At 37.9% G+C, this 144,179-nt stretch overlaps 3 protein-coding genes across 7 annotated transcripts; 2 read left to right on the top strand and 1 right to left on the bottom strand.

Annotated features, from left to right (window-relative positions):
- The first annotated feature begins 9,539 nt into the window (after window positions 1-9,539).
- Window positions 9,540-12,427, top strand: LOC149813463 (putative membrane protein At1g75140). Its single transcript, XM_089991259.1, has one exon. It carries the CDS (start codon window positions 10,297-10,299, stop codon window positions 12,250-12,252), a length of 1,956 nt encoding a protein of 651 aa, XP_089847385.1. The 5' UTR covers window positions 9,540-10,296; the 3' UTR covers window positions 12,253-12,427.
- A 22,018-nt stretch (window positions 12,428-34,445) lies between these two features.
- Window positions 34,446-57,374, top strand: LOC149813462 (protein VASCULATURE COMPLEXITY AND CONNECTIVITY-like). 2 transcript variants are annotated; one of them, XM_089992077.1, is made up of 3 exons: window positions 34,446-34,581; window positions 46,219-46,421; window positions 56,976-57,374. In XM_089992077.1, exons 1-3 carry the CDS (start codon window positions 34,486-34,488, stop codon window positions 57,298-57,300), a joined length of 624 nt encoding a protein of 207 aa, XP_089848203.1. In that variant the 5' UTR covers window positions 34,446-34,485; the 3' UTR covers window positions 57,301-57,374. The 2 variants fall into 2 exon arrangements, 1 of the variants encoding a protein (XP_089848203.1); XR_016428343.1 differs by lacking the exons at window positions 46,219-46,421; window positions 56,976-57,374 and adding an exon at window positions 46,673-46,887 and having other exon boundaries at window positions 34,547-34,581.
- Window positions 57,375-69,765: 12,391 nt separating this feature from the next.
- On the bottom strand, window positions 69,766-128,382 carry LOC149813461 (scramblase-like protein). 4 transcript variants are annotated; one of them, XM_089992480.1, is made up of 13 exons: window positions 128,218-128,382; window positions 108,479-108,693; window positions 108,060-108,406; window positions 96,962-97,048; window positions 96,259-96,300; window positions 96,081-96,125; window positions 89,667-89,732; window positions 89,510-89,566; window positions 89,342-89,403; window positions 78,974-79,094; window positions 71,039-71,116; window positions 70,816-70,922; window positions 69,766-70,245 (listed from the first exon to the last, which is right to left on the bottom strand). In XM_089992480.1, exons 2-13 carry the CDS (start codon window positions 108,663-108,665, stop codon window positions 70,209-70,211), a joined length of 1,236 nt encoding a protein of 411 aa, XP_089848606.1. In that variant the 5' UTR covers window positions 108,666-108,693; window positions 128,218-128,382; the 3' UTR covers window positions 69,766-70,208. The 4 variants fall into 4 exon arrangements, with proteins under 4 accessions (XP_089848606.1, XP_089848608.1, XP_089848607.1 ...); XM_089992482.1 differs by lacking the exon at window positions 128,218-128,382 and adding an exon at window positions 127,541-127,669; XM_089992481.1 differs by lacking the exon at window positions 128,218-128,382 and adding an exon at window positions 109,609-109,680.
- Between the last annotated feature and the right edge of the window lie 15,797 nt (window positions 128,383-144,179).

The following is a 144,179-nucleotide window of genomic DNA, read 5'->3' as shown; positions in this document are numbered from 1 at the left end:
TTCTTGCAAGCTTTCTAAAGTCGTGTGGCATTGTCATTTGGGACATCAATTTTAGAACTTTAAATTTTCTTTAAACATAATAAGTCAATATCATGTGACAAACAAAAATCATGTGGTGATAGTGATTATTTATGCTCTAGCTACATTGTGAATAAGATTCACAAACTCCCTTTTGATAATGCTGAATTTTTTTCTGCATGTCGACCTGTGGGGGGTCACTCCTTCTCCTTCGCGAGAAGGATATTCTTATTACATACTTTTGGTTGACAATTATTCATGTTTTTCATGGATTTTTTCTTTTATTAGAAAATCAGATGCTTTGTCATTTTTGAAATTTTCAAAATCAGTTGAGAATCAACTTGAAAAAATATTAAAATTTTTCATAGTGATGGAGGTGGTGCATTTGTCAGTGTTGCATTTTTTGAGTTTTTAAACAAACATGGGATAAAAAGATGGCTCACTTGGCCACATACGCCTTAACCAAACGGTATTGTTGAGTGCAAATATAGACATGCTCATGAGACAGAGATGAGTCTTTTGGTTTATGTATCTTTAGATGTTAAATTCTAGGTTGATGCATTTCGGACTATTGTCTATTTAATTAATTGGCTCCCAAGCCCAAACATGGGTGATAAGTGACGTGTATTTTGTAAGTGCTTATTTTAAAACATTATTTTATCGTTGAAATGTTTTGGAAAATCACCCATCAAGTAATAATAAACTGACTTTCCATGAATGTGGCGAGTACGGGTCGAATCCACAGGGAACGGGATATATTCACAATTAAATCTAAAACTTCAATTTATTAACATCACATCTGTTTACAACTATGTTAACATTACAATTCTAATTAAATAACAATCTAAAAAATGAAAATAAAAATGAACTGAAATAGATTGCTAAGTCTTCTCCAGATCATCAGGGGTAATTCTATCTTTTCACCACACGTGCATCTGCACTTCGCATTGTAAATACACTTGTAGATTTGTTTCTAACTTATCAACCTAAAACAACGAAAATCAAAAGTCAGTAAATCATCACTAATTGATTCTAAGTTACATCTACAATTATTTCTGAACTAATTATTAAATTAAACTACAATTAAAAATAAAGAAAACTAAAACTATAATTTCAAATTAAACTAACTAAGTAAATAAATCCTAACTAGTTTAACTATTGTTAATTTACTAACTATCTTCTAGAAAACACGAAAAACTACCGAAAATCAACTAAGTAAGCGAATGACTATTTTGTCCCTGAACAGTGCAAAATTGGGTTCAAATAGGTTTTCACAAACAGGAAGTATGAAGGGGCATATTAAGTCTGATTCTAAATATTTCTCTTTTGTTTTCTTTGTGACAGACTCAAGAGTCTGTCGGATTTTACGGAATTGAAAAACTCATCCGAGAACTCCGGATACAAGCGTTTCAAGTTCGATAAAGATTCTGGAACCGTTTGACCCAAAATCTGAAATCGCGAAAAACCTAATTTCGCAAAACGCTTAAAAGGCAAACCAAATCAACTCGAAACGAGTTGATTTTTGGGTTGCAAACAGTTAACACACTAATGAATAGACTAGGGCAGTAAATTCGGAAAAACTCAGAAAACTGCGAATAAAATGATAATTGCAAGTTGGTGCAAAAATCTGGTGTTTTCTTGAATGCACTATTCATATTAGGGAATCCAATTTATGCATTCTTGAAATAAGACCCTTTCAAAAATAGTCATATGGACCTATGAACTAACTAAATATCAGTAATTTAAACTAACCATGTTACACATTACATTAAACCTGAGAAAACGAAAACTAAATTATCATACATAGTTATTGCTAAAACAAGACCAAACTAATTACTAAGCCTAATTCAATCAGTCAATCAGCCCTAATCTAACACTGCATCAATTAGCAACTTAATGGACAAAATAATGAAATCTATTAATCAAACAACAACTGACTAATTATCTATTAGCTATAATCTACCTAAACCGAATAAACAAAGCTAAAAGGCCTAAAACCGATTACAAGCATTAGGAATAGTTAGTCTAACTACTTCAAACTAATCAACACAGTACATATTGGCTAATTAAAACATACTAACCTACTTGTTGTAGCAGTGCCTTAATCAAAACACCCTGCTATTAATCTCAACACGCATATGCATCAAAAAAACCAAATTGGGTAGAGGAAGTCTACCCAATTCATGTCGTTTGAATACATCTACAGAAAATTAAAGCAACATTTAAACACATCACTATTATTCTACCAAATTTAAACTATCTAACATCTACAGAAATATATTATTGATCTTTTTATTAGGTCATGCATAATAGACTACAAGCATGTTGTTACTCCTATAGCCGCTATTGTTTCACTTTCAAGATTTTTCGGTGAATTATTAGAAAATCCAACACAATATAGGGGTATTGTGAGAACTCTTCATTATGTCATGTTTACTCGTCCATTGTCATAAACAAGGTCTGTCGATTTATGCATGAACCCATGCATGATTATTGGACACATGTGTCCTGAGATATCTCAAAGAAATGCTCAACCATGGGTTACACATTCAACAATCCAGTACGTAGTCTCAGACTTGCAGGGGTTTTTTATGCTAACTAGGAAGGTTAACCAAATGATCGAAAGTCTACCAGTGGATATCTTACCTTTTTAGAACCTAATGTGTTGTCCTGGAACTCTTTTAAACAACATACAGTCGCTCGATGCAAGTACACAAGTTGAATACAAGGTCATTGTTGTGGCAGCCTCGAAACTAATGTAGCTCAAACAACTCTTGAAGGATTTAGGTCTCTCTGGTGCATGAATGGACATAGGTCTTGTGTTGACCGAACCAGTTAAAAAAATTTGTCTTGTGTGTGCTTGTGTGATTGTAGGTCTCCCCCAAGTTCCACGATTTTACATAGTTAACAACGACTTTTACATACAAATTACTCAATCCAAGTACATGATATGTAATACTCATTTCATTCATGATGTCAGGAACAAGCTTAGATGAATTTCTCTCTAGTGGGTCCTAAGTCCTAACAGAAGCTAAAATTTCATGTGGCTACGGGAACTTGGTGATGCTTTATTGTTCTCAAATGATGTGCTTTGTTGTTATTGTTCAAATAAAAAAAAATATCTTGTGGGGAATGTCATGCACGGAGACCAATTCAACCACATTTCACACTTTCATAGTATCTTGATTTGATGGTTTGTCCCTTTTGATGTTTCAACTTCTTCTGTTGTGGTGTGATTATAAAACCGTGAATCAGCTTTGCTTTTAGTAGGTGTCGCTATTGTTGGATGTTTGGCACCATGTGTCACTAAAATGCTCGATCCGGAACGTCGCCACGTATAAGCCCTCTTCACCGTAGCTTTTTTGATGGGTCGCTTTTAAATCGCAATGAATGATGGCCCTCTGCTTACATCTCTCTCTCTCTCTCTCTCTCTCTCTCTCTCTCTCTCTCTCTCTCTCTCTCTCTCTCTTTTGTATTATTTTTTCAACTTCCTAAAGCATGAAACTCTAAGTTGGTAGTATAAAACTTATCTTGACACCAATGGTTATTGTATAGTATCTTGGCGACGTGGATAGTGTTAGGGGCTTTTAAGTTAAAAGGATATTGGTTAGTTAATCATTCTTTATGAATATGTTTGTGCGTTATGTCTTATGTTTTTCAATCAATACCCTGTGAAAAGCAAACACTCCATCCAAGAATAGTCATTTCTTTGAGGATGCAGCGGATGCTTATCCTTTTTTTGTTTATAGACAGGATGCTTATCCTTGATGAAGAACTTGAATAAGCAACTAGAAAACAATGACTCAAAAGATTATTAAACTAAGTTGACAAGACATTACAAGTTTTAAATTATGTGTGCTTGTACGTCGTGAGACTGATGTAGTCTCTAGGGGGCCAAAGGAAATTTTGGATTTTATGCCAATGAACTCAATGAGCCAAGTGGCTCTTTGAGGTTACCCAAAAATAAAAAAGAATGCCAGCTATTTTTTTTATATAAAAAACCACAAACCTAATCTTGTTGGCTAAGTCTGCTATGCTTAAGATGGTTATATCCCAACTGTATAAACGTGTGACACGCCAGTTGATCCCAAGAAGTCTCACATCTTCACCTGAGCAAGGGCTTATCCATTGCTTTGGGGTTTTGTCTCAAAATTATTAGGTTAGAACCCAATGTATCCTACTCATTGTCTTATATTTATCTAAGTTTGTGTGTTTATTTAACCTTTCAAAATTTTGTCTTATATTGAAGAGTGTGAGAACTTCACTTAATTTTAAATAATATAGAGTTGCTTTTATGAGACCCATTAGGGCATATCAATTGAACTTTGGATTTGGATTTTAATTTGGTTTGGTCATGGTCATTATTGGACTTTGACAAAAAAAAATTATACTTGGGATAGTTTTATCCTCAAGACCAAGACTATCTTTAGTTTTTTTATTGATCCATTATTAGCCTTGTCCAAACTAGTTTTAGATTTTGACCCAGTGTGGGACATTTATGGTCAAACAGTTTAATTTTGTCTCTAGAGCACTCATGAAATGAGATACAACACAAGATTATTAATGTGCTAACTTGTATATATGAGTAGACATACTACCATCACTTGAAGTGAGAGTGTGTGTTACTGTGTCTAAAAAATCAATTAGGATTCTCAATTTAAAACTAACATTGTTGAGGTCTTGAACTGACTATGACTAAGTAACACTAAGCTAACACTATTTGGACCAAGGATAGAGGACATAAAACGAGGATAGAGGTTAAAATCAAAACCCATGCGGGGATGGAGTCTGGGATGGACTAAAGCTTTACCCTGCCCCATCCCGTCACATCCCATCCCCATCTTGATCCTCGTCTTGCCCTGCCCCGCCCTATTCCCAATCCTTCTTTAGGGATGACAATGGATCAAGGGGAAATGGGGTCCTGTCGTGCCTCGCCCCTTTTGGACCAGGGATGAAGGACATGAAATGGGGATGAAGGCGATAATAGAGGTTAAAATCAAAACCTGTGTTGGGATGAAGACGAGAATGGAAGGCAGGATTTTGAGATGGGGTGAAGTGGAGACCTTGTTCGCCCCACCCCCTATCCCCCTCATTTGGAAACATTGGCACACTCTTATTGAACTTGATACTTGAGTTACCACCCATATGTCAGATGGTCATTGTTCTCTCCAAGAAAGAATGGATGAGATGCAACGTGCAAAAAAAATTTCACATACCCCCCAAATCTTTTAGCCTAATTCATGCGCACGTCAAACCTTTCACAGTTTGCACATGCTTTTAACTGGGTTAATCAATGATCTCAATTTAACTACCTCTAAATAATTTGGTTATAAGTTTTTTCAAATGACCATGCTACCATGTGTCTTGCCACATGAAAAATCCTAGTTTTTAGGCAATTTTCATTTTTTCACATATCACAAGTAGTGAATCTCTCTCTGGGTGGCTAAGTGCTTATTTATTGGTTAAAGTACATATATTAATTTAGAATAAATCATGATAAATCTAAATCCAAATTAATATTTTCAAATATGAATTCAGATCTAAATTGAATCTAATAAGGCAAGTCTTAATTTGAATCCATAATATTAGTGAAAATTTTAGATCTAGTAGAATAAGGATAAAAACAAGTTATTTGCACATGGAAATTCAATTGGATTAGACTTTAATTCCAATTTGAATTGGATCTTATTCTCAATACTGGTCAAATTTTGTCCAAATTTGAAAATAATTCAATAGTAGATGTGTCCAAATAGAATAAATATTTGTAAAGGACAATGTGCTAGACTCGGATCAAATACTCTATTATGTCCTATCCATGTGCACCTTTAATATTGGACAAGTGACAAAATGGCCCTATTTTACAATCTTTCACACATCTGATAAGTTATATTTTTTAAAATGTGTACCTGCAATACTTATGATAATTATTTTTAAATCTATCATAATTTGGACCATGCCCCATAACATCGCAAAGGAAGTTGATCTCCTCCTGCCTGAAGAGACACTTCTCTTGTTTGACACAGAGGTCATTCTCCTTCAGTACCTAAAACACTGTTTGCAAGTGCCTGACATGTTCTTCAAAATTGTTGTTGTAGATCACGATATCATCTAGGTAGATTACCACGAACTTGTCTAAGTAAGGGTAAAAGATCTAGTTCATTAAAGTCGTGAATATGGCTGGAGCATTCATCAACCCGAATAGCATTACTAAGAATTCGTAAGCACCATAGCGGGTGACGCAAGTTGTCTTCGACTCATTACCTTCAGCAATTCACACCTGCTAGTAACCTGGTCACAGATCTAGCTTGAAAAAAATATGAGTATTGCCTAGTTGATCAAACAAGTCTGCTATCAGTGGCAATGGGTATTTGTTCTTCACCACGACCTTATTGAAAGTACGGTAATCTACACACAATCGCTTAGAGCTATCATGTTTTATCTTAAATATGACTAGGATGTCAAATGAGGCTTTCGATGGATAAACGATGTCTGCATCTAATATCTCGTCTAGCTGCCTATACAACTCTTTCAACTCAGCAGGTCCCATACAGTATGGAACCATTGTGGGAGGATTCACTCCCGAGGTCAACTCAATCTTATGGTCGACCTTGCATCTTGGTGGAAGACGCTTTGACCATTTTGGAGGCATCATTCCTCGAAACTCCTCTAACATTGGGGCTAGGGTCGGCGGCATTGTTGCTTTCACTTTTCCTTCTTTTGTGTGCACATCAACTAAGAATGTCTGCTCCCCATGCTTGACACTCATTTTCAGCTGTATTATCGATAACACTGAAGACTTGTATTTCTGCGTAAGGCATTGCACTGTGTGGGACAGGTTTGACCCCACGTCAACGTGTTAAACTTTGGCAGCATCATAACATTCTGGCTCCGCAGAAACTTCATACCCAAAATCATCTTAAAATCATCCAGGGGCACCACAAAGAAGTTGGCTTTGTCGGTCCAACTCTCCACTTGGATAGCCACATCTCTTGCTTCACCAAGGATGGGCTTGGCCTCAGAGTTCACCGTTTTGATGGTCATCTGCTTTGGCTTGGGCTTTAAGCCCAACTGCTTCGCCTCTTCCCGCGAGACAAAGTTGTGTGTGGCCTCTGAGTCTACCATTGCTGAAATAGACTTTCCATTTATAATGACTTCGAGATACATCAGTTTTTTGCTAACCTGCATGTTCTCAACTGCGCAACTTCTAGCTGCGTTGATCAACCGCATGGCTCCCATTCACGGTTGCATGGTCTCCGTATCACTATATTCTACCTGCGCTGCATTGGCATGCCCATCATTCTTTACGAGGCGCTTTGGGTACTACTTGGTGATATGTCTATCGCCACAGAACTAACATGTCACAATTGCACCCTTGTTGATGTTATTATACTTTGTGTAGTTCTGTTTTTTGTCGGATTGGTGGTATGTCGATGCCTCACATTTGTTATTGCATTGTTCATCCTTTTTGTCTTTGTGGTTAGGCTTCTTACCGACTTTGGTTAATGGGGTGAAGGGCTTGTACTGAGTGTCAGCTAAGCGCTCAGTCGTCATATATGCATCTTCCAAAATACGGGGGTTGCTCCTTTCCACTTCAAACTATGTCTATGGCTGAAGTCCCACAATGAACCAGTTGAGTTTGTCCTTTTCTGGCATGTTAGACACCTCTAGCATAAGTTTCTGAAATATTCTGACATAGTTTTGTAATGAACTAATATGTTTAAGCTCGCCTACCATCCTGTATACCTGCCTCTACGTATTCCTTGACATAAAGTAGTTGTGCAACTCTATTTTGAAGTCGTCAAAGGTGTCTATCATGCATTGACCCCTTTCCATGTCACTGTGCTTCTGCCTCCACTAAGCGATAGCATCTCCATCGAGTAGAGCTATTGCAGCCTTGATTCTGAATGTCCAAGTAGTCTTCTACTTAGAATAAGAAGTTCTCAATGGCCTTGCTGTCGCAAAAACCACTGAACTTTGTTGGTCTTGGCACATCAATCCTTGATGGTCTTTCACCATTTCCCCTATTTAGGGTCACTGTCTACTGTAATGTGTGGTTCTTCACCTGAAGCTCCCCTACTTCAGTCAGCAAGTCGGCTACTATAATCGTCAACGAAGTGACTTATTCCATCAGCAAGATCACCTGCTCTTGTAGGCTCGCCACCATATCATTCAATCCACTGAATGATTCAATTGTGTATGAAATCACTTTTTCATGTGAAGTTATATCTTCCACCAACCTATTGACAGCTGCAGTCATCTCCTCTTATCCCCGAGGTGCACCCATCTCCTCAGCTTCGACAACTGCCTTGTTTTTTGTGTTATGCAAGTTTTGATAGGGCGCCACGATGTCTTGCTCACAAATCGTAGTCTGTCGGTGTGTTAGTCGACACCGACCCAGGAGTCCTTTCTCCAACATGAGAACGGGTTGTGATACTACTTGTCAAAGGTCTATTTTCTTCAATAGGTCAACGCAGCGTGATGGTCCTTCCTTACCGCCGCAAGCCTACTTATTGCTTGTTTGCTAGTCGTGGAAGCTTGCAAGCATAGTGCAAGAGAGCAAGAGAAAATAAAGGAAGAAGAATTGCAATCACAACAAGGGTAAACAAAAGAAAGTTCAACGCATTTGATTCATTCACAATTTTGCCCACAAGCTATTATAATTCAAGTATATGGACTGCCTCTTCGAGGTATTGATTCACTTAAACCGGAGAGCTTACATCAGACTCAACAAAAGCAAAACATACTCTAAACACAACTTTATAGTGTAAGTTATAAATGAACAATTGGAGTGGCTTGTTAAATGACTTTAAGCTTTTAATTGGGCCTATAGCTTTCCATGTCACCTCTTCCTTGGGTGGTGGGGTATGGCCTTACCAAACGAGCTGACTTTGGGTGGCAGTGAACATAACGATTACCGAAAAGCTTCTATGAATCTTCCTATTTCACATGAAGGAGTGTGCATTAGTCTGTTGGGTGTTCTTCCACTCGACAGCAGCGTATGTGCGACCTGTGGCCTATGCCTTTTATTTGTTCAGGGCGGGCGGCATGAACTCTGATTCGATCGGAGTATTCAATCCGGTTGCTAAGATGCTCAGTTGACTGTTTTCCCTCGGTAGGAAGATAGCTTTTTCTCACATTCGTGCATAAGGGTAAGGAAAAATAATAAGTTCAAAATATGAGTTAAGAATGATTTTATGATGATTAGGTGTGATTAGGGTAATTTGATTAAACTTTGCTGGGCATTTGTAAACTCTCAAAATTTTGGGGGTTTTCTCATTAAAAAAAACCAGGACCCACGCTCCACCAAACAAAGAATGTGAAATAGTAGACAACTGAAGAGGGAGACGACACACCTGGAGCGACGAAATCATTCCCGTTCTCCTTGATGGACGGCTGAAACGGTGCCTAGATGACGACCTCTAGTTGGATGTAGCGCACGAGACGAAGCCGCAACCAGGAAAGAGACAGAACACTCTGTGCCCCTTCATCCTCGGAAAGTATACGTTCGATCTCTAGAGTCTCTTCCTCGAGAGACTACCAAAGTATACGTTACGTTCCCCCTCTCCCTCTATTGCTTTCGCGTTTTGTTATTGGTTGTCTTCACCCAGCTCTCTCTGCTTCTTTAGTTGTTAACCCAAACAATGAAGTTGGCCTACGGAGCAGGTGCAGAGCACAGCTCGCACCGATGGTGTCGAGATCCGGCCGGTCTCCGGAGACGCTCGCTGACCTTAGAATTGTGAACATTACGCGTTTTCTCGGCTCTCCGAGTCGAAGATTTCGAGTAATCGGAGTTTGTTTCTTGCGTTGACTCAGGCGGGGTTGCTTGTGGAAGGAAAGCGGTTGGGTTTTGGGACCCAAATTTGCGTGGTGGTTGATTCGGTGAAGGTACGGGTTTCTGGCCAAAGCTGATCGGATTCCGGTGAGTAAGAAGGGTTTTTTCGGCTGGGTCTCGGTCCCCCGGTGCCTGGAAGAAATTGAGAAACCGTAGAGTTGAAGAGGGGATTGGGGAGCGTAGTTTTTTGGGATTTGAGAATGGAACTCGAGGGGTTCTCTTCGTTTCCGGTCGGTCTCTGCGTGAGAGTTCGTTTCGTCTCGTGTTGAGGATTTCAGGCGATATCGAGAGAACCCTAATTTGAAAGCTGAGATGGATGCTCTTGATGCAAATGGCATGAAATGAGTTCTCTGTCCGTTGCCTGCCTTTGCTGTGCCTGCTGAAATTCGGATACTTTTCTTTTTCGGATTTCTTGGTTGTTTGTTTGTTTGTCCCAATTTGCTTGAATGGGGGAACTGTGGAAGGGTTTTTTTGTGCTTCTCACCGTTTTGGTTTGTGATTTTCGGGCACTCGGCAGTGGCTTTCCTCCTTCGGAAACGTGCCCTGCCGAACCCTCGGAATCGAAACACCTCCACTATCTTATAGATAGACAAGAAACCCAACTGAAGAAACTCGAATCCCTAATCGAAAATCTGAGAGAATCCATAAGTAGGATAGAGTCACCACAGTCCAATTCCTATCCCAAATTTCAGGGCAGAAGTGTTGAAGATTCTAGGGTTAGCAAGGAGCAGGTCTTGGTGCCGAATGTGGGAGGGCAAGGGACTGAAGGGGAAGGCTCGGAAAATCAGGTCTTGGGGAAGAAGGATGCTGGTAGATGGAAGGGAGGGATTTCGGTCACCATGTATAAACCAACTTGGCCAGAGAGGTTTCAATTCCTATCGGCTGTTAAGCTCGATTGCGAGGTGACTAGCATGAATGTTTTGCCGTTTGAAGATTTTGAGGGCACTAGCAAGTACATTGCAGTAGGAGACCAGAGGGGAAGGGTTTACATTTTGTTGTCGAATGGGGATGTGTTAGCGGAGTTCCATACGTTGTCTAGTGCGTATGTGACTTCGATGCTTTCGTATATGTATTTCGAGAGGAAGGAGGGCGTTCTGGTGACAGGACACAGCGATGGATCAATATTGGTGCATAGGATATGGGAAGGAGGCAGTGTAGGAGGAATTAGTGAAGAAGATTGGCCGTATCTATCAATCGAACATCTGCGGACGCTTGTTTTGCCCGGCAAGGGAGACGGAGTTTCGGCCGACCCTGTGGCAGATGGGGAATCTGCTGTGGTTGTTTTGGAAGTTCATCAGATTGGCAGGAAGAGATTCATTCTGGCATCGGATGGAAGGGGCAGAATTCAGGTTTTCAAGGAGAATGGTACTCTGTATGGGACCGCAGTTTCATCCAATCGGCCGCTTGCATTTTTCAGGCAGCGGCTCCTGTTTCTGACTGAAAGTGGTGCAGGATCTTTGGACTTGAGAAATATGATCATTAGGGAGAGTGAGTGTGAGGGGCTTAATGGGTCTCTAGTGAAGAATTACGTGTTTGATGTATCGGAGCGCTCGAAAGCCTATGGATTTACTTCAGAAGGCGATCTTATACATGTAGTTCTTTTGGGTGATACTCTGAATTTCAAGTGCAGAGTCAGGGCCAAGAAAAAATCCGAGATGGATGGGCCTTTGGAAGTCCATGCCATCAAAGGGTACCTTCTCGCAGTGAGTTCTGATAAGGTTTTCGTGTATAATATTTCTTCTCAGGTTTACATGAGGGTCAGCAGTCTGAGACCTCTTTTCTCAGCAACCCTCGATGAGATTGTATCTTCTTTTTCAAATTCACCACCTTCTGTTGTAGATGTTAAAAAGCCTTCTGTTACTGGTAACCGTGAAAGACTTGTAGTTCTTGGTCTAGGAAGCGGATATGTGGGTATTTACCGCTCCAATCTTCCAGTTCTCAAGGCGGAGCTCAGTACTGTGTTGTGGGGTGGCCCAGTTCTGCTATTGATTTTGTTCCTAGTCGTGATTTGGCAATTCTTCGGCAAGAGGAGGGAGTCTCTTACACTTTGGGGCTCTGATGATACACTTAGTATGGGAACTACAGGGACTGGCACTTTGTTAGGTTCTGGCCATACCGCTAGAACTTATGAGGAGACAACAAGAGCTGATATGAGGGACTTGCGAGATCCCTTCAGAGATGGACCGAGAAGATACGTTTCGCCATCTCAGAGACCTTCAGGACGCCCTGGCTATACTGGAGGAGACGCAATTTCTTTCAGGTCGACCAGTTCTGCTGATCCTAGTTTCAGAACAACTTCGGAGTTGAACTATAGAGCTCCAAAAGCTGAAGCAGCGGGTTTTCACCAAAGAAGAGAGCCTTTGTTTGCAAACAATCAGGTTGTGGATGATACCATTAACTGATTTTACCTACCTTGTATGAGTTTCTGTGAGCTTATCTACATATGTCAGGGCTTTGCAGTTTTGGTTCGTGGCCCTCTGGTTTTGCATGATCCGAGTCACTCAGTGACTTTTGTAGCAGGATGTAACAGAATGGAAATTTTCTGTGAGTATATTTATAAAAAAAAACTTTGCCTCAGCTCTGAGTAAAGTTGCAATGAAGATCTTTCCTGGCCTATGTCTTTTGCCTGCCTTGTTTTTTAAGTTCATGCTATTGCAAGAATGGGCATTTGTTAGCTACCTGGCATCCAGATATACAGAAGCGTTGGTAGGTAAAAACGTGTGGATCCCAGCTTCTCCCTGCTTTCTTGTGAAAACACATTCACACGGTGGTGTTTCGTTGATGGATCTTCGCATCAACCTGACCAATTTACAACTGCAGCAAATTGAAGCAAATCTTCTAATCAGTTGGCCCTCAGTTGGATCAAAGCAACTGTATCTAAGTATGTCCTGTCCTAGGATAGATCATGAGGATAAGGACAACACGTGATATATGGCTTGTGCTGGAAAAGGCATATGGGTCTCAATGTCCATTGAGACTTATGATTCTAAAAAAAGATCTTACGTTCATAAAGAAAGAAAATATGGATATGCTATCATACCTGGACCGCATCAAGTTCTTAACGGACTCCCTTGCTTCCACCAACCATCCTGTAGAAGATGAAGATCTCGTTCAAATAGCCTTGAACGGGCTTCCCCTTAAGTATGAAAGCTTTGTTACTTCAATCACCAGTGACGCATTATCCTACTCATTTGCAGATAGATCTGCTCGTTAATAGAGAAAAACAAGTTCTAATGCTCTATTCTAAGTCGTCTGAGATGCATAAGACATCTCACACTGCCTTTACTGCCTCTAGAGGTCGTGGTCATGGGTGTGGCTTCTATAGAGATTGAGGCAGGGGTCAATGAAGGAATTCAAATCAAAACCACCTTAATGCCAATCAAGGTGTGCAAAATTCTCAAAACCAACATGAACCAGTTACTTGCCAATGCTATGGAAAACGTGGTCATATTGTTAAAAATCATTGGGATAATCCTGAAGCATTTTCAGCCATGTCTCTTTAGCAATCCACTGATGAATATTGGTATCCCGACACCGGTACGACAAAATCACCTTACCATGGCCGATCAACAGTTATCCAACAAATCTCAATACCAAGGAGGTGAATTGATCATGATTGGTAATGGTAAGATGCTTCTCATCTCACACACTAGTAATCTTATTTTATCAACAAATACATCTACCTTTGACTTGAAAAACATTCTACATGTTCTCTATATAGTCAAAAATCTTTTATCTGTGGGTCAATTTACAAAAGGTAATAATTATATTTTTTAATTTACACCTTCTAAATTCTTTGTCAAGGATCGACAAACATGCAAGATATATCTCAAGGGCTAAAAAACCAGCACGGGCCTCTATCCAATTAAGACATGAAAATTTGAAGATAGCAACTTATGCAGGAAAGAAGGCTTCATTTGATCTTTGGCATCAACGTCTCAAATATGCCAACAAGAAAATAGTTTCATTTTTAAATTCTAAACATGCAATTTTCTTTAATAGCAATAAACAAATAAAGGTGTGTGAGAATTGCTTGATTGGAAAAGCCCACAAGATTTTGTTTGGACGTTCTCTCACCCACACGTCAACTCCACTTTAACTCCTTTATGTCGACATTTGGGAACCAGCTCCAGTGCTCACTCGTGAAGGCTTTTGGTACTATCTTCTCATAGTGGATGACTTTACCCAGTTCTCGTGTCTTTTTCACTTGGTGCTACATCATAAGTACACTGGGAACATAGATAATTGTAACCATATATCTATGAAATGAGTTACATTATTAATCTATCTTCCTCTCTACAATAACCAAGAACTTTCATGGCATCGATAAAGTGCATGTCAAATCTCAAGTTTTTGAGTGTTTCAAGAATTTTAAGCAGATAGTGAAAAATAAATTTCAATTTTCTATCAAATCCTTTCAATTTGTAAATGATGGTGAATTCATTAGTCATGACTAAAAAAATTCTGCAAAGTAATGGCATTTTCCATAGATATTTATGCCCACACACTCCGGAACAAAATGGCCTAGTTGAGCAATTACACCGGCACATAGTTGAAACCGGACTGAGCATGTTGAGCACTGCCTCTCTTGCCTATGAGTTTTGGGTTGATGCATTCAGACATCTACGTATGTCATTAATAGGTTGTTGACTTTAGTTCTTGAAAGAAAAATGCCTTATGAGTTGCTTTTTAAACTCTCACTTGACTATCACCATCTTTGGGTTTTTGGTGCCTTATGTTACCCGCTTATGGTTCCATATAATACCTCACAGTTTCAACCCAAAACTAAAACATGTTTATTTCTTGGTTGTGTCTCATCACAAGGGATACATTTGCTTCGATTCCTAAACCCGTGGAATCTATATTTCTCGTCATGTGTATTTTGACAAAACGCCTTTCACTCTAGGATCGATGTTGGTCTCTCCTTCCAATCCTAATCTTTTTCAATGGGATTTGACTCAACCTATCATTCTTCCCTCTCTCACCATTGAACCAGACAACTTGGTCAACCCACCTGGTTTACATACACCAGGCTCACATGCAACACCCGAGCCAACATCACCCACGTCATCAGCGTCTTCCCATAGTGTACTAGCATCACCAGCATCAAACTCCCTACCCGATCTCTCATCACGAATTCTACCAACGTGCCCCTCACCGCCGCCCGCTGCCTCTCCAAGCCTTTGTTCTCTTGATCATGTTCATCCTATGATCACTCGCTCCATGACTGGTTCCCTTATGCTTAGGACATTCTTTAGCACCCTTTATCCCATTTTTCTTACCTATTTTAGTGTTGCCTTACTTGAACCAGAACTCTCCTTTAAACAGGCCAACCTACATCTCAAGTGGTGGGCTGCAATGGCAGATGAGTTTCATGCTCTTCAGCTTAATCGAACATGGCATCTTTTACCCCCTCAGAGTCACTACAATGTTATTGGTTCTAAATGGGTTTATTGTATCAAACGCCATGTTGATGGATCCATCGCTCGCTATAAGGTTTATTTTGTCATCAAAGGTTTTCATCAAGAAGACATTGACTTCTTTGAGACATTCAGTCAAGTCGTTAAACCCACCTCCATTCAAGTTATTCTTGCTCTTGTTGTCTCTCTACAATGACCCATTCATTAATTAGATTTCAACAATGTATTCCTAAATAGTTTCCTTGCAGAAGATGTCTATATGTGCCAACTACAAGGATTTGAAGATTCTAATTGTCCTCACCATGTGTGCAAACTAGATGGTGCCATCTATGGGCTAAAGCAGGCTCTTCGATACGAGCGTCTCAGCTCATATCTACTCTGTCATAGATTTTTCGTGTCTCAGTCGGATGCCTCTTTGTTCATTTTTCAAAAACATGGTCTTTTTCTATACTTATTTATTTATGTTGATGATATTATAATTACGAGCAACTTCTCTATGGCCATTTAACAGTTGATTACACATCTTGGTTTCGAAATTTTGATCAAAGACCTAGGCCAAAATTATTTTCTTGGAATCGAGGTGAGCTACCCTTCCACAGGTCTTCACTTATGTCAGCGTACTGCTATGCAAGGCATCAATGGCTTATGCAAAGCCCATTTCCACTCCTTTGAGCTCCCGCACCAAGTTATCATGTGATGGTTCTCCATTATTTCATGATGTCACTTTGTATCACAACATCATTGGAGCCTTACAGTACCTCACCATCACTAGACCCAATGTCGCATTTGTTGTTAACAAAGTATTCTAGTTTTTGCATCAACCCACTCTTGCTCACTGGTTTGTCGTTGAATGCATATTGCGCTATATTAAGAATACCCTTCATCATGGTCTTTAGTTTAAGAGGTCGACCTCTCTCCAAGGGTTGTGTAGGATCGTATGGCCATAAGTGATTGTTGGAGGCCATTCCAATAGTCGTAATACAAAAGACATGTCTCTTGAGGGATGAAGGGATTTTTCCTAGGGTTGTGTCCCAAAACTTGAACCCTTTCATGTCTATAAATGCAATATGAAAACATACAAAATATACACAAAAAGAAAGTATCAGTTCTGGTTACTAAAGCATTGAGATAGAAAGGGTTGAGAGTTCAGAACGTAAGAGCAAAGTCTTCATCCCGCTGCAAATTCGGCCCAGTGCAAAGTCGCTTCCCAAGATTGGTATCAGAGCGCGAGTTTGACAGATCCCAGTCTGTAAATGTGTGCCCCAGTTAGTATCTCATGCATCGCCTGAAAAAAAGTCAAATAGAGAAATAAGAGATTGAGGTTAGTAAAATGTTTTCTATTCATTCAAAGGGCAATCAATGAATCAAAATATTGATTGTAGAAAACCCAAATCTTTGGTACATAAACACTTTTTTTTTAGAGAAAGAGGGTTTGGCTCCCTCTTTCCTCGCTCTCTTGTCTGAGGGGCTCGAACCAAAAGGCAAAGGCACAGAACAGTGCTAGATTTGTAGTTGTTGATAGGAGGTGCCGCTGGACCGGCCGCCTGCAGCGAGGCCGAATTTTCTCCAGGCCCTAAAAAATGGAAGCAAATCAGGTCATGCTGAACATGAGCGTTTTTGCTCATGCCGACATCATGGTCATCTGTTTGCATTTTGGATGAATGCCATGTGGTTTTGTTGACTTTTGAGCTTTTTAAAATGCAAATCGAATGGTCACGATGTTGGCATAAGAAAAAATGCTCATGTTCAGCATGACCTGGTCTGCTTCCCTCAAAAACCCCTCGTCGATGAAGGCCCCGCTCTTTGAGGACGTGCAGTGATTGTCGATCACCCTGTTCGATGTGGTGGAGGAAGGTTGTTGGGGTTGGTCATCGGGTACTGTAGAGTGTGATGTGCTATCTTCGCACCGGCTGTTGTGCTCCATCTGCAGCAGTAGACAAAAACAAAAAAGGGGGAAAATTAGTTTTTTTGGGCATCACAAAAAATCGAGCATTGTCGAGAAAAATATTGGTTGTCTCCAGAGTCATTGATGGTGGCAGACTCTTCTCTGTTCAGTTCGGCCTTCGAGTTGTCAGAGAAACTTTGTCTTGTCAGAGAAACTATTTTCCCCTCTTTCTGAAAACCATCAACGAGGGCTTGAGGAGGGCCAACCCATCGGGCTTGAGGTAGGTTGATCATTGACCTCTCCATGAGAGACTGAATCGGCAGAAGCACCAGTGGTGCATCGCAGTTCGAAGAGGGTACTGTCGATGCGTCGCAGTCCGGAGAGGGTCGATTCATCGAGTTTGAGGTGGGAAGAATGTTGGCCCTCCTATGAAAGATTGAATCGTCGAAACCATTTGTGTGCTACACTCCGATGAGGGCACTGATGGTACATCGCCGAAAGGAGCCATGACTAGTTTTGGCATGAGGAGGAAGAAGGGTCAAAACCCTTCTTTATGTTTCTCTTAAAAGTTTTAATAATCTTTTTTTATTTAAAGTTGTTTCATTGAAGTCCATATTATTATTATAAATTCCATTTAGAACCCTTTTTAATTTTCAAATTAGTGGTTCTATTTCTGTAATTTTCCAAAACAAACCTGTCAGTTGGAAAATTTCGTGACAAGGTCTCTGCCTGTCGATTTTCTAGAAACAGACTTATGGTTTTCTGAATTTACAGAAAGAGGGTTGAATCTTTTTGTTTAACTTAGAATTTTTTTATTTTGAAGTTTCTAGTTTTGTTTTTGCTTAAAAAGGTTTATGTCTTTTTGGAAATCACAAAAAAGTGGTTTATCTTTTCTGATAAACTCAGAAACTTTAGAAAGTGTTTTGTTTTATTGAATTTTTGCATAACAGGGTCTTTGAATTTTTTTGATATTACAGAAAAGTGTCTGAACTTTCTGTATAACTCAAAAAGTTGCAGAAAGAGGTTTCTATGATTTTTGTTTACAGAGAACCTCTCACAATACTTTTTGAAATTACAAAAAAGGGGTTCTAGATTTCTGAAAACCACCTAATACTTATTTTTTGTCAAATAGTGCTTAAAGTTAGGAATTTTTGTAAGTTTCTTGCATACTTAAAGATTGTACTTCATGCTAAACTAGTTTAAAAAGATCAAAACTAGTTATATTTACAAATATTAGTTGGAATAAGCTTTATTAATTTTAATATTTGTTTATAATTAGGAAAATGGCAAATCCAATAGTCATGGCTGAGTTGTCTAAAATCGAAAAACTCAATAGGATAAATTTTGAAATATGGAGAAGAAAAATAGAATATCTATTGATACACGACAAGACCCTATATATATTGAACAATGCAAAATCTTCACTAACTAGTAAATCGATTGAAGAAGAGAAGAAAGCTCATAACAAGTTTATTGAAGATGATCAACTTGCTCAAGCAACTCTTTTAACATTTATGCAAGATGATCTCATCCGAGTGTTTGAAGATTTTGACACTGCAAAGAGAATTATGGAAGAAGTCAGAAAGAAGTATGACATGACTTCAGGAACCCACATTCAACTTCTTCTAGAGCAATACAACTCTTGCATGCTGAAAGAGTCAGATAACATGGTATATCATGTGAATTGAATGTTGGTAATGGCTAAAGACTTAGCCATAGCAGAAAATGATATTCTTGAGTGCATGCAAATCTCCACCATATTAAATAGCCTTCCTCCAACGTGGAAGATGGTGTCGATTGCAATGAGATTAAACCAGAAAAGCTTTACTCTAACAAAGCTCTCTTTGCAATTAGCTCTTGAACAAGAGCATATGTTAAAAGACAAAAAAGGAGAAGTTATGAATACTCGAGAGTCCTTCCCGGCAACTTCTCACAAATTCAAGCCTAAAGGCACATTCTTCAAAAAATTTAAGAAGAAAAAATTCAACAAGAAGCATTCAATGCAAACCAAGAACTCCAAGACTGCAATTAGGAGAGCATGTTTTTCTTGTAAAAAAGGTTGGGCTTTTCAAGAATAATTGTCCAAATAGAACCAAGAAAGAGACTCTAGGAAAGCTAGTAAATGAAGAACAAGAATCAGTACGCACTATATCTGAATTATTGATCACAGATAGTGATCTCCCAAGGTGATGGATAGATTCAGGGGTGATGCGACATGTGTCTAAGATAAAAGAAAAACTTATGGAAATGAAGGAATTGAAGCTTGGAGATTATAAGGTGTATATGGAAAATAACACCTATAATGATGTGGTCGAGATAGGGACCTATAGGCTTCAAGTAGAAGGGACCAGTTTTCTATTAACAAATATACTTTATGTACCTTCCATGAGAATAAATCTTTTAGCAGTAGGAGATTTTACTAAAAAGAGCTTCGAAATCCGCTTTCGGGGTGACAAGGTCACTATTGAGAAAGATAGGAAAGTGAAGCTCACTGGTCACTATGATGTTGACCATAGTCTTTTTCGTCTTAATGTAACTCCTTCTATAAGTAATACAATGAATATTTTTTGTTATAATGATTGTGTATTTAATATTGATGCATATTTATGACATTTAAGGTTAGATAATATAAATGTCAATAAAATGAAAAGAATAATTCGCATGAGATTATTATCTTCTTTTAAAAATATAGAATTTGAAAAATATAAACCATGTATATCACGAAAAATGACAAGAAAACATTTTCTTAAGGGAAGTAGGTTATATGATTTGTTAGTTCTAGTACACATAGATATTTGTGAACCTTTAACCATAGAAACACATAAAAGGAAATCATATTTCATCACATTTGTAGATGATTACTCTAAGTATGAATGCATATACCTAATTTCTAAGAAATTTGAAGCTCTAGAAAAGTTTAAGGCATACAAACATGAAGTTGAAGGATTACTAGAAAAAAAATTCCGGTTATCAGATCTGATAGAGGAGGTGAATATAACTCTGATTAGTTTAAAAACTTTTGCATTGATAATAATATAACTCCTCATGCAACTATACCTTATACACTATAACAGAATGGTGTAGCAGAATGAAGAAATAGAACATTAATGGATATGACAAGATCCATGTTGACACATGCAAAAATTTTCAAGAAGTTCTAAGGAGAAGCAATTTGTACTGCCATATATATCCTGAATAAGGTTCTTTCTAAGGTTGTAGAGCTTACTCTACATGAATTATGGATTGGTAGGAAGCCAGACTTGAGTCATTTACGAAAGTGGGGGTCACCTACTCATGTATTGATTATTAGTCAAATAAGAGACAAGTTAGATAGTAAAACTATCAAATGCATCTTCATGGGATACCCAAAGGGATCAAAGGGATATCAACTATATAATCTTGAAAAATGATTTATAGAGAGTAGAGAGGTAGAATTCTTGAAAACTCAAGAAAGCATTTCTTCTCCTAAAGATGATGATGTCTTTCTGGATATCATAAATGATCCTAGAATACCCATTCAAGAGTTAAAGTATAACGATACAGTTGTGAATAATAAACAAACTTCACAACCCATAACTAGACAGAAAAGAACAAAAACTCCTTCATCCTATTTGAATGATTATTATATATTCTTAAGTGAGGAATTATGCTATTTCATGGATTTGGATGAAACTCTTGATAACTTGAGTTTTGAAGATGCGATTGATTCTAATGAGTCTGAATTCTGGAAGAAAGCAATAAAAGATGAGTTGGACTCCATAAAAAAAAATAGAGTTTGGGAACTAACTACCTTTCCTAATGGATATAGGGTAATTGGTAGCAAGTGGGTTCTCAAGAAAAAACTCAAGGCAGATGGATTTATTGATAGATTCAAAGCAAGATTAGTAGAAAAATGTTATACTCAATAAGAAGGGATTGATTATAAAGAAACTTACTCTCTTGTAGCCAAACTTGTATTTATTCACATTATTTTGGCATTGGTAGTTTATTTTGATCTTGACTCACATCAAATGGATGTGAAAAGGACCTCCTTAAATGGTGAATTAAATGAAATTATTTTCATGCAGCAATCAGAATGTTTTGAAATTAAAGGTAAAGAAGATAAAGTATATAAGTTAAATAGTTCCTTGTATGGACTTAAGCAGTCACCAAGACGGTGGTATTTGACTTTTCATAATGCTATAACGAAATTGGGTTATGAGGCAAATAATCTGAATTACTGTGTATATGCCAAGAATAGTGGGGGTAAGTTTATTGTGCTATCCCTATATGTTGATGATATATTAATTGCAGAAAATAACATAGATATGATAAATATGACTAAATCATGGTTAAGTTCTCGATTTGAAATGAAGGATATGGGTGAAGCTTTATATATCCTTGGAATTAAAATCCACAGAGATAGAAAATCGAGATTGCTATGTCTGAGTCAAGAAAAATATCTTGGCCTCATTCTAAAAAAATTTAGAATAGAAAGTACCAAGGCAAAAGGTACTCATGTAGTAAAAGGCCAAAAGTTAAGTAAGAATGACTATCCAAAGGATGGACAAGAAAAGTTGAATGTTCTATATGCTTAGGCAATTGAAAGTCTGATATATGCAATGCTTTGTATTAGACCTGACTTAAGCTTTGGTGTAAGTCCAGTAAGTAGATATCAAAATAATCTTGGGCTCTCTCACTGGGAAGCAGTGAAAAGAATTTTTTGATATCTAAAGAGAACTAAAGAACTTAAGTTATATTATCAGTTAAATAGTTTAAAGCTTTTAGGATACTCAGATGTTGACTTTGTTGGTGATAAAGATGAAGCAAAGTTCACCTCTGATTATATATTTATGTTAGGAGGTGGGGCAATTGCATGGTCATGCAAGAAACAAGGGTGTGTGACACAACATACCCTGGAAGCTGCGTATATTGCCTGTAAAATGGAAGCTACATTTGATGTGAGGATAAATCGTTTCTTAAATGAGTTGAAATTGGGCATTCCAAAAGATCTAGTTCAACTATATTGTGACAATAAAGTTGTTATAAGACTAATACAAACAGGAGTTGATAGCTCTAAAAGTAAGCATATTGAACTTAAATATCAATATATTCATGATATGCTTATGAAAAATGAAATAGCAGTGGATTATGTTCCTTCAAGTGACATGGTAGCAGACTCGCTAACCAAGGCAGACACTGAGGATGTTTTCACTAGATATGCAAGTCAGATGGGACTCAAATATGTCTAAGTGATAAATGAGTAAAAAATACTTAGGAAGTGTGTATGCAAGGTTTTGGTTGAGAACAAACATATAAACACAATGAGAGTAAAGATTACTTAGAAAGTGTGTATGCAAGGTTTTGGTTTAGAACAAGCATATAAACACAATAAGAGTAAAGATTACTCAAGAAGTGTGTATGCAAGGTTCCTGTTGAGAACAAGCATATAAACACAGGATGTCCCTTATGGCCAAGTGAGAGATGCAAGGTCGTATATCCATAAATGACTGTTGGAGGCTATTCCAACAATCACAATACAAAAGACATGTCTCTTGGGGGATGGAGGGATTTCCCTTAGGGTTGTGTCCCAAAACTTGAATCATTTCATGTCTATAAATGCAGTATGAAAACATACAAAATATACACAAAAAGAAAGTATCAGTTCTGGTTACTAAAGCATTGAGATAGAAAGGGTTGAAAGTTCGGACTCACTGGTGATTTCGAGCGTAACAACGAAATCTTCATCCCACTGCAAATTTGTCTTTGTGCAAAGTCTCTTCTCAACAAAAAATATGTAGGAGGATTTGTTGTTTTCCTGGGTCCTAATATTGTTTCTTCGTCCTCTAATTGCAAGCATAAAACAATGGCCCGCTAAAGCACAGAGGCTGAGTACAAATCCCTATCACTTGTCATCTCTGAACAAATGAGGTTGTTTCCAAACAACCTCATCGAGATCTTGATAAAGCTGATCTCCACACAACGCACAACTCAGCAAATGAGGTTTCACAACCTTATCGAGATTTCAGGAGACAAAAGAGGGGACAATTGATGCATCTTTTTGTGCGTCTTCTCTTTTCACATTTAACGATTTTTGTTTTGTGTACGAGTCTGGACTCTTTCCAGATATGTATTGTACCAAAATTTTATCATATATAGGGTTGAAAATCAGAGTTTCCAAGTGTCTCACCTCTTCTTTCACTTTTCATTTCATTAAACTCTCATAATTGCAAAAGCTGCTTGGGCTTCTCAACATAAACTTTCACCAGCAGTGGATGTGAAAACCATGTTTAAACTTTAACTGTATCTTAATAAAAAATAAGCTTTAGATCAAGCACTTCCCATGTTTACATATGTTTTTAAAGAGATAAAAAAGGAATGGCTCATGTCACGTAAAAATAATATGAAAGAATAATCAAATTTTTATGCTAAATTTACTTAATCCAAAGCGTGAATCTTAGTAAATAGACAATGATATATGAACACGTTTATAGGTGTACACTAAGCAAAAAATATAGGTGATTATGTTCTTCTGAAGTATTCAGGATATTTAAGAGATAAAATTGTTTAGGAGCTATATATTTTCACAAAGTCAGGGCAGTGTTTATATGTAGGGGTGTCAACGGGTCAGGTTTACCCGGACCAAACCCTACAGGGTCCAGGTACGGTGACAAATAAGAAGACTCGGGTCCGGATCCGAAGGTCTGATTAATACAGGGGATCCGGGTATAGTTTGTGAAATTTTATACCGGACCCAGGCCCAACCCGAGTTCTGATTAAGACCTGCAAATTTTCAATGTAAAAAAATAAAAAATATTATTTTACTGGGTATGGTCCGTGTCTGGTTCATGTAGTTTCTATCGGATCTGGGTATGGTTTCTCTTAAAGTAGACCCGATTAAACTTGGGTCCGGACCCGATAAAAATCTGGTTCAAGTCTGGTTCCATCTGGGTCCAAACCAAACCCGACCCGTTGACATATATATATATATATACATATATATATATATATATATATATATATATATATATATATATATATATATATATATATATATGTGTGTGTGTGTGTGTGTGTGTGTGTGTGCAGTAGCTGCCTTATACCTCCAACAGGGGGAACATTTGATGGATGCGCACGCATCCAAAGACACTAAATACGTCTTTAGCAGCGGGTGAAACTGCCACTAAAGATCCAAGGTATCTTTAATTGTGTGTTCACCTGCCATTCGCCTACCAGAGGATAGGCAACCCTGTGTGTGTGTGCTGTATACTAATCAAATCCTATGGATCTGACTCTGTGTGTGCTGTATACTAATCAAATCCTATGAACCTTGTTTATCATCAAACCCACATCCTATATAATCTAATATATGTCAGGATCTTGGAAGAAAGGAGATTAGCATAAATAGCACAAAAACTTTTTTAGATTTTTTTTATGACAAGAAACCCTCCTAGAAGCATAGAAAATCCTGGGTGGGAGCCCCACAATCTGACCCTCCTCTGAAAGCTATGAACACACTTGTGCACCAGCGGGGTTTGATCCGGCACTTTCGTCTCAGCACCCTCACCACCACCCTGCTGGCCACGCAGGCAACCTCCACGGTGGTTCAACTTTAAGAAAATTAAAGTTGCCTGTAAAGATTAAACAAAATAAATTGCATAAAACGCCTGCTAGTAGTTGTATGTGTCATACATAAATATTCAAAATTTAGATCACCAGAAATCACCATTTTTTTGTTTACACATAACCACCTAACAGCCCCTATTTCCGTATGTAACCTGGTCTTTGACAAAAAAAAAATCCCCTTTCTATAGTATTTATGCTAAAAATACTTTTTTTTATAATGAAGTAGCTATCTCCTTAAGTTTTTTTTTTAAAAAAAGGCAAGCTGAGGTTAGGCAGACCCCTACAAGTTATACAACTATACCATTGGGTTTTGAACCTCCAACGTTCCAACACAAGGTGACGTGCACTAGTAGCTCCTACCAAACAAGCTGAGCCCCAGTTGGTTATTTTCCCAATTTTTTCTTTCTTTGCCAAACAAAGAGAAACCCCCATCACCAACTGCACATCGGCGAGCCTCTGGTTAGTAAAACCATTGAGATGCTCTCTGCCCACCAGGAAGTACACCCAGCTTAGACTTGGACTTTGTGGCAATGGATGCCCCAAGTGGGTTTCGAACAATGATCATCCCATGTCAAGTGACACCCTTGCCCCTATCTATGAACGCAAAGCCTTCGTAGTCTGCTATCCCCATCATTAGCAATGTTTAAAACAGGTTTTTTAAATAAATCTTTAAAAACAATGAAACTCCATATTTGCATAATGCCTAAAAAATGCATTCTTTTGAGAAAAACCTTTAGAATGCAAAAAATTGCACTAGAAAATTTACTTATCAAAAAAAAAAAAAAAAACCTAATACGTGTTCAATTCATTGGATCTTAGATTCTAATCATATTGAGTATTTGATTTGAAACCCATAGTTTTTTATATTTTAACTTGATTTTCAAGAAAAAAAATTCTCATATATACGTCTGCTTTTTCTACTTCATTTTACAAATTAAGCCAAATTAGAACTGTGCACATTATTTGACATTTTTTCATTCTTTTAATCATGCATCGTTTTTCGCCATTTCATGTATTGCTGCCTATGAGTTTGCCAAGGCCCTTGTTTTGTTTCCATGAGGCCTCACCATACCAAGGAATAAAACTGAAGTTGGGTGAACGGAGCAAGGGCGATGGAAGTGGAGACGGATGGCTATCCAGGAGATCTGCGTAAGGCCATAATTCCTCCACCTACCTCTGTATCTTGGGCGCAGGTGGTCGGTGGAGGAAAGGAGGCTTCAAGTGTTGGATTGGTCCACCTGCGCACAAACAGAAAATGGTAGAAAAAGAGTACCTGATGCAGCCATCGTTGAAACAGGATCAGTGGCTGGAGGTGGCGACCAGAGTAGGGAAAACCGCTGGTGGTGACTGGAGCAGGGGGGCTTCTCTCCTCAGCCGGACTGCTGCCCTCTACAAGTGCAGGCAACCGGATGCAGTCGGTGAGCAGGATCACCGTTCCCTCACCGGATGAAATGTGAGATTTCAAACCTCTATTCCTTTTTTGTTTTTCGCTATTTTTCTGTATTGTTCTGTATAGGGTTGCTCATGAAACCCCTTTTTTATAGACACAAAAATGGGAACGGTTGTGTAACTGTTCCCCCTTATTTTATGCAGTTTTAATGGAATGAGCATCTTTAAGAGAGGAAGTGTTACCCACATCGTGGGTAACCACCACCAACGTGGTGGTTTATCCCAACAGTTTTTCACTTGTTTTGATGATAAACTCTTTTAACCAAAAAAACTTATGTGAATAACTTGATAAATAGTTTGGCCTTTATAATCTATTCTATAAATCCTGAGTTAAATCTCTAATCCTTATGAGATTAACAATAATTATAATGAGAATCAATAACTGAAAGTGATCACTTTATTTATGTGCATATGTCAAAAAAGAGTTTAACAAGCTCATCCTCATTACATGTTCGAAATATAATCCCGGTGCTAGCCCTTTAGTAAGAGGATCAGTGATCATCTCTTTGGTACCAATATTAACAATATGCACTAGATGATTCTCCGTCCTTTCTTTAACAACAAAATACTTTAATTCCATATGCTTGCACGACGTAGTACTTTTGTTGTTGTTCGAAAAGGACACTGCAGCTTCATTATCATAGTAGACCTTCAGTGGCTTCCCAATGGAATCAACCACCTTTAACTATGATATGAAGTTCTTTAACCATATAGCCTGCGAAGTAGTCTCGTACAATGCTATGAATTTTGCCTCCATGGTGTGGGCAGCAGTGGTCGTCTGCTTTCCACTCCTCCAAGAGATCGCGCCCCCAGCAAGTAAGAAGACGTACCCAATAGTAGACTTTCTACTATCAAAGCATCATCCTAAATCTGCATCTGAGTAGCCAATGACCTCAAAATGATCAACTTTATGATACGTCAACATATAGTCTTTTATTCCTTGCAAGTACCGCAAGACTTTCTTGGCAGCCTTCCAATGGAGTAAACCTGGGTTAGACTGAAATCCACCAAGCACCCCTACTGCAACAGAAATATCTGGTCGAGAACAAGTATGCGCATACTGCAAGCTGCCAACAACTGATGCATATGGATAAGCACTCATCTGTGCTTTGTCAATATCGTTCTGTGGACAATCCTTTAGGCTCAGCTTGTCACCCTTAGATATGGGTGTTGAACTAGGAGAACAATTTTTCATCTCATATCGCTTTAACACCTTATCTATGTAGGATCTTTGGGAGAGGCCTAAAAAACCTTTTGCTCTGTCTCAACGGATCTCAATGCCAAGAACATAAGCAGCCTCACCCATATCTTTCATATCAAAATGTGATGCAAGAAACTATCTTGTCTCTGAAAGCAACTTTATATTGTTGGTTGCAAGTAAAATGTCATCCACATACAACATCAATATAATGAACTTACTCCCACTTTTCTTAAGGTATATACATTGATCAATAATGTTTTCTATAAACTCGAAAGTCACAATGACTTAGGAAAATTTAATATACCACTATTGAAAGGCATGTTTAAGTTCATATATTGATTTATTGAGCTTGCAAATCAGGCGATTATTTTCAGAGAAACCAAAAGGTTGTTTCATGTATACCTCTTCATTCAGATCCTCGTTGAGGAACATTGTTTTCACATCCATCTGATGTAGCTCTAAGTCATAATGAGCTACGAAGGCCAAAATTATCATCATTGACTCTTTAGTTGAGACAGGAGAAAATGTCTCATTGTAGTCAATGCCCTCCATCTGGGTGAATCTTTTAGCAACCAATCTTTTTTTATGTCTCTCTATGTTACCTTTAGAGTCATTTTTTGTCTTAATGACCCATTTACACCCTACAAGCTTTACTCCCTTAGGTAACTCGACAAGATCCTACACTTGATTTTTAGCCATAGAGTCTAACTCTTCTTTCATGGCTTTTAACCAGTGTGTAGATTGTTTGCTTTCCACAGGTTATATAAAAGTCAATGGGTCATCATCTATATCTATGAAATCACCAGGCTCCTGAAGGTACACCACATAATCAAAATGTATGGCAGATCTCTTAATCCTTGTGGATCTCCAAACAGGTTGTTTTTCAAGCTCAGATTGAACCTGATCATCCTGTTCGTGCTCTTCTGCATTATCCACAATAGGTTCACTTTAGATTTTTGCATTAACAACCGAATGATCAACCACATCCTCATTAGGAATAATAATGTGGTATCTTTCGATGTTTTCCTTAACAGGTGATGAAACTGGATCTTGTACTTCCTCAAAACCAAGGATTTGAAGTGCACTTAATCCTATTGAACCATCTTCTAAGAATTTTGCCTTATCTATTTCAACAATCTGTGGTGAGTGAGATGGGCAATAAAACATGTATCATTTTGATCTTTCTGGATAACCAATGAAATATCCACTGGTTGTTCTTGAATCAAAGGCTTTAATGTAGGGGTTATACAACTTAGCCTCTACAGGACATCCACATATGTGCATATAAGACAGTGATGGTTTCCTACATGTCCACAACTCATAAGGAGTTTTAGGCACAGATTTCGTATGAACTTTATTCAAAATACGTACAGCAGTCCTTAAGGCTTCACCCCACAACTTTATGGGAAGTGTTAAATAATTCAACATAGCTCTGATCATTTCTTTAAGCGTACGATTTCTTCTTTCAGCTACATCATTCTGATAGGCACTACCAGGCATGGTATATTGAGAAACAATGTCTTTCTCTTTGAGAAATCGAGCTAATGGTCCTTCCCTTTGCCCCATCTCAGTAAATTTAGCATAATATTCGTCACCTCTATCAGACCTGACTATCTTAATAACCTTATCGGTTTGTTTCTCTACTTCTTTCTTAAATTTCTTAAATATATGAAAAATATCAAATTTTTCAAAAATCAACTAGAGATATATATACCGAGAATAGTCATCAATAAAGATGACGAAATATTTTTTGCCTGTCTAACAAGGGGAAAATGGTCCACATACATTCGTATGAACTATCTCCAATATCTCACTGTTGCGTTTGGCACCCTCTTTATATGTGTTTGCATGCTTAGCCTTTATGAAATCAACACATGGGCCATTGTCGGTAAAATCTAGAAATTTCAAGATCCCTTCATTTACGAGTTTCTTTATTCTCTTTTTAGATATATGACCCAACCTTTGATGTCAAAGCATGTAAGATTTATCATTTATCAAGCTATGTTTATTTTCAACCAATGAGTATTAAGAAGTCAGAGACTCCTCAGTTTGGATCTTCACATTCAATCTATATAAACCATCATAAACTGATGCAGAACCAATTTCAATTGAATTTCTATAAATGAACAATTTAGAATTTTCAAACTTAAAACAATATCCAAATTTATCCAACTTTGAAATTGAAATTAAGTTTCTACTATATGATAAAATATAAAAGACATCATGAAGATCTAAAACTATGCTTGTATCCAGAGTAATCCTGCAGGTTCCAACACCCTTCACATGTGAACGTATCTTGTTTCCTGAATAGATGCTCTTCTCATGCATTGTTAGTTCCCTTCTGCTCAGAAACAACTGTAGACATTTGGAAATATGAACAGTAGCACCAGAATCAATCCACCAGCTATTTTCAAGAATTTGTAATAAATTATATTCGTGAGAAACAAATGACAAATTATTTCTCTTTTCCAACCACTTTTTGTACTTTATGCAATTTGTCTTCCGGTGTCTCTTCTTCTTGCAAAAGAAGTACTTTATGGAAGCAGAGTCAGATTGCTTGCTTTGGGATGACTTATCCACAGTTGGCTTCATCCTAGCATTTCTCTTAAATGCATTCTATCTTGGTCCTACCTTGGATGCATAAGAAGCCATATGTGCACTCTGCACCTTCTCCCCTTTCAACTTCTCTTTTTCTTCAACATACTTGGACATGAGTTCATTAAATGTCTATTCATCATTATGTGTGTTATAAAAGATTTTGAAAGGTCCGTATTCTAAGGGTAAGGACGTTAAAACTAAATGTACTACGAAAGAATCAGAGATTATGAGCTTTATGTCATTTAGTTGAGACGCTATGTTTCTCATTTCTAAAATGTGTTGGCGAATATTTTTTCCTCCAGAATTTTTTATAGTTATAAGTTTTGACATTAAGGTACTGGCTCTGACCCTATTTGAACTCACAAACTGTGTCTCAATGACATTTAGGAATTCCCTCATTGTTCTGCATTAGAATAGCACTACGAATATTCTTAGCTACTTTAGATTGCAAAAGCAACAAGCTAAGCCTATTTGAGTGCTCCCACTTCTCAAAAGCAATCTTTTGATCAGCAGTGCTTTGATCGATAAGGGAGTGAGTTCATCTATCCTTAAAGCCAGATCTAAATCCATATACCCTAATGTAAAAAGAACAATTTCTTTCTAATCACTAAAGTTAGATCTATCAAGAAAGGTATAGAGCTTGAGCCATCTAAAATCACTGAACTAGAAACTGCACGACAAAAGACACATCAAGAAACGTTCCTACGAGACTAAAACTTTAATGAAAAAAGCAAAAGAATAAAGGCCCTTAATATGCTTATTTTCAGGCGAGTGAAGGGGGTCATCGGATTCCTACTTTGGTAAGAGCTTCGACACGCGAAACCACTTCACCTACCGACCATATTCGGTAAAACTAAGGTTCTTGTGAAGTTAAATCATCAACACAAGGTACCTTTGGATACACATTGTGATGTATCTTGACACATTTACCTTATTCTACTCTACTTAAATTCCATACACAATAAAACTACCTTTGGGTTGTTTATCGTTTCATGAATCTAAGTACAACAGTAATATTGGCTAAAACTATATGATAGTATAAAATTTTGACAACATATGTGTATTAAGTCACTTTGGTGACATGAATTCACTAAGTCATCTTGTTATCCTTGATGCCAATATTTAAACAATCATTCATGCATGCATAATTACAAATAAATGCATGAACTATAACCCAAGCCAAGCTTAAATGGGTAAAACCCTAGGTCCTCAAGCAAGAACCGGTTTGAAAGCACCCTGAACCAGTTTGAAACAGCCCCGAACCGGTTATCCAAGGGTCTGAACCGGTTCTAAACCTTATGAACTGATGCCAAGTATAAACAAAAGTTCATAAAAAAACCTATAATTGTATGCCAAAATCCCTGTATTTTCTTATATTTAAGAAAACAGGGTTTTAGCATCTCAGAACCGGTGAGAAACTGGAAGTAACCGGTTAAAAACGGCTCTGAACCGGTCTCGAAAGTGGCCCAATCAGTCCCTGATCTGGTTCATGCCAAATAGTGTATGGACCCTACTGGATCCAGGCCAAAACTAGTTTAAAGTGGATCCGGGTCAGACTCGGCTTTAAACTGGATCCGGGTCAGACCCGGTTTGAACTGGATCAGGGTCGGACCTGGTTTGAACTAGATCCGAGTCGAACCTGCTTTGAACTAGATCCGGATCAGACCCAGTATTTAACCGGATCTGGGTCAAACTCGATGTTTAACTGGATCTGGGTCAGACCCGGTTTGAACTGGATCTGGGTCGGACCCGATTTACAACTGAATCCGAGTCAGACCCGGTTTGCAACCGGATCTGGGTCAGGCCCGGTATTTAACTAGATCTGGGCCAGACCTGGTATTGACCAGATTTGGGTCTAACCCGGGGCTTAACTGGATCCGGGCCAGATCCGGGTCTGACCCGGGGTTTAGCCTAATCCAGGTCGGAACAGAGCGGGTCCCCACCCAAATCCCAGATCCGATCCTTATAACTTTATGGATCGAATTCGGGTGGGCGGGTTCAAATCCAAAAATGGACCCGACTCGGTTCCACCCAATAAAAATCAGAAAAAGAACAGAAAACACGAGGGTTTTCTATTTTTCTGAGAAAACATGAGGGTTTACCCTCTTGGTTTGTCAGCGACCCACACCGGAGCCCCGCCATCGAAGCATCTCCGGCAAACCTGCCACCCTAAAGAAGAAAGGATGTTGAAAAAAGGGGTTTTGTCACCTTGGATGTCGCGTGACGCCGGACGGTCGGCGGTGGAGAAAGCAGCCGACGAAAGATGCCTCCTCTCGACGATGCATCCATGGCATCCTACAGGCAGTCAGCGAGAAGAAAACCCCGCAGCCCGACGGCTACAGGTAAAGGACCCGAGCAGGTTTTTTTTGTTGCTGTCGACACCATGTCGCCCCACGGCGACCTACTGTCGACATCCACCAACATCGCCCCGGGGCGATGCCTCTCTGCCGAAAAAAAAAACTCTATCGCCTCTTGGCGACAGTCGCCAGAAAACACTGTTGACCAATGGCGACAGTTGCCGAAAAAATCCATTGAGCCCGCAGCGGAAGCGGGGTGTGGGCCCATAACCCATTGTTGGATTGGTTTGCCTGCGCACAAACAGAAAACGGTAGAAAAAGAGTACCTGTTGCAGCCATCGTTGAAACAGGATCGGTGGCTGGCGGTGACGACCAGAGTAGGGAAAACCATTGGTGGTGACTGGAGCAGGGGGGCTTCTCTCCTCAGCCAGACTGCTACCCTCCACAAGCGCAGGCAACCAGATGCAGTCGGTGAGCAGGATCATCGTTCTCTCACCGGATGGAAAAACACCGGATGAAAGGTGAGATTTCAAACCTCTATTCCTTTTGTGTTTTTCGCTATTTTTCTGTATTGTTCTATATGGGATTGCTCATGAAACCCCCTTTTTATAGACACAAAAATGGGAACAGTTGTGTAACCATTCCTCCTTATTTTGTGCAGGTTTAACGGAAGGAGCACCTTTAAGAGAGGGAGCGTTACCCACATCGTGACCACCACGTTGGTGGTTTATCCCAACATCAAGTCCTTCAAGATTAGCTTTGCAAACCGCAAGCCAAAGATCCTCATTCCTGAAAGGCGCTACGAACAACTCCTTGAATCGCTTAAATGGACTGTAATCACTGTTTTTTCAGGAGGATTTGGAGGACAGGCGCATGCAATACCGCTTTGTGATCGACTCTCTGCTAGCACTCTGACTCCCAATGTCAAGCCTTCCTTCCCTATGCTCAAAGATGGGCTATTCTTGATCACTGTCAACAATGAAGACGGCTTCAGGATCGTCGCCCATAGAGGCGCCTGGCAGGTGGCGGGGAAGACACTCGTTACCAATCGCTATAAGCCCGGAGCCTCCAGGCATCTGGAAGTCCCCTCCACTACCCCCATCTGGATCAGGCTTCCAGACCTCTCCATGGAACTCTGGTCGGAGGATGTTTTGTTAAGCATTACAGACTCCATAAGGGGCGCTTTTGCAGGTTGGATAGCTGCACCAAGTCAAATGAAAGAAGACAATTCGCGAGGGTTCAAATGGATGTTCCCCTAGATTTCCTTCCCTTTTGTGAAGTGGAGATTGTGATAGAATCAGGGCTTACCTATCACCAAGAAATTATTTATGAAAATTCCATCCACTACTTTGCTCTCTGCTGATCTATCTCTCACTCCTTTGATCGACGTGGAGCTCATCCTGGGAACGAAGTATAGCTAAAGGTTTTAATGACCCTTTTTCAAGTGTCCTTAAATAATATTTTACTCTTAGCGATACTTTTGCAAATGCCAGGCACGAGTCCCGTGTAAACTTTTTTACTAAAGTCCAATAAGGGGCACAGGCAACAGGATGTTCATAAATGTATCAGAATATTTGAGTGCTAAGGTTAAGAGATTCACAAATGTGTAAGTATTTAGTTAAAAAAAGTAAGCACATGTCGCAACTCATGGTTGTGAATGTCCTCAAAATGTGCGACAAAATGTGCGAACTTTCATTTAATAAAATCACATCGAACATCAGACCGATTGCGTAAATTTGAACAACAAAGCTATCCCGTACCAAAAGATAGCGTGGCCTACCACAACAAAAACAAGTTCTTCTGAACCATCTTGACCACCCATTTGCAGAAACCAACGGTGGAGACTGGTTGAACTTCCCATTGTGTGACGTTGGAGTTTGGTCTAGTGATTGGTGGAGTTGGGACCCCCCACTGGCTGCATGAGCAAGGGAGGGCAATTTAGCCTAATAAAGAAAAGGGTGGGAAAAGTAAAAGTGTTGTATCTAGTGAGGGTGATGTATGAGCAGCTCTTCTGTTCTGTGTTTTGGCAGGCTGCAATAGCTTTGTCAACCTGGGAACAAATCCAAGCAAATACTTGGCCTCTTCAAACAAGAGGGGAGAAAGAGAGAGAGCTTCTTAATTCTTACTGCTGCGTGCTTCAGCTGGGAGGAGTTGAGAGAGGTTGGTGAGTGAGGGAAGGGATGGAGAAGAGGGTTCTCTCTATATGTGCCCTGGCTGGTTTCTTTGGAATAGTGGCTGCTATTCTTGGGTTTGCAGCAGAAGCCAAGCATATCAGGGTATGTCTCTGCAAGAACTTCCGTTTTTGTTTCTTTCAGTGTTTAATTTTGGTGGGTTTTTGTTTGGTTACTTTTTGTTTTGGCTGTTTGATGGTTTTTTGTCATTTGGGTAGTTGAAATATTTGGTTTGGTGTAGCTTCTTAGCGTGGATTTTCCTTGGGATATGTTCCTCTTTGTATGACCTTTTTTGGTTGATGTGGTTTCTCAGTGTGATTTAGCCTTTGGATGATGGGTTTGTGTGTATTGACCTATCTTCTTTTCTTTTGCTTTTTTGGTGAGTTTTTTTATAGAAATCGTTAGGTTTTGTGTCCGTGATGGAATTGTTGCCTGTTTTTGCTCATCAAGATGCAATAGATGGTAACATGCATCATTATCAAAAGCTGTTAATAATGCATTTTAATCCTATCATTTTCCCTATCCTTCAATTCAAAATAGAGAAGCTAATCCACATGTTTTTGCTGATGATCGTTATAAGGGGCAGATCTTTGACCGCTTGTTGAGCTTCTAAAGATGTTTTTTCGTTTTGTATTTCATCTCCATTTGGAGCCCGTTGGGGATTCTGTATCCTTGCCTTAAGACAATTAGGCGAAGAACAGACCTGTATAAATACTGTGACTTAAATGAAAATGATGAATTTCTAGTTAGCAACTAAGAATGTGGTTGAATCATTGTTTGATTCCTCCCCTCCCCCTCTTTTCCCTTCTTTCTTAAGGTTGCTTGTCCTTGTATAGGCGTTACGAGGGTTTTAGTAATCGCTTGTCTCAATGATAATTGGAAATAAAGGTGCATATATAAGTGACTACATCACATATGTGAGCCAATGTCATGTACATTACCTTGAGGCCATACCTTGACAAAAGGCAGATGTTTCAATTAAAAGGGAAGACCTGCACCCTTGTCATGCCTCATGCCTGATTCATTAGTCATTGACATATCTTTAAATTTTAATTGATTTTTTCATGTTTTTATTGCATCTTATGTACTTTTTTTTTCAAGACCACATCCTTTGCCCCTCCTGTGCAGCTTTAATTGACCAAAGGAGAGAGCAACAAAACATAAGATTGGGGTTTTTATCACACGAAATTAACTAAAAGATAGAATATTTCTGTTAATCTGTTAATTCTTTTTCCCACTGTTTTTCATTCTTTTTCATCAGATTCGTCAATATTTTGTTGGAAATAAAATAAAATAACAGGTTTGGGATCTGGATACAGCCTTGACTATGTCTGACTCGGTAAATCACTGTTAACAGTGTCATATACGGTTAAGACCATATCTAGTACGTTTGTTGTTGAATCACGTATGTCATATCTTTTGGGGCACATTTAGAATTTGGTGTCTCTCTGTGAGGAAAAAAAAAGAAATTTTCTAATCTTCGATGCTTACAACTCAGTCTCCTCATATAGTATACCAGAATGACTTAAGTTTCCTTGGTCCCAATCTGTTGAAGGGAAGTCCATATCCTCCATTAACTTTCATCTCTGTTTGAGAACTTTATGCAATTAATACATTATTCAATGGGCTTCTTGGCTATATTGTTAGGTATAAGAACATGCTATTGTTAGCCCTTTCGGTTCCGTTGAAACTGCTGTTACCATATGGTTAGCTCAGTGTTGTTAAAATCGTGCCTCAAGGAGCAAAAAGCATGCCTCGCCTTGAGGTGAGGCCCTTTGTGCCTTGAGGCGCAGGTCTGAGGTGTAAATGACAAAAAAATAACAAAAAATGCATTTTCAAAACATTAAAATGCATTATTTATTATTATTTTAATAAAATGCATTTTTTATGTTTAAATTAAAAAAATAGTTTTTTATTAATTAAAAACTTCAAAAAATGGTGTCCTTATATCTTATTTTTCAAAACATTCTCAAACTTACGAGTCAAACCTGCTCATGTATCCTCGTGTCGATGACGTGTCTTTCTGACGTAGGTTGAGATGGATGGTCATCAGCAGTGGAGCTGTATGCCAATCTGAATGCATGTTTGGATCTTACTTGAATGATTCAAATATGGAAGTAATATACCAGACTTGGATTGGATATTTGATGGTATCATATCCATTTGCACCCTTAGTCCATAGGATGTTAGGTTGGTAAGTCTAAAACCAAACTGAGCATTGATGGTAGAGAAGATAGTTATGGTAATGAATATCCTGTATAGTTATGGTAATGAATATCCTTTGTAGTTTTTCTCGTGGAACTCATTTAGAAAATAAAAACCAATTTTTTTTTGTATAATTATGTGTTAGGAAAAAGTAATTATGTATAATCATTTTTTCAGTATTTATTTGAGATTTTGTCTTATTGGTTGTTGCTTTATCAATAAAGCATTTTTTCATTTATTTGTATTTTTAAATATTTTTTAAAGTATTTTTTAAGTTTTCAAAAAAGAAAATTTGAGGCTTACGCCTCGCCTCAGTTTTTGGTGGAGCGCTTTGCTACTTCTCAACACTTTTCACAACATTGGGTTAGCTATACAAGTTTTCCCTTGGAATCTATGTCACACGGACTCGGCTAAGGAGGTGCCGCACCCGAGTCGACACGCCCCGACATGGGTGCGGACTCGGGTGCGGCTTCGGACTCGGCCCGGACTCGGTCAACGCCGAGTCGGACTCGGTCAACGAGTCCAGGCCGAGTCCGTCCACATTTTGGACTCGGTCAACTTTGACCGAGTCCAAAAATGTCCCTAAAAAACTAATTTTTTATATTTTTTATTTAAAAAAATATATATAAAAAAGGCACTGTGACTGTGCAGTCTTTGCAGTGTGCACAGTCTTTGCAGTGTGCACTGTGCACAGTCTGTGACTGTGCACAGTGCTGTGCCTGTGCACAGTGCACAGTGCTGTGCCTGTGCACAGTCACAGTCACAGTCTGTGACTGTGCACAGACACCTGTGGCATTTTAAAAATAAAATAAAATAAAATTATATATATATATATATATATATATTTTTTTTTTGCCGAGTCCCCGTGTCCAAAAATTTTAAAATTGTGCCGCACCCGTGTCGCACCCGCACCCGCACCCATGTGACATAGCTTGGAATCAATAATTGTTCATTGGATATGAGTGTCCAGTGTTCACTTAAACAAATTCACTGGGTAAGGAAACATAGATGAAATCCTAATCTTTGTGTCAAATCCAATTCTCTGGACTAATGTTGCTTTTCCCTGCTTTTTGAAGTCAAAAGCATCTTACATAAAGAAAAGGTACATTGAGCGTATAGGCATTTCAAGGTGACAATAGATCAACCCAACACTCCTATTCTCGCATCAGTTATATGCAAAATAACCAGTGTTGTGAAAAGCGTTGAGGCGAGGCAAGGCGCTCCACCAAAATCTGAGGCGAGGTGTAAGCCTCAAAAAAAAAAATTTAAACTTAAAAAAACTATAAAAGTTATCTAAAATTATAAATAAATAAGAAATGTTTTATTGATGAAGCACCAACCAACACGAAATAAATCTCAAATAAATACGGAAAAAAATATGAGATTAACATGTAAAAGTAACATTAATGCAACAACTTGATCTATGTAAGTTTCTAAGAAATAAAATATGAGCATTCATTTAATAAAAAACTAACATTAACAACAAAATGCATATTAGCACTAACAACATTAAGTCATAATTAGAAAATGCAAGTTAACATTAACAACCAAATGTTAATGTATTTGTCCAAAACTCTTCAAAATGAGAGTGTTAACATTCACAATTACAATTGAAAGACCCAAAAAACATATAAATGGCCAATAGCTCTATGATATGAGTTAGGGCCTAGGCTCTTGTTGTGTCTCGTCATCATCAATATATAAGTCTTCAATATCATCATCTGAAGAATCCTTATAAATAGGTTCTTTATCTTCATTCTCTAACTCTTCATCATCTACACTTTCTTCATCCACGTCCTCAGTTACTTCTTTTGCTTTTCTTTTTCCTTCAATAAAAAATCATGTATTAAATATTTATGTTATGTAATTAAAAAAATATATTTATATTCATAGCTAGGTAAAAAGAATATAACTTTACTTCAATCTCTTGAAGACATGTCTTGCCTAGAACCACTTTGTGAAACATGAGGTGAAGTGACTTTTTCAATAGGCACATGCTCAATGGCATTTATGTCAAAGATCGGATCCAACCATGAATCCTCCAACCAATTGGGATCACTTGGCAACACTGGATCTTCCTTTTCCACAATCCACTAATCGTCTGAGTCTATATGATCTAGACATATAGGGTCTTTGGTAGCCCTCCTCTTCATATTTCTCTGTCTTAATTTCATATTGTACATTACAAAAACCAATGTATTCATCTTCTCTTGTTCAAGTCTATTCTTTCGTTTTGTATGCACCTATAATTTTAAATCATTGATAATCAAATATAAGATAATTAAACTTATAAAAATGTATTTCAAAAATAAAATACAAAGTCACAAACCAATGAGGTAGTACTCCAATTCCTCTCACAACCTACTACATGTCAAACTTAAAATTTGAATTGCAAAATTCTTCAACTCATTTTCGTGCCCAAATGAACTCCACCAATCAGCTGCATTAAAATAAAATAATAAAAAATGATAAAAACATTAAGAATTTCATAATTAACAAAAACATAAAAAAATATTGACAAATAACAACATAATTGCAAACTTACCAGGACTTTTTAATTTTCTTGTTGTAACAACTGCCTTTCTGCCAAACAACCCATTTGCCTTTTTAAATGCATCGATTTGTGTTATAATTTTCAACCGAATATTTGCATCAGAAACTAATTTTTCAACACAATCATAAAAGTCACTCATAACTTCTCCATCAAGGTTGAAGTTGTCAGTATAATGAAAATGTGGATTTAAATAATAGGCAACTGCATGCAAAGGCTTATGAAGTTGCAAGTCACATCGTCTATCAATGATATCCCAAATAGGTTTATATTTTCTTTCGACATTGTCAAAGTTTGAAGCAATTCTCTCCTTCGCTCTATCCATTGCTTCATACAAAAATCCTATAGCAGGTTCGTCTGCATCAACGAGTCGCAACACTTTCACGAGAGGTAGTGTAGCTTTAATTGCATATGATATGGCAACCCAAAACTTATGATCATTAAGAACAATATAAGAAATGTTCTTAGCATCAGATTTCTTATAGTAATTAGATGATCTAAAATTTGAAGATAAGAACATCGACTTTAACTCTTTCTTATAACATCCAATACTATGAAGTGTAAGATATGTTGTGGCAAAACGAGTGACGGCTGGACGCAAAAGTTCCTTCTTCTTTGTGAATTTTTTCATTAAATTTAATACCCATGCATGACTATAAGTGTATCTTGTAATTTTTTTTGCCTTTTTCACTGTATCTTTAAAAATTGATATCTTTCCAATATCTTCTAACATAAGATCCAAGCAGTGCGCTGCACATGGTGTCCAAAAACATGTTTTTCCTGCTGTTAACATATTCTCAGCTGCCACATAATTTGGTGCATTATCTGTAATGAATTACACCACATTACTTTCACCAACTTCTTTAACAACTTCTTCAAACAACTTACATAAATTTGCACCAGTTTTTTCCATGTCGCTGATGTCAACGGACTTAAAAAATATTGTCCCAGATGAGCTGCTCACAAGAAAATTAATTAAGTTTCTTTTTTTTTCATCTGTCCAACCATCTGCCATAATGCTGCAACCAACCTTTGGCCATTCTTTTTTGAACTCTTTTAAAATTTCATGAGTACAATCTACCTCGTCCTTCAAAATCCACGTTCTGATTTCGGGATAAGAAGGCGGTTTGAACCCTCGCCCATAATTTGCAATAACTTTTACCATTGCACCAAAATATGGATTGTTGCAAAGATTAAATGATAAGGCATTTGGATAAAAAAATCTACCAATGGCACGACATACATTTTTTCTTTCATCTCTTTTGAAAGCAGTGTTTATTGTGGTTTGTCGTGCTTCTTTGTTCACAAAAAGGTTCATAGGACCACCTGTACTTGTTTTTGCATCACTACATGATCCACTAGTTTCTTTATTCACATTATCACCTGTTGATGATCCAAAATGGACACTTCTCCCGATATTTAACTTGTTTTGTTCTATCTCTTCTTTCTTTTGCTTCTGATCCTTTAGATGATTCTGAAAAAATCTTTTCACATCAGGTGGAACCGCTTCGCACATGCTTACACTATGTTTTGTGCCAGCTAAGTAATGTTTTAGCCTATAGATGCCTCATGTAGTCTCTTTATGACAATAATTGCAAATTACATGTCCTACGAATTTGGGATCTTTAGTAGGATTTGGAACTTTAACTCTATGATCCCATCCTACATCTTTTGCCATTGTTTAACTGCAAAAATACATATAATAAAATATATATTAACATCATGCATTTTGCTGACCACATTACATGAAAACAAATGCAAAATAGACAAAGGGAACCACAACTAAAAAGACCAAATAAGCTTGTCCATGATTTGGCACAATCATTTTATTTAATTATGGTTGCTCCATTACAATCCTGGTGTATAAGCTATATAGGAATCCTAGAAAAAAACATAATTGAGCAACAGGAGCTACGCTGCTCATGTGTGCCAAAGTAATAGAAAAAAAACAATGACGACATACATAACTCTTCTGTAATGTAACAGACTAATATACAAGATGGGAAGTTGTAAATCTATCAAAATATAATGTGAGTTGAAAGGTCCTTTAAGTAATTTTTCCATCTTAACCAGGTTTGGTCCATTGCAGGTTTTGTAAACCAAACCCATGATTGTGATCTCTTTAGTTCTTTTAGTTGAAAACACATACCACATTCAAAACTTGTCATGTTAAGTCAAATTTTTAAAGAAATCTAAAAATCAGCATATTGTATTACACTAAAACTTCAACATAAGTATTAATGTACTGCAGTTTCTTTTAACTAGTCTCACTAGTATTAATGTATCTAAAAACGATAATTAATAAATTAACAACTAAATTCTAATCTAAATACAGGAAATAAAATTTCTGAGATTGAAAATAAACTTAACAAGAAAATGTAACAAGAAAATGATGGCAAATGCAAGCAAAACAATAAGACACTTGATGCAGAGAACTATTAGTAGTGATGCAAACACAAATTAGCAACTAAAAGTAAAGATACAAGTTCAGCAATCCACAGGAATATATTACAATCCTAATCGATTCAAACATTTGCATGAATTTTTTCACAGAACAAAGCAACGTAAAGTAGAGAAAGATATTACATACAAAAAGGATAAAAAGGGAGAAACAGAACAAAATTGTTAATGAACCAGCACCATAATCAAGTAAACTACAAAAATCATCAACGCATAAAGCACAATCAACAGAACTAAAGCAAAACCATATCCAACCCCCTTGTCGACAAGGCAAATGGCAAGGGGGTTGGAGCCCCCTGCCGGCAAAGCAAGAAGGGCAGGGGGTGCAGAGCCCCCTGCCTGCCGACAAGGTGAGCGACAGGGGGCGGAGTCCCCTACCGAAAAAGAAAGAGAAGAGTGGGGGAACCCCCTGCCCACGAAAGGAGTCGACAGGGGGCACCGCCCCTTTGTCTGTCGACCCCAAAAGAATGGCAGGGGGTAACCCCCTGCCGACGAGAGGTGACGACAAGGGGCTTTGCCCCCTGTCGGTCGACCCCTCAAAAGAAAGGCAAGGGGTAACGCCCTGCCTGACGACAAGGTGAGCGACAGGGGGCGGAGCCCCCTACCGAAAAAGAAAGAGACAGGGGGCTTCGCCTCCCTGTCAGTTGACCAAGAGTGAAAAGCAGAGGGGGGGGGGACCCCTGCTGACGAGAGGAGATGACAGGGGGCAGCGCCCCCTGTCGGTCGACCCCAAAAGAAAGGTAGGGGGTAACCTCCTGTCGGCCGACCCCTCAAAAGAAAGGCAGGGGGTAACCCCTTGCCTGACGACAAGGTGAGCGACAGGGGGCAGATCCCCCTACCGAAAAAGAAAGAGACAGGGGGCTTCGCTCCCCTATCGGTCGACCAAGTGAGAAAAGTAGAGGGGGGGGGGGGCGACCCCCTGCCAACGAAAGGTGACGACAGGGGGCTCCGCCCCCCTGTCGGTCGACCCCTAAAAGAAAGGCAGGGGGTAACCCCCTGCCGACGAGAGGCGACAACAGGGGGCTCTGCCCCCCTGTCGGTCGACCCCTCACAGAGAAGAAGAAGCAAAGAAGAGGGTTTACCTGTCACCGAGGGGGGGGGGGGGACCCCCTGCCAACGAAAGGTGACGACAGGGGGCTCCGCCCCCCTGTCGGTCGACCCCAAAAGAAAGGCAGGGGGTAACCCCTGCCGACGAGAGGCGACAACAGGGGGCTCTGCCCCCCTGTCGGTCGACCCCTCACAGAGAAGAAAAAGCAAATAAGAGGGTTTACCTGTCACCGAAAAACGCAGAGGAAAGGCGGCATCGGGGATGTCGGTTGAGGTCGCCAGAACGGACGACAGTGGCGGTGAGTCGTTGGCACCCTCGCAACAGAGAAAAGAAGACGGTGGTGGCCGGCGGGTCGTCGACGCCTTCTCAGCAGAGGAAAGAAGAAGGTGGAAGAGGCGATGACCGGGGGCGGGTGGTGGCCTGCGACAGCGGTCGCGGGGGACGAGAGGGGACGGAGTGGAGAGAGAAGGGGAGAGGGCTTTTGCCCCTCGCCTGAGGCGCCTATGTCTTTTTTAAAGACACAGGTTCTCGATCCTTCGATAATACGGGCCCGGGTGCGGGTCGGACTCGGGTCCGGGCCATCCGATTTTTTAATGCATGCCTCACGTTGAAGTGCGCCTCGCCTCAAGGCGTACGCTTTTATGGTTTTGGGCCTTTTGAGTGTGCCTCAAGGCAAAAAGGCCCTCGCCTCGAGGCCGAGGCGTGCTTTTTGCGCCTTGAGGCGCGTTTTTAACAACACTGATATATATATATATATATATAAGGTGGTTTTGTACCATGATACCATACGGTGGTACACACTCTTGTTTGAATTGATCTAACCTATGTCACATGGGTGCGGGTGTGGGGATTCGGCACTTCCAAAAAACTAGGGTGCGGGGGTGCGGCAGGGGAAAAAATGTAATATATATATATATATATATATATATATATATATATATATATATATATATATATATATATAAGGGGGGTCTGGGGGTTCCCCCCGACGCGGGTGCGGGTGCGGGGGTGCTGACTCACATAATGAGCCCACTTGGCTGTGAGGTAAAATTCCGGGTTGATGACATGACCATCCAGCCTCACGAGCCTTAAAGCAATTGCAGCCTCAGTGGGATTTGATCTGGATTCTTCAACTTGAGAAAACAAACACATTTTTGTATTGCGTGAATGCGCTACTTATGTGGCCTCACACCTTTTCACAAAGGTGTCCACATTGGCCTCTGAGCCTTTCGAAAGTCTTGATGCCCCTTCGGGAAGGGGCACCTTTTTTCTTCACAAGGTTAAGGATGCCCTTGGAGACCCCTTGAAGTTCTAAACCCCTTGTTTTGAGGCTTGATCGAGATGTTGAAACAGTTCTGAAAACTTGGATTCATGGGGCTCTGATTCGAGCTTGAGTCTACGATCCAGGTCCGTTTGGGGTGTATAAAATCCAACGAAATGGGTAAAAACCAGGGGGCGTCTGATTCATATTCAACCGAACAACCTGGCCTGATCTCACGTTTTTCAAGAACGAGGAACCCCAGCCAATTGTCTGTCACGAGAGGAGGGAAGGAGAAGGGCGGTGGAGGCAGGCCAGATGTCAGCACCTGCTCTGCTGATATGTGCCCTACACCTGGGGATCCACATTCCATCGTACGAGTATCCTACAGATGATGTGACCCGTCATTGTAGCTTTCCATAGGGTTGGGTTTCCGGGTGTCCATGGTTTCACGACCCTCATCGATCACCATGTTCGTTCCTGATTGCACGGTGAGCTCTTGGCGACGATTATCAGGCGTATAGCAATGGTTTTTGGAAGGGATGGTCGGGCTTGCCATGGCGGGAAATTTGGGACAGAATCCTCTCTGAAGTAGGGTCTGGCCTCAATTTCGGCAGGTGCCGACTATAGTACTCTGCTGCGACAGGGATGCTGATCTGCGGGCCTGTGGTTGGGCTTGGACGAGACAGAGGAGAAGGAGGCTATTAGTGATGGTGGTTCCGGTATCGCCGTGAGATCTTGACCAACGTCCACCCATTAGGCTCTAGTTCTGTCATTCTTTCAAGGATCTTCGGACTCGACCCACACCAGTTGCCGGTATGGGCTATAGATTCACACATGACACATAAATGAATGATGTTCTCATACGCCACCACCTATGTCTAGGGTCGGCTTGATTCGATCGTGATTTTGACCTCCGACGAGGGAATAAAATCCAGTGGAACTTTCATCCGCACCCTAGCGAACTGTCGTTGTTCCTTCGTTTTGGTGAAGGAGTCCGCTCCTAGGTAAGAAGGTTGTAGCTCATCAGTGATTGACTGAGTTTCTAACGTTTTTGGATTTTGTTTACTAAGAATCCCTGCTTGGATATGAGCTTAATATCTATTTTTTTATAAATATCCAGGAGGTTTTCTGTTTAATCAATGGTCACTTTGTGATTCAAAGGGATGGAATTTATGCTTTTGTCTTTTGTATGCATTAAGTTCCAATGCTTGACTTCCTTTATTTGAAAGCATCACATTTTCTTGTTGATTAAATTAGGATAGTGTTTAGCATGGTTTATTTACTATGTTAGAAGGTTTTATGATGTCTAATACATCATATGACCCTATTTTTGAGTCATTGAAAATCAACGGCTCACAATTCATGAAAATAAAGGAGTTTTAGAAATGGTATAGAACATATTTCAGTCAAGTTTAAGATATAGAAATAGTAGAACATGTTAAACATGATCCAAAGGTTGGATTTTGCATTTGGAGCTTATATCTATGTAAATCAAGTGTCTACCACCATAGAAGCATCCATATATATATATATATATATATATATATATATATATATATATATATATATATATATATATATATAATGAGTAGCTCCTAAACTTTTTATGTTTTAAACTGTTCTAAATGCTTCCAAAAAACATAGTTGCATATGTTTTTTGCTTAATCCAAACCTATAGATGTGTTCATCATTTCTTATTCACTATAAACCATGCTTTGGATTGAATTCATTTAACAAGAAGCCTTGATCTTATTTCATTGTTTTTGGTGCAATACGAGCCATTGATGTTCGATCACTTTAAAAACACATTTAAACTTGCAAAAATCCTATTCTAATACAGGTTCTATTAAGTAAGCTATAGAGATCTATAAGTTCAGATTAAGCAAACACCCAAAACCTTTGTTCTTTGAAACCCTTTAAGACGTTTAGGAGCTGCTCATTACTCTCTCTCTCTCTCTCTATATATATATATATATATATAGTATTTATTTGTTTATTTATCTTTATATTTATGGCATGTCTGTATATAAGTTTAAGGTATCCTCCCCTACAAATGAGTGATTTGAAAGATTTTGGAGATTATATTGAAGTTCCTTAGGATTCATCTGTATATAATAAATCCATGTTAGGACCATCTGGAACTGGCATAACTTATTTCTAGTTTCGTCATATTTTGTTCTCTGGTTTTTCTAATTGGTAATGCCATTTAACCTGTAGCCTGGTGATGTTACATTGACTGCAAATGGGAGCTGCATATACCCAAGGAACCCTGCATTAGGGCTTGGTCTGGCAGCAGGGGTAGCTCTTATGATAGCCCAAGTAATCCTTAACAGCGCTGCTGGTTGCATTTGTTGTCAGAAGCATCCACATCCATCTGGTTCCAACTGGATAATTGCATTAGTCTGCTTTGTCGTCTCATGGTAATTTTTCTGAAAATATTATTATCATTATTATTTTGTTTAGATGTAGTCTGTCTGCTTTGATTGCCAAATCTTAGGCTTATGACATTTGAACAAGTATGCTGTACATAATTTGCACTGAACATTGATGAAACATTTGACTATCATTTTACAGATAAAATCCCAGTATTCTCATTCCATCTTTGGATGTGCTGGAAAAAAACGCAATTTGCTCATTTCTCATCCATGTGGTGTTTTCTTTTGTTTGACAGATCTTCAGCATCTTTCAGAGTCATCCCTGGCAGAGCATTTTCTATTATATCAATTCAGTCTGTTTATGTGACTTTTGTAAGTTCATATTTGGGATTGGACGTGGGGAGGGTGGGAGAGTAGTCAATGGTATATTTGATTTGCATGTGCTTACAAGTTTCACTCATTTGGATAGCTGTAATTTATGGAACAGGTTGCAGTCTGTCATGTTCTCACAGCACTGTTGTTTGCAGTCATCATAGTAGTCTTTAACAATTCAACAAATTTTGGTGGCATTAGAACATTTAATTCAATTCACAATCGTAGAAAAGCTCACTGCATTTCATGATATGGACAATTAGAATTTAATGAATATTTGGATTTTGGATCAGCAACTTGTTATCTTAACATGAAAATAAAGAATACTTTCCCTTTCAAATAAAATTTATTGCAGATAGTTTCTACAGTAATGGTTTCTGAATTCTGATTCATTCACCCATATCAGTCTTAGCAATATCTCAGCAAGGATTTTTTTAGGAGAATTAAAATAAGTGATTTTCTTCGGAAATCATGGGTTTTAAACTGTAATAATAGAACCGAGCAAAACAAAGTAATCAAAAGATTTCAGAAAATAATAGAAATTTGATTTCATTATTTTCTAATTAATAAGATAATATAAACAGTCAAGAAGCTGAATTTATTATAAAATAAATATTTTCAATGTAACTTTTTCAAAGCATCAAGATGTTTTGTTCTCTATTTTTTTCAGTAAACCTTTAAAAGTATGATATTGCTGAAATATCACAAGGTCTGCTACAAATATAACAACCAAATATGAGTATCCAAAAATAGCTATTCCAGATTCCAAAAGGTATCTAGGTATCATTACAGAATGCAGATGTATAAGTGGATAGCAGTGATTGTTGCAACCTGTATCATGCCACATTTGCTAGCTGCAGACTTGCATCAGCCAATAAAATGATGCCAGTCGCATGTTCTCATTCCAACTATGTTCCTTCTCTTTACACAGAGTAGCTGTATTTATTTGCGAGTTTGTTCAATTCTTTTATCTCTTCTTAAAAAGGAAAAAAGATACTATTTAGAGACCTTGGTATGGCTACCATTGTAAGGAGAAGGAAATAGTTCTGGCTTGAGGAATAAGTATTTCAGATATCAAATCTAGCATTCACAAAGTCATGCTGATAGGTCCTATAAGTTTTTAATTGTTTGATCTAGCCATTTACTATTGTGTGACACCATGAATCTATCTCTTTTGCATATATCATTCTAGTGATAAAGTCCTTTTTTAGTTTTCAGGAGAATTAGTGTTAAGATGAAAATATCTACAAGTTTCTTTTTTTTTTGTTTAGGAGAATTAGTAATAAGTGGGTTCTCTCAAAAAATTTGTATGGAAGTTCTTGGTGATTTTAAAAATAAAAATAATGCTTTTGAAAAATCTGAAAAGGTGTTTTGTTTGAAAAATGATTTTTCTTGAAACTATCATGATGCATATCTTTCTGTGATATTTCCAATTTATCACAATCATTTTGTATTTTATGACTATGTATACAGTTAAGAAGTCCTTGCTCTCAGACCATTAGAAGCTTTAGTAACAAAGTATGTAGTCTAGATAGAACATCAGAATTTTGATTTCTTTGCAATTTCAACACTAGACTATGATTGTTTGATGAAAATAGAGGTTACATTAGCACTTTTTTTGTTTTCACGTGCATGGTTCTTTCTTGGTTGCAATTTTTTGTCTCTTTGGTCAATATGCATTTACACATTCTTATAAGATCATTAGGTTTATCCTCATGCTTGAAAGGATGACTTTAAAAATGTACAAACCCTTTCCTTCACATTGATCGGATTCAAGTGTGTCAAATGACATTTGTTCACCAGTTTTTGCATAATATCCCTGGGTTATCCGATACTTCATTTTGGTTATAGACAATGACTAGGCATTTCGTTGAATGATCATATAGCTTAGCACCAAAACAAAAAAAGTAATTTTGAGCTCAATAAAGGATTATTGGAGGTGGGGTAGTGTAGTGGCCTAAGCCCGAGATTGTTGCCTATGATGATACAGTATCTGTGACCTTTCTTCCTATCATCCAAAACTTTTTATGGAAATCATTCACTTCACTGGACATCTATTCATGGAGGATTTCCTGTTTACTTAAACTGTGTCACATGGAGCTTCAAAATATGTATGTCGCATGTCAACACAATGCAACACTTGGTACACCTCAATATTTCATGGTCATTACCAAATCTGTGTCAGACACTGTGAACGCCATGTTTCTAGCTTCATCCTTTTCTTGTATGAATTTTATCCTTTATATTGTAGTTCTTTGTGATTTTTCCCTTTTAAAATTTTCATTGATTACATGCATTTGTGTTTTTATCTTCAATTTGTTGTTTAACATTTGTCATTATGGTGGCCTAAAATTATTGTTCAATAATTTGTACTCGAGATGATATCCATGCTTTATCGCTTGCACCTAAAAGTTTTCAATGTACATAATCATATGCTAATTATACATGGACAAATACAGACACACGTTCATACATATTGTGAGCACATATTATACATACATAGAAAAGCATACATATGTATGTATGTATGTATGTAATATACTGCCATGTCCTCTTTATCCTTGTTTTGCAGAAGTCTTTTTTGTACCAAGCATGTCCATGTTATGTCCCATGTGTTCCATAACATGTCGTGTTGTACTAATCATATCCATGCTGTGTCCGATAACCTATGTCAGTGTCTCTGCGACATAGCTTTGAGACTGGATTTCCACAGGGAATGTTGTCCATGTGCATTGGGAAAAATTAAAGATATGCATGTGTGTGAGGGTGTATGTTCTTCATAAAGAAACTAGCATGTATATTATGCATCTAATCAAAGTTGTTCATGTTACAGGCTCTTATTGGCATCTAGGTTAGAATACATTGCAAGCATTCTTATGAAACATCCATCAAGTTTTTGCTAAAAATGGTTACTCTCTTGGTATGCTACTTCTGTTTTTTTCCCTTAGCCCAGTATAAGGAGAAAAAAGTACAACTGCTTGTTTGTTTCCAGAAAAGATTGTAGTTTGAACAGAGTTGGAAGAACTTTGTTGTCATTCATTAGGTGTTCAACTTGTTGAGACTTTTTCATGGAAGATCTGGATACTATAAAACTGATGCTCCTCCCTAGGCCCTTGCTGCAGCTCAACCTTGCCCTGAAAAGGAATCTCAGTTTTCTTAGTCTGAAATTCAATAGCAAATATTTCTGAGTTAATTTCAGACATGCAGACACAGGCAACCCATGTGCTCTTCTGTAAGCAAGAATTCTGGCACTTGATCATCTAAAGACACCCTTTTATGATATCCAAGTCAAACTAATTATTTTTGTAGTAATAACAACAAAAATCTTAGTCAGATGAAACCCAGCAGCAGCTGGTGTGATGAATCTTACAGTATATTTGGATTGCAAGCAACCCACTGGTATGTGTGGCAACGTTTTGGTGTGACCCCCTATGTCACTACAAGACAAAAATAGTTTACTCAATAACTAATTGAGACAAAGTGCAATAATACCCTTATAAATAATGGTATGTACACAAGAGGGGGTAGCATGCTGAAAAGTAAAACATATTACACTTCTCAACATTTTTCAGTGTCAGGTGTGTGTGGGTGTATATATATATATATATATAGAGAGAGAGAGAGAGAGAGAGAGATTTGAGAAGGGATACTGCACAAAGACATGAATATTTGGGATTAAATAGGTAACTAGATGCTCTCTTTCTCTGTTCTGATGAGAATACTATCACATGCCTCTCATATTTGGAAATCGGTGGCAAAAGAATATTTATAGTTTCTGTGAAAAAAATAAATCTGGAACACGAGGACAAAATTAGGCACCTTGCATAAACATCAGACTACACATAGCCTTGCACGTAAGACAAATATTGTGCAATTAGGGAAGCAGCTTCCCCCAATCATGTTAGTGTCTTTGTGATGTGAATCAGTAAATTGTAATTGATGATACCTTCCAGAGGCTAGAAATCAAAGAGTTTCTAGATATGAGTACTGAGAAATTATTTCGGGATGTTGTAGCTTATAAACGTGCATCATGTAGCAACTCAATTTACAACCACATTTTTTTCACTGTCGTCTCTAATGGAAGTCAAACTTTTGTCTGAGAACATTTTAACCTACAAAGATGCAGGCATGTGATGACTACTTATGGAGATGTTTCCACACTTCTGTTTGCAGATCTATCATTAAAGTCTCTAGTAGCATGTGACTGCCGGTCATAGTGTTGTCAATGGGATTACTGTAAACGTGAATTTAATTTATGAAAGGGTAAAGCATTAGTTTCAGAAAGTGAAGAGCATTGATAGTGCAAATGTCTTTTTTTTATCAAAATTGACCATGCTCCTTAGAGATGTACCATGACATTTTAAATTCTCATGAGTTGGCTTGATGAATATTAGTCTTCAGTCTGTTCTATTATGTTATAATTCCCAAGCTTCAGTGATTATTGATAGAATTTCATCTGTACCTGCATTAAGAGAGAAAACAGAGAGAGAGAGAGAGAGAGAGAGAGGAGAAGTCCAAAAGAACAACTGCGGCTGTCATGATTTCTGTGTATCAGAAATCGTGACCTAATGCTTGTATAAATACACTTAAGTGTACACAGTGGGTCGAGTCGGGTCTAGAGTAATATCCGAACCCGGATATAAAAAAAGGAAAATTATACACTTATACATGAATGGAATGGACTCGGGTCTGGTATAGGATCCAGACCCGACTCGGGTCTGGTATAGGATCCAGACCCGACTCGGGTCTGGTATAGGATCCAGACCCGAAACATTGTACACCTTTTTCACCCCCCCTCAAGTTGATCATGGTTATGGACCATGCACAACTTGCCTTTAAGCGTCCAAAAACAATCCTTTGTTAACCCTTTCGTAAATAGGTCCGCAACTTGTTTTCAGTATTGACGAACTCAGGCTCAATCTCTTTTTCTTCAACTTTCTGTCTCACAAAGTGTTGGTCAATCTCAATGTGCTTAGCACGACTGTGATGTACTGGATTGAATGACATGTTAATAGCACTTTGGTTGTCACATAGCAAGGTAGTGTGGGAGATCTTTTCTCCTACTTCAGTCAGTAAATGTCTGATCCATGTGACTTCGGCAGTAGCAACAGCCATAGATCTATACTCAGCCTCAGTACTTGATCTAGCGATAGCCTTTTGTTTTTTACTGCTCCAAGAGACTAAATTTCTTCCAATGAAGACACAATATCCTGATGTAGATCTTCGTTCATCAGGATCTCCAGCCCAGTCTGCATCACAATATACGGTGAGTCCATGCTCATCTTTGCCATATGACTGTGGTGAGTATGTCAATTCATCCCCAATAGTCCCTTTCAGATATCTAAGGATCCTCTTGATAGCTTCCATATGTCCAGTACGTGGCGCATGCATAAATTGAGATACTTGATTGACTGAATAAACAATATCAGGTCTAGTGAATGTGAGATACTGTAACATTCCTATTATGCTTCGATACCTGGTGGGATCATCACACAGATCTTCATCATGGACACTAAGTTTTTGATGCAGCACACTCGGAGTTCCCAGAGGTTTGCAGTCCTTCATGCCTGCCTTGCGGAGAACATCTACGGTGTACTTGTGCTGAGTGAGTGTCAAGCCATGAGTTTGATTATCAACTTCTATACCAAGAAAATAGCGCAGAGTTCCAAGATCTTTCATTTTGAACCTCTGACCTAGTAAGTCTTTCACTTCTTGGATGTTGACCGCAGAGTTTCCTGTGATAACAATATCATCAACATAAATTAATAACAGAGTGGTCACAGTCTGGCTTCTGAAAAAGAACAATGAGTGGTCCAGAATGGAACGTGAAAATCCATGTTTCTGAATCTCTAGTGAGAAGCTATCAAACCAAGAGCGAGATGCTTGCTTCAGACCATAGATAGCTCTCTTTAACCTGCACACATGGGTTTTACAATTTTGTTCCTGATATCCAGGGGGTTGCTCCATATACACTTCCTCCTTCAAGTCCTCATGCAAGAAGGCATTCTTTATATCAAGCTGACTCAACTTCCACCCATATTCAACAGCCAGAGAGATAATAATTCGAATTGTTCTCATTCTTACAACCGGACTGAAAGTCTCATCGTAGTCTTGCCCTGCTTCTTGAGTGAATCCTTTTGCCACGAGTCTTGCCTTGTATCGCTCAATAGTTCCATCTGGCTTGTACTTTATCTTGTAGACCCATTTACATCTGACAACATTTTTGTTAGGCGGTCTGGGAACAACTTCCCAAGTTCCACATTCATGCAAAGCTTGCATTTCATTATTCATGGCTTCTATCCACTTGGTAGAAGTGGCTGCCTGGTAGTACATAGTGGGCTCATCTTCTTTATTGAGAGCAGTTAAAAACAACTGAAGATCCAAGGACAAGTTGTTATAGCTAACCCACTTGTCAATGGGATGTCGTATGCGGCTCGATTTTCTGATCTCAAGAGTGTGAGAAGGGGTCGGATTGCTGACTGAAACATGATCTAAATGGCTTGATGTCATCGGTCTCTGTCTAGAATAGACAATGCCTTTGTATCTGCTAGGTATTTTTTCTTAATTCTGTGGCCCCGACGTCTCAGTGTTTTCAGACATCTCTTCTTCTTGCTGCACGCAATCTAATGAACATGCTTCACTGGAGCTAGCAAAGAGTTCTGAACTCAACCAAGGATAGTAAACTTCAGTTGGTATATTCGTTGCATCAGCTTTGTCATCAAAATTTTGTTCATCAAAGACAACATTTCTTAAGATTCTGATACGTTTGTTGGTGGGATCATAACACCTATATCCTTTGTAGTCATCTGCGTATCCCACAAACCTACACTTCTGGGCCTTGTCTTGAAACTTGTTTCTCAGGGACCGATCAATATGCACATAGCAAACACATCCAAAAACACGCAGATCATGATAACTAGGATGAGCTCCAAAGAGGCAGTGATAAGGAGACTTATTTTCCAGAACGACCATCGGCAATCTATTTATCACATGTACGGCAGAATGAAAGGCTTATGTCCATAGGTTGGTGGGAAGATTGCTGTCATGAAGCATACTCATGGCACTTTCAACGATATGTCTATGTTTTCGTTCAGCAATCCCATTTTGTTGAGGAGTGTGAGGGCAGGACACCCTTCTTCCTATTTCATTATTTCGAAGAAAAGAAGTAAAATCATGGGATGAAAATTCCCCACCTCCATCACATTGGAAAAACTGAATGGACTCAGAAAATTGGTTTTTGACCAAGGAAAAGAAATTTTGAAACAAAGAGAAGGCTTCTGACTTATTTTTTATGAAATATATCCAAGTGTATCGAGAATAGCTATCAACAAAGATTAGATAATATCTGCTTCCAGACCCAGAGACAATTGGGGCGGGTCCCCACACATCAGAACAAATGATCTCAAAAGGTTTTGAAGCTCTCTTATTAATTAAATGGAAAGGCAATACATGACTCTTGCATAAAAGACAACTGGAACATTTATGATTGCTCTCATCCCTTTTAAGACTTTCTTTTGGAATGAGATTATTAGAAACAAGTTTCTCAATAAAATGACTCCCACAATGTCCTAACCTACTATGCCATAAGGATGGCTTATTACATTCAGAGATACTAAAAACACCAGCAGGGGAGGATGAACACGACTCTGATGAAGGCTTCGAAATCAGGTGAGAAGGGCGAACATCATGACATGGAGCTTCTTCAAAGACATACATGTTGCTTCGTCTCTTTCCTTCAGCGAATGTTTCCCTAGTGCGTAGGTCATTGACCTGCACAGAGAAGGGAGTGAATTCAACTGAAGCATTATTATCATCAATAAGTTTGGAGACGGAGACAATATTTTTCTTAATATCAGGAGCATGAAGAACGTCAGAAAGAGTAAGAGTGAAATATGACATGGGAATGACAGTCTTTCCAACATGAGAAACAGGATGGTGGGATCCATCTCCAGTGACAATCTTACTTTTTCCAAAATAAGGAATAGGATTAGAAATTTTACCTGCATCGCCTGTCACATGAGTCGCTGCCCCGGAATCGACAAACCAAGTGCCTTCATCACTCTGCTTCAATTTTAACTCTGACAAGGCAGATATCAGCAAATCTTTAATCTCTCCACTGTCTTTGGTATTTGTGAACTTTCTCTTGATTTCTATCTGTGGACTCTTTCCTTTATTCTCTGGATTATGCCAACAATTCGCCTTGATATGTCCCTTTTTGTTACAAAAGAAGCAAGTAGGGATGGATCTTGTTCCCTGCGCATGAGTGAACATGTTTGGAGTGGGAAGTAAACCACGCCCTCTGTGTCCACTTCGCCCTTGTCCTCCTCGTCTCCGTCCTCTACCATAAGTCACTCCTGTAGCAAAAACTTCTTGAGAATTTGAATTATTATGAGTTTCTTCAGAGAATCCCTTCAGAGTCATTTCATACTGGATCAATTTGGCTCGTAGCTCATCAAAGGTAGGAAGAACAGGGAGACACAATAGTGAAGTGACTATCATATTATAGTCAGATCCCAATCCACTCAGGGTTTGTTGCACCATGTCATTGTCACTAACAGCACACCTTATAACTGCAAGCTGATCTGTGATGGTCTTTATCTTGTTCAAATATTCCATGATGGTCATGGAATCTTTTCTTAACAACTGAAATTCTTTTTTTAGAAAAACTACTCTTGCTTGAGAAACCTGCGAATACGTCTGAACCAGTCGTTCCCAGAGTTGTAGAGTTGTACAATTGTCAGAAATGGCAAGAAGGATCTCTTGAGACAAGGTGGATTTGATGTATGCAACAACGGATTGGTCTTTTCTTTCCCAATTGAGAAATTTAGCATTTTTGACATACACGATTGAACTCGCCCCTTTATCATCTTTTTCTTCTCTCGGGCTAAATTCTGGTGGAACTGAAGTGGTTTCATCCAGGTGACCTAAGAGACCTTGACTCCTTATGAAAGGAATAATTTGCCTCTTTCAGATCAAGAAATTTGAGGTATTCAACTTCTCAGAAACAAGCTGGTTAAGAAAACTTGAAGAAAGATTTGATTGAGGGTGGTAGGGATCCATAGAGAATAAGAATCAAATTTTTTTTTGGCTGTCAAAGAATCACAGACTGTTAAATTCAGAAAATGAAGGAACTTGAGCTTTTCTGTGCACCAAAAGGGGCTTGCGCGAAAAGATAATCACACGTTAAGTATTCCCCCCCTTTTTTTTTGACTGGTTCAGTAAAGAATTATAATGCGTTGCAAAACACAAGGAATCAAAGAGGAGCACTATAGCATCCGAATATGCAGAGAGACTTTGGAGAAGATAGAATAAAAGGGAATCAAATGATTAATAGGAATAAATTTAATGTCTCACGTGAATCAGTTCACGAGTTCACGTGAAAGGTTGTTAACCCACGATTTGGGAGAAAAACGATGCTTCACGTGAACCAGTTCACGTGAAATGCAGTCAATCCACGATCTGGATTCACGTGAATAGAGTTCCCATGAATCACCGATTCACAAAGATAAAACTCACGTGAGGTGTGAGTACACAGGAAGATTCAAGAAGTGGGACAGAAAAGAGACGAAGGAGAAAGAAGAACAGAAAGAGAGAGAGAAGCGAAAACCTCAAATTCTTGATCGTTGTCACGAGCCAGAGTTTTTTTTTTTTTTTGCCTCTAGATGGATCTACGCTCTGATACCATGATAGAATTTCATCTGTACCTGCATTAAGAGAGAAAACAGAAACAGAGGGAGAGAGAGAGAGAGATGAGAAGAGGAGTCCAAAAGAGCAACTGCGGCTGTCACGATTTCTGTGTATCAGAAATCGTGACCTAATGCTTGTATAAATACACTTAAGTGTACACAGTGGGTCGGGTCGGGTCGGGTCTAGAGTAATATCCGAACCCGGATATAAAAAAAGGAAAGTTATACACTTAAAATTATACACTTATACATGAATGGAATGGACTCGGGTCTGGTATAGGATCCAGACCCGAAACATTTTACACCTTTTTCAATTATTGTTTTGAACTTTGGGCGAATCTGAAACTTGTTATAAGTCATCATACTGTATGAAACATTTTTGCCTCTAAATTGTGATCATTGAAGTTTCTCTATTAATATTATTCATGCTTCCATATATTTCATTTTGTTGAAAGCTCCTTCATGCTTTGAAAAGGGCACTTGCAACCTAACTTAATTAGATATAGATCCATATCTAATCTCCTCCTTGTCCTTGATCCAGGATTATGTTTATCATAGCATTTCTTTTGTTGTTGGCTGGAGCTGCCTTGAATGATCAGCATGGGGAAGAGAATATGTACTTTGGCTACAACTGTTTCGTGGTAAAGTCTGGTGTGTTTTCCGGTGGTGCAGTCTTGTCTGTTGCTAGTGTTTCCTTTGGTATTATTTGTTATATCGCCATGACTTCTGCAAAAAATTCTGCTGGCTGGGATGATAGCCATCAAAGTCATCAAGGCATTGCATTGGCAACCCCACAAATTCCACCCCAAGGTAGTCAGCCTGCTTTTGTACCTGAGGATACATATAACAGGTTAAGATATCCTTGAAATGCATAATGGAGCCAAGCTTCAGTTCAAGATTATTGCCTCAAAGGTCTGTACATTGTGAGACTTGAATAAGAGTGTGTTTTTTTATGTAGAGAGGTGCTGGCTAAGATTATGAGATATACAAGTATAATGGGAAAAGAAGGGTACAGTATGCTGCAGTTATTGCCTTCAATGATAACGATATTTCACTCTTTTCACCATACGGTTTAACCACTTACATTTAGGGTGAATATTGATCATTGAACCACCCAAAATCCCACTAAACTTTGCAGTCCTAGCCAAATTCGAATTGATATACTTGCCATAATATGCCTATAATATATTCATGGCTAAATCTCATCGTTATCATTATGTCTTATCCCAACCTCATGAGGTCGGCTTTATGAGTCCTATTTTTCCATTCATTCCTATCCCTTGTCTTATCCCACTAAATACAATTGGGATCTGATGCATTGAAGCGGTAACACGATGACAATGCCTATGTTTTTGTTGCATCTCATGTGATTTGGAATCACATGAAATTTAGAAAGTGAATCTCATTTGAACACTACCTTAAAAGCAAGCACAGAATCCCAAAAGCAAATCTCATAAAAAATGAATTGATACATAACCTAAAAGTTGGATTTATATAGCAAATTTCATTTGTGTGAGATTCACTTGTTTATGAGGTCTCAAGCGATTTGAAATCTTATAATCTCTTTTAAACACAACCAGATGTTCCCTAAATAAGAATAAGTGGTCTATTGTGTTGTTACCTCAACGAAGGTGATCAGGCTTAACTCACACCAACTCCACATATGACCCCCTATCAGGTACTCTTAGACTTAAAGAGTCGTCTCTAGGGCTGTCAACGGGTGTTGGATCAAGGGTTACCCAAACCCATCCAAATATCAATCAAGCAGGGTCTCATGCTTGACCTGGATTATGTCGGGTCAAGAAAATGAATCCTAAACCCAAGCTGTATAAATTTAATGGTATTTAAAACATATATCTACACTTAAAAATTCATATAAGATACTCTGGTCAGTCATCTGGGGTCGGATATCTGAACAAAATTAGCTTTTGAAATGTTCCTGTTCCTGTTCCTGTAAGGCTTCTTCCACTGGCCCAAAAGAATAAGGAAAAAAGTATATTATAATAAGTTGCTTAGCTAGTCAGTTATTTACAAAAGCCAGGCAAACATTTGGGTTATTACATTTAACTGCATGCTTTACTGTAAAATCCAGACCGATCAAGCCAGATGGGCTTGAACCCCAACCAGGCCTAGCCAGGCTAGGAGATAACTTTAAAAAAAAACATACGAACTTTGGGGAAGATGGTTCCTCACAAAGAGGAATCGCCTTCCCCCTCTCGGTTGCAGGGGGCGAGGATAAGCATCACCCCTGCCATTATCCGGAGGGTTAGGGTTATCTTCGCCTGCCATGAGGTCCTCAGGGTGGGCAATGCTGCCCTACTCGATCGAGAGAAAAGAATGTTGACAGAGAGAGGGGAGAATAGAGGAAGTTGCAGAGGGTTTGAGAGGATGAGGGAGAGGGAGGAGGTTCGTTGGAGCATCGTTGATGGCCACCCCAAGTAAGCAACTTCTTCTTTTTGCCCTTTTTCCTGTTTTTCTTTCAGTTTGTTTGTTTTTTTTTTTAAAAGGCTAGCAGACATGGTCGCCGACGTCGTTACACACACAGAGAGAGAGAGAGAGAGAGAGAGAGAGAAAGAGAGACGGCAACCAGAGGTTGCCAGTGACCTCAACCTGGTCGGCGAGATATGTCGACCCCAAATCGAACCAGCTCAAGAAAGAAAAAAAATGGAGGTGTCTCGTTCGGCAGCTGACCAACTCGGTTTGGACTGAACCAGACCGAGTCGGTCTGACAGAACTAGTTTGGGTGTGAACCCAGACCGGGTGGAGTCTGACTGAGACTGGACTTGGTCTGGGTCAGCGAAAAGAAAAGAAAAGAATTAAGACAGGTTGAGCCCTGTCTTGGTTTTCTTGTTTTTAGGTTTGGATTGAGGTGGACCAGATTGGGTCTAGGTCCAGTTCGATCCAGTTGATATGGATTGGTCCAGGTTAGACCAGACACATACTGAATTGGGTCTGGATCCAGTCTATAGCTAGACAGATCAGTTCTAGATCGAGATCAAAACTGGATCTGAATCCAGTCTATAACTAGACAAATCAGTCCTAGATAGAGATCAAAACTAGATCTGGATCCATTCTATAACTAGACGAATCAATCTTGAATCCAAATCAAAATTGGATCTTGATCCATTCTATAGCTAGATGGATCAATCATAAATTCATATTAGAACTGGGTCTAGATCCAGATCAAAACTAGGTCTAGATTCAGTCTGTTATTAGGTGGATCAGTTTTGGATCCTGACAGAAACTAAAATTAATCCAGTCTAATATGTTCTTGACTGAAATTGAACTGGATCCAGTCTAGTCTGTTTCAGACTAGATCAGTTTTGGATCCTAACTGAAACTAAACTGAATTTAGTACTGTCTGTTCCTGACTGAGATTGAATTGGATTCAGTCTAGTCTGATCCATACTGGAACATAACTGAACCAGCCTAGTTTGTTCTCAGTTGGAATAGTTTGGGTTCAGTCTAGTTATACCAAACTGGATATAGATCTATACTATTTAGTGAGTGGATCTGATATGGAATTTAGAGAAGTCCAAATGGGTCTGAACCCAAACCCAGTTGGGTCTAGACTAGGTTCAGTAAATCCAGTGTTCTAAACTCATACCGATCCCAGTCTGACCGGGGTTAAGTCAAGTTAGATCGTAGTGAGTTGAAATGACCAAATTACTCTTGTATGTGTTACTCGATATCAAGTTAGTAAAATGAGCATAACTTTACACCCTGATCTCATAATTGAGTAAGGTTTAGTGCATTGGGTTCATATTGCATAGAGGAATCTATCTTTTCTATGGTTTTGACCAAACCATGGGTTGACAAACCACCTCAAGAGGGATATTTTGGTAATTTTGATAAAGTATAAAGAATGTTTATTTATTAATATAAACATACTTGTGTGATGATCAGATTTCACTATTAGAGCTATATGAAACTCGATTATAGACTAGGATGCAACGTTTGCATTCGAGGTAAGGAAAAATTATAAGCATTTTAGTTAATAAGACATTGTATGTTGATATACTTGCGAATTAGACTACATGAAATCATGTTTACTTGATATCACAGTTGTATTCTAATGAGTTTGCAATTGCATATTAGAAGTACACATTTCTTGAGATTATGGAATGAATGCATGTGGATTAACACTGATACAATAAATTATTTCATGTATTTATGATTCTTCAGCATGTATTGCATATATTGAGTTGTTGTATTTTAGATTAAATGCATATTTGAGTTTGTAAAGAACTTAAAAATACATGCATGAGAACAGAGTCCTTGAGATAAGATTGAGTCTCATACTAGTTACAGAGGTGCTACTATGACTTGAAATACTTTAGCATGCTAACACCTCATAAATTATCGAGGGCTAACGGGTGGAAATGGCTATCTGATGACCATAATCATGCATATATTTTGCATTTTATTTATCTATAGTTATGCATGATCCATGCATTTATACCAACAGAACCATCTTCTAAAAATCTAGCTTTACCCGTTTCTACTATTTGTGGTGTATGAGATGAACAATAAAACCTGAAACCTTTTATCCTTTTTGAATAACCAATGAAGAAACTACTGATTGTCCTAGGGTCAAAAGCCTTAATGTGGGGATTGTATAATTTTGCTTCTGCAGGACAACCCCATATGTGCATGTAACTTAGACATGGTTTCCTACCTATTCATAACTCATAAGGTGTTGTTGAGACAGCCTTAGTAGGAACCTTGTTTAAGACATGTACGGTTGTTTGCATAGCTTCACCCCACAAGGTGATGGGAAGGGTTGAATAATTCAACATTGCATATACCATTTTTTTAAGCGTACGATTTCTTCTTTCAGCTACACCATTCTGGTATGCACTTCTCGGCATGGTGTACTGAGGGACTATTCCTTCTTCCTTAAGAAAATGCGCTAATGGTTATTCATGTTGTCCCATCTCAGTAAAACGTCTATAGTACTCACCACCTCAATCTGATCTGACTATTTTTATTACATCCCTTGTTTGTCTCTCTACTTCTTTCTTGAAGTCTTTAAAAATATTATAGACTTCAGATTTTTCAAATAACAAGTAGAGATGCATGTACCAGAAGTAATCATCAACAAAAGTGATGAAGTACCTTTCTCTTGTATGGCAAGGAGAGAAGGGTTCACATACATCCGTATGAATAATTTTCAACTTGTGGTTGTTTCTTTTGGCACCTTTCTTGTATGTGTTGGTTTGCTTGGCATTTATGCAATCCAAACACGGTTCCTTAACTGTGAAATTAATGGATTTAAGAATCCCTTCTTTCACAAGTCGTTGGATCCTATCTTTAGAGATATGACCCAGATGACGATGTCAGAGCATATAGGATTGTTCATCTACTAAGCCATGTTTATTGTCAATCAACACATTTTCTGAGGAAATGGTTTCATAAATTTGGACATTAGTTTCCAAACGATATAATCTATCACATATATTCGCAGAACCAATAAGAACTAAATTCTTATAAATAGTCATTTTTGAAATTTCAAATTTAAAATAATATCTAATGAAATCCAGTTTTGATATAGAAATGAGGTTTCTGTTGTATGTTGGTACATAAAATGTATCAAATAAGTCCAAAATAAACTCATTTCTCAAAATCACTCTGCAGGTTCCAACAGTTTTAACATGTGATTGCATCTTGTTTCCTAAGAAGATGCTCCTTTCATGATCCATTGGATCACTTTTATTCAGAAAGACCTGCAAGGTGTTGGCAATATGGACAGTGGCACCTGAATCAATCTACCAGCTATTAGTTGGAATGTTGATCAAATTACATCCATGAGAAATGAATGACAAATTACCTTTCTTTGCCAGTCATTTCTTGTGCCTCATGCAATCTGCCTTTAAATGTCCCTTCTTCTTGCAAAAGAAGCACTTGATAGAAAATCCTTCATGGGACTTGGTGCCTGAATCGTTGAACACAGATGCATCTGAGTTCCTCTTTGCCCTTTTCTTAATGGCATTCTTCTTTGGTCCATGCCTTTTGTGACCTTTATAAGAAGATACATAACCACTATATATCTTCTCTCCTTTCAGTCTCTCTTCTTTCTCAACACACTTGGACATCAAATCATTGAATGTTCATTCGTCATTATGAGTGTTGTAAGAGATCTTGAAAGGTCCATATTCACTAGGCAGAGAAGTCATTAGTAAGTGGACCAAGAAGGAATTAGATATGCTGACCTTCATGTCATTCAATTGAGTTGTCATATTTCTTATTTCTAGAATGGGTTGTCGGATGTTCTCCTTACCGGTATATTTCATAGATATTAACCTTGTCATCAAGGTGCTAGCCCTTGCTTTATGTGAACTAACAAATTGTGTCTCTATAGCTTCCAGAAATTCTTTTATTGTTCTACATGTGGGTATCGCACTCTTGATATTCTTAGTCACACGAGACTGCAGAAGCAGTAGGCTAAGTCTATTTGAGCGCTCTCACTTATCAAAATCAATTTTCTATTCAGTTGTGCTATTGTCAGCTAACGGTGCAGGCTCAGGCTTGCGCAGGGCTAAATCTAGATCCATATAACCTAATGTGAATTGTACAGTTTCCTTTCAATCATTAAAATTTGAGCCGTCTAGAAAATGAATATGACTTGGACCATCAGAAACCATAGAATTGGACGTTGTAATGACAAAAGGACATTCATAAATATTCATTCACATTCGAGATTTGAAAAGGTAAATGCAATAATAAGACCTCTTTATCATTTACACACTACAAGAAACCTGTGGATTAGCGACGACCTAAATTCGTCGCCAATCCGATGCTAATCCATCGCTAAACAGTTTAGCGATGGATTAGCGTCGGATTAGAGATGGATAACTTTCATCGCGAATTTTTCGACGCTAAGTAGTGACAGAACTTATCTGTCGCTACTTTCGTCACTAATTTGTGATGGATTAGCGACGGATATGATCCATCGTGAGTCCTTCGCTATTTTAAATTAGCGATGGATAATATCCGTCGCTAATCCATCGTTAAATTTTAAAAAAAATAAAATAAAAAAATAAAAAAATTTATTCTCTGTCGACGCGTTCTTCGGAAGAGACGCGGGCAGCCGCAGGCGGCCTCTCGCGACGGTCGATCGGGAGGGAGAACGACTCCCCCTGGAAGGAGACCGACAAGCTCTGTGTCAACGGCCAGAGGACCTCCGGCGCCCGCTTCACGGAATAAACTGCCGATGAAGGAGTGGACACGCGGGAGGGGGTAGAGGAGCGGCGTCGATCGGCTGACTGTGACCTTTTTGGGGTCGTAGTGGAGACGAGATCCGGTGAGGGAGAGGCGGGACGGGCGGTGGAGACTGGCGAGGGGCACCACCGGGAGGAGGAGGACGGCGCGGGGGAGAGGTAGCGGGAGTTGATCTCGCGAGCCTTTCGCCTCCTGGGGCCGATGTCATTGTCATGCTCGGAGGGTGCGAGAGGTCGTTGCGCGTCGTCGGAGGAAGGGCTGGGCTTTTGGCATCCTGAGAAGTGCCTCAAGTGGGGACGGTTTAAATCAAATGGGGGGAGGGAAAAACAAAGGGAGGGAGAATTTTAAACAGGGGGAGGGAAAATTTCGTGCCTCAGGTGGGACGGTTTAAATCGAAAATTAGCGACGGAATTAGCGAGGGAATTTTTCCATCGCTAATTAGCGATGGAAAAAATCTCTCGCTAATTTCGTCGCTAATCAGCATTTTTTATAGTGTTTTGGCGATGAAAAAATATTGTCGCTAATCCATCGCTAATTAGCGACGGATTTAGCGAGGGCGATATTTTTGTCGCTAATTTTGCAAATATTTTGAATGTTAGCAACAAATAGTTTTCTCTCGCTAATCCGTCACAAATTTGCGATGGAAAAAATCTGTCGTAAATTTCCGTCGCTAATTAGCATTTTTCTTGTAGTGACACTTTTCTAGGCAAGTGCTAGGGGTCATTATGGTCCCACTTTGGTGAGTACCCATAACACGCAAATGCACTTCGCCTCCCACTATTTGATAAAACTGAAAAGACATGTAGCCAGAGACAAGTCGACATGGCACCTTTTGGTGCTACATGTTTCATGTGCTGGGATACATTCTTTTCATTTTATCCTGCTAGACTTTGAATATGACATCACTGCCTTTAAGTAGTCCATCATTTCATTAAGTCTAAAACAATTATAATATTGACTCATCGCATTATTGGTACAGAATAACTTAATTAAGTATGCATTTGACCACTTTGGTTATTACAAATGCATCTTAATCAAAATTCAAATACCATTCTTTATGTCAATATTGTCCATATGATGCACAAAAATATATATTTCTAAGACATTAATGAAAACATCATGCATCATAACATAATGTGTGAAATAAACTAAGTGTTATACATGTAATGTGCTTAAAACTCCTTAATTGATTCTAAAACTGAATGAATCAATCACAACGATACTCCAAAATGGTCCAAGAAAGCCCCAAAAATATTGAGCCGACACCAAAACCATTCAAACTGGTCATTTAATACATAAACATATTCAAAAAACATGATGAACCGGTGAAAATGGTCTCTGAACCGGTTAGAAAAGCAGTGAACTAGTCTAGAAAACCCCCGAATCAGTTTGAAAAAACTTTGAACCGGTCCAAAATACACTGAAACGGCCTGGAACAGACAAAACTGGTCCCAAAAAACTCTCAACCGACCCTCAAATGCCTCAAACCGGTTCTGTACTGCCCAGAACTGGTCCCAGAATGCAAGGAATCAGTTTGAAACTGATAGAACCGATCCCAGAACTAGATGAACCGGTTCTGGAACCGATTTGTTCTCTGTTATCCTGTACGAAAACTGGATCAGGTCGGGTTCAATGAGGAATAGTATCCAGAATCCAAAATTCAAATGGATCCGGGTACCGGGTCTGAAAAATGGGCATCACTCGGGTCCCATGATCCGATACCTGATGGATCTGAGTAACGGACCCGAATCCGAAAATCCGAGGACCCCGGATCTGAAAACCAAAATGATTTGGGTCTTGGATTTAGATCTCAAAGAGCTCTGCCGACCTGGGATCTGCAAACTTAATGGATCCTGGTCGGTGACAGTGGCAGGCCCAGATCCAGAAAACTTTAATGGATCCGGGTTGCAGTTCTGGGTCTTGAATTTGTAGTAGACCCGGATCCAGGTTACAGGTCCAAGACCCGGACCCCGCCACGAACCGGGTCTGGATCCCCCCGGATTGGGTCTGTAAACAATAGTCTCGATTCAAAGTTTTAAATAAAACCTGTTAGGGTTTTATTTTTCAGTTTCTTGAAACTTCTAGAGTTTCGAGAAACTGAAAAGGGGAAACGTCGATGCAGTGGCAGGCAGACGGTGGACCACCGGTGACCGATGTCTCCGGTAGGGGGGAGAACAACGTCGAGAAAAGGTTTTCTTGGCATCGCTTCGCGACCCTTACCTGTCGGTGAAGCCATGGGCCAGCGACCGTCCTATGCTAGTAGACAGGAAAGGGGAAACGACGGGCGAACCACCGACTGGAAATGGTTGGCGGATCACCGACGACCGGCGTCTCTGACAGGGAAGGCAAAAACAATGTCGGGCAAAGATTTTCTCGGCGTTGCTCCTCGAACCAGCGACTGATGGTTGCCCATCTCCCTCCACGGTGATCCATGTCGTCTCCCCGGTGATCCATGTCGTCTCCCTGGTGATGGACATCAAAAACCCCTTTTCATTCGGCGATGATCCACCAGCAGACCCTGACATTGGCAAAGCATCCCTCGGATGTTGCATGATGCCGAACGGTGAAAAACTCTCCCCCCCCCCGGCGCTTCAGCCCGCAGTGACCCCAGATCCAACGGTCGCGGCGGTAAAGCCCTTCCCCTCTCTGATTTTTTTTTTAGATAAATGCAATATCCCGACAACGACTGGCAGCAAATGTCGTCGGCCGGGATAGGGGAAAGATGAAAGACCAGAGCTGAGTCGCCGAGTCGGGTCTCAAACCAAAATGGTTCAATTCTCGAGACGATCGATCTGACCCAGTTCAGCAGATCTGGATCTTTGTTCAGGTCGGGTCCAACTGGATCCGAGTCAGAACCGGTTCCAAAAAATGGACCCAGGCAAAAGGCACGTCGGTTCCTGTTTTCCCTTTTTTTGTTTTAACAGAAATAGAGAGAGAGGGGAAAACAGGGACCTTATGGGGACAAACCAAATGGGAAAGCAGTGGCTCTGATACCACAATGTGGAGAATCTGAGGAGCATTCACATTGTGCATAACATATATATTTGAGGATAGGGTCACATATCTGTCTCTGTCATGACGCTGATGGAAGAGACACGGACGATCTCATTAGCTGAATTGCTCATGTTGATGAGTACAGGCCTTTAAGCATTGGGTGAGATAGGGACCGATCTCAGACGCCTTCAATTTTCACTTGCAACACCAGTACCCATCATGTGGTATATATAGGTATCCAAGGGATACCTTCGAAGGGTCACCATGCATCATACCAAAAGGTATGATGCATGTGAAGAGACACAAACGAAGGGACACCTTATTCTCCAACCGAATATGCTTTTGGATGCAAGCTGTTTTTGATCAAATCGGACCCTTAAAATCAAGGGCTAAAACACAATTTTTTGTGATTTAAAAAATCATATTTTGTCATTGAAAAAATATCCAAGGGTCGTTTTTTATTAAATCTAGCATGCTGAATCCATCTATAGGTTTAGGTTTGATCGAAACGAGGGGCATGAAGATGGGGGATGACATAGGGGATGAACGGAATGGAACTGCTCTAATGAAGAGGCTGTCTCCAACAATGGCACAGATGAGACGCCTCTGGCAACGGCATAGTATGAGATATCTAGTTCATATGTTGCATGTAGAAGCGTGCAAATGGGTTCCCTTGGCCACAGAATAAAGAGAGGGTCCTCAATGAAGAGAATCACAAAGTTTTTAGTCCCCATATCAGAATGACATGGAATACGCACTGCGTTAGCCAAAGAGTAGACCACACGCTTGTAGGTTGCTTAACCATCTTTTACCTGTGCACTATAGGCACAAAACTAGGCTGACACCTTTGCCAATGATAGACCAATATTAACAAATAATGCCAAGATAAAACACTGGTGCCACTTTTTTTTGTTTCACTAGACCAAGGGAAATGAACCCAGCCAGCCCCAAGTATTTATAACAACAGAAATACTACTAAAGCGTAATTCTGGTTGAAGGACAAGGAAAAAATCGATCCCTGCTTCCAGACCCAAGTATTTATAATCTTAGATACAACGTCATGCATTTTCAACACATAAAGGTGACTTTTGTGTGCCTAAATAATCATAAACTGTATAATAAGGAAACTTCAATGATCAAAGCATTACCTAAGAAGTTACAATTCGTAACATGAAGAGACGGCCGCTAATCAGATTGTCACATATAACATTTTAAGCTTATATGTCCTCTCAAGGATAGATCTGACCGAAGCCAGCATCCCTGCTGCTATTGCCTTTAATTTTTGAGAAAGAGCTCATTGCTCACCTAAAAGGCGATTTTCGAGGAGTAGATGCAGGTGGAAGAGTCTGGTATCTTGCCTCGCTTAGTAATCATAACGTTTTGTGCGGATCATGCTGCCAAAGCCAGCTGCCCGTAGCGCCCTCGAGAAGGTGTTTTGGACCTGATCCTTCCTTTTTTAGTCTTTCTTAGGTGCGGATCTTGGCCTTTCTTCCATGGATGGATCATACATTGCTAAGTAATGGGTGGAGTGCAATAGGGTCGTCAAGAGGAGGGGGTGAAGATGAACGGAAGAGCAAACCTGATCGCCCAGTGGCACATCAAAATGTAGGTTTTCTCTCTGATATTGCCATCGATCTGAAAGAGCAGAACTGGGCATGATCATATCTTGGCTGTGTGGAACAGGGAAAGGTCGAGACAAGGGAAGATCACCTCTCATAGAAAGACTAACGAGGTCAAGTGAAGAGAAAACCTTTCAGAAATTCCTAGTTTTGGAAGCATGGCCTTTTGCGTAGGTCAATGTATACTAAGCATTCTTAGGCATTTCTGGTTACTTGAAGCAGTACGGAGTCGATCTATAACCTAGATGATGAGTCAAACAGTTTGGGACCAATCAGGGCAATGGTGAATGAAGGATGTCTGATTCCAAAAGAGTTGGGGATTTGTCATAATTTTCTAGACCGAGCTAGTCTACTGCTGCTAATTTAGAGTTCTTGACCCATTTTGCACCAATGGCAGACTTTCTTACGAGTCATGGTTTAATAACATCAAGTTCATGGTTTGTTATAGTAGGTCGATTCTTTTTCCGCAGCTTTACTACAAGCTTGACCAGGGTAAATGCTCTAAACCGAGTTTGCTTGGGCTTACAGAACTCCTGGACATGTGGAACCAAACAGAGGAAAAATAGAAAAGAAGAAACATCGCTGGACATTTACTCCTGCTGCAGACAGGTCCCAAACCTGCTCCCAAAAAAAATTCTGTATCAAAGTTGACAATTACAATTTTTATTCTCAAGGCTGTATCCAATTGTTTTTAGGAACATCTGTGCAAACCAACTATCTCATGACATCATCCTTTTTTTTTCAACATAGAAAGCTGGGGTTAGGCAGACCCCTAACAGTTATACAACCATACCATTTGGGGTTAGAACTTATAACGTCTCAACCAGAGTTACTGGAAGCTTCTTAGGTAGGTAAGAAGCTCGCTTCCCAGAAACTCGCTTCGAAAGCGCAATACTCCTCGCTTCCAAAACTTCATGAAAAACTCATTTTTTTCACGCTTCTTCTATGCTTTTCATACACATGGTTGATGCATACTATATGCTTTTCTTACGTTTTTTTTTCATCTTTTTCATGTATTTTCTCTCTCACACTTTCACTCACTTTTCATGTACTTTCTTTAAATTGGTAACCAACATTATTAGATTTTAACAAAAATTTAACTCTTTTACAAAAAAATCATGAAATATAAGAATGATCAATTTTATTTTAGTTTTTATTTGTTTTTTGTTTGATTCCATATTGCTTCATTTTTTATTCATATTTTGTTTTTAAATTGAAACTTCGCTTTCCGCTTCGTATAAATTTTAAAATGCCTCGCTTCTCGCTTCCCATATCGTTTCCCGCTTCCACTTCCTAATTTGGCAACCTTGGTCTCAACACAAGGTGACGTGCACTAACTGCTCCTGCAGGACAAGCGGAGCCGCCGCCCCCTTGGTCTCATGACATCATCCTTATACACGCATGTAAGCATATATCACCCAAAGACGAACATGAAAAATGATAACAGGAAATATAAAGTGTCCACCCAAAATACTCCATCAGATAGTGGAGTCCCACTTGTCCAAATTTCTTTGAGCTTCAATTCATTCTTCTTTAAGTTTTCAGTTCTTGCTCAGATCAAAGTCAGCTCCTCAAGATCATTACATCCCAAATAACGAAAAGAATTACCTCTAGAGATAGATCCATCATTTCTCAGACTTGAAAGCTTCTAAAAACAATCAGGTTTACAACCTTCCGAATCTATGAAACTGTTGAAGCTAAATCACAGGAACAGAAAGGACAGGCCAAGCAAGCCTCAAGGTACAAAATGTAAAGCAAAAAATAGAGCAAGAAACACCAAAGAATAAAACCAGATATGCAAATCTCTATTGTTTCACCACATTGAAGTAGCTGGTTTCAACTTTCAACACCAAGTACAGAAGGTACAACCATCAAAACCATCAAGTAGATTTGAAAGGTAGTGATGAAGACGAACAGCTAACAGAACACCGGGAAAATTGCTACTCCCCTCCACCTACTGGAATAAAAGGAATTCCCCTGAAAAATAGAAAACATAGAAGACATCTGATTTTAGAATTTTTCTCAAATCAATGACATGGAGTACTAAAGTAATCTATAGGACCAAGTACCATACATGGTTAATAGAACCCATCAGGAAAGTGAAACAACTTCACTAGAACAAAGCAACTTCTAAAACAACATTCGGTGCAAGCTTCTGAGCTTTTTGACCTACCCAAGCTATAACTTGAGCTTGCCCGCTACATAAACACGATATAATAACTTGGGCAAGGTGCCTATGTTATGTCTGGACATCAGGTTCACATACTTAAGCTTCACACTAAATGTTCTGTTCATTGTTAAAAACTTAAAATGTTTAGGATAGAATATGGATCTAATGCATTCTCCTAAAGTTGTGGAATGATAATTTGAGCAAGCACCCAAGTCTAGAGAAAGCTCAGAGATGCAATGCTTGATCACATTCAACCAAAGTAGACTGGACTTTTAGTTCTCACTCAGTCACCACCATAATTTATTTACTTTCATGCAACTGATCAAATATATAGAATTTGCCAAGAAAGAGAAGAATACACAGGATAACAAGATTACCAGCCACCATGCCTAGAGAAGTAATCATTGTCCAATGATACAGCCAGTGCAACTGCCACAGCTCTTTCCGATAGAGTCAATGGGCGAGTAATTTCTAATTCATGTATCTGAATCATATAGACCATATTAAATTAAAGTGGAAATATTAATTATTTTAACAAATCCATTTTCTGAATCTGTTTCCTATTCTTTTTAAAAGCTGCACCAATAGGCATTAAGTTACCTGAGAAACAGGACCTCTGTTGACATTTGGATCAGAATGTCCAAATCTTATCACATATTGCCCTGCATCAGTGAAGAGCTGCAAAGCACACATGATAGCATCTCAAACCATAGACCAAAAGAATGTATTGAAACCCAAATAATACTGGCAATGCAAGTTCACTTAGTTTAGCCATATCTGAGGAACCTCCATTAACATGATTTATATTATTATACTCAAAGCATTCACTCACATTTTAAGTTTCCAAATGAAACTATTAAATATTTGGTTGATGGATATTAAAATTCCTTATTAGTGCAAAGGAGTCATTTTTTATTTTTATTAAAAGGTCATTTTTGCAATATATATGATCTTGCAAGTTTAGGGATTTCTACGAAATAACAATGGAGTTAGCATTTTCTTCACAATTTTATTTAAAAATTCATGTGCATAATTTAATTTTGGAATGACCACAATTATGGATAATAGCTTTTTTTTAAAGATAATAAAATATTAGCTATTATTGTGCTTTATCACAATAATAAAATATTTGTGATCAGAAGTCATTATTGTAAATTAACTCTTGACTTTTTGTCCTTTAGTGTATGTAACATGGGTACTTCTACTAGGGCCCCATACCTATGTCATGCCTGTACTGATACTGGTACTCCTGAGTACGGGTCAACTTGGTTCCAAACTTAAGTTGACCCACTTCATCCATTTTATGATCCAATCAGTGTGAATTGTATGCTAAATATCAATTGTCTACTGCTAACTACATTTTTGTTGACCATTACTTGTTAGTTAACTTTATATATTTAACATATTTTAGACTTACATTCATAAAATTGATAGTCAATAACTTTATATCTAGAGCATTTTTGTAGGATACAGCATAATTGTGCATTTTAACATGTATGTATGTGTGCATATCCGTATTCACATTTTAATGTGCTACCCTTCGTAACCATGTTGTACACTGTACCTATGTGACATAGCCTTTAGTCTTTAACTGTTCTTTTGTCATTTAGTCTTTTTTAATTAATGTCATTTCTCAACAAATTTATATATCAAATTTACCAAACATGTATAGGTTCTGTATGTTTTTCAGCAAAAGAAGAAAAGATATTGTTATAACGCTGATTTTGACTGTAGCTGAACAGTGTTGGACAGTACCTGGTGTGGCATACACCTCTCTAGTCGTGTTGCAGGGACATGCCTAGTGTCTGGCATGTCCCTGTGACATAGCTTTAATTACCTCTGATGGTTGTTAATAAGTTCAACACAAGAAGATGTGCTAAAACATTACATATAACAATTACACATAATTCTTGAAGTCTTATGCTGCAGTTTATTTTCAGTTGCTAATTACTAGTTATCATGGTATTAATTAATAATGATATTTACCTGAATCTAAGATATTCTTATTGGTTTTTATTTACATATAAAGACAAGTTTACAATTACAGTAAAAAAAATTGGAATCAATTTCTTTGAGTCCTCGAGTACAAAATGAAGATATTAGTTAGGTAAAATTGGATAGAGGTCATATCACATAATATTACAATTTTATGTCGCTTTGGTTTGGAATTTCAAAGAAAAACTTCTTAATTTACTTTAAATGCTTCCTAATTGATTCTCATATTCTATTTTACATTGACTTGAGAAGCCCTCACTTCTTGCATCTGTATCCCACAACCTTTTTATCCTGCCACCTCACACACACTGGTGCCATCACAAAAATGGTACTGAAATTCGAGTTACACTAAGATAAGGTTAATACTGCTAATTAGGGGTGGGCATTGTTAAAATATGATGTATATTTATATATATATATATATATATATCTATATACATAGATTACGACACATACACATATATATGATATATATATGTCTATGTGTCTATCTATATATATAAATATATATATTTATTTTGTAAAACCAGATAGGGGTATTTCTGTCATTTCACCCTGTACACGCATATCATTGATATGCTTTTCTCTCTTTCTTTTTCCTTTATTTATTTTCCTTTTTGCCTTTTTCTTTTTTTTTTGTTTTTTATTCACTTGAGAGGGGTCCACATAGAGTCGTTGGACCCCTCCAACGGTCATAAATATGACCGTTGGAGGGGCTCCAACGACTCTATGGGAGCCCCTCCTTGGGTCCCTTGCTGTGTATAAATAAGGGGCACAGCCCCATGTATTTGTTAAGCTTCTTTTGAAGCATTCTATGAAGTGAGATATATTTTTTATCTTCTTTTTGTGCTTGACCACTTTTGTGGTTTATTTTGCCCTTTAGTGGCATCTTGTGTATGTGCGTGCTTCCGTGCTTTCGCTTGGAGACGTTGCTCTTTTCATTTGGCACTTCATTACATGGTATCAAAGCTTTGGCTAAGAAGGCTTTATTGGATCCTCCATTGACAAGTAATACCTCTCCTCTCTCTTGTCTTATAAATTTTTCTTCTAATGGCCAACAAAGATGCAAAAATCGATCTCTCATTCAAATTGGATGGGACCAATTATCGCATGTAGGCGGCCGCTATGGAGAATAATCTCAAAGGTAAAAGACTTTGGGGTTATGTATGTGGAACCATTCCGGAACCACAACTAAAGTTAACTAAATTTGAAGGAGGTAAAGAAAAAGCCTTGAATGAAGAAGAAAAAGAAAAGGCTATTCTTGATTACTCTTCTAAAATGGAAGATTGGGAAAGTGAACATGCTAAAATCTTAGCATGGTTCATGAATAATGTCGAATTGAAGATTTGTGCAAATCTTGCTAAATTCAAAAAGGCTAATGAAGCATGGTTTTTCATGAAAGGTATGTACACTCAAAGAGACCTTGCTAGGCACTTTTTTCTTCAAGAAAAGGTAAGAGCTACCAAGCAAGGTGATATGAGCATTAGGGACTACTATAGTGCCCTATCCTCTTTATGAGATGAACTTGTCCTTCTCGAACCGCAATGGGAAGGAAGTGCTATTGCTATGAGACAAGAGCAAATGGAAAAAGAGAGGTTCTTTCAATTTATTCATGGGCTTCGTCCCGAATTTGAACAACTTAGAGGATCTCTACTTCATAGAGCCTCTACTCCTCTAAGCGATATTTAAATGGATGTTGATGAAGTACATGCCGTGTCTAGACCCGGCAACAATGTAAGATCATATAAACCACCACATTTTTGGAAGAATAATGGTGGAGGAAGGAAAATCATTTGTCATAATTGTAATGAACCGAGCCATATTCGTCCCGATTGCCCTAAATTCAAGAAGAAGGTAGCTTCCGTGGGAGAAACTCCCCCAATCATCAATGAAGATTCAAAGAAGGATGGTGACATAAAGGATTCCATCGCACATCTAACCGAAACTCTCCAACAATTTATGAAGATGAACGCCTCTACATCATCATCCTCACCTTCCACTTCCGGTGCCGCCATTTCTTCATTCCCAGGTATGTCTTCTTGGATTCTTGATTCGGGTGCCTCTTTCCATATGACTCCAAATGCATCACTTTTGTCAAAACCAAGTCTCAATAAGTTTAAATCATATGTATCCACCGCCGATGGAACTTCTTTAAATGTTGAGGGTATTGGAAATCTTGAGAAAATTTATGACCAAAACAAAGAATTTTTTGTTCCCAAAATCCGAATCATCCCAAAACTTAATCTAAATCTTTTCTCCGTCTCTCAAATTACCGATTTTGAGTGTAATGTGTCTTTTTCACCAACCCATTGCTATGTGCAGGATCTCCGGTCCGGGAAGCGGATTGGGCAAGGCCATAGAAGAGGGGACCTTTACTATATGGATTTTTTGTCTTTGCCATCCAAATCATTTTGTAATCATGTTCAATCCAAAGATATTGAGACTTGGCATAAGAGACTTGGGCATCCTAGTATTTCCAAATTGTACCTTTTTCCATTTTTGGAAAAATTTTGTAATACAAATACATTTACATGCAATGATTGTATTCTTGGGAAAATTCACTCTCTTCCATATTCTCATAGCAATTTTGTGTCAAAAAGGCCTTTTGAACTTGTGCATTCCGATGTATGGGGACCGGCACCCGTTATGTCCAAATGAGGCTTCTCTTACTATGTTTCTTTTATTGATGATTTTACTAGATACACATGGGTTTATATTATCAAGAATAAATCTGATGTCTTCACTAATTTTAAAGAGTTTCACGCTCTTGTTCAAAACCAATTCCAACACAATATAGCCATTTTTAGATCCGACTCAGGAGGAGAATACATGTCTAAAGACTTCCAAAATTATTTTAAAACAAATGGAATTTTGCACCAACAATCTTGTCCTAAAACCCCGCAACAAAATGGTCTTGCGGAAAGAAAACATAGGCATTTAATTGAAACCACAAGAACTCTTCTTGTGTCTAAATGTGTTCCTAAAAACTTTTGGGCCGAAGCTCTTCTTACCGCAACATATCTTGTGAATCGTATGCCCTCTTCCTCTTTGAAAAATGTTTCGCCTTTTGAAAAATTATTTAAAATTACTCCCGATTTTAATAGATTAAGAGTCTTTGGATGCAAATGTTTTGTACTTAGTTTAGGACAAGATAAGTTGTCACCTAAAGCTATTGAATGTGTGTTAATTGGCTATGGTGAGAATCAAAAAGGTTATAGATGTTTTGATATTCGAAACAATAAATTATATGTGTCAAGAAATGTAAACTTTATTGAAGAACAAAACGGTTTCGATATCCACACATCTAAGGAAGACATCGATTATTCTTTTCTATTTGACTTAGCTCCTAGAATTGAGTCTCCTGAGGCTATTTCTTGTGATACTAGTTGTGATGGAATTTCACATTATAATGATATACAACAACATGGTAATACCTCCCAAAATGAAAACCTTAATGATATAAATGTCTATACCCGGCGGATAGGAAATAAACATCAACCTGCTATTGACAGATACTCTCAAGACTTCTCTTTAGAAGAATCTACTGACAACAATCTACCTAGGAGATCTTCTCGTACCAGTAGGCCACCACAAAAGTTTGTGTCCTATGAATCTTTTTCTCCGAATTATAGGGCCTGTCTTATGTTAATACATTCGTATCACGAACCTACCTCTTTCAAGGAAGCTAAAAATCACCCACATTGGATTGAAGCCATGAAAATCGAACTAGAGGCTCTTAACAAGGCCCAAACCTGGAGCATTATTCCTCAACCTTTAGGGAAGAAGGCAATTGGGTGTAGATGGGTATATAAAGTCAAAACTAAATGTGATGGGTCTCTTGAAAGATACAAAGCTCGTTTGGTAGCAAAAGGCTATGCCCAAGAATATGGGATTGATTATGAAGAAACTTTTGCTCCCGTGGCCAGAATGACTAGTGTACGAACCTTAATTGCTTTAGCATCCATCAAACAATGGCCTATATACCAACTTGATGTTAAAAATGCTTTCTTAAATGGAACTTTATGTGAAGAAGTTCTTATGGATCCTCCGCCGGGTCTTGAAATTGGGAAAGGCAATATTCTAAAATTAAACAAAGCTCTTTATGGGTTAAAACAAGCGCCAAAAGCGTGGTATGATCTTTTTAGCAAAGTAGTTCTTGATAATGGTTTCTCCTCATGTTACACTGATACTGCTTTGTTTGTTAAATCCTCTAATGAATACATAACCATTTTGTTATTATATGTCGATGATATGATTATCACAGGTAATGATAAGAAAGGCATTGATCTTATTAAAAATATTCTTAAGAAAAATTTTGATATGTCTGATCTGGGTTTTTTGAGGTATTTCTTAGGAATTGAAGTTGCATACTCCCCCAAGGGGTATGTTCTATCTCAGATGAAGCTTGCCTCTGATATTATTGCTAGGTCTGGGCTAACAGATGACAAAAGGGTGGAGACTCCAGAAGTGATCAGTGTCAAGATGAGAGCCAATGATGGCACTCCTTTAGCAGATCCCACGCCTTATTGTCAATTGATTGGATCCTTAACATATTTATCTATTACCAGGCCTGACATTTCCCATGCAGTTCATAATGCAAGCCAATTTCAGACTGCTCCTACCACCACCCACATGGCAGCAGTAATGAGGATTATCAGATATCTAAAAGATTCCATAACTAAGGGAGTATTCTTATCCTCTTCTTCACCTCTTACTTTACTTGCGTATACTGACTCTGATTGGGGGGGTAACCCCGATGATCGTATTTCTACCACAGGTTATTGTGTGTTTCTTGGGGAGTCACTTATCTCCTGGAGGTGTAAAAAGTAGCGTAAAGTTTCTCTCTCATCTACTGAAGCCGAATATCGTGCGATGGCCACTACCACAACTGAGATTATATGGTTAAGAAGCTTACTTAAAGATATGGGTGTCTCATTCTCAACTCCCTCAAAGTTATGCTGTGACAACAAGAGCTTCATTTATATCGCTAGCAATCACACTTTTCACGAACGAACGAAGCATATTGAGATGGACTGTCATTATGTTCGAGATGAGTTTTTACGAGGCACCATTCAACTTCCATATGTTCCTACCGAATATCAGTTGGCGGACTGCTTCACCAAAGCTTTGCCTTCGCCTCGCTTCTACTTCCTCCTCAGCAAACTCTCGGTGATCTCACCATTTACTAACAGGCTGGGCTTTGGCCCGGTTCTTAACGGGCTCAGGTTTGAAGAGCATCCCATGACCCAGCCCATCGTCCCAATGGGCCAATGTGAAGCGGGCCGAGGCTGGCCTGGCCCGGCCCAAACCCAACTAATTAGTGCAACTAATTAGGTAAATTATAAATAATTAACAAGTTCCCATGTACCCAACTAATTATATTTCTAGTTTTCATATTTATGCAACTAACTATGTCACACGGACTCGGCTAAGGAGGTGCCGCACCCGAGTCGACACGCCCCGACACGGGTGCGGACTCGGGTGCGGCTTCGGACTCGGCCCGGACTCGGTCAACGCCGAGTCGGACTCGGTCAACGAGTCCAGGCCGAGTCCGTCCACATTTTGGACTCGATCAACTTTGACCGAGTCCAAAAATGTCCCTAAAAAATCAATTTTTTATATTTTTTATATTTTTTATTTAAAAAATATATATATAAAAAGAGGCACAGACTGTGACTGTGCACAGTCACAGGCTGTGCAGTGTGCACAGTAACAGACTGTGTACAGTCTGTGACTGTGTGACTGTGCACAGTCGCACAGTCTGTGACTGTGACTGTGCACAGTCACAGTGCTGTGGACTGTGCCTGTGCACAGTCACACTGTGGCATTTTAAAAAAAAAAAAAAAAAATATATATATATATTTTTTCCAGAGTCCCCGTGTCCAAAAATTTTAAAATTGTGCCGCACCCGTGTCGCACCCGCACCCATGTGACATAGGCAACTAATTAAGTAAATAATAATAGTTACCAAGTTACTATGTAATTAATTATTTCTTTTAATTAAAAATTAATAAATAGCTCAGGCCCGTAGGCCGACCCGGACCCGGCCCACGTATATAAAGGGCTGGCTTTCGTCCCAGCCTAAAACCTTGACCCGAACCCGGCCCATGGCAGGACAGATCAGCTTGGCCCATCGGGCCGCCCGGCAGGTGCCCACCCCTACTGCTGATATTTCAGATAATCCATCCTAGACAACGCCACACCTTTACAAGTAACTATCAGCTTGTCAGTAGAATGGTAGATGATCAAAGTATCTATATGAAAAGAAAAATGGGTGCATGAAATGATCAACATCATGATTTTTGGATTTGGAGTTCATTAGTTCTATCATGTCCCTAAGCCAGGAACTTGGGAGCATTTTCAGCTCCAAAGTCATTTTCGATTACCCATGAACAGTAAGGAATAGGTTTAGCACAAACAATAAGTAAATCTTCTCAAATGCTGATTGTTTGTAAACATATCTTGGAATACAAATTTTAGAAATACTAGCACTTCAGTCATACTGAACTAACAACTTTACAGTTATAAAGAGGGGACAACCTCAAGGCCAATACCCCTCCAGTCACGATCAATTTCAGCAAGTACATTCCCTTCATTGTCCTTCAGGGTAAATGTCCAGTTCCAGAAGCCAGCATTTTCAACAACTGAAAACTGAGTTTTCCTATATACACAACCACAATAAAAGTCATTAACAGGAACAATATCCTGATCTATAAAAAAGTTGGAACTTGGAACAGTATCCAGAATAAATAAATAAAAGAATGATCACTGAATGAGAAGTTGGAAACAATTAATCACCTGCAAGCATCCAGAATATATACTTAAATAACTAAATATACAGATAACCATAGATATCTCTTGAACTAGTCTAGTCATAAGCTCATTTATTGGTGGTTCTATTTGTAAAATTGTCTATGACAAGACAATACGCATACGAGCACAAATACTTTAGAAAAGATGTGTACGAAGGCACTCTCACAACACTTGAACAAAGTACGCAAAAGCGTAAAAATAGTAAACATGCACTATGGCATGTATTTTATAGAAAGAACAAAATGCTTGAGACTCTCAAGCTTAGGAGAAGTGAGGGGGAACACCCCTATTTATACAAGAGAAATGAGGTGCAAGAGGGGGCTCCCAAAGGAATCGTTGGGGAGCCCCCAACGACTCTATTGGGGGGACCCCCAATACACCTTTATGACAAAAATATAAAAAATAAAAATGAAAAAGAAATGCAAAAATAAAGAAAAAGAAAATTACAACATATTCCAATTGGAATATGCGCAAGATGGGAAATTACAATAATGGCCTTTTTGGGTGAATATATATATATATAGAGAGAGAGAGAGATACGTATACATATATGATATATATGTATACGCATCTCTATGTATATAAGTATATATATATATACTTACAATAATGTTTTTGGAGATACATTTTAACACCCCCCCTCAAACTTACGGTGCGATAACCGCAAGTTTGCCAAGAAGGAAATGAAATCTGGGCGAACAAAGAGCTTTTGTGAAGAAGTCCGCAAGTTGACAGACATCACGTATGGTAGATCAATAACCTTCTTCAAGTATTCTTCCCTGACATAATGGCAGTCCATCTCGATGTGCTTTGTTCGCTCGTGAAAGGTGTGATTCTTGGCAATATAGATTGCACTTTTATTGTCACAGCATAGCTTGGTTGGTTCTCTGATAAGTACTCCTATATCTTCCAAAAGGCGTCGAATTCATACAATTTTCATAGTAGTAGATGACATGGCTCTATATTCGGCTTCAGTTGATGACAAAGAAACATTTTGTTGCTTTTTACATTGCCATGAGATCAAAGACTCACCTAAGAAAACACAAAAGTCAGTGGTGGAGTGACGGTTACTAGGATCACCTCCCCAATCTGAGTCAGTATAAGCAAGTAATTTTAATTCAGAAGAAGATAGAAATACTCCCTTATTCATTGTTCCCTTCAAGTATCTGATGATGCGAAGAACAACACTCATATGAACGGTTGTGGGAGCGTGCTGAAACTGACTGGCGATGTGGATGGCATGAGACAAATCAGGTCGAGTAATGCTAAGATACATCAAAGAACCTACCAACTGCCTGTAAGGAGTGGGATCGGTTAGAGGAACTCCGTCGTCAATCTTCATTTTTTATCCCACGACTTCAGGAGTTTCGCAGACTTTGTCATCAGAAATCCCTGATCTGTCAATAATCGCACAAGTTTAAATTGAGATAAAAAGTAACCTCGTTGAGATTAGACAACCTCAATTCCAAGAAAATATGTCAGAAAACCCAAGTCTGACATTTCAAATTTTGAAGTCAAGACGGACTTAATACCCTTGACTCCTTGAACATCATCACCTGTTATTAGCATATCATCAACGTAGAGCAATAAAATTACAATCCCTGCATTAGATTTTCTAGTAAACAAAGCAGTGTGAGTATAACATGAGGAAAAACCATTTTCCAGCATTACACTGGTAAACTTATCATATCAGGCTTTGGGGGCCTGCTTTAAACCATAGAGGGCCTTTCGAAGACGAAGAACTTTATCTTTAGGAATTACCATGCCTGGTGGGGCATCCATATACACTTCTTCGTTAAGATCACCATTTAAGAAGGCATTTTTAACATCCATTTGAAAAATGTTCCAATTTTTAATAGATGCAATAGTAATAAGACACCTAACTGTAACAATTCGGGCTACAGGGGCAAAGGTTTCTTCGTAATCAATTTCATACTCTTGCCCATACCCTTTTGCAACTAAGCGAGCTTTATACCTTTCTAGAGAACCGTCGCTCTTAGTTTTAACTTTAAAGACCCATCGACAGCCTATAGTTTTCTTTCCTATAGGTAGAGTTTGGAAATCCCAAGTTTTTGCCCTTTTAAGAGCATTAAGTTCACTTTGCATGGCTTCTTGCCATTCTATACATTTTTTAGCTTCTTCAAAATTTCTTGGTTCAAAATAAGAGTGAATGGCACTAAGACAAACCCTATATCGGGGTGAAAAAGAATCAAAAGAGACAAACCGAGTTGGAGGTCTTCTATTCCTTTCAAATCTTCTATGGCCAGGAATAGGAGTAAGCTCACTATATTGATCAATAACACTTCTAAAAGTGTCTTGGTTTCTACGAGAGTAGGTTATTGGCTCACTTGGAACTCTACTTTCTTGTTCATTGAGTGAGTTATGTTCACCAATATCTCCATCATTTTCTTCATCATGGTTTATTGATACATCATCATCACTAGATATATCATCATTACTAGACAATAAGTCGAATAAGGAGTAATCAAAATTTTCTTGTTGAGAAACATTTTTTTCAAAACCACTCTCATTTTCTAAAAAAGTTACATTTCTAGAGACATGTAGCTTATCATCTCGAAGGTCATAACAACGAAAACCTTTTTGAGTTTCGGAATAACCAAGAAAGGCACAAGGAATAGCTTTGGGAGAGAGCTTGTCATTCTTATCCGTAAGTATGAAACACTTATATCCAAAGACTTTTAACCTATTATAATCAGGTTCAAGCTTATGTAATACCTCAAAGGGAGATATTTTTCCTAATATCCTAAATGGTAAGCGATTTATCAAATAAACAGAAGCAAGAGCAGCTTCAGCCCAAAAGTTTTTAGGAATATTTTGAGATATAAGAAGGGTCCTAGTGGTCTCAATAATGTGCCTATGTTTTCTTTCCGCCAACCCATTCTGTTGAGGCGTTTTAGGACAAGACCTTTGGTGAACAATTTTGTGATCCTCAAGATATACCTTAAATTGATTGGAGAGATATTCTCCTCCATAGTCACTTATAAAAATCTTTATGTTACTGTTGGATTGATTCTTAATCATTGAATGAAAATTTTTAAAACACGAGAACACTTCATGTTTAAACTTAAGAAAATATATCCACGAATATCTGGAAAAATCATACACAAATATTACATAATAAAAAAAACCTCCTTTTGAAACAACAGGTGCAGGTCCCCAAACATCTGAATGAACAATTTCGACAGTTTTAGAAGAGAACATAGTTCTTTGCTCAAAAGGTAAACTTCTCATTTTTCAAATAATACAGTCATTACAAGAAAAAGAGCTTTTACATAGGTCTTTTGCAAAATGTAAATATGATAGCTTGGTGATATTAGGATGACCAAGTCTTTTGTGCCACACATTTATATCTTTATGTCGGGCAACATTACACAAAACTTTTGGAACTTGAAGAGATTCCATATAGTATAAATCTCCTCTTCTAAAGCCTTCCCCAATCAATTTCCCGGACTGACGATCCTGTATTAAACATTTATCACAAGAGAATTTAATATCGCAGCCATGGTCCGTGAGTTGAGAAACAGAAAGGAGATTTAAGTTTAGTTTAGGTATAAATCTGATTTTTGGAATAAAAAACTCTTGAGTTTCAAAATTACCTATTCCTTTGATTTCAAGAGAGGTTCCATCTGCAGTGGAGACATAAGATGGGGAACCATTTTTCGAGTAATCGGAAAGTGAAAAAATGTTTGGGGACATATAAAAGGATGCACCGAAGTCCAAAAGCCAAGAGATTTTACCTGGAGAGGAAGAAGTGGATATAGCGGCACCGGAGGTAGATCCCTTGAGGAGAGGTTGAAGAGCTTCCACTATTTGATTTATAGAGAGGGTCCCACTCGAAGATGCCTCCTCCTTCTGCGGTACACCAGTGGTAGTCATGGCTAGGAGCTTCTTCCATTTGAGACATACGGGTTTGATATGCCTCGGTTCTTTACAAAAATGACAGATAGTTTTGCTATAGTCCCTTTTTCCTCTTTGACCACCATTTTCACCTTGATTTTGAAAATTAAAGTGAGGGGGACGATAGGTTCTTACATTGTTTTCGGGTCTTGATACGACATTGACCTCACTATTTTCTTCAATATTATAAGGGACCGCAAGAACATTTGGTCCTTGTTTACATAAATTCATACGAGTCTCTTCACCACTTAATTTGGTGAGAACATCTTCAAGAGAAGGGGGAGAAAAAGAGAAAAGAAGAGATGACCTTATTTGCTCAAATTCGGGCCTTAGCCCATTCAAAAAGTTGGAGAACCGATCTTCTTCAAGTTGCTTGTGACGGAGCTCAATTGCCTCTCCACTCCATTTTGGTTCAAGCATTGCAAGCTCATCCCAAATACAGGAAAGATCGGCAAAGTATTCCATAATCGTCATTTCACCTTGAGTAAGGGAGAAAGGCTTCTTTTGAAGATAATACTTATGAGATAGATCCCTTGATGTGTACATTTTTTCAATATAATGTCAAGCTTCTGATGTCTTTTTGAACTTAATAATGTTGGCATTAATCTTGGTTTCCACGGATGAGAAAAACCATGAAAGAATCTTGAAATTCTTCATTTCTCATTCATCGTGCTTCTTGGAGTATTCTTTAAGGGCTTTGGTTCTTTCTTCTCCCTCAAGAATCTTGATTTCGCTTTCATTTATCACGGTAATCTTGGGTTCCGGTTCCGGAATTGGGCCAAGTACATATCCCCATAGGCCCTTCCCTTTTATATGAGCCTCCATATTTCCGGCCCAAACATGATAGTTGGACCCATTTAATTTGAAACCAAGAGCGAAATGAGACGCTTTTTCGCCCATTAGAGAGTAAAGAGGGAGGGAGAAAAGCGTACCAACACAATATTTCCAACACCAACTTTGCACAAGATTCTTCTAAAATATTTGAGAAGAAAGATCCACCACTTCAAACTTCAAAGATCGGAAGGCACGTTTTTCGAGGCACTCGAAAAAAAAGAGAATCCCACGATCTTCAATAATCAACCTTGCTTTGATACCATGTAAAATTGTCTATGACAAGACAATACGCATACGAGCACAAATACTTTAGAAAAGATGTGCACAAAGGCACTCTCACAACACTTGAACAAAGTACGCAAAAGCGTAAAAATAGTAAACATGCACTATGGCATGTATTTTATAGAAAGAACAAAATGCTTGAGACCAGTGTTGTTAAAAGCGCGCCTCGCCTCGAGGCGAGACCCTTTTCGCCTTGAGGCGCACGTAAAAAGCGCAACAGCCTCAAGGCGTACGCCTCATGCGCCTTGAGGCGTACGCCTTGAGGCGAGGCGCGCCTCAAAGTGAGGCGCGCATTAAACATCGGATGGCCCGGACCCGAGTTCGACCCGGATCCGGGCCCGTATTCTCGAAAGATCGAGAACCTGTGTCTTTAAAAAAGACACAAGTGCTTCGGGGCGAGGGAAAGCCCTCGCCCCTTCTCTCTCCACTCCGTCCCCTTTCGTCCACCGCCACTGCTCGCCGCCGGCCACCACTCGCCGCCGGCCACCACTCGCCGATCACCGCCTCTGCTGAGAAGGGATCACTCGCAGTGCGACCACTCGCCGTGCGACCACTCGCCGCCGCCACTGCTGTCGCCGACCACCACTCGCCGCCTCTGCTGTCGCCGACCACCACTCGCCGCGCCACTGCTGTCGCCGACCACCACTCGCCGATCACCGCCTCTGCTGAGAAGGGACCACTCGCCGCCGGCACTGCTGTCGCCGGCCACCACTCGCCGCCGGCCACCACTCGTCGCCGATCATCGTTTTCCTTCAGGTATGGCTTTTTCGTTTTTTTTTTTATTAACCAGGGGCGTATCTAGGGGGGGGGGGGCAGGACTGGGCTGTAGCCCAGTCCTGCCTCCCGAAACAGTTAAATTTTTTTTTTTTTTAAAAGCCCAGTCTTACCCCAACCCTGATTCCATATGAAATAGATTTTTATCCATTTTTGTAGCTCAGCCCAGTCCTAGCCCAGCCCTGACTGCAGCAAATAGTTTGATTTGTCCATATGAAATAGATTTTTATTAATAATTGTAGTCATTTTTTATCCATATGACTGCGGTCCCTTGGTTTCCTTTTTTGTCCATATAACCGTAGCGATGATGATTTCTTGGTGTGCAATCAAATATGCGATGTCCTGAATTGTTTAAGCATGCATTGAATTGGTTTTTCGTCAATAATGCTCTTATGGAACTGAAAAGGCTCTTATGGAACTTGTATCCCTTGTCATGTTGGTGGTCACTTCAGCGCAACTTCTCTTGAAGATAAAAGTTGGACATAAAGGAGCAGTTGTATGGTTATTTCAATCAGTTTCTGATGTATAGGAGCCCACCCGACCTACATTTTGGAAATAAATTTGTTGAATGAAACAATAAAAAGCAACTTTTTCTTCAAACTGACTATTTAAGGATCTCTCAAGATGCTATTAGGTCTATCTAGATGTTGATCCATAGGATATTTTACACTATAACCCATTTTAATTGAATTAATTTGTGATTTTTATTGGCTCACATCTTTGAGTATGAAAACAGTCTCAGTTTTGAGTGCTTTTACAATAGGATAATGAAGCAAACTAAAACAGATTGTGGGGTTGTAGGTTTCTTTTCACTACTGTGTAAACTGAGATAGAACACACAATTGAAATATTCAAACATAATGGTGACCTCTGTTTAGCATATTCAATATATGTTTTTTTTTCCGGCATTTTCACAATTTCTTGGGGTTGATCTCCGGAGTTGGTTGGTGTTTTCTTTTTGTTTTTGAGAAGAAATCTGGGATCCAAACCACCTCCACTCTATCTCTACTATGTGTGTGTGTGGCTATAAGTGTGCATTATTGAATGAACTTTGAGACCCAATTAAAAAACTGACCTAATTATATTTATTATTTTTTTCTCGTCAATTATGTTTTTTTCTAGGATTCGTATATAGCTTATACACCAAGATTGTTTATTTTGCATTTGTTTTCATGTAATGTGGTCAGCAGAATGCATGATGTTAATATATATTTTGTGTTATGTATTTTTGCAGTTGAAAAATGGCAAAAGATGTAGGATGGGATCATGGAGTTAAAGTTCCAAATCCTACTAAAGATCCTAAACTTGTAGGACATGTAATTTGCAATTACTGTCATAAACAGACTACAGGAGGCATCTATAGGCTAAAACATCACTTAGCTGGCACAAAGCATGGTGTAAGCATGTGCGAAGCGGTTCCACATGACGTGAAAAGATTTTTTCAGAATCATCTAAAGGATCAGAGGCTAAAGAAAGAAGAGTTAGAGCAAACCAAGTTGGATATCGGGAGAAGTGTTTATTTTGGATCATCAACCGGCGATAATGTGAATAAAGAAGCTAGTAGATCAGGTAGTGATGCAAAAACAAGTGCAGCTGGTCCTATGGACCTTTTTGTGAACAAAGAAGCACGGCAAACCACAATAAACACTGCTTTCAAAAGGGATGAAAGAAAAAATGCATGTCGTGCCATTGGTAGATTTTTTTATGCAAATGCCTTATCATTTAATCTTTGCAACAGTCCATATTTTGGTGCAATGGTAGAAGCTATTGCAAATTATGGGCGAGGGTTCAAACCACCTTCTTATCATGAGATCAGAACGTGGATTTTGAAGGACGAGGTAGATTGTACTCATGAAATTTTGAAAGAGTTCAAAAAAGAGTGGCCAAAGGTTGGTTGCAGTATTATGGCAGATGGTTGGACAGATGGGAAAGGAAGAAACTTAATTAATTTTCTTGTGAACAGCTCATCTGGGACAGTATTTTTGAAGTCTGTTGACATCAGCGACATGGAAAAAACTGGTGCAAATTTGTGTCAGTTGTTTGAAGAAGTTGTTAAAGAAGTTGGTGAAAGTAATGTGGTGCAATTCATTACAGATAATGCACCAAATTATGTGGCAGCTGGAAATATGTTAACAGCAGGAAAAACATGTTCCTATTGAGCATGTTCCTATTGAAAAAGTCACTTCACCTCATGTTTCACAAAATGGTTTTAGGCAAGACATGTCTTCAAGAGATCGAGGTAAAGTTATATTCCTTTTACCTAGCTATGAATATAAATGTATTTTTTTAATTACATAACCTAAATATTTAATACATGTTTTTTTATTGAAGGAAAAAGAAAAGCAAAAGAAGTAATTGAGGACGTGGATGAAGAAAGTGTAGATGATGAAGAGTCAGAGAATGAAGATGAAGAAGAACCTATTTATATGGATTCTTCAGATGATGATATTGAAGACTTAAATATTAATGATGACGAGACACAACAAGAGCCTAGGCCCTAATTCATATCATAGAGCTATTGGCCATTTATATGTTTTTTGGGACTTTCAGTTGTAATTGTGAATGTTAACACTCTTATTTTAAAGAATTCTGGACAAATACATTAACATTTGGTTGTTAATGTTAACATGCATTTTTTAATTATGACATGATGTTGTTAGTGCTAATATGCATTTTGTTGTTAATGTTAGTTTTTTATTGAATGAATGCTCATATTTATGCAATTAGATACTTATATAGATCAAGTTGTTGCATTAATGCTACTTTTACATGTTAATCTCATATTTTTTTCGTATTTATTTGAGATTTTTTATTTCGTGTTGGTTGGCGCTTCATCAATAAAGCATTTCTTATTTATTTATAATTTTAGATCATTTTTATAGTTTTTTTTAAGTTTAAAAATATTTTTTTTGAGGCTTACGCTTTGCGCCTCGAGGCTTGCGCCTCGAGGCTTACGCCTCGCCTCAGATTTTGGTGGAGCGCCTCGCTACGCCTCAACGCTTTTAACAACACTGCTTGAGACTCTCGAGCTTAGGAGAAGTGAGGGGGAACACCCCTATTTATACAAGAGAAATGAGGTGCAAGAGAGGGCTCCCAAAGGAGTCGTTGGGGGGGTCCCCAACGACTCTATTGGCGGGACCCCCAATGCACCTTTATGACAAAAATATAAAAAATAAAAATGAAAAAGAAATGCAAAAATAAAGAAAAAGAAAATTACAACATATTTCAATTGGAATATGCGCAAGATGGGAAATTACAATAATGCCCTTTTGGGTGAATATATATATATATATATATATATATATATATATATATATATATATATATATATATATATATATATTTATATATATAGAGATACGTATACATACATGATATATATGTATACGCATCTCTATGTATATAAGTATATATATATACTTACAATAATGTTTTTGGAGATACATTTTAACACTATTTCATTTATTTTTGGTGATTTATGTTCAAATACAATCACCAGTAAGTTATGCATAAATCTGGATTTATATCCTAATTGACTCTATTGGTAACAACTGCTAGATATATCTAAAAGCTTCTTGAAATTCAATTACGAGAAAGTTAAATCCCTTCATGAATCTTTAATTCATCTCATGCATCCAGTACATTGTTCCCATCTCTATTCTTCTATTTTCTGTTCAACTGAAAACATTTTTCTTAAAAACTTAAATGGATTTTCAATCTCTGGAGGTCGGCTTTGGATTTTAGCAGGCTATTGGCAAATGAACTGTAGTGTTTCAGCAAGCTCTGAAGCAGACTGAAATCTTGAGAGGAAATTTTCACAAAATGGTTTTACTGGTTAATCATTGCACATTCTGCAGAGCTGACTTATATTTAAAATCAATGGATTTAATCTACATGTATAAGACTAGATATCCATTTTGAAGTTCTTCTAGTGAAGCATGAGAAGTCTCATATTTTAACTCCAAGTATGAATTGGGAATGGCTACCTCAAAACACTGATCATCTGTTATTTTTCAATGACAAAAAGAAAACAAATACCCTCAAACTAAAGTTACATGGTACGTGGCAGTAGTTACTTCTGAACATCTCTTTCAATTAAAACTAAATGGACTTCACTATAGTATTAAAAACCAAAAAAGAAAGGCATCCTAGGCATTAATACTAGCCGCCTTTGGAGAGTCTGTGAACCCAAATAATTAATGACATGAAGCTACGCTCAATAAGGGAGGAAAGTGATTATGCAGATGGCAAAATATATTAAAACTCGAGTTTGCAACAAGATATCACCCCAGGTATAGATCGTATATTCTCCTCCAAAGATGCCACCTCCTGTGAACCACACCAATTTCCTGTAGAAACCCGATCCCATGAACTCCTTAATCACATGTTGAATAATATTCCCTTATTAATAAGAGAAATAAAGGCGATATAAGATAGGATAAGGAGGTAACATACCTTACCATTTATCTCTGCATAAATAGTGCTATTTATCAACCAAGGGGGCCTGCGTACCTAAACTAGGTAATAGCATACAATATTTATGTAAAACTTTAAGCTCCAAAATTGATAATTGGAAAGCTGAATATGAATCAGAACGTGTAAAAAATCTCACTCTGAATAGCTCATTCCCTTGGGCATCAGTTATGTAAGCAATGAAAGGGCGCCTTGTACGCAATAGCTGAAATACATAATCAGCAATATAGTTATATGCCACAAAGAAATGAATGGCCTACACATCATCTTGGAAAAACAGATTGACCTTTTTTTCCACTTTCAGACGCACATGCCAAATAATCATTCGAAGTCAACAACATGACTTGAAAAAGAAACAAAATTTTGGGTGAAGTATCTTCATCTTGCACATAAAGTAGAGAGCATGAAAGGCATTAGAGGTATTCTGTTCCACAACAAGGACAGCAATCTCCTAGAGAATTTCACACTTGAATGACTTTGACGTTATTTCACATAACTTTTTCTCAAGATGCACTTTTTATGTTTAAATTCAACTATTAATTGGATAGCTGATCTCAAGTGAACATTCCAGATTTCACTCAATAACTTGGAGCACCTAGAAAATTTATATCCAGGAGTTGAGCACTATTCAAGAGGAACCCTGATGACAAGAAATCAGAAACTGGCTGCTTTTGAGATCCGACTAACAATTCAATGTCCAAATTCCAAATGAAATGAACATGAGCCCATCATGGTTCTTTCTCAATAAAGATTGTCTGTCCTGATTTCGTAATTCCGACTAGATGGGTGCAAGAAAGCTGAAGATGAGGACAGTAACCATGTAAGACTAGACAAACATGAGGATATAATGGCTCAGATGAAGCATCATGATTTCATATCCTTTTATTATGATTGATATAAGTTATACTTCATTGGGAGCGTGTCTGCGATTTTACAATCTTTCTTTTTTTGTTTTGCTTGTTTTTCAATATTTAATGGGCTATAATTTCTGTATCGTTTGATATTTTCCCTGCTGGACTGTATTTATTACATAAGTAAAGATGACCAAAATACCTATATATATACACATTGTAATTTAACACTCCCCCTCAAACTTACAATGAAATCACTGAAAGTTTGTTAAGAAGAAAAAGAAATCTTAGTAGAGGAAGAGCTTTGGTGAAGAAGCGCACAATCTGAAATTTGGACTAAACATATGGTAAAGTAATTGTCCCCTTCAAGACTTCTTCTCGAACGTAGTGACAATCCATTTCGATATGCTTCATTCATTCATGAAATGTTTGATTGTTGACTATATATGTAGCACTTTTGTTATCACAGCATAACTTTGAAGGTTCTGAGACATCAATACCCATCTCTATAAATAATGAACTCATCCACATGACCTCGGTTGTTGTTGTAGTCATCGTCCTATATTCAACCTCCGTGGAAGATAAAACACTTTTTTTGCTTATTGCATCTCCAAGAAATTAAGGAATCATTTAAAAACACATAAAAACTCGTAGTTGAGTGTCAGTTATTGAGATCTTCTCTCCAGTCAGAATTAGTATAAGCAATAAGATTTAAAGATGAGAAAGAGGATAAGAATCACCCTTTATATATAGCTTCTTGATGTATCGGACTATTCGCAACACAACACTTATATGAACCGATGTAAGCATATGCTAAAAGCATCAAACTGACTTGCAATATGTACTGCATGCGCAATATTCGATCTAGTAATAGACAAGTACACTAATGATCCAATAAGTTTTCTATAAAGAGTTGGATCATCTAATAAAACTTTGTCTTCAACTCTCGTTTTGGCATTAACTACTTCAAAAGTGTCAACATATTTCGTGTCAGTGATTTCCAAACGTGCAACAATATCGGCCGCAAACTTAATTTGAGACAAAATGTATCCTCTTGATGAATAGGCTAATTCAATACCTAAAAAATATCTCAAAAAACCAAGGTCAATCATATCAAAAGACTTTTTAAGCATAATTTTAATTTTCTCAACTTCTTTTGAATCATTCCAAGTGATATCATCAACATATAAGAGCAAAATGGTAAACAAAGTACCTATAGATCTTATAAAAAGAACAGTGTCAGTATAACATGATTTAAATACAAAATCTAGCATAGTTTCACTTAACCAATCATACCATGCTTTAGGGGTTTGTTTAAGCTCATATAAAGCCTTCTGAATGCAAAGAACCATACCATTTTCAATAGCCAGACTAGGGGAAAGATCCATGTAAACTTCTTCATTTAAATTTTCATTTAAGAAGGCATTCTTAACATCTAACTGATTTATAAGTCAATTTCTAATGGATGTTACTGCAACTAATGTTCTAATTGTAGTCATGCGAGCTACTGGAGCAAAGGTTTTCTCATAGTTTATACCATATTCCAGTGAATACTTTTTTGCAACTAACCTAGCTTTGTATTTTTCTAAGGATCCATCACTCTTTGTTTTGAACACTTATCTACATCCTATTATATATTTTCCCTTGGGAAGGTGTTGGGCTTTCCAAGAATGGACCGTATGTAATAGATCTAATTCTATTTGTATAGCCTCAACTCATTCTTTTGTCTTTGGCTTCTTTATAGTTGGATGACTCATAATATGAGTGAATTGCTAAAAGGCCTGCCCTATAATTTGAGGGAAAAGATTCATATGAAACAAACCTACTAAGAGTTCTAGGTATTTGTTTAGATTTGCTAACACTAGGTTCTTTTATATTGAGTGGTTCACTAAATTTTTCAAAAGTACATGGATGCTCCCTATTATCACGTCTAGAGTTTTGTATAAGGTTATGAGTCGGTTCGCTTTCTTCATTTGGTTCATTGTTTGGCTCGACATCATTACTAACTTTATCATCATCATCATGACTTAGGCAATAAGTCAAATTAAAAGGCTTAATGAGATTCTTCCTTAGGTTTTTCAAGATCAAATCTTTTTTCCTTTTCAAGAAATGTAACATTTCTAGATAGATAAAATTTATCATTTTTTGAGTCATAGCATTGATAGCCTTTTTTATTATCGACATATCCAATAAAAACACATTCAATAGATTTGAGATAGAGTTTGTTGTATTTTTCAAGAAGCACATAACATCTACATACAAAAACCGTTAATCTTTTCAAATCGGAAGTGATCTTAAAGAATTTTTCAATTGAATATTTGTTTTCTAGGATTTGAGAAGGCATTCTAATTATCAAATAGACTGCGGTGAGTCCGGCTTCGACCCAAAATTTCTTTGGAACTTCTTTTGAAATAAGTAAAGTCCTAGTAGTTTCAATAATATGATGATGTTTTCTTTCGGCAATTTCATTTTGTTGATAAGTCCTAAGACATGATTTTTGATGCACAATACCAAAAAAATTTAGGTAAGAATGAAATTCATTTGAAAGATACCCTCCCTGTGAGTCAAAGTGAAAGATCTTAATATTTGTTTTAAATTGATTTTTAACAAGATTATAAAAATCTTTAAAACATGAAAAAACTTTGGATTTGAACTTAAAGAAGTAGATCCAAGTATGTCTGATAAAATCATCTATGAATATGACATAATATGAATAGCCACCTTTTGACATGACACGAGCGAGACCCCATACATCCGAATGCACCAATTAAAAAATTTCATTTGTCAAGGAAGATCTAGATCCAAAAGGCACCATTTGCATTTTTCCATGGATACAATCCTTACATAAATATTACTTTTCTTTACAAAATTTCTCCAAAAATGAAAAGAGAGAGAGTTTGGATATACTTTGATGTCCTAATTATCTATGACAAAGATGTAAATCAATTTCTTGAGCATGATTACAAAAAGAATCCTTAGCTAGACACTATGTCACAGGGACTCACTAAACTAGGTGTCGCACCCGCATCGACGCGATGCGACGCGGGTGTGGGTGTGGGTGCGGTTAATATAACCCTAGGTGTGGTCAACATGCACCCAAGGTTATATTTGTCCAAAACAGACTTGAACGAGTTCGTTTTAGACCATTAAAAATTTGTGACCCTTTTTTTTATGTCGATGAAACAAGGAGGAAGAAGAAAAATGAGGAAGAAGAAGAGGAGAAGGAAGAAGAAGAAAAAAGAGAAGTAGAAGAAGAAAGCGGAAGAGGAGAGGGAAGAAGACGAAAGAGAAAGAAGAAGATAAGGTGAAGGAGAAGGAAGAATAAGATGAAAGAGGTAGAGGAAGGGTTGGACCTTCACCTCCTCTTCTTCTTCTTCTTCTTCTTCTTCTTCTTCTTCTTCTTCTTCTTCTTCTTCTTCTTCTTCTTCTTCTTCTTCTCCTTCTTCCAATCTGCCAGAGAGAGAGAGTACCGGTGAGCAGCTACCTGCTCTTCCGCTTCTTCTTCTTCTCGTTTATCCAATTTGCCAAAGAGAAAGAGAGAAGGGATGCCCTTTCGGTTGAAACCCTCACGAGAGAAAGACAAGGGGGGTTTTGTGTACCTCACCTTTTTATTAAAAAAGATGGGGGGGCACAAAACCCCAAAATGAGAGAGTGAGAAAAGGGGGTTTTCATACCCGGGTCTTGATCAAGTGTGGATCTCTATATTAAGATCCACACTTAATCTAGACCCAAACTCTCTCTCTCTCTCTCTCTCTCTCTCTCTCTCTCTCTCTCTCTCTCTCTCTCTCTCTCTCTCTCTCTCTCTGTGTGTGTATATATACCCTCCCGCACCCCCACACCCAAATTTTTTTAGGGTGTTGCCTCGTCGCACCCGCACCTATGTGACATAGGGTAGACATAAAGAGTTCATATAATAAAGGTTTTCTCTTCTATAGCATTGCCTAATTAGCTTCCTTCACTAGAGATGCTGCACCCAACAAGCCTTAGATGAGAAGAAGACCTTTCACCCATAATCGAAAATTTGAGAAACCGAAAAAAATTTAAATCAAGTTTTGGGATAACCCTAACATTTGGAACAAAGAATTTATTTGAATCACTTATAGTTTTGTTAAGATTTTCTATACTTTTAACTTTTAAAAAAGTTTCACCGACAGTTAACACACATGAAAATTATGAATTAGTGCAATCAGATAGCAAGGACTCATTATGTGTTCAAAAGAAGCTCCTGAATCCAAAATCTAAGAGGACTTACCCGGAGGAAAAGAGGAAGAAACAGCGACACCGGACGTAGAAGGAGTAGCTTTTACAATTTGTGAAACGGCCTCCATAATTTTGGCAATCGTCAAATCATTGAAGTTGCCTCATTTTCTTGTTTCTTGAAGTTCTTCACTTACCGCGGCCAACTTTTTGAGTTTGAGACAATCTACCCTTATTTTTTACAATAATGACAAGTAATTTTTGCTTTCTTTGTATCATTCCCCATTGTATCCTCCCCCATTATGTCCTCCATTATATTTTTTATCAAAGTGAGGAGGTTTATAAGTTTTTACATAGTTCTCGGGTCTTGCTACAGCAAGAACCTCATCACTAGACTTGTAAATTCCAAGTCTAGTTTCTTCTTGACATATTTGAGCAAGGGCATCACTTATAGAAGGAGCGAAAGTTCTATGAAGTAAAGAGGACCGAACTTGCTCAAATTCAAGTCTAAGACTATATAGGAAAGACAAAAGATTTTCTCTTTCTACTTGTTTTCCCATGTCAATTGTCAAACCTTTTCACTTAGGTTCTAGCATAGTCAATTCATCCTAAATAGGGGATAAGAAACCATAAAAATCTCTTCAACTCTTATGTTCTTGTTTGGTAGTACGTACCTTATCTTGGAGATAATATAGTCCAGCCATATGTTTTTGAATGAATGTGCTCCTTAAGAAAAATTTTGCACCGCATGATTTCTTGAACTTGATGATATTTGTAGCAATCTTGAACTCCATAATATTCATGAATCATGAGAGTATTTGAGCATTGTTAGCCTCTCAATCCTCCATTTTCCTTGATATTCTTGCAAAGCTTTCGCCTTTTCTTTGGCGAGAGCCTTGATTTGGTCTCCTTCCCTTCTTGTTATAGCTTAAGTTGGGGTTTATTTGTAATTTCACTAACAAGACTCCATAACTTTTTTCCCTTGATATGGTTTTCCATGGTGGTAGCCCATATCAATTACTTGCTTTCATTGAGCTTGTCCCATAGTGGCAAGCACGTAGAAGGAGATGACTTGATGATAACTTGAAATGCTTTAAGATGTCCACCACCACAAGGAGAGCACACCTAAGATGACTTTCAATACTACAGGAACTATGATACTATGAAATGAAACAAGATGTGCACAATCACAATACCAACAAAGTGATACACAAGTGCACAAACACAAGAAGATCTCTAAACCGAGCAGCTTACATCAGACTCAACAAAAGCAAAACAGACTCTAAACGCAACTTTACAATGTAAGTCACAAGGGAACAATCACAGTCTATTTGTAAATTTATCTTCATATCAGCAATACCATGATAAATTAACATTAACATAAGCCTTGCAAAGCTTGTCCCTAATAAAAGCTAAGCAAGAATAGTAGCAGAGGAATACAAAACCAGGTACTGACAAAAAGAAAAGAAAATGCTAACCAAGAAAAGAGACAAAAAATGTCTCACCTGCCGAAAGATAATGTTGCTTTGCTCACGGATAAAACCCACAGGCTGGATGAGTAGTAAAGTGCATCAGACCAGAAGAATTACCCAAAAGAGACTAAACACTATGTATGTTTTATATCTTAACTGTAACGACTTTTTAATAGAAATTAAGAAAATTCAAAGTAGAGAAGTTACGTACTGATTGAGGATAGGCAGGATCAACAACAGCATACCGGTTCTCCTGTAAATCCCAAAAATGGAATGGTTAAAAAAGACAGTGAAACTTATGGACAAGTTGACCACCATGCTTAGACAAGACTGAAACTAGAACCCTCATATTCAACCAAAATTATAGAGTTCCTTTTCATATTGTCAAAAAAAGAAAAAAGAAAAATAATTTTCATTTTCTAAGTCCTAAACCATCTCCTATTATAAACGATAATCTTCCATAAATGATGCAAATACTTTAATTCTTGTGCCAGCTTAAGACATGGGAAATTTGGTTGGCTCACTGAAAAAGCAATACTAAAAGTGAACCATGTTCCTTAATTTAAGTTTTTAGGGAAGCAAATGTTACACCCATCACCTGATAGGAGCATATTGAGCAATCTGATCTCAGAGAACTTAAAAATAACTAAATTCCTCCTTTCAGTATCTGCCATAGTTGTTGAAACCAAAAGAAATAATTTCGGCCAAGACACAACTGAATGACGCATGGCCTGAGTTTTTCCACATCTTAGCATTTGGCATGAATAGTTTCAACTTTCAAGTTTCACCATTTATACTTTGATGTCAGAATTTCAATTTGAGATACTCAGGGATGCATATTGCAGTGTGACTATGGAAACTAACTAGGGACATATGAAGAGTGTTCTACACTTCACCTCGTATAATATATATACCTGCTCAAAACCAAGCATAAGGTTTGCCCACTCTATATCTCTTGTGATAAGCAAGTTTGCCCTCGCAAGTAGTGGCTCCATCTTGATCTGCAAAGGAAAAGAATGAATTTCCCAATTCTAATACAAGTATAATCAGCCAAATGTTTGCGGGGTAAGGTTCATAAAGCAAGGGCATCACAAAATTTACATCATTGACACATGGCAAATGCATAAAGTGACAAATAAGTCTCATTAATATTGATGGTTATTAGGAAAAAAATCATAACCAACAGCTTTCCAGCTATATATGACGGAAATTTTCAAATACCCCCCAAACTTTTTTATCCAATTCATGCGCACAACAAGTGTGAGAGTTTGCAACTTCGCACCAAAGTTTTTACTTGGGTTAATCAAACTGTCCCAATCATAAATTAATCTTGGGTCGCTCTTGAATTAACACTAACTCATGTTTTGAACTTACCATTTTACCCCTGTAGCTCATGAGATAGAATTACTAGTTTACCCCTATTCCATAGGGTTGTCAACTGAATGTTTTTAATATAAAAAAAATTACTATTTACGATGATACTTGAACTCTTGATCTTCCCAACACGAAAATTAACACTAACCACTACACCAAATGGATACTCGCTAGTAATTTTTAGAAAATCTTTCATATATTCATCTTTAAGTTCCAGCAAGCCAATCAACCCAATAATGACCCGAACCATTGATAACATAACCGGGTTCGTGTTGGGTACACATGAAGTTCCAAGTTTCCAAACGAACTTGGTTGTGCTACCAATTGGTCGGGTCATTATTATGTTGATTGGCTTTAGGGCTGTCAATGGGTCAGGTACCCGACCTATCAAGGTATAGTCTATATAACCCGACCGAATAACAATTTGTCAAGTTCGGTTTTGCCGGATCACGAAAATGGAATCCCAAACCTGAACCCACATAATTTGAATAAATTTATTTTTAGGGAAACTTTCAAACACCCCCAAACTTTTTAGTCTATATAACTAAGTTTAAATTCCATCAAGCCAATGGGTTGGGTTTGTATCGGGGCATGACCCAATTCGAACCTGAATTCTCGGGTATGGGCATAAAAAGCGCCAACCCGAGCAATATGCATCCTGGGTTTGGGACATGATTTTTGCCAGGTACCTGACCCAACTCGGCATTTTTGCCGGATACTCAACCTGACCCGAGTATTTTATATGTATTTTTAATAAAAATAAATTTATGAAATTATGTGGGTCCGGGTTTGGGATTCCATTTCTATGACCTGATAAAACCCGAATCAGTTTCGGGTATACCCTGATGGGATGGATACCCGACCTCTTGACAGCCCTAAAGTCAATCAACATAATAATGACTCAACCCACTAATAGCACAACCAAATCTGAGCAATATGCGTGCTAGGTTTGGGACATGATTTTTGCTAGGTACCCGACCCAACCCGGCATTTTACCCGGATACTCAACCTGACCCGAGTATTTTATATGTATTTTTAATAAAAATAAATTTATGAAATTATGTGGGTCCAGGTTTGGGATTTCATTTCTGTGACCTGATAAAACCCGAACTCGGCAATTTATTATTTGGTCAGTTTTGGGTATACCCTGATGGGTCGGGTACCCGACCTGTTGACAGCCCTAAAGCCAATCAACATCTATGTCACATGGGTGCGGGTGCGGCACTTTCAAAAAACTTGGGTGCGGGGGTGCGGCAAATATATATATATATAATTTTTAAGTTTTAACAGTTAACAACATTAACACTAATGAATGTTCATGTAGAATGTACTAACTGTATGCATTAAATCGCTCAGCTGTTACGTCTTTGCTCCTTTTTTTTCTATTTTGGCTAGAGCTAGAAGCTATGATATTGAGTGGCAGCAGCAACAACCACCATCTCTCTAGAGCTAGAAGCTACGAAGGCATTCAGTGTCATCCATTTTTGAAATTTTGTGTTAATTTTGGCTTTCACTAGATGCACCTAATGGATGTAGACACCGAGACTCTTAACTTTATGCAGCACGTTGTCGGGTGAATTTAATGCATACAGTTAGTACATTCAATTAGTGTAGCCTCTAAGAAGTTTCTTCCCAAGATAAAAGTAACTAAAAATCATGCAGAATTAATTCTTCTTTCATTTTCCATGAAACCCCTTTAAGTAATCATTAGTGGTAACGTCCTTATTTTTTCCATGATGCCTAGGAACATGTATTGGCTAGTATTTACCAACCAAACACAAGTTACAAGAAGCAAACAAATACCCTATCAATCAGCCATTTTTTTGTCCAAAAATTGGACACAAATGACCCTGGGTGCGTTGACCGCACCCAAGGTCCGGTTGACCGCACCGGGTGCCGCACCTGCACACGCAACCGCGTCGCGTCGACGTGGGTGCGGCACCCGGTTGGCCGAATCCCTGTGACATAGCATAATAATGACTCGACACACTAATAGCACAACCAAATCTGTGTTTGGAAACTTGAAACTTTATGCCTACCAGACACGGACCCAGTTGTGCTATCAGTGGGTTGGGTCATTATTGGGTTGATTGGCTTGCTGGAATTTAAACATGGTTATATAAAAAAAAGTCTAAAAATTGAAAGTAACAAAGTGCTTAGTATCTTGTTTTATGTTGGAGAGATCAAGAGTTTGTGTATCATTGTAAACATTAAACTTTTTTTACATTAAATACATTCCATTGACAACCCTACAGTCAAACTTTGTTCAAACATCTAAAATAAGGAAACATTAGTAATTCTATCTGATGAGTTAAGGGGTAAAATGGTAACTTTAAAACATGAGTTAGCGTTAACCCAAGAACAACCTAATGTTACTTCATCATTGGGGCAATTTGAATAACCCAAGTAAAAACTTTGGTGTGAATTCTGGTGTGCACATGAATTAGACCGAAAAGTTTGGAGGGTATTTGAAAATTTCCCTAATACTGAACTCGTATAGGAAAAAAATGAAGATTTCCTTTCTAGGTAATAGCTTGACTCTGAACTTCGGTAGAAATCTAAGATCGAAGAAAGTACTATCACATAATAGTAGGTTCCTATCACTCCTAAATAAGAAAAGTGGAACATCAACATGTATACAAATTTTACTTTCCTTCTTTCCTCTAAGCACAGCACCAATCAACCCCATAGTTGATTTGCCAACTGTTTACCGAAGCCTTATATAGCATAAATCAATTATACATTTAACTGTGTCAGTCACTGTCCAGCTCCTGATCATTTTGAAGATCTTGAAGTAGGTGAAATTTTGGGCAAACTCTAGGAAGGAAATCTATTTCTTGGTACAGATTCATGTATAAAACAGCTAAGGGATCTATGTCATATCTTTATTCAGCTTTAGTCCCTCAACGTTTTGGGTTGCTACTAGATCTACAACTAATAAAAAATGTTGGATTGTTCTGAAAAGTGACGCATGGAGCACAAGGAGTTGCATTTTCTGATTCCAGGATTTCTGAGATATTTTCGGCCTTAATTGAGTTTTAGGATTTTTTTAAGAAAATATTCTATTTCATATAAGAAAAAGTTTGCAGCTAAAGGACCAAGGACAGCACCAACATAGTTTTCACCAGGGTTACCGGAAGCGCCTAGCTAAAAGGGGAAGCGCGCTTCGGAAGTGCGAAACGTCGTGCTTCCGAAGCGTGGGGGGAAGCGTCCCCCTTTTTTGGGGAAGCGCGCTTCCCTTTAATGGGGAACGTGTTTCCCTTTAATGGGGGACGCACTTCCCTTTAATGGGAAGCGCACTTCCCATCACGCTTCCCCTCGCTTCCCCCACGCTTCCCCCTCGCTTCCCCCACGGTTCCCCCTCGCTTCCTCTGTTTTTTTCAAATTTTTATTTTTTATTTTTTATTTTTTATTTTTTATTTTTTTTTTATTTTTTTCGCTTCTCCCTCGCTTCCGAGACGCTTCCTAGGTCGCTTCTGAGACGCTTCCGAGACGCTTCCCGAATCGGTCCTAAGTGTTCCCACGCTTCCCCGCTTCCTAAAATTTTAAAAGTGCCTCGCTTCCCGCTCCCGCTTCCTCAACTGGCAACCATGGTTTTCACTCTACTGCGCTTTGTTAGTATAAAAATGGAATCGTCTTTTGATCAGTGGTTGAATATGTCAGAATAATTATGTATTGTCATATCCCCAAGTATAGACAAGTGAAATTGTTATGCCCAAAACTCCAGCACCTTGTAAGAAGCGGAATTGCCATTCTGACCATCAATGTTAGTCAAATCAGGTTTCAAATAACTCAACAAACCCATTCAGAACTCATGCAATATCATTGCCGATTGAACTTTTAAGACTTGATTTAAACGCTTGGGAAGGATAAGTTTTTTCAAGTAGTCATTTATTTGATACGAGACACCAGCCTAACCTTAGTTTGGTTTCAAACAGTGTCACTGATATCACCAATATTTTGAAAGTGTCACTGATATCACAATAATATCGGCAAAATCAAGCCAATAATATCAGAAAAATATCACGATTTTATCATAATATTTTCACGATATTTTTGAAAAAAAAAACTTATTTTGTATATTTTATGACCACTTTTTTTCTTTTGTATTCTAAAAACTTTCAAACTTATTTTCTTATATTTTTGCAACAAAAAATATTAAAAAAAAAACTGATTATTTTCTTACCTTTTCTTATTTATAAAAAATCCATTTTTAAAACTCCTGAGATTTTCTCGAGGAAAAACAACTTTTTGAACATATTTCCAAGAAAAATCCTTGCCAAGAAATTACCTTGAACGATATAGGTGACTATGGTTTCAAATAACTCAATAAAATCTCATTCAAAACTCACATGCAACATGTTTTGTAAATTGATGAACTGAATTCTCTTCATATTTATGTTAGAAAGTGGCTTTGAATACATTAGGTTCAATAATGAACTCATACACATGCACATGAAGTGCGAATAAACCCATTAAAGGGAACAACACAAGCACATAATGTGCTAACACATAAACCCACACAAGGGGCAAAAATATGACATAAAGTCATAAGTTGAATATTATTGAAGAAGAGGAAGGAGAGGGTAAAAACCCCTTAAAATGGAGCAAGAGCTCCTCCAAATCTTAAGAAATACAAAGGGGAAATCCCCTATTTATAAGCATGAAAAGGGACCACCTTGGGGGCTCCCAAAGGAGACGTTGGAGAGCCCCCAACGGTCACATTTGTGACCGTTGGGGGCTCCCAACGTCTCTATTGGGAGGCCCTCAATGTGATACGAAAACAAAAAATAAAAAAACAGAAAAATAAAAATAAAACAAATATTACAATGCATATTCCAATTGGAATATGCGTAAAATGACAAATTACAAGAATACCCTTGAGGGTATTTTAGGAAGATAAAATATATATATTTATATATATATAAATAGAGATACGTATACATATATATATATATATATGTATACGTATCTTTATATATATAAATATATATATGTACATTTAAGGATTATATATCAACATATATGTGTACGAGTACACATATTTTAACACCCCCCCTCAAACTTTGCGGGGAAACGAAAAGATTGAAAAGAGGGCAAGACACCAAGAGGCTTCGGCAATGATGCAATTGAATCTTGAAAATGCCATCCTCCAATTGTCTTCCAAGGGTGAACACATTTCCCGAACCATCCAGGGTACTTCTCTTTGTCCTATCTCCAAGATCCTGTAGAATAACAACAAAGAACAAGTAAAAAATATTTTTGCACTTTACTCAAATGGAACATTCCTAACAAGGTGCAAAAATTTTCGCATAATAGGATGATTACTTTTAGTATGAAAAGAAAATTTAGAAAATCAAAGTTTCAAAAGATCAAATATCATGTTAAAGAGTGAGCGGAAACGAATTGCAAGAATGCATAATGCATTCATAAGGTCCAATCATTGGACAAACACAACCCCATAATGGGGAATAACAAAATGGTCCACTAAGGGACACCACAATAAGCCTACGAAGAGGCATAAGCTACATATGCTTTATTGAATGAGGGTCTAAAGGGCCATAATGAGCATATACATATACTATCATAAAATGAATTAATGCTTAAGAAATCATCAATGAACATGCTCAAAACATGCTTTAGTCAAAATGAACACAAGAGTCCAAAAAGTTTTAAATGAACACGGATACTAATGTCCAAAGGCATGACGAATATGATCTTTAATAAGAGAGGCTTTATAAAGGTATATTTAACATGCATAGATCAACAATAGAGTTTTTCACATCTTTAGAGAGAAGATCTATGTCAAACAAATGTCATAAGAAGCATGATTTGGCTAAATATGTTAAAGCATCCACCCAAGATTCAAAAATGAATATCATTTGAGACAAAAGACTTATTTTGCATACCAAATACAAAAGTCGCCGAAAAACTGTAAGCACTTAATATATAGATTAAATGTTAAAATATCAATTTGATTTAAAAAACATATCATAGATATGATTCACTTGTATAAAAAAAACACAAGAAATTTTGCAATTTTCAAAAATAGTTTATCCACTACAAGCAACTACCTCATTAGTCCTCCAAAACCCGTAAATCAAGTGTATAAGCTACTAGATCAAGAATATAAATGTAATGCCATTAAAGCCAAATGACACACACTAAGGTGTGTAAAAACACCTCTTGTCTACATAAAATAATACTTGAAATGAGTGCATTAACGACAAGAACAAGAGAATACACGCCAACATGGACAAAAAGCATCTCTTGTCTACGTAAAAATACACTCAAGATCAAGTATGTTCAGCTACTAAAACAAGAGTATTAAGCCAATCATGGGCTAAAAACACAATACATCTCTTGTCTACATAAAATGGCACTTGAATTGAGTGAAATAAGCCAACCATGGGCATATAACTCAGCAACTAGAACAAGGACACAAATGCCAACATGGACTAAAGATCACACACCATGGTGTGAATCAACGTGCCTTGTCTACATATGATAACACTCAAGACAAGTGTGTTTAGCTACTAGAACAAAAGAAACAAAGTCAACAAAGGGCTATCAACACACAAAGGTGTAATAAAATTCTGGTCTACATATGATGACACTTAAATAAGAGTTATAAAAGGAGAAGACCTTTGAGGTAATAAAACTTGTAATGACAAACATATATATAAATCAAACATTGAATCAATAGAACACTTTTCTTGAAAATAAATGTGTAAACATACGCACACTAAGAACACTTGTGCACAAAAGCACAAAACACAAATGTGCAAATGCACTCATAAGATTCATAAACAATAAAAGGTTGGAAAATAATCCCAAAAACCTTGATTTTAATATACCTTAAAACATTTTAAAGTTTCAAACATCATATATCCATCACATTTATATATAGATAAGAGCATCCATAAGATCAATGGCCAACATCAAACGAGTGTCATACTCATATACCAAATCATTCTAGAGTCCCAAGGTGCCCATAACTCACCTCAAATATCTCTAATATAACAATAGGGCCATAAAAGAATTGATGCATCATATAACTTGTGATGGATAAGATAAGTACCATAAAAAAAAACTTTTTCAAAGAACATAATGACATAAAGAAATCATCTTGGGATAATCAAGAGAAGAAAGTCAAGCTTTTAACAAAGAAATCACAAGAACCGTAATGGTTCGCAATGAGAGCTTTAACACAATACCCAAGAAAAGATATTCAAAAATACTTGAAAATTTATAGAATTGGGATTAAATCCCATACAACAAGTTTTAATATTCTTTGATTGAGATATGCGGAAACGTACAAAGTGCTATAAGCACTTACAATGTTTTATAATGATTCAACAAAAGAATCAATATCTAAATTCATTACACTTTCACCAAAAGAAATGTGCACAAAAGCTCCACAATGTAGAAATGTCTACGAAGAGACAATACGTATATGAGTACAAATACTTTAGAAAAGATGTGCACGAAGGCACTCTCACAACATTTGAACAAAGAATACGCAAAGAGAGTAATAATATCAAACATGCAATAATGCATGTATTTCATAAAAGATGCAAATGTTTGAGACTCTCAAGCTTTAATTATGCAATTTTATGCTTGATAAATGCAATTTAAAAGAAGACCATATTATGGCCAATGTAGGCATCCTTAGAGATATAATCAAGAGGTTTTGAAATCTTATGTGAAAAATACAAACCAACAAGTTTGTAAAGTTGCAACAATAAATTTAACGAAATCTTTTATACCAAAAAGATGTAATAGATACACTATGCATTCTATAGTGTGAGAAATTCTTTTAAAAGATCTTTTACAATGGTTCAAACAACCTATTTATCACAAACAATTTTTCAAAAAACCTTTAAATAAACCGAAATCATTGAAACATCTTTAGGAGTTCTCATAAATAGTTATCATTAACGAGAACTACTTAGGATTCATAACAAGGATTTAGATGTGAGAGATTCTTATACAAGAATTATATCAAGATTTTCCAAAAAATGCACAAAAATCCATAAACAAGAGAGGAACTCAAAACAAATTAGACTTTAAATGAGATTAAAGAGTTTTTAAACAAAGATCATTAATCTAGCAAGAAATCGTATTTAAAAAGTTAACTTATAGGTTAATCACGAAATTCTTATGAAAAATCATAAATCTCACATAATTGAAAAACAATTCTGCAAAACATAAATTACTATTATATGTGATGAGAAATCGATAACTATATAACCAAGAATTATATATTTGAACAATAAACAAATTTACCAAATTTAAAAGTAGATATTTTAAAATATACGAACATGCGAAATGTGAAAGGAAATTATTCAACTATCAAAAACACTAAATGTGCAAGAAAAATAGTTTCATAATGCATAATATGTTAAGAAAAGAGATACATACCGAAAACTTCTAAAAAAAGAGAGAAACAACAAATACTTCACCATTTCTTGAGCACCACGCTTTCCGTTGCGCCAAGAGACAACCCCATCGTAACCGGGCTCTGATACCATGTTAGAAAGTGGCTTTGAATACATTAGGTTCAATAATAAACCCATACACATGCACATGAAGTGCGAATAAACCCATTAAAGGGAACAACACAAGCACATAATGTGCTAACACATAAACCCACACAAGGGGCAAAAATATGACATAAAGTCATAAGTTGAATATTATTGAAGAAGAGAAAGAAGAGGATAAAAACCCCTTACAATGGAGCAAGAGCTCCTCCAAATCTTAAGAAATACAAAGGGGAAATCCCCTATTTATAAGCATGAAAAGGGACCACCTTGGGGGCTCCCAAAGGAGACGTTGGAGAGCCCCCAACGGTCACATTTGTGACCGTTGGGGGCTCCCAACGTCTCTATTGGGAGGCCCCCAATGTGATACGAAAACAAAAAATAAATAAACAGAAAAATAAAAATAAAACAAATATTACAATGCATATTCCAATTGGAATATGCGTAAAATGACAAATTACAAGAATATCCTTGAGGGTATTTTAGGAAGATAAAATATATATATTTATATATATATATATATATATATAAATAGAGACATGTATACATATATATATGTATATGTATCTTTATATATATATATATATATATGTACATTTAAGGATTATATATCAACATATATGTGTACGAGTACACATATTAAAACAATTTAGTGTACTGGAATCAAGTTCTCAAGGCTGTCATTGATAGGTTGGTTGGGAGGCAGATGTCCAGCTGGAGGATATATTACTTACAAGACTAGAAAGCTAAAAAATAATCTAGTAATACAAATAAACAATTTATGCAAAACGCTACACTATTTCTACTTCATTTGAGTCATTGAGAGCATATCTCACTTTCTCACAGGTACAGGGACACTATGTCAATTATTTTATGACAATAAAATTACAAATCAAATTTATGTACAGTTAACTTCCATGCTGCAAATCAATAACATAGAGTTTGTTTCCATCAGATTTGTCTATAACCAAAAAAGAAAAAAGAAAGACCTAAACATCATTGATAAGCAAATTTGGCATCCACGTATTGTTTTAAGGCCACATTGCTGATTGACTGCTAGGTAGGCACCATGAAACAATCCAGCAGAGCCACTTTCCTTTGTAGCAACAACCAACACAACAGTGAGACTTCATCACAGATAGGTATTCCAAATAGACCAGTCAAATAACCAATAAAAACGGTATCAAGCCCAGAAAAATCATCAACACTAGGTCTGACATCATATCGACCAAGCTATATCACCTGGGTATCGGTGCAAGTGCGGGTGCGGAGGGTATGACACGGCAATTCCAAAAAATATGGGTACGGGGACACGGCTATATATATTAAATATCACATAAATACAAAATAAATTCAAAACAAACTGAATAATATCTAAATATATATGCTATATCTAAAATATATTATATAGTGAAAATATAAAGTTATAAACTGAAAATATAATTATAAATTACAAATTAAATACAGACTTGTATGTGCAGAGGGTAAAATGGTATGTCCGGGTGAAGGCGTGTGTCGACACAGGTACGCAGGGCAAAATGGAGTGTCCGGGTACCATAGCGACCAAGGCATTACCTACCTACCTAAGAACTAGAAATGTTGATAGTCAATCTGATATCAAATGCTTCCCTTCACAGCAATCCTTCTCTATAGGATTGTCACAGGAAATATGAAAGTAGATGAATGCATGCTACCTCCAAGTTGAATTTAATTGATGACATAAACATATAGCTGCACTAACATACTAACAAACACATTATAAGTACCACGAAATAATAACAATGTGAACAAATGAAACAAGTGGCAGATTGGATTATCAATATTCAAGAAAACATATTCATCAGATTTTGCCAATATGCTTAACATAGTATGTTAAGAGAATTGAATGCTAAAGAACTAACACTTTAACAATTTAATACACTTATCCAACAAATAGTGTTTGAAAATAAGGTTACTACAGAAAAGAGGGAGAAAAGGAAATTTGAAAAAGAAAAACATAACATTAGCAGCATCAGGTTTGTGAAAAGTCTCACCAAAGATGAACAATCTAACAAAGATAAGAATATTCGGAAAATGATAGAGATCTACTATTTACCTCCTCTGCTGAAGTTGGCTCCAGAAAATCTGTTGCAGTTTGGCTAAGTGGTGGTTGCATGGGTGGAACCTTCTCTTGGGAAACAGAATAATCCGTCATAGCTGCTACACCAGGAAACAACCCCTTAAAAGAAAATCCAAAAGTAGAGGGGCTTTTGAACATGTTTGCTGTACTCTGGCTAGAACCAAGTGCCATTGGTTTCCTTTTATATTTATGGCCTTTGCCCCTCTTTTCCATGAGCCAAAGTTGCACAAGCCAATCTCTACTGAGAGGGCTCTCCCATTTAGCAGATTGTGAGAACTGACGGGAACCATCTTGGAAGTTCTGCTCCAGACTACCGATTCTTCCTGTCGACTTAATCTGTTCAAGACCTTTTCAAATCAGTAGCACTAAGTCAGAATTTAGACAAAATTCCATACCTCTCAAGACATTATGAAACCATGATGCTAAAAAGCTGGTTTGTGGTTTCCCATTAAACTCTCTAAAATTCTGAACAGCATCTAGGTGAATGTTTGCTGTATGATGCAACAGTGCACTAAATCTTGATATTCCAACTCTATACATGTCCCATTGGTTAAAGGAAAACTGCTTATCAATCCGCTTCATCTGAACTGAAGATCAGATGTTATGGTACCTGTGACAATGAATCAGCAATGATGAGTCAGATTTTGGTATTGTTCAAGAAACTAAGACCAAGTTTATACACAAAGACAATGTATTTTGCAATAACTGAAGCTGTAAAACCTGTGATTTGGAAAGGGAAGACTAAGAACCAATGCATTATCTGTGTTTCATCATTCTCTCTTATATGCCTAGTCATATACAAGCTCAATATAACCTGGTTTTCACTTTTGACTGTTACCTATCATTTTCTCTATCATAAAGGACATAGGGGAATCTCTCTTTCAACAATCTCTCTCAAACTAAGGGATGAATTACTCTTGTACTTTGTAGATCTTCTCCACATTAGTGTTTATGGGCCAAAGCCAAATCGTTATTGATATTCCCATGATAATTCCTACCAATGTCACAAGCTCGAAACTTGGGAATTGCTCCGCAACATAAAAAGCCAAGAAGAAATGAAAACTTGGCAAGATCTTGGAAACAACTCGAAAAAATCTCAGAAATAGAAACAAAGATAATGAAATGCTTCCTTTATTTACTTCTATACCATAGAGAATTGGTGGTATATTGACTACTTGGTTACTGCTTAGAACTCCAGATGAATTGCTTGTCATCCATATTGCTTTCATCACTATATGGCTTAACTTGAAGTCACACAAAATTCAAACATGAAATATGTATTCTTATATCATGTGTATCGCATTTTATCTCCATCCACATCATCATAAATCAAAATTGCCTGTGAAGAAATCTAACAAACAGTTGGTGTGTATTAAAAGAGAAAACAGGTGGCCACTAGAAAGTATTCCTTGAATGTTTTTATTACATCAAAGACTATATGAAATGTGAAATTAATAGAAAAAACTGCATTGTGCTATAATATGCAGGAAAATGAAAAACTAACAAGAGATGGGTAGTTGTGTACCTATCAAAGCTGTCCTGTAGTTGCAAGAAGAACCATGCAGAGAGAGAGAGAGAGATGAACTGCAGTAGAACCTAGCAACCTAATGAAATGATTTATAAAATACTACTAGAAACTCAAAATAAATGGAAACATGCTTTATGAAAATACCCTTTGTCCTTTTGCTTAATTTAAAGCATCTTAGTCCTTTGCTTTATTTCTTACCCTTGGTAAAATGTTGATCATGATTATTAAGCAACTTAAATTATAAAAATACCCTTCACTTTAGATGGGCCTTCTATCCATCTACAGAATAATAATGTGGATCTGATTTAGACCTGAAATTCTGGTTACGGTTTTAATTTTTAGATGAATACTGATCTGCATCTAATTTGGACCCATTAAAGTCTGAAGTTTATTTTGGTGTATGTGAAATTTTTTTATATTTCTTGTTTTTCCGAAAAATATCCTGCATTACTGCTTTATTCAAATTCCACCGGTAAGGATAAATATGCAATTTGACTAAGGCTATTTCTGTTCATTGCCATCATAAGATGGTTAATGAAAGACAAATATGTTTCTAAAGAACCACCAAGAGATTGCTAATTTGGCTTTGGCCTACAAGGGGTGACTAATATAAAAGAAAACTTTTTTACAAAAACTTAATTGCAGTAAAAAAATTAATGAATACTCTCTTGAAAAAGAAATTTAATGAATACAAAAATGTTTATTCTCTCATAGTGTATGTTTGATTAGTTCTCACCCGAATCGAAGAATATGAATTGGATATAACTGGATATTCTTCAAGGTCAATACCAGAGTTACCGGAAGCGCCTAGCCTAGTGGGAAAGCGTGCTTCCCCGAAGCGCAAAACGTCGCGCTTCCGAAACGCGAAACGTCGCGCTTCCGAAACGCGCTGGGAAGCGCCAATTTTTTTAGGAAGCATGTTTCCCTTTTATGGGAAAAACGTTTCCCATTTATAGGAAACGCACTTTCCATTTATGGGAAGTGCGCTTCCCTCCTTTTTCATTTTTTTTTTATTTTTATTTTTATTTTTTATTTTTCTCTTTTTTCGCTTCCTAGGTCACTTCCGGTTCGCTTCCGAGACGATTCCTGATTCGCTTTTAAGTCATCCCACACTTCCCGCTTCCTAAAATTTTGAAAGTGCCTCGCTTCCCGGTTCCGCTTCCCGCTTCCTCGACTGACAACCATGGTCAATAGAAACCTAAATGAAGCTACCATCAGGGATATTGTTGAAACCTGCTCGGAAATGGTGCAAGTTATGTTATTGGTCTAAACTCTAAATTCAAGAGCATCCAACCCTCTTAAACTCCAATTTAGCTCCAACATGCAACTAGACTGTAGAACCATGTCCAAGTTGATTAAGTCTAGTTCCATTAGTCAACTAAACACATTTATGACCACCAAGATGTAACAATTCTAAATCAAAATCATGTCCTCAACCTTGGGAAATACTGATCATTTTCCTAAGTTTATCCCTTGTAGCTTTCAAGGTAAATCTTTTCACTGTTTCTTTAAATGGTTGAGCAGAATTTTACATGGGATTAAATACATCTAAAAAAATTTGTGAAGAAAAAGAATGAACCTTGAGGAGAGGGGGCTCATCAACTTACTGTACTGTAACTTTGGTTTTGGCTTTACTTTTGGTTTTGAATTCAGATATAGACCTAACCCTTGACCTCAACAACAGGTATGTGCATGTGTCTATGCAACATGGATAGTTTTAATCTAAAACGTAACTTTATTTTTACTACTCCAGACATTTTACACCCTCTCAATACTAGTTAGTCATTTAGTCTTTCGATTGTTTAAAAAATTCTGGTCCACCTTCAATCATGACAACCAGTCAAATGGTTCTCATTAACTCCCTAACATTCATACAATTGTTAGCCAGTCCTTTCATAATTTTTGTGTCCATTTTGATTGTTCTTTTGACTGCTTCACTTGATCATTAAACTAGCCATTGTGCATCCATTCTTGACCATCTGACTAGGATATATTTAAAACCTGATCATGTACCCCATTTTCATCATCCCATCACTCGTTCTATCTTGTCGTCTTCACTCAATCTTCAATTTTCTACATCATTTTCCTCTTGGACTGCTCAAGAGCAGCCATGTCTGGGTAGGGGGCTACCGGATTAAGCCTCATGTATATGTAAATCAGCAAATAAAAAAATAATTGAAAGTTTGAAACTACTCTATTGCAATGTAAGTGACCATTTTTATCCAAATCTAACAGGTACAGGTACAGTGTATTACTATCCAAGTATCCAATGAAGAAGCATGTCGGACATCCCATCTGATGCAACTTTTCAGAATCTGAGACCAAACCCCAGCTTGCTTATCGAAAAAAAGAAAAGAAAAATTGAGACTCAAGTGTTAAATTCTGTATATATAAATATATATATATACATATACTTACATATATATACATTTGTATATATATATAAGTATATATACGTATATATGTATATATACATAATAATATAGCATTTTTTCTGTTTTATATAAACCAAAAACCCGATAGGGGTGTTTTGGTAATTCTGCATGTACCTTTTTCCTTTTTACCTTTTTCCCCTTTTTCTTTTTCCTTTTTTATTTTTGTTTTTTACTTTTTGGAATCATAAAGGGGCCCCACCCATCTAGTCGTTGGGGCCCCAACAGTCATATTTATGACCGTTGGGGCTCTCAACGACTAGAAGGGAGCCCCCTTTATGGTTCCCCTTTAGTGCTTCCCTCCTCTATATAAAGAGGAGGTTCCCCCTTGTAAATGCATGGGTTTTAAACCCTTCTCTTCCTTTCCTCAATAATATCCAACTTATGACTTTAAGTCATTTTCTATATTTGAGAGTTTTTGTGTGTGCACATTTGGTGTTTGTGTTCGTGGCTCTATTGGTCACTCTTAAAGAGTGACGTTTGCTCTACTGGTGCTTCCGCCCTTTTTCATTACATGGTATCAGAGCTCGGTTTATGATTGGGCTTTTCTTTGGATCGTGTGCCTCTCATTTTTTGAAGAAAGGAAGGACTCTTGGTGCCGATGGAACGTGACTCTAAAGTGGAGCTTTCTTTTAAGCTAAATGGGTCCAACTATCTCATGTGGGCCTCCGCTATGGAAAATCATCTTAGAGGTAAGAAACTTTGGGGTTTTGTTATGGGAACTACTCCCGAACCCTCTCTTGTTCTCACCAAAATAGAAAATGAAGTTGAAAAAGCTTTTGATGGCGATGAGCGCATCAAAGCTATTAATGATTATCAATCCAAAATCGAGGATTGGGAAAGTAACCATGCCAAAATTTTGGCATGGTTTATGAATAATGTAGACCTTAAAAATTGTGCGAATATTGCCAAGTTTAGAAGGGCCAATGAGACTTGGTTTTTCCTTAAGGGTATGTATACCCAAAAGGATTTTGCTCGACAATTCTTTTGTCAAGAAAAAATCCGTTCCACCAAACAAATGGATATGAGTGTTCGGGACTACTTTAGTTCTCTAACTCCTCTTTGGGATGAACTTGCTCTTCTTGAGCCTAAGTGGGTGGCTCCGGAAGATATTGAATTAAGAAGGAAACAAATTGAAAAGGAACATTTCTTCCAATTTCTTTATGGTCTTCGCCCGGAATTTGAACAAGTAAGGGCATCTCTTCTCCATAGAAGCAAAGCCCTACCTATTGAAGATGCACTTGCCGAGATATGTCAAGAAGAAACTCGACTTGGCTTGAGCATTAAGAGTGATGAAGTTTTGGCTGTTACTAGGCCCGGATCGAATGTTAAAGCATATAGACCTCCCCATTTTAACAAAAATAATAATGGGCCTAGAAAGGGAATAATATGCCATTATTGTAATGAACCGGGACACATTAGACCGGTTTGTCCAAAACTCAAGGGAAAGGTTGCCGGGGTTGGAGAAAATTCTCCAAAGAAGGAAGAAGAATGTGCCAAAAAGGGAGATATCAAAGAAACTCTTAATCATATCTCCGAAGTTCTCCAACATCTTCTCAAGACTTCTTCTTCAACTTCCGGAGCCGCCATCGCCTATTCTTCATCACCTCCAGGTATGTGGATACTAGACTCCGGTGCTTCTTTTCATATGACATCTCATAAAAACTCTCTTTCAAATATTTTTTCCGAACCCATATCCTCTTGTGTTTCAACGGCCGATGGTACTTCATTAAAAATTGAAAGTATTGGAACACTTGATTTTAAAAACTTTTTTGTTCCTAAAGTAAGAATCGTTCCTAAAGTTAATTTAAACTTTTTTTCCGTTTCTCAAATCACCGATCATGGATGCCAAGTCTCTTTCTCACCTAAGATTGCACCGTGCAGGATCTCTAGTCAGGGAAGCTGATTGGGCAAGGCCATAGAAGGGGTGACCTCTACTTTATGGATTTTTTGACTCTTCCATCTAAGTCATCTTGCAATCTTGTTAAAGACAAAAGTATTGGAATATGGCATGAGAGACTTGGTCATCCAAATTTTGTAAAAATGTCTCTTTTTTCGTTTTTGAACAATACTTGTAAAGACAATTACATGACTTGTAAAGATTGCATTTTTGGGAAATCTAAAGCTACTCTATTTCCTCAAAGAAGTTACTTTACCACTCGGCCATTTGAACTTATTCATTCCGATGTGTGGGGACCTTCCCCTATTTTGTCTAAAGGAGGTTTTTTATATTACGTGGTATTTATAGATGACTTTACTCGATTTACGTGGATTTACTTCCTAAGTCGCAAATCCGAAGTTTTTTCCTTCTTTAAAAAATTTCATGCCATGGTCAAAAATCAATTTTTGGGAAATTTATCTATTCTTAGGTCCGATTCGGGAGGCGAATATATGTCCAATGATTTTCAAAGCTATTTGAAAGAAAATGGAATTTGTCACCAACGTTCTTGCCCCAACACTCCGCAACAAAATGGTCTTGCGGAAAGAAAGCATAGACACATAATAGAAACTACAAGAACGTTATTAATTTCAAAGAATATTCCAAAATCCTTTTGGGCCGAAGCAGTTTTAACATCTACATATCTTATCAATAGAACTCCTTCATCTTCTTTGAAAAATCTTTCTCCATTTGAAAAACTTTACAATATGTCTCCCGATTATAAAAGACTAAGAATTTTTGGATGTAAATGTTTTGTTTTAACTCAAAAAAATGATAAACTTTCTCCTAGGGCTAATGAATGTATCTTTTTGGGACATGGTGAAAAACAAAAAGGTTATCGATGTTTTGACATACTCAAAAACAAACTTTATATCTCTAAAGATGTCACATTCCTTGAAGAGGAAAATGGTTTTTCGCACCAACCAAATGAAAATATTGATTATTCCTTTCTATTTGACTTATTGCCTCAAGAAAACATCATAGATGATCATATTGATCCTAGTGAATCCCTTAGCGAAGATCATTTTGAACATCCAAGTGATGATCAAAATTTAGAAGAAAATGTCTCAAGACAAATTCAAGTCTACTCTAGAAGGAATGAAAGAAATCCTCCTAGTGCCCTTGAAAAATTTTCCCAAAGTGAGTCAATCGAAGAGACTTCTCAAAGAAGATCAAATCGGATTTCCAAAATACCAAATAGATTTGTTTCGTATGATTCTTTTTCTCCTAACTTTCGAGCATGCCTACTTGCTCTTCATTCCTTTCATGAACCATCTCATTATAATGATGCTAAGCAATATGCTCATTGGAATGAAGCAATGGAACTTGAACTTAATGCTCTTAAAAAGGCACAAACTTGGGAAATCATTAATCCTCCCAATGGCAAGAAACCCATTGGATGTAGATGGGTTTTTAAAGTAAAAACTAAGTGTGATGGTTCATTGGAAAGATATAAGGCTAGGTTGGTTGCCAAGGGATATGCCCAATAATATGGGGTAGATTATGATGAAACTTTTGCCCCAGTTGCTCGGATGACTAGTGTTCGAGCTCTTATTGCTATAGCCTCTGTTAAAAAATGGCCTATCTTTCAACTTGATGTCAAAAATGCCTTTTTGAATGGTAATTTAAATGAAGAAGTTTATATGGAACCGCCTCCAGGTATGAACTTAAATGGAAAGATTTTGAAATTAAAAAAGGCTTTATATGGACTTAAACAAGCTCCTAAAGCTTGGTATGATAGGTTTAGTAATGTATTAATCAATTTAGGATTTTCTTCTTGTTATACTGACACTGCTCTTTTTGTTAAAAGGACAGGTGATTCCATTATTATGCTTCTGCTGTATGTTGATGATATGATCATCACTGGGAATGATAAAAAGGGAGTAAATGATGTTAAGTCTATGTTAAAAGATACTTTTGATATGTCTGATCTTGGTTATTTGAGATATTTTTTAGGAATTGAAGTGGCTTATTCCGCGCGAGGATACATCTTATTTCAAATGAAGTTAGCTGCAGAAATTTGTACCAAATCAGGAATATCTGATGAAAAGAAAGTTGAGACTCCCGAAGTTATCAATTCAAAACTAAGACTTGAAGATGGTGTTCTTCTTGAAGATCCAACCCCCTACCGTCAATTAATTGGATCCCTCACCTATTTATCCATCACCCGTCCAAACATTGCTCATGCAGTTCATGCAGCGAGCCAGTTCCAGCACGCACCTACTACGGTTCATATGGCGGCCGTAATGAGAATTGTGCGATATATCAAAAATACCATCTCTAAGGGACTCTTCTTATCCTCTTCCTCATCTCTTGAATTGACTGCTTTTACTGATGCTGACTGGGGAGGAAATCCCAATGATCGTATCTCAATTACGGGTCTGTGCATTTTTTTAGGTGAATCTCTCATCTCGTGGAGATGCAAGAAGCAGTAGAAGGTCTCATTATCATCTACAAAAGCTGAATATCGGGTTATGGCGATGACAACTATGGAAATTGTGTGGCTCAGAAGTCTTCTTGGCGACATGGGCGTTCCTATTTCCACTCCCACCAAGCTCTGTTGTGATAACAAGAGTGCGATATACATTGCCAGCAATCACACATTTCATGAGTGGACCAAGCATATCGAAATGGATTGCCATTATGTTCAAGACGAGTATCTCAAAGGGATCATCACATTGTCATATGTCACTTCAGAGTATCAATTGGCTGACTTCTTCACCAAGGCGCTCCCAACTCCACGATTCATGTTTCAGCTTGGCAAACTTTCGGTCTTCTCCCCGTAAAGTTTGAGGGGGCATGTTAAATTATGTATATATAAATATATATATACATATACTTACATATATATACATTTGTATATATATAAGTATATATACGTATATATGTATATATAGATAATAATATAGCTTTTTTCTTTTTTATATAAACCAAAAACCCGATAGGGGTGTTTTGGTAATTCCGCATGTACCTTTTTTCCTTTTTACCTTTTTCCCTTTTTCCCTTTTTTCCCCTTTTTCTTTTTCCTTTTTTATTTTTGTTTTTTACTTTTTGGAATCATAAAAGGGCCCCACCCATCTAGTCGTTGGGGCCCCAACAGTCATATTTATGACCGTTGGGGCTCCCAACGACTAGAAGGGAGCCCCCTTTATGGTTCCCCTTTAGTGCTTCTCTCCTCTATATAAAGAGGAGCCCCCTTTATGGTTCCCCTTTAGTGCTTCCCTTGTAAATGCATGGGTTTTAAACCCTTCTCTTCCTTTCCTCAATAATATCCAACTTATGACTTTAAGTCATTTTCTATATTTGAGAGTTTTTGTGTGTGCACATTTGGTGTTTGTGTTCGTGGCTCTATTGGTCACTCTTAAAGAGTAACGTTTGCTCTATTGGTGCTTCCGCCCTTTTTCATTACATCAAGCCAGTGAGCCACTAATCAAATAGGTGGCTTCAATGATGATGGGGCTCCCAAGAAAGCTGAATATCAGACCAGTGGCTTAACCCATAAAATATGACTCTAGTTTTATTATAATATCTTAAGGTTGCTTGATTTGATTTACCATAAACTCAATGAGCTAGGTGACTTTTTTTACTCCAATTGGGATCAGGTGTAATCACATTTTGCAAATTAAAAATGTAAATGGGTTGGATTCAGGATGGAGGTTTTGTAATTTTTGGTTGTTGTGTATTCAACTAGATCCAACTCTCCCATGTATTTAATTGTTCTGGATCTGAACCATTTGCATCCCTAGCGCAAATGCAATGTGTCACTTCACCTGATCACCCTCCATCTATTGTTGGGTTGTTGGGCCGCCCAACAACAGATAGAGGAGGGTGATTAGCGGCACATTGCATTTGTGCAATATTATATTCATGTGTAAAGTTCAAGCTTAGCTGGGACATTATGCAAACATAATCACACAAAAAAAATATCAGAATTTTATAGTGGTTCGGTCAATGTAACCTATGTCCACAATTGGGCATATATTATAATCATGTGTAACCTATGTCCACAATTGTGCAATATTATAATCATGTGTAAAGTTCAAGCTTAGCTGGGACATTATGCAAACATAATCACACAAAAAAAATATCAGAATTTTATAGTGGTTCGGTCAATGTAACCTATGTCCACAATTGGGCATCCATTTCTCTCTCTAGATGACTAAGAGGAGGAGGTGTCCTCTCTTTTTATGCAAATTATCAAGGGGTTTACAATGAGCATGACACCTTAAACCAGAGTTACCGGAAGCGCCTAGGTAAGTGGGGAAGCGTGCTTCAGAAACGCGAAATGTCGCGCTTTCGAAACACGTGGGGAAGCACCTTTTTTTGGGAAACGTGCTTCGCTTCCCCCATTTTTTTCAAATTTTTTTTGTATTTTTTTATTTTATTTTTTCTCTTTTCTCACTTCCTAGGTCGCTTCCGAGACAATTCCTTATTCGCTCCTAAGTCATTCCACGCTTCCCGCTTCCTAAAATTTTGAAAGTGGCTCGCTTTCCGCTTTCGCTTCCCGTATCGCTTCCTGCTCCCGCTTCCTCAACTGGCAACCATGCCTTAAACACAAGGAATTCATATTTAGGTTGGACTCCTAATTACAAACCTGTTTTAATACATCCTGAATAAGACTCGTTCTCTCTACAATCTTGGTCTCCTTGTAAGGCTGGTTTTCTTGAAGGAGCCTACCACCAGAAGAAGGACTCTTCATTCCAACATATGAGGCATCTTCTAGATAGTCAACTTTAACGTGTAGACCAGTGTTATTAAAACGTGCCTCAAGGCACAAAAAGCGTGCCTTGCCTCGAGGCGAGGGCCTTTTTGCTTTGAGGCGCACTTAAAAAGCGTAAAACCCTCAAGGCGTACACCTCATGCGCCTTGAGGCGTATGCCTTGAGGAGAGGTGCGCCTCACCGTGAGGCGCGCATTAGAAAATCGGATGGGCCCGAACCTGAGTCCGACCTGAACCTGTATGCTCGAAGGTTCGAGAGAGCCTGTGTCTTTAAAAAAGGCAGGCGCCTCGGGCGAGAGGGGCAAAAGCCCTCGCCCCTTCTCTCTCCACTTTGTCCCCTCTCGTCCCTCTCGACCGTTGTCGCCGGCCACCACCCATCGTCGGTCATCGCCTCTTCCACCTTCTTCTTTCCTCTGCTGAGAAGACGTCGGCGACCCGCCGGCCACCACCGTCTTCTTTTCTCTGTTGCGAGGGCACCAGGGACTCACCGCCACCGTCATCCGTTCCGGTGACCTCGACCGACATCCCCGACGCTGCCTTTCCTCTGCGTTTTCCGATGACGTCGAAGTCATCGCCGCCAAGTAAACCCTCTTCTTTACTTCTACGTGAGGGGTCGACCGACAGGGGGGTAGAGCCCCCTCTCGTCGCCTCTCGTCGGCAGGGGGTTACCCCCTCCTCTGCTTTTCTCTCTTGGTCGACCGACAGGGGGGCGGAGCCCCCTGTCGTCGCCTCTCGTCGGCAGGGGGTTACCCCTGCCTTTCTTTTGGGATCAATCGACAGGGGGGCGGTGCCCCTTATCGTCGCCTCTCGTGGGCAGGGGGTTCCCCCCTCTGCTTTTCTCTCTTGGTCGACCGACAGGGGGGCGAAGCCCCCTGTCGTCGCCTCTCGTCGGCAGGGGTTTACCCCCTGCCTTTCTTTTACCGACAAGGGGGCGGTGTCCCCCTGTCGTCGCTTCTCGTGGGTAGTGGGTCCCCTCCCTCTGCTTTTCTCTCTTGGTCGACCGACAGGGGGGTGGAGCCCCCTGTCGTCGCCTCTCGTCGGCGGGGGCTTACCCCCTGCCTTTCTTTTGGGGTCGACCGAAAGGGGGCGATGCCCCCTGTCGTCGCTTCTCGTGGGTAAGGGCCCCCCCCCCCTCTGCTTTTCTCTCTTAGTCGACCAACAGGGGGACGAATCCCACTGTCTCTTTCTTTTTCGATAGGGGGCTCCGCCCCCTGTCACTCACCTTGTCGTCAGGCAGGGGGCTCTGCACCCTAGCAAGGAAGGAAGCTAATAACTGCGACTGTTTGCAGGGTTTGCTCTCTTATATTTCTCTCTCTCTTTGTTACTGTCTTTTTAGATTCTTTTTCTTCTAATACATATTTGGTTGTTTATATTAAGTGTTATTTCATTGATACGATTCTTTATAGATTTTCTTATTTCCTATTTTTGCATGTGTTGATTTTCATGCTAGTGGAATATTATGTATTGGAGAACGTCTTTGTTTATTATGTTTGATGATGTGTTCCAATATTTAATCAAATTGTTGATGATGGTCGCCTCATTTATCATTTTATTTAGTTTTTTTGTCATTTTGTAAACAGAGTGTTGTTTCTAATTCATGTATCATTTTTAACTTTTAGTTGTTTTGTCTCTCCTCGAGGATTAGCCTATTTCAGGCCAATGCTATAGGCCTTGGATATGTATGTCCATGAACATGAACCTGCTTTTGATTAGCTTAGGTTGGTATAGGTGTCATGCCACTGGATGTTGGGTTGTACAATATACTTCTATATGCATTGTTAGTAATTTATCATTGATTCACATATCAAATCTGCCTAAATATTGGCATTGTTCCTCTTGGATTAGTTAAATACTTGTATCTTTACTTTTAGTTGCTAATCTGTGTTTGCATCACTACTAATAGTTCTCTGCATCGGGTGTCTTATTGTATGCTGATTTTTAGATTTCTTTAAAAAATTGAATAAACATGACAAGTTTTGAATGTGGTATACATTTTTTGCATTTGTTTTCATGTAATGTGGTGAGCAGAATGCATGATATTAATATATATTTTGTTATATGTATTTTTGCAGTTGAACAATGAGAAAAGATGTAGGATGGGATCATGGAGTTAAAGTTTCAAATCTCACTAAAGATCTCAAACTCGTAGGACATATAATTTGCAATTACTGTCATAAAGTGACTACAGGAAGCATCTATAGTCTAAAATATCACTTAGCTGACACAAAACATGGTATAAGCATGTGTGAAGCAGTTTCACTTGATGTGAAAAGATTTTTTCAGAATCATTTAAAGGATTAAAAGCAAAAGAAATAAGAGTTAGAACAAAACAAGTTGGATATCGGGAGAAGTGTTTATTTTGGATCATCAACAGACGATAATGTGAATAAAGAATAGTGGATCATGTAGTGATGCAAAAACAAGTACAGGTGGTCCTATGGACCTTTTTGTGAACAAAGAAGCACGATAAACCACAATAAACACTGCTTTCAAAAGAAATGAAAGAAAAAATGTATGTCGTGCCATTGGTAGATTTTTTTATGCAAATGTCTTATCATTTAATCTTTGCAACAATCCATATTTTGGTGCAATGGTAGAAGCTATTGCAAATTATAGGCGAGGGTTCAAACCGTCTTCTTATCACGAGATTAGAACGTGGATTTTAAAGGACGAGGTAGATTGTACTCATGAAATTTTAAAAGAGTTCAAAAAAAAATGGCCAAAGGTTGGTTGCAGTATTATGCCAGATGGTTGGACAGATGAAAAAGGAAGAAACTTAATTAATTTTCTTGTAAACAGTTCATCTGTGACAGTATTTTTTAAGTCCGTTGACATCAGCGACATAAAAAAAACTTGTGCAAATTTGTGTAAGTTGTTTGAAGAACTTGTTAAAGAAGTTGATGAAAGTAATGTGGTGCAATTCATTACAGATAATGCACCAAATTATGTGGCAGCTGGTAATATGTTAACAGCAGAAAAAACATGTTTTTGGACACCATGTGCAGCGCACTGCTTGAATCTTATGTTATAACATATTGGAAAGATATCAATTTTTAAAGATACAGTGGAAAAGGCAAAACAAATTACAAGATACATTTATAGTCATGCATGGGTATTAAATTTAATGAGAAAATTCACAAGAAAGAAAGAACTTCTGCGTCCAGGCATTACTCATTTTGCCACAACATATCTTACACTTCATAGTATTGGATGTTATAAGAAAGAGTTAAAGTCAATGTTCTTATCTTCAAATTTTAGATTATCTAATTACTATAAGAAATCTGATGCTAAGAACATTTTTTATATTGTTCTTAATGATCATAAGTTTTGGGTTGTCATATCATATGCAATTAAAGCTACACTACCTCTCGTGAAAGTGTTGCGACTAGTTGATGTATACGAACCTGCTATAGGATTTTTGTATGAGGCAATGGATAGAGCGAATGAGAAAATTGCTTCAAACCTTGACAATGTCGAAAGAAAATATAAACCTATTTGGAATATCATTAATAGACGATGGGACTTGCAACTTCATAAGCCTTTGTATACAGCTGCCTATTATTTAAATCCATATTTTCATTATGCTGACAACTTCAACCCTGATGGAGAAGTTATGAGTGGCTTTTATGATTGTGTTGAAAAATTAATTTCTGATGCAAATATTCGGTTGAAAATTACAACATAAATCGATGCATTTAAAAAGGCAGAGGGGTTGTTTGGCAGAGAGGCAGTTGTTACAACAAGAAAATTAAAAAGTCCTGGTAAGTTTGCAATTATGTTGTTATTTGTCAATATTTTTTTATGTTTTTGTTAATTATGAAATTCTTAATGTTTTTATCATTTTTTATTATTTTATTTTAATGCAGCTGATTGGTGGAGTTCATTTGGGCACGAAAATGAGTTGAAGAATTTTGCAATTCAAATTTTAAGTTTGACATGTAGTAGGTTGTGAGAGGAATTGGAGTACTACCTCATTGGTTTGTGACTTTGTATTTTATTTTTGAAATACATTTTTATAAGTTTAATTATCTTATATTTGATTATCAATGATTTGATATTATAAGTGCATACAAAACGAAAGAATATACTTGAATAAGAGAAGATGAATGCATTGGTTTTTGTAATATACAATATAAAATTAAGAGAGAGAAATATGAAGAGGAGGGCTACCAAAGACCCTAGAAAAAGTTACTTCACATCATGTTTCACAAAGTGGTTCTAGGCAAGATATGTCTTTAAGAGATCGAGGTAAAGTTATATTCCTTTTACCTAATTATGAATATAAATATTTAATACATGATTTTTTATTGAAGGAAAAAGAAAAGCAAAAGAAGTAATTGATGGCGTGGATGAAAAAAGTGTAGATGATGAAGAGTCAGAGAATGAAGATGAATAAGAACTTATTTATATGGATTCTTCAGATGGTGATATTGAAGAGTTAAATATTGATGATGACGAGACACAAGAAGAGCCTAGGTCATAATTCATATCATAAAGCTATTGGTCATTTATATGTTTTTTGGGTCTTTCAGTTGTAATTGTGAATGTTAACACTCATTTTGAAGACTTATGGACAAACACATTAACATTTGGTTGTTAATGTTAACATACAACAACAACAACAACAACAACAACAACTACGCCTTCATCCCAAAACAATTGGGGTCAGCGATATGAACCAAAAAAGAAATTCATTTTGGGTCTTCCACATGAATCCTTTTCCTCCAATCATTTCTATCCAATGCCATGTCCTCGGTGAGGTTCAAAGCATTCATATCCTTTCCTATCATCTCCATCCAAGTCTTCCTAGGCCTACCCCGACCTCTTTTAACTAATATATTTTCCCATTTCTCCAACCTTCTAACTGGAGCATCATTAGGCCTTCGCTGAATATGTCCAAACCACCGTAAACGATTCTCTCGCATCTTATTTTCAATGGGTGCAACACCTACCTTCTTACGTATCTCCTCGTTCCGAATCTTATCTTTTATTGTATTTCCGCACATCCATCTAAGCATCCGCATCTCAGCTACACTCATTTTTTGAATATGATGTCTCTTGGCAGCCCAACATTCCGTACCATATAGTAAAGCGGGTCTAATAGTCGTCCTATAAAACTTTCCCTTCAACCGCAATGGCATTCTACGATCGCACAGCACTCCAGTTGCACTTTTCCATTTCATCCACCCAACCTTTATCCTATGATTTACATCTCCATCAATTTCTCCATACTTTTGAATGATGGATCCCAAATATTTGAAATAATCATTCACCGGTATTTCTTGCTCACCAAGCTTCACTACACTCCCATCACTACTTCGTTGCTTACTAAACCGACATTCCATATATTCAGTCTTACTCTTACTCAACTTAAAACCTCTAGCTTCCAATGTCTGTCTCCATAATTCTAACTTAGCATTAACCCCAGCTCTAGACTCATCAATCAAAACAATATCATCAGCAAACAACATACACCACGGTACATTTTCTTGAATTGATCTCGTAAGCTCATCCATCACTATCGCAAATAGGAAAGGGCTTAAAGCAGATCCTTGATGTAACCCAACCGTTATCGGAAAATTGGTTGTCACCCCTCCACAAGTGCGGACATTGGTTACTACTCCTTCATACATATCTTTAATTATACTAATGTACTTGAGAGAAACACCTTTCTTCATCATTGTCCACCAGAGAACGTCCCTAGGTACTTTATCGTAAGCCTTCTCTAAATCAATAAAAACCATATGCAAATCTTTGTTCCTCTCTCTATATCTTTCAATAAGTTGTCTAAGAAGATGTATAGCTTCCATAGTTGATCTTCCAGGCATAAAACCAAACTGATTCTCCGATATCATGACAACCTTCCTCAACCTAGACTCAATCACCCTCTCCCAAAGTTTCATAGTATGACTCATGAGTTTTATACCACGATAGTTTGTGCAATCTTGTATATCACCCTTATTCTTATATAAAGGCACCAAAGTACTCTTCCTCCACTCATTAGGCATCTTATTAGTTCGCCAAATCAAGTTAAAAAGATTTGTCAACCATTCTAAACCTTTCTCTCCCAAGCATTTCCAAGCCTCGATAGGTATACCATCTGGGCCAACTGCCCTTCTTGATTTCATTTTCTTCAAAGCTTCTGCAATTTCTTTCTTTTGAATCTTGCGCATGAAGTCACGATTTATCTCATGAAAAGGAATGGAGAAGTCTCCAAGATCTTGAGCATGACTATCATTAAAAAGCTTATCAAAATAATCTTTCCATCTCTCCTTAATCTCCTCATCTTTGACTAAAACCCTTTGTGTTTCATCTTTGATACATCTAACCATACCCAAATCCTTCGATTTCTTATCTCTCATCTTTGCAAGCCAATAAATATCCTTCTCGCCTTCTTTGGTATCCAACTTGTCATAAACCTCCTTATATACCTTAGCCCTCGCGTTTCGAACAACTTTTTTAGCTTCCTTCTTTGCTATCATATACTTCTCCAAATTCTCATTATCACGACTCTTACTTAGATTTCTATAACACTCTCTTTTAACCTTAATAGCTAATTTGACATCCTCGTTCCACCATGATGTATCCTTACCTAGTGGTGCACCGCCTTTAGACTCACCCAATACCTCCTTAGCCACTTTCCTCATGCCACCCGCTATCTTATTCCACATTGATTCTGAATCCTCCTCGAGACACCAATCAACTTCTTTAACTACCTGCTCTACAAACATTCCTTGTTTAGCTCCTTTCAGTGCCCACCACTTAATTCTAGGATCTATCCTATGTTAACATGCATTTTCTAATTATGACATGATGTTGTTAGTGCTAATATGCATTTTGTTGTTAATGTTAGCTTTTTATTGAATGAATGCTCATATTTAATTTCTTAGATACTTACATAGATCAAGTTGTTGCATTAATGTTACTTTTACATGTTAATCTCATATTTTTTCGGTATTTATTTGAGATTTTTTATTTTGTGTTGGTTGGCACTTCATCAATAAAGCATTTCTTATTTATTTATAATTTTAGATAATTTTTATAGTTTTTTTTAAGTTTAAAAAAAAAATTTGAGGCTTACGCTTTGCGCCTCGAGGCTTACGCCTCGCCTCAGATTTTGGTGGAGTGCCTCGCTACGCCTCAACGCTTTTCACAACACTAGTGTAGACCAACAGGGTGAGGGACTCTTGATGGATCTGGATTTGGACTTATCTTCACACATTGCACCTCAACCAACCTCTTTTCCCCTGTCATCAAAAAACTTATTTTATGAAGCTAAGATCAGGTGCAATCACATTGCACACTTTGCACCGCTGCACCTAACCTCCCTCCATCTCTGAGGTACAGCCTGTCAGCTGTAGAACCCAAGTGCAGCGGCACACTGTGCGATGTGATTGCACCTGATGTGCCATCATTTTATGGGAGTTTGATTTGATTTGACACTCAAGTCCAGCTCAATTCTGGTGTTACATATAAATATTGACTGTAAACTAGTTAGTTGGACCTTCCATGGAAAGCTGTCTCGTATCAGCATATGACCGTTAATTAAGGCCCAGTAGATTCATCTCCTCATGGGGTTGGGCTAGGAGAGACTACACAGCGTTTCCATCATGGATATGGGTCCAACTTTAAATCAACCTGGATCTAACCACTTTGATATTAAGCATGACTGGACGTGGATTACCTAACTAAATTAAAGCATGGGCCAAGCAAGAGTCCCTAACAGTCACATGCAGACTTGGATCGAGAAAGAATTGACCCACGCCCAACCAGTCAGCAGCCCTAAAATGTAGGCCAAATTTGCAGGCATGGCCTGATAACAGATCTGATTTGAGGGGAAAAAAAAAACACAAAAAATCCCGATGTGGGTCAAGATTATCATTTATTAAAGTAAAGAGAAATTTCAAAGTGGCAACTAACTTTTTTGGCACAAATAAAAAATGCACTTAATGATTGGAAATTCTTAAAATAACACTAATGAGTTGTGCTTATATACATCAAAAACAGACTTTTTCAAAATGAACTGCAGTTGCTACAATCCTATCTTAGGTTAGTATACAGATATTACAATTCTGCCCTTCAATAACTATAATTTATTCTTGGTCTTATATGCCAATCTGAGATATAGTGAGGCTTATCAATTAGACATATTTTGTTTTGATATCTTTTTAACTTAATTTCTGGTTTTATAGTTTTTTATTTATCCTTTAAATGTATTGGTATTTGCATGCATACATTATATCTGAATCAAACAATCTTGCAGCATCAGTGGTGACTTCCTATACAAATCTGTGTGTGTGTGTGGCGATGATTGAAGCCACCAACAGGAAATAGATCATGCTAAATACATCACAATTTCGATGATTGGATCTGTCCAATGCCCAGGCATGTGCATGGGGAGACATCAAGAATAATATGGGCATGTGTGTGCATGCGTGAGAGAGAGAGAGGTGCAGAAACACACATCCATGTCTGCATATTTATGTTGGTTATGAAGGTAACAACCAATGTGAAACGCGTTGAGCTTAGCGAGGGGCAAGACCCGCTAAAAAGATTAAAAACGAAAAGAAAAGAAAGATGGGAAAAAAACAGAAGAAGAAGAAGAATGAAATAAAGAAACAACAGAGGGCACAAAAGAAGGAAAAAACCGAAAGAAGAAGGAACAGAAGAAAAGAAAAAAAAGGAAGAAGACAAATAGAGGACATGAACCGAGAAGAAAAGAAGAAGAAGAAAGAAAGAAAGGAGATGAGAAAAAACAGAAGAAGAATAATGAAATAAAGAAGAGAGGGCACGAAAGAAGAAGGAAAAATTGAAAGAGAAGAAGGTGGAGAGAGAGTACCATTTGTGAAGTGCCGGAAGGTTGCTGCCGGGTCGCCGGAATGTTGCCGACAGTTGAAGGAAGGTAGAGGATGAAAAAGGAGAAGATGGGTTTGCCCTACTCTATCGGAACCCCTTCCCTTCCACTTCCTTTCACGTTTTTGTTTTTGTTTTTGTTTTTTTTTCTAATGACATAAAAAGGTCCCATTTAACACCGTGAGTAGGAGCCGGGCACGTGAGGCGAGCTTCAAAGCACATCAGCCCCTATTGCGCTTTTTATGTGTGCCTCGATCAAATTCAACAACTGCATCTCAAACAACAAACCAGATAACTCCCACAAAGATCATAAATCCGAGTATTCAATTCCATCAATGTGTTGATCGAAATTTCAGCGAAACCATACACCCAAACCATTCTCAGCCATAAAAATTTCTCTCAAGACCTTTTCCACAACTTTTTCAAACCAGAGAAACACTTTCTAGGATCATCCCAACCCTAAACCAAAAGAAATGGATCCCAAAACCCAATAGAAACAACCTACAGAATCCGATCCCACAAAATCCACATGTTCAATTCTACGCATGATTTTCAGCCAGATTCCCACTCAAATCATGGTTTTGTCTGTGCATGAGAATAAAATATGAAACAAGAAAAATCTAAGAGAATGAAGAAGCAAACAGATTAGGGTTTGAGGCTAACTTGATTCAAAAGAGGAAAGGGCGCACGAATTTAGGGTTCCACTTCCGTTCCACATAACGTCCCACGATCATGAATATGTCGCGAATGAAAAAACCGTCTCACTCTTTCTGTACTCTCTTTCTTGTCCTCTGTTCGGAATCCCAATTGTTTCACGCGTTCCGATTCTAAAATACATGTTTGACAAGACCATGGTTATTGTGAACTCGGACAAGTTACCAATAAGAGAAGAAACCATCGTTATCGCTCGGACGTCCCATTACGAGCCCACAAGAGGTGCTGGCAGAGTCTTTAAACAAACCAAGCAACCTGGGACTCAACTTGTCACAAACTCATTCATAATCAGTTTATATAGTTGGTTAACTGTGCAATAAGCAGCTTGTTTATCTTAAATGACTTTAGCTCAAACATAATGATTTTGGCTAGTGAGTTGGTGTGTTTGTGTATATTATTTAAAATAAAGGGTATATATTTATATATTTGTATATTTGTTTCATTTATAAATAATATGAAATTTTTTACACAAGCCAACTCATATTTGGCTCGGATAGACATGAGAATGCGTCGAGTCATGCACTCAATCCACAGGTAAAGAAGCTAAGCCTAAGTATGTTCGACTCATTTACTATTGCGGATGTCCCATGTGTAAAACTCTAAGGAGTACTCCTAGAAAATGATTGTAATAAAATATACAAAAAATGACCATATTGTACAGGTAATGTGATGTGTTTTTTCTAAAAACCCCATAATTTGTGATATTCTCTCCATATCCAAAATCATAATTAGTCAACATTAGTATATCCCTTTTACCTTTCGCATGCGCAAAATTGATGAAGTTCGTTTGATATATCGCTTCACTCGTTGGGTGCCGCATACGCCCACTTAAAATGAGTTCCACACATTTTTTTTTAGACTTCACGAAGTTAGCATAAAATTATATGCGAACTTCCTATTAAACTTGAACAAAATGAGAAAGTATGCATATATTTTATGCATACTTCATCAAGTCCTCATATATTTTATTCAAACTTTTTCAAGTTCACCTATATTTTATGTGGACTTTCTCATCCTCGCCTATGTTCAGTGTTTGCATGCTTAGGAAGAACAGTCTGTCTTTCAGATGATATTTTTCTCCAACCACTCATCAAATCAAGGTGATATTGGTGGTAGATGAAAGCTAACATTTCGCTGTGTCATTTTTTTTTTTTTGGATTTTTAGTATAGGTAACCAAAAAATAGCAGAGAATAGACAAAAAATATGCAACCTAGAGGGTATAGAGCATATTTTTATTTTTATTTTGGAACTCAAAAATAGGAACCCTAGAGGGGTTTTCGATTTCAACTCAAAACATGAAAGTTATAAGCTTGCATCTCAATTTTTCCATGACTATAAAAACACAAGTTTTTGACATCTGATCGAACATATATATATATATATGAGAACAAAGATTATTTTGTAAAAAATAGTCACATATTTGAAAGGAAGCTCACATGTATAAGAGTTTGCATGTGTGAAGGGTAAAAAGTTTTTTTAAATTCAAATATTTAAGATTTTAGACATATAAAGAATATAAAAAATTATAGGATTTTTTAAAAAATATGTCAAATTACCAGTACGGTATGGTCATTTTTCTGTAAAATATATGAGGACTTGAGAAAGTCCGCATATATTTTATACAAACTTAAGAAAGTCTGTATATATTTTATGCAGACTTCCTTAAGTCTGAATATATTTTACGTGGACTTCTTCAAAACTCCCTATATTTTGTGTGGACTTTCTCATCCTCGCCTATGTTCATTGTTTACGTATTTATGACGAGCAGTCTATCTTTCAGATGAGGTTTCTTCCCAACTGGTCATTAGATAAAGGTGATATTAGTAGCAGTGAAAAGCTAACGTTTTGATCTCTTTTTTCATTTCTTTTCTTTTTTTGGATTTCTGGTGCATGTGGCCAAAAATAGCATAAAACATATAAAAAATATGCAACCCTAGAGGGTGTATAGTATGTTTCATATTCTACTTTTAGAACTTATAAACATGATTCATAAAGAAGTTTTCAGTTCTGACTCAAAATATGAAAGTTATAGGCTTGTATCCCAACTTTTCAATGACTATAAAACCATAAGTTTTTGACATTTAATCGAAAAGATACATATATGATAACAAAGATTATTCTACAAAAAAAAGTCCACATAAAATAGATTTTCACTACCACCTTGTTCCGATAAGCGGTTGAGAAGAAACTTTATCTGAAAGACAAATTGTTCGTCATAAACATGCAAACAATGAGCATAGGTGAGGATGAGGAACTCCACATAAAAGATAAGCAAACTTGAGAAAGTCCGCATAAAATACATTCAGACTTGAGGAAGTCCGCATAAAATATGTATGAACTTCCTCGAGTCTGCATAAAATATATGCAAACTTTCTTATTTTGTACAAGTTTAACAAAAAGTTCACATATAATTTTATTCGAACTTCATGAAATTCACAAAAAAAAAATGTGTGAACCTCATTTTAAGTGGGTGTATGCGGCACCTGAGGAGCAAAGTGATATATCGCACAAACTTCATCAGTTTCGCATATGAGAAGGGTAAAAGAGATATTTTAACACTAACTATTTGTGATTTTGGACATGGAGAGAATATCACAAATTGTGGGGTTTTAAAGAAATATGTCAATTTTACTGCACAATATTACCATTTTTCAAAAAAAGAAATTATATTACATTAGCAAGTCTTCGGTTGGTAAAACCCTTGAGGTCCCTTGATGACTAATGTGTACACCCATAGTGACAAATATCATGAGATTTATGAAAATCTCACGGTAATATCATGAAAAATTGCCTAGAAGTTAAAAACGGTAATTTCTCATGATATTTTCAAAATATCACGGTTTAAATGTGATATTTATGTGTTTAACAACTATTTATCATGAAAAAATCTTGTGGTTTTTATTTTTAAATATATTTTATTTATATTTTCTTATAAAAATATCTTTTTATTTTTAAAATTTGTTTTTTATTGCTGAGATTTTGCTAAAAATGCAAGAATTAAAAAAAAAACTCAAATTCTCATAAATTTTTTACTGCCAATATTTTGTCGTTTTTAACTTTTGTCACTATGAGTCCACTCAAGTTTGAATTATGGACGTCCCATTCTAAATTTTGAGTGGTAATCATCCCATATTAGCGAACAAACCATGGCTGCTTGTAGTTGAGAAGGTCGAACCCTTTAGGGCAAGCTTTAATAAAGCTACGTAAGAGAGCAAATGATAGTTGGATGCAAACAATTCAGATTTCTTATCTCAAATAGTTTAGGCTTTGGCTTCTTTGTTTTGTCTGGTTCAATAATACCACTTATCGGCCTATTGGGCCCAAAGCTTCTCAAGCTCAAGCATTTACTGACCAACATCTTGGAGCTAACGTCTGGTTTAGGTAAATATGTTGGGGAGTAAGATTGATTTGAATACGATCCATTTGCGACCCTAGATGATATGCCAATTATCAATAAAACATGTCCTCAAGCCTTTCAAAAAGACATGTCCTCATGGCCCTCTCTATTGAGGGGGTTACATCTAGTGCACGGGTGTAAACAGTTCGAATTAGGCCAGATGTGGCCAATACCAAATCCAACTAACTGGATATTAATGAATTGGATTTGGATTTGCAATTGGATTCATATGAAGAAAAATGGCAGTCCAAAACCCATTTTATTTGGTCAGATCCGTTGGCATCCCTAATCTCATGAGATTGTCCTATGATCAAACTCAATGACGAGACCCTTTTTCCACTGCACTTGATAGTATTTGAGAAAGCGTTATCAATAGTTTTTGTCCTCACTTGTGTCATAGAAGTCCATGTGATGTACTCTTTTGGTAGTAAATGACTCAGATTTAACTGGGTTAGGATATAGATGTGATTGGATCCTAATATTCAAATCTAGCAAGATATAACACTGTGAAATGAAATTGTTTGAGTTATAAGTTAAATATGGTTTGGACATACCTTATCAATGTTTTTGAGTGGACCACATATATCCGTATAAACTTAATAAGTAGCTTATTACCATGATCTAGACCCATATTGACATTAGTTGGTCTTTATTTGCTCTGCACAGATCTATATGTAGCACCACTTAACCCTATACATTATTAACCATTTATGGCCATCAATATCTCATTCACCTTTGCTACAAACCCTAATCAAACGGTCTCAAGAAACTTTTATCTAGATATAAGATAGGGATGGCAATGGACCGGGCCAGGGGCGGAGGACAAGGTCTCCACCCCCGCCCCGTCTCAAAACCCAAACCTCCAGCCCCGCACGGGGATGGATTTTAACCTCTACCCCTTCCTGCATCCCCATTTAATGTCCTCCATCCTCGGTCCAAACGGGGGCGAGGCGAGACGGGGTGGGTCTCGCTTCCTCTTGGTCTATTGTCATCCCTTAAAATGATTGGGGATGGGGCAGGGTGGGGCGGGGATCGGGACAGGGGCGGGGTGGGGGAAATCATAAGTCCATCCCCGCACAGGGATGGATTTTAACCTTCATCCCCACTTTCATCCCTGTTTCATGCCCTTCATCCCCGGTCCAAACCCAGTGAGGCAGGCGGGGCCCCATTCTTCCCCTGTCCACTGCCATCCCTAATGTAAGATAATCCCGATATTCTTTTATTGCAATCCATAGAACCAAGTGCTTTAAGGAGGCAGCATCGTAGGGCTTCACAACCCTACCTTTAAAGGAATCATAGTTACAAATTTGGCGAGAATTTCATAAATCTAGCAAAAGTATCACCAAAAATTACTCAAAAGTTAAAAATGGTAATTTCTTGAGATATTTTCATTTTCTTGCCAGTTTTTTTGGTAAAAACATAAATATCACAATTTAAATATGATATTTATGTTTTTATCATATATTTATCATGAAAAACCATGTGGTTTTTATTTTTAATTATTTTCATTTATATTTTTTAATGAAACATATACTCACTCGGGGGAGGTGGGTATAAAAATATTTTTTATATATTTAATTTATTTTGTATTGCTGAGATTTTGCCAAACAAAATCATGAGATTTTAAAAACAAATTCAAACTCTCACGATTTTTTGGCTACTGATATTTTGCCATTTTTAGCTTTTGTTACTATGGAAGGAATCATAAATCTTGACACTTTTTTTTTACTTTTATAAGGAATGAGTGCAACTGTGTTTTTGAAATGTATATTTCGAATTCTTTGTCCTTAGACATCTACTTGTTTCTGTTTAAACAATGATGCGAGTCATTTAGCCAATCATGTTTAAATCGAAATGAATAAAACAAATAAGGATGAGCTGGAAAATATATAATCATAGTGTGTCACTAGAATATGAGAACTAATGTGTGCGAGGCGGTTTTCATGGATTTTGTTTTCTTTTCTCTTGGATCGAACGATAAGGGTGTGATCTACATGTTTGGTTTTACAAGAATCTGCTCTTGAATCATCATATTTTGATGCATAAATGAGATTTTTTTTAAGGCTTTAAAATCAATAGCTCATAATTTTCATAAATATTGAAGCATTCAAAAATTGTATTTTTTCATTGAAAATACACGATCGAATGGTTGATTCCTAGCAAATTTTCCGTACCAAGCACATACACATAGTTGGATTTACAAAAAACATGGTGAAAATGCCCATATTTCAGTTCTCATATTCTACTGACCCATCATAGTGTTATGGTAATGATTTTGATTGATCATTACTATTCATGTTGCTTATTTGCAATAGCAGCTAAAACCTTTTTTTTACGGATTTCACACTTTTATGGTCCTCGGCCACAGCTAAAAGGGAATTTTTTGTCCAGACCTTCAGCGGCTGTTGAGACCGCACTAAAGGTCAAAACACAAAAAAAAGGGGAATCAAACGTGTCCGACCCCCTGTTCGACAATTGGGCATCCATTAATACACCTAATCGTGTGAGTGTGTGTATAGAGAGAGGGGGAAGGGAGTAATGTCTGATGGCCTAAACAGCGAACAACATCGGTCTTGCGAATCACACATTTGTTTTCGTTGAAAGGGGTCTTTCATGGTCGTGACTGCCGCTAAAGGCCATTTTAGTGAAAAATTTGCCGTTGATCTTGTGCACAACAAGGGTTCGTTTGACACTTCCATCCACTATTTGGGTGTATGACACTACTCTCTCTCTCTCTCTCTATATATATATATATATATATATATATACACACACACACACGAGAGTGAGACAGATGTAGTTTCTAGACTATTTATTTCCCAAACCATCCTAAACCCTTTTAAAAGTCATATGTGTTGGTGTTTTTTGCTTAATCTATGTGTTAAGCATTATTTATTCACTACAAAGCATGATTTAATTAATTTCAAGAAATTTAAATTTTTAGTTAATCAAGTTTTTGTTGCAATATAAACCATTCTTTTTTTTGTTGAGTTAAAATCATATCTAAACATGGAAAATGTTTAAACTAATACATGTTTTCTATTAAACAAGAATAGATATCACATATATGAGTTTAAATTAAGCAAAAACCACATGCAAATATGTTTTCTAAAGGGGTCTAGGGCATTCTAGGACATAATGATAAGTAATCTATAAGTTTTTTCAAAAAAATAATTTTGCCCCAAGGGGGTTGGCATAGTGAGGTGGGGCCTTGGCAGCTAGACGGGCAGTCAAGGTTTGATTATCATGGGTGTCGCCCCTCTGCGCAAGCCAATGCATAGCATAGGCCCCAAGGGCAGGGGTCCTAGCCTCGAAGTTTTATGTCGCCGGTATTATGACTATAGGTATGGCAGGCTATGTTAGCGCGACCAGGTCTTCATGTCAGGTATGGTTTCTTCGGGTTATAAATTAAAAAAAAAGTTACAAAATTTTCTCTCTATATATATACAACCTATTTCTACACAATTCATATGGGCTAGATTATATAAAAATTTGCATTTTTTAAACAAATTTCAGTTGGAACAATAAAAATTGTTAAAATTCATATAAAATGAACCCTTTTAAGGCGAGAAAAAAATGTTTTCCCCTTGATTTCTCTTGTATTGATTATTTACTTTTGTTTTATTTGTCAATTTAGATTACCTAAATTATTTTCTTTGGCCTTTTTTACTTCTATTTTCTAGATGTTAAACTTTTTGTTTTCATTTGATTATATAGGCCAGGGCACATATGAATCCTAGTGAGATTGATTTATGTTAAGTGTGTTGTAGGTGTGCCAGGGATTTGGAGCAGTGGAAGGGGCCTTGGCCATTGAACAGGTGATCATGGTTCCATTCCAAAGAGCATCAACTCCTTGCATTAAAGAGAAGGGATAAGCCCTTGCTTAGCCTATGCTTGGTGACTCCGTGGGAAAGGGGTGCACCACAGGTTTACGTTGTCGAGATAATGACTGTAAGTATGATAGGATTAGCCAACATGACTAGGTCTCTGATTCCCATGGTGGTTTCCTTGTCCTTCATGAAAAAAGTGTGTTAGGTGGATCATATATGGACCATCATGGCACACATTGTTTTGATATGATTGGACCTCATAAATGGATTCAACATGTTTGCAATAGTAGAAAATGACATTTGTGTTGTATTTTTTATAAAAAAAAATGATTTTATGAACTACACTACTCTCGAGCTCTTCCGTATTCCAGGCTTGATTTTGCAGTTGAGGGCATCGGCCACTACGTTGTGTTACGACAATGAAGCCGTACACGATACTTTAAGTACAAGGTTTTGATGATGAACAAGTGAATCAACTGCATTTCAGCTAAGGCAATGAAAAAAGATGACAAGAATTGAAGAATTCAATGAAGAATCTTTGAAGACTAGTGTGCAAATATAAAATTCATTAAATGTCTTAGATTCTTGTAATAGCCTTACTTAGAGTGCATATTTCGATTGCATTTCACCTAAAAAGTCTTTAGAAAAACTTTTCTAAAAGAACTCTTTATAAAAATTGTTTTAGAAAACTCTTTACTTAATTTTTCATGTTTATTAGTCGATCAATAGACTCACCAGTCGACCAACTTTTTCACGCCAAATTTTTCTAAGCTAAAACGTTAACTTTCTGAATTAGTCGACTAATTGACTCTTAGTCGACCAGATAGAATGTCTGTTTTTTGGAAAATTTAGCAGCAGTTGACTGAATGTTTTATCAATCGACCAGACATAATGTGTATTTTCAGAAAAATTTAGCAGCAGTTGACTGAAAGGTTTTTCAGTCTACTGATGATATTATCAGTCAACTAACTTTTTCTTTAGTCGACTAAGTTTCAAACTTCATATTTTTAAACGGCTCTGTTAAAAACATTAGTCGACCGACGATAACTATCAGTCTGCTAATATTTGATTTCAGTCGACCAACTACTGTTCGAGTCGACTAATTTTGCCATTTTTTTTTAACTTTTAAAAAGCGTGTCTTTTCATTTTTCAAATGAATTGACTGTTCAAAAGTGACTGTTTTGACACCCTTTCATACCCTCAACGTATGAAATCTTTCAACTATAAATATGAGTGTGTTCCACACTCAAAAACATCAAATCCAATCGAATTACATTGAATTATTCTTTGCTTTGCACTCATATTCGTTTTCTCACTCACTTGATATTTTCACTCTAGTTTTTCACTCAAATTCTTTTGAGAGACAGTGAATTCGTGAGTTGAGTATTTCAACAACCTCAAAACCCAATTGCATTTCATTTGCATTCATAAGAAGGGCTCATAGGTTGATTGTAAGTTGATTATTTTATTTTTTTGTAAAAGGAAATGACTCCTTGGTTTAAAAAAGTTGTTTGCTTTTAGTAGGTTGTTACTGAAAGTGGGACTAGATTTGGTTTGTATGTTCTTGTGGTTACACAAGGTTGATAGTGGAAATCTCAAGCGGGTTTTGCTTCGGAACTGGATGTAGGTCTGGAAGACCGAACCAGGATAAATTCTTGTGTTCTTTATGTGATTGCTTTGTGAATTTCAAAATCCTTTGAATTTCAAAGACGTTATTTAAAAGCACTATTCACCCCCCTCTAGTACTCGTTGCCTCGATCCTACAACACTTTCACGTTAGCCTTGCCTGGCTTGTAGCGGAGGGTATAAATATAATCTGCCAAGAAGTCCTGCCATCTTGTCTGCTTAGGCATCATCTTTTTTTGCATGGCAAAATAGGTTGTCGCCACATTTATTTGTGAGGACTATGAATGGTTGATCAAGAAGATAGTGTCTAGACTTTCGAAAGAAGTGAACCACCGTCATCATCTCCTTCTCATGCATGAAGTAATGTATCTCCATATCACTGAGCTTCCTGCTTTCAAAAGCCATGAGTGTCCGCCCTGCACGATCACACCATTGATGGCCAGGTCTGAAGCATCTGTTTGGACCTCAAATAGCTGCCTAAAATCAAGGAGCCTCATAATGGTATTTAAGGACATGGCTCACTCGAGTCAATCAAAGGCGTATTCGTAGACCCTGAACCAAGTCCATATCCTTCCCTTATTTAACAAATCGGTTAGAGCCACCACTTTCTTGAAACAGTTCCTAATGAATTTTCTGTAGTAATTTGTCAGGCCAAGGAAAGAATGAAGTTGGGTTGATGTCCTTGGCTCTAGCCACTCCAAAATGGTATGAACCTTGTGCCTGTTCATATACACAATCCCCTTACCGACAATGTGTCCAAGGAAGTCAATTTCCTATGGTACAAATAAACATTTTTTGGGCTACAAGTAGAGCTCATTCTCTATAAGCTTACCAAACATGAGTCTCATGTGCTTAGGTAAGGTCTTAATATATACCACAATGTTATCCAGATACACCACGACAAAGAGATCGAGGAGTTCCCAAAAAACATTGGTCATCAGGGTACAAAAAGGTAAAATCATTAAGAATAAAAATCAATGAAAGCCCACCCTCACACCTCTCTCAAGCAGGGGTAGGGACTAGCTAATTGATGTGCAACCAGCAAGGGGCTGATCCACGATCCATGATCTAAATGTATCCTTATGCGCAGAAGCTAAACTCGATAACTTGAAAAATTGTCAATTTTCAATACAGGGGTGTTTGGACCTTATTACACCCTAAATGGAAGAACAACACCAAAACAAATTATATAAAGGACAAACCCCCATTTCTAACGATCCTGAAAAACAAAAATCTGACCATTGATGGTCGAAATATGGTCTGAACACCAGATCAACTAATTGGTGTTCACAGGTGGGTTTGCTGGTATTATCCAGTATGAACAAGCCAAAACATGACTATTCTCTAAGGATTTGGTCAATGACCTGAACACAAAAGTTATAGAAAATTTAGTTTTAAAAAAGATAAAACTAAAATCACTCAAATTGGATATTGTATGACTCTGATACGAACCGAGCAAGTTGGCAGACTGGTACAATCCTATACAGTCACTCGTGAGACTATTTTGTCCATTCCAAGATACTTTTGACCATACAGACGATTGATTCAGAAAAATTGTTTAACATGAAAGTTGTAGAAAAATTAATTATCAAACCAGAGCAAAAAAAATTACTTAAATCGAAGTTCGAATGACTCCGCTATGAACCAAACAAGAGGTTAAGCTGATACATTTTTTAGAGTCACCTAAATGACTATTTTCTCTATTTAAGATCAATTTTTATAGCCAAAACAAATGAATCAGAAAATGAGCTAAACTTATAAGAAGTGGCTATAGATGTCAGCTTTCCAACGAGCTATTATACGCTATTTTTTATAGAGTATATTAAGAGTTATGCCTTGATTCTTGCAATTGTGTCTAAGATCGAGCCCTCTGCTGGGAATCAATCACGAGGTAGGGGGGTCTCGCCCCCTGTCGTGGAAAAATAACAGAGTAGGGGGTTCCACCCTCTGCTGAGAAAACAGACAAGGGGCAATGGGCTTCGCCCCCTATTGAAATTATCGAGGATAGGAGGGACAGAGCCACCCCCTGCCAGGAAAAAACAAAAGGGCAGAGGGCTTCTCCCCCTGCCAATCAAAACGAGGATAGGGGGCGAAGCCCCACTACCGAGGAAGTCTAGAGGATAGGGGGAAAAGCCTCCTGTCAGAGAAAACAAGAGGACAGGGGTGGAGCCTATGTCCTGTCGAAGAGATCAAGGGCAATGGGAGGGCCTGGCAGAGGCGATCGGGGTCTCTGCCAGCCCCCGCCGACTACAGAGGGGTGGGGAGGGCCTGACAGAGGTTGTCGCACCTCTGCTGGCCCTTCAACAACCATAGGGGGAAGGGGGAGGCTTCAACAGAGGTTGGCGGCCCTATGACAAACCTTCGACGATGCTGATTTCAAGGGGAAACAACAAGGGGGAAAGAGGGAGGGTTACCTGCGGGAGGCATCAACGATCGTTGCGAGCAGAGTCGACCCGGGGAGAGCAGGCTGGGGTCGTCGGCTCCCCAAAAATCGCAGAGGGGGAGCAACAAAAGAGAGAACGAGAGAGGTGGTCGCAACCCGGGTCCCCTTCTGCGACCACTTGAAAGCTCAGGGGGGGAGCCGTTTCAGGAAACCCTGAAGCGGTGAGGTTGGAAGGGGGTTGCCGGACGGGGCTCGTCGGCCAAAAAAATGATGAGAGCGAGAGAGGGGAGCAAAGGTGAGAGGCAGAATGAGTCGAAGAGGGAGGTCGACAGGTGACGGATGAAATAGAAAGGGAAACAAAGGGGCTCACATTAGAGTTTTATGGGGAAAATTAGCGACGGAACAATTATGCCGCTACTTGGTGATGGAGTAGCGACGAAAAAATTCTGTCGTTGATCCATCGCTAAGTTGCGAAGAATCTTGACACAAAATTTTTTCGTCGCTAATTAGCGATGAAAGTTTTTTCGTCACTAATTTCGCAAATAATCTGAAATTTTGCGACGAATAGTTTTCTATAGCTAATTCGTCGTAAATTTGCAATAAATTATTTTAGTCGCACTCTTCCGTTGCTAATTAATGTTTTTCTTGCGACGGATAATATCACCTTGAATGGGTCGTCACCTTAGACAATTTATAATGAGTGATTGATTACATATATAGGCCCACACAAAATATCTAATAGTCAGGTCTCCACATTCTTAGGTGAAACATCCGGTTTGATTGAGCCAACGCCTCTCACTTTTGAGGGCCTTTCTATATGAGCGTATGCACCTTCTTGATGATCAAGATCATTATCAAGACTTTAAATCGGTTAACCTAGTTCTGTTGTTGGTTGCGGGACTGCAAAGGTCTGCTGTGACGGTGCACCTTGACTTGATGTCATTCATCTTGTGGGATGGGGGCTTCACCGTTCTTTGATGCATGCTTGGACATGTTAGCATCAAATGATTCGTTGAGCCGCTCTCAACAAGACATTATTTTTTGTTCATACACAATTCCTTGATTGAAAGATCGACAATTGATGATAGCAATCTCAATTTGTGATTTCTGCATAAAGTTCAAGGGCACCGCTACACATATCCTGGCGTATGCTCATCTTTCCAAGGTGAGTGTGTGACTATCCACATCAAGGAGATGACCTTGCAGGAAGGATGACACTCCTTCAAAAACATCTATGGTCCAACATTCTACGAATAGACCAGGCAACCGAATTCGAGGGGGACCTTATTCAAGGCTTGCAGCTTTATGTCCATCCCCAGAACCCATTATTGTGCGACCCACTACCTGCCAAGGCCCTCAATGCAGAATATGAGTAATTTCTTCACTCGAATTCAATCTAGTCAAGATTAGACACTGGTGAATCGAGGAAAACCATATCAAATTAGCAAACTTCCATAGGGATCAAAGTTCTTGGAATGCATATTGTTATTCTATGTGCTTCATAGGGTTTCCACTCGGAAAACCTCCTAGCAGCGTCCACTTGAAAGGTTTAAGCACCTCATCAATGATGGTCGATGGAGATTTCCAATAGGCTCATGTCACTGTGTTGAACAATCATCGTCTTCGGCGAGTTCCCAACAAAGCTTGTTCCCTCAGCAATGTTGGCCCATGATCGCAATGCCGGAGTCTGGGTAAGTCTGGCTCGGGCTACTCGATGCATCATGTTTCTCATCATCACTAATGTTATTGCCCCAAGTGATTTTATTAGTCAAGTAAATTTGAGATTTATCATCCCTTCTAACCTTCTATAAGAATGTGAATACCATCTTTTTTTAAAAAGTGTTTTCTAAAAGTTTAACAAAATGACAAATACACCTTTTGAAAAACAAGTTTCATGAGTTTGCAAAGTGGTTTAAAAAGCACTTCAAAATAGGTTTTATTATCTTTTATAAATGTACCATATTTTGAAAAGATCGTTTTGTTGCTCAAATAAAGTTTGCAAACCTGATTTAATATCTATGTCGTCGATTTAAAAATGACCTTTTCAAATGTCTCTTTTTAAAACCCTTAGAAACCTAATGATTAAAGTTGTAATTAGTTGCTTGTAACACATTAAGTGTTATTATTTTTTCAGAGTGAGAAATTTGATAAAAAGGACTAAGAATTTAAAGAGACATTCATAGGATATTTTGATGAGGATGACAACAAGGAAGTCAAGCATATAGATCACAGATCTCGGTAGGATTATTAGTTTGATCTTTTAAAAGACATGATATTCATCTCGTAATTGGAGAATTTAATGAAATACAAGTTATGGGATAAAGTTGTTTGAATGCTATGTGAATGTTATCATATCGCTTTTACCAAAGCTCACTGAGGTTTACTTGAGACCCAAAATACAAAAATGAATAACCTATAGACAATAAAATTACTGGTTGGTTGTGAGGGTGTGAGAAAAATGATTTATTGTCAAACCATTTTCTTATAAAGAAATGGTAGTCGTTGGGTGGAAAAGAAAAGGATAGCTACTACACACGTGATGATGGTGGTGAACAAGATGATCTGTACTAAGAATTATGAATAATCGAGAGTTGAGACCCATAAATTGAAATTGCTAGAAACGCTTGGGTTTAGGCGAAATCATTTAAAGAAAGCCCAAGTAGAGCATAGTAAGATGAGAACCAATGAACAAGAGAGAGAGAGAGAGAGAGAGAGAGAGAGAGAGAGAGAGGTTTTCACCACAGTGGGCTAAGGAGACACTATAAAACATTGAATAGTGTTGGTTGCGAGATCAGGAGAAGGCACATATAGGGTTGGCACACTTTTTTTTTTTGGATAATCCAAGCGACAACATTTCAACACTGGCGGCACATTGGTTGGCCTCCAGTTGTTTAAACCCTTGAGGTTCCCTTAGGGTATATTTGATGCGCCGTTTCCAACGTGATTTTGACATAAATCTCACTGAGAACGGTGATTTCTAACAAACATTGGATGTGGCAGACGGCGTTTTGTGTTTCTGCCGCATCCTTATACATGTGGTTATTTCATTCCACCCTCACTCTATTACAAAAGTAACAGGGATGAGAGGAACAAAAGTTTCTCAACGGGCACGCCTGCGAGCTCTTGGGTCTTCGGCACCGCCTGCTCGTCCAGCAAGAGTGTCTTAAGAGGAAGCCAGGGTGAAGTAGATAAACATAAAGAAGAAGGACCAGAGCTGAAGGCATTGAACTTGAAGTCCTCATCATCGTCGGCGGTCAGATCAGGGGAGACGTTCATAAAGTGACCGGAGTGGCTGTTGAAGCTTGGGGAGAGGTGTTTAATAAATTGTGTGGGCCTACATATGTTTAATCACACATTATATGTTGTCTAAGGTTAAGGCCGATATAAAGTGATCACATACAGTTGGGCCATATGATATCTCATATGGTGTGGTTATATTATGTGTAGAGACCTCATGTGCCCCCCTTTGTCAATTTTCAATTTTATGATGAGCTAAATTGAAAATAGACTATAAGGTGGTTATAATTAGGTTATGGTCCCCAAAATCATATATAGTGGTTGTTCTCTTTTGCCACTCTATCAAGAAAGAAAATAGTCCCTCTCTCATTAGGTTTAGAGAAGAAAGGAAGGCTACGTATAGAGGTTTTGGAAGATCATACATGTGAAAGATCTATCGGAGCACCAATGGATTCAAGTACGCTTTCACATCAAGTTTCGTTTATGATCCTTTCAATGATTTAGCACAAACAAGTTACCGATCAAATAAAGTTTTTCGGTGGATTTAAAATCTAACAATTGGCATCAGAGTACCTTGTTCCTGTTGAATCGTTGAAATATTTGGTTTTGCCATTATTTTTCTTGTTGGGTTCGACGATCCATTGTGGACAGTTTTTAACACAGGCTCCGTTGGGTGCCTACATGATTCTCGAGGAAAGGAGAAGAACCAAACTATTGTTCGATCACTTACCAATTTCGGTGAGGGACCGGATCCCCCTCCTCAGTTTTCTTTTCCAATCGGTGGTAGGGCACAAACGGAGGAGGGCTGAACAACTCTGCTTGCGCCATTCGGTTGCAATCGGATAGGAGGGAGGGACGTTCGACCCTCCCCCTTTTGGGTCACTAGGATGGGAGGGAGGTTTGTTCGACCCTCCCATCAGGTCATCGGACAGAAGAGAGGATCGTTCGACCGTCTCCTCCTCTCAGATCGTCGAACAAGCGGAAGGGCTGATTGACCCTCCCACCTTTTAAGTTTGCTAGACAGGCAAGAGGGCCGATCGACTTTCCCACCTTTTCAGGTTACTAGAAAGGCCAGGAGGGCCGATCGACCCTCCCTCTTTTAGTCGGCCAGACGGGAGTGCCGATCGACCCTCCCCCCTTTCTCTGTATGTCGAATGGGAGGGTTTCAAACCCTCCCTCTTTTAGATCGTCGAACAGAAGGTCGTGGCGGGCCAGTCAGAAACCGATGGTGGTCTGGGGCATCCGGTTTGCCCTAGCCACTGTCGGTGACCTTCAGAGGTTGGCTATGTTCGACGACGGTGTGTGGGGCATTTGGTTCATCCGAGCCACCATCGCTTGGTGGTTTGAGGCCGACAATAGTTGAGATCTGGTTCAGCGACACATAGGGCAAGGTTCGGCCATATGTCGGGTGGGCCGATTCAGCCATCATCTGAGCCA

Source organism: Nuphar pumila, chromosome 16 (genome assembly GCF_984573655.1).
Source record: "Nuphar pumila chromosome 16, dmNupPumi1.hap1.1, whole genome shotgun sequence".
NCBI lineage: Eukaryota > Viridiplantae > Streptophyta > Magnoliopsida > Nymphaeales > Nymphaeaceae > Nuphar > Nuphar pumila.
The sequence above is the reverse complement of the archived record's forward strand: the minus strand, read 5'-3'. Positions and strand labels throughout refer to the sequence as shown.

Excerpts from the sequence above, each read along its gene's own strand:
- LOC149813461 (XM_089992480.1), bottom strand. The coding sequence starts at position 108,665 with ATGAAGCGGATTGATAAGCAGTTTTCCTTTAACCAATGGGACATGTAT. Across the intron at positions 108,407-108,478 it reads GTTTCATAATGTCTTGAGAG|GAAGAATCGGTAGTCTGGAG; the intron begins GTATGGAATTTT and ends TTAAGTCGACAG. Across the intron at positions 70,923-71,038 it reads ACAGAGGTCCTGTTTCTCAG|ATACATGAATTAGAAATTAC; the intron begins GTAACTTAATGC and ends TATATGATTCAG.
- LOC149813463 (XM_089991259.1), top strand. The coding sequence starts at position 10,297 with ATGGGGGAACTGTGGAAGGGTTTTTTTGTGCTTCTCACCGTTTTGGTT.
- LOC149813462 (XM_089992077.1), top strand. The coding sequence starts at position 34,486 with ATGGAGAAGAGGGTTCTCTCTATATGTGCCCTGGCTGGTTTCTTTGGA. Across the intron at positions 34,582-46,218 it reads CAGAAGCCAAGCATATCAGG|CCTGGTGATGTTACATTGAC; the intron begins GTATGTCTCTGC and ends TTTAACCTGTAG. Across the intron at positions 46,422-56,975 it reads GTCTGCTTTGTCGTCTCATG|GATTATGTTTATCATAGCAT; the intron begins GTAATTTTTCTG and ends TCCTTGATCCAG.